The sequence below is a fragment of the Eublepharis macularius genome, chromosome 5 (genome assembly GCF_028583425.1).
Source record: "Eublepharis macularius isolate TG4126 chromosome 5, MPM_Emac_v1.0, whole genome shotgun sequence".
Lineage (NCBI taxonomy): Eukaryota > Metazoa > Chordata > Lepidosauria > Squamata > Eublepharidae > Eublepharis > Eublepharis macularius.
In genome coordinates, this window is record NC_072794.1 from 60,696,012 (window position 1) to 60,840,190 (window position 144,179).

General features: G+C 42.5%; 1 protein-coding gene across 1 annotated transcript; it reads left to right on the forward strand.

Annotated features, from left to right (window-relative positions):
* The first annotated feature begins 22,148 nt into the window (after positions 1 to 22,148).
* TTLL7 (tubulin tyrosine ligase like 7) lies at positions 22,149 to 91,371 on the forward strand. Its single transcript, XM_054980523.1, has 20 exons — positions 22,149 to 22,238; positions 23,991 to 24,122; positions 25,503 to 25,624; positions 26,622 to 26,689; positions 31,484 to 31,642; positions 32,889 to 33,105; positions 35,164 to 35,328; positions 36,057 to 36,215; positions 41,243 to 41,337; positions 42,238 to 42,385; positions 42,481 to 42,554; positions 46,796 to 46,931; positions 47,573 to 47,659; positions 49,629 to 49,815; positions 53,020 to 53,291; positions 58,200 to 58,334; positions 69,344 to 69,424; positions 75,606 to 75,766; positions 79,270 to 79,443; positions 90,641 to 91,371. The coding sequence occupies exons 1-20, from the start codon at positions 22,214 to 22,216 to the stop codon at positions 90,753 to 90,755; spliced, it is 2,712 nt and encodes a 903-aa protein (XP_054836498.1). The 5' UTR covers positions 22,149 to 22,213; the 3' UTR covers positions 90,756 to 91,371.
* Positions 91,372 to 144,179: the final 52,808 nt, after the last annotated feature.

The window sequence follows — 144,179 nt, forward strand, 5'->3', positions numbered from 1 at the left end:
GCTGCAGGTGGAGAAGCATCTGGAATAGAGATATTTTCCTGATGTCGGATTTTTAACTGTGGTTAGTTTTACACTCAGCGTGCAAATGTTGCAGTGTCCACAGGGAAAATGTCCCTGTGGTAGATTGGATACCTCGGATCTAGATCTAAAATCTGAGTGGACTAAAAGGTCTTTAAGGTTCTTAGTACGTCGGTACCCAATCTGTGGTAAGTTGTTACACCCCGGCAAATCAGACAAAATGTGCCAATTCTTACGGATGATATTGGAAATGGCACCAGACAACTGAGAGTAGTCCAATGCCCAAGTGATCCTATCTGAGGAAGTATCCCGATGGCGATAATTCAGTGTGTTAATTCGGGGGGTAGCGTCAGCCTTCTTCCTCGCTCTATTTATGACCCATGGGGGGTAGCCGCGGGTTGCAAAAGCAGAGCTCATGCGAGCCGCCTCGGTGCAATAATCCTGCCAGCACGTAGCATTCCTCTTAGCGCGCAGGAACTGCCCCACTGGAATGTTCCGTTTTAATGTGGGCCGATGATGAGAAGTATATTGGAGGTAGGCTGATCTATCTGTGGGCTTCCGATAGGGTTTAACCCCCAGTCCCCCGGAGGGCTGTTTAAAAACAACCACATCAAGAAAAGGAATACTCTCATTACTACTCTGATGGGTAAACTTAATATTAGAATCTAACCCATTTATCCATTCCATAAACTCTTGGATTTTATTGGACGTGCGCAGCACACAAAAAATGTCGTCAACGTACCTCCGGAAACAGATGATTTCTGAATGAAACGGGTTGGCCTCTACGTTATAAATAAATTGCTCCTCCAAATTGGCCATGTACAATATTGCAATGGAGGGGGCTGCCGGGCAACCCATGGCAACCCCCCTAATCTGATAGAAAAATTGAGAGTCAAATCTAAAGTAATTTCTCTCCATAATAATATCTAACAAATCGAGGAGGAAAGAAGTTGGTGGAAACTTACAAGTGCGCCGATCCAATGCCCCCTGTACAACTGTCCTAGCATCAGAATGGGGGATGGAAGTGTATAGGGATTGGACGTCCATAGTTAAAAGTACGATTCCATGTGGAACGTCCATATTCTCCACCAATTGGATCAGGTCAGTGGTGTCTTTAATAAACGATTTGACTTGAGAGACTAAAGGTTGTAAAAATTGATCGAGGTAAAGGGCCAGAGGTTCAAGGAGGGAGTTGCATGCCGAAATGATTGGTCTACCTGGGGGAGATGTTAATGATTTATGAATCTTAGGAAGACAATAGAAAACAGGAGTTCTAGGTTCAGAGATGAGAAGGGCTTGGTGAACTGATTGATTAATAAAGTTGCTCCCTAATGCATTATCTACTATCAGTTTAATCACGCGCCCGATCTCTTGTGTAGGATCGTGTTCAATAGGGCGATAGAATTCGCTATCTGCCAGTTGACGCAAAACTTCCTCCTGATAATCAGTTCTATTGAGTAAAACAATCCCTCCCCCTTTATCGGCAGGTTTTATAACCAAATTGGGATCTCGCTGTAAGGAGCGCAAGGCTGCCATTTCTTGATGAGTCATATTATGCCACCGGGGGCGCTCCCTCCTTTCTAGTTTTTCCACCTCACTAAGAACTAATTTTTCAAAAACCTCCAGTCGTATGTCGGAAACCTGAGGGGTAAAAAAAGACTTGCTTTTCAGGCCATGTAAAGGAGCCGAACCAGTGTTGCCAAAATATTTCTTTAATTTCAATTGTCTAAACAATTTGAACAAATCAACACGGGTATTGAGGGAATTATACTGTGGGGTCGGGACGTAACCTAAACCTTTATTCAACACCTTACGTTCAATAGGGGAGAGCACACGAGAAGACAAATTAAAAACTACGTCTTGTATCTCCCCCTGCGAGATGGCCGTCCCTTGGTCAAAAAAGGACGTCTGGGTTGTGAGGTAGGAATTGTGCGACTTCTAAGAGTACTTCTCTTCTAAGAACTCCTTAAATTCAGTGATGGGTGCTGGATCCTTCTGCTGGTTCAATGGTTTCCTAGGACAGCAGACTTTGCTTAGAAAAGAAAGGGATGTTTTTTCTGCTTTCTCCCCTCAAGCTCTGAAATTTAGCATAAATGATTACTGAATGACTAACAGTGCAATCCTAAGAAGAATTACGCCATTGATTTCAATGGGCTTAGACTGGAATAAATCTTCTTAGGATGGTAGTGTAAGTTGTTGCTATGCTCCTGTCTTTATGATTCCAGAGGGGTAGCTCTGTTAGTCTGTTGCAGAAAAATGAAAAGGGGTCTTCAAAGACTAATACATTTATTGTGGCATAAGCTTTTGTGAGCTGCAGTCCACTTCAACAGATGCATGAAGTAATCCTAAATCTGCAAATACCTATGGGAAAAACTGTGACCAGCGGGGTTAAAAGGCTGTGAAAGCTAAGAGGTATACGTTTATGACATTTCTATGGGAAACTGGTAGGTATGCAACCAGATAACTGTAGAATCTATTCGCAGCAGCTTCCAGAACCAAAAGCCATGTCATACCTTCTACTAAAAGAAAAGGTAAAGGTATTCCCCTGTGCAAGCACCAAGTCATTACTGACCCATGGGGTGGGGGGATGTCACATCACATTTTCTTGGCAGACTTTTTAATGGGGTGGTTTGCCATTGCCTTCCACAGTCATCTACACTTTACCCCCAGGAACCTGGGTACTCATTTTACCGACCTCTGAAGGATGGAAGGCTGAGTCAACCTTATGCCGGCTACCTGAACCTGGCTTCCACCGGGATAACACCACAACCAATTATGGAAGCATTCAGCTTCCCCAGAACTCTTAATTATGTTGGGTGTTAAAGGAGGGGTGAGGGGATTCCAGAGGAGAAGAGCCTCTTCCTGGCCATACTGTTAAGATGTCTAGGTCTGCATCCTATAGAAAGTTTTGCTTACTTCACAGCAGCTGGAATTATGATTAACATAATTGTGATTAACATAATGTAACACCTGTAGTAGGTGTTAGTCTTTAAGGTGCTACAACATTCTTTTTTTCCCTTTAATAATTAATTTTAATACTTATGTTAGGAGATGAGAATATTAGCAAGACAAGTGAACTGTGGTTGGCATTTGATTAGTTTGTTTTTTTAAAATAGCTATAGTTTAACTTTGCTTGGGATTAGTTCTTTCTTCACTTGCCTTCCCATATATTCTTTCCAGATTTCAGGAGCACAGCTGTGATATTTTTGCAGTTTGCCTGAGACTATGGAAACAGGTTTCAAGATAGTCAACATATATCTTACATTTATCTTTAGTCCAGTTTTGGCTATGTAATGCCTGACTTTTGTCACGCTTTTCCGGCACCAGTTATTGTTTGAACATGGTAGTCACGTGCTTGTTTATTTTTTTTAAAACAACTGAATTCTGCTGTGCCTTTGTGTGAGAGAATTTCTCTTGCATTGATTTCTCTTGCTTTCTGCAAATGTGCTGAGAAAGCTGTCTTGCAATCGCAACAACACATTTTATTGTCAAAGTATTGGTGCATGGAATAGTTTTTTTAGCTAAGTGTGAGCCCTCAAGTGCAAAATACATAAGCTGTGTATCAGACACAGATGTGGGGACCTGATCACCATGTGGGCTTGTTCTTAAGGAGAACTGAGGGTAACAACAGCCGTTTGAGCTGCTGTTGTTCGTTTGATTCATTGGTGTGATTTTACTATTGAAACAATTTAAGACACTTGATTGGAGAGATGTGTTCCTGCCCCTGAGGAGGTTGAAACAACAGGCAACATTGCCAGCCCTGGTTGTTGGGTGGTATAGACATGTCTTTGGGACGTTCTGCTTCTTGCTACACGCCTCACATCAGTTTAAAGACACAAGGGCTGTTTCCAGACGGCCCTCCCCATGTCGAAATGTCGCGCGTCGTGCGGAAAACGCGAAATATTGCGTTTTCTTGCGTGAGTTTTGCGCGACGTCGCGTGACGTCGTGCGAGAAAACGCGATATTTTGCGTTTTCCGCGCGACGACGCATGACGTTTTGACATGTGGAGGGCCGTCTGGAATCGGCCAAGGATTCAGTATGGCTATGCCATTTGGGACTTTTACTTACTTTACTGTTCCTTTTGGACTTGTCTCTGTTGTTGATTGATTTTGTGGACTTTATTGTATGTTTGGAACGGCTTGTGTATGTGAATGTATGCTTTGATTACATGTTGATTATTTTTGTGATTGTTTGTTCTTTAGTACTTCTAAGTATACCATTGGGTAATTTCACTGTAATTATTTGTTTATTTAATATCTTTTTCCTCTACATACAGTGAAGTATGACTTGGCACCCATCTAGTCTAGCATTCCATTTTCTACAGTGGCCAATCAGATGTTTTTGAGAAACCAACAAAACATTACATCCTACTATGAATCCCATGCTAGTGGCATTCCAAAGTGCCTTTACATATGAGCGCTACATTCATGGTTATTCCTTCTAACCCCCTTTAAGCTGCTAAGAAACTCACTCTAGTAGCTATCAGGACACATTTTACTTGATTCTGTCTCAATTAAAATGCATATGCTGTGAAAAAAAATACCAACTAATGCATGACATGGAAGACACTGTTTCCAGGGTCAAGTCTTAGTTTCCAACTCAAAGCCTGGTCTCAAATTAAGCACAACATTTGGTAGGAAAATGTGTATACCTGTAAAGTTACTAGTTGCCAGATGGCCCCTCCCCAACTATTACTACAAAGAGTGGGAGGAGCGAGAATGTGAAAAGCTGGCATGGAGGAAAAGAGAAAGAGAGCAATGCAAAGTCAGGGGCAGTCATTTGGGAGGGCTGGCCGGTGACCCACTTTCAAAAGATTCATGACTCATTTCTGGGTCCAGACCCACAGGTTGGGAAACACTGACTTGCACAGATGCCAACCTGAATGAGCACTTACGTTTGCATCACGGTACCCACCCAGCCCTTATTGAACTGTCTGCAATCATCATTTGATGGTGGGGGTGGGGAGAAGAAAATGGTAACTTTGCTGAGGGAACAGTCTTGGTATGCAAAGCAGCCCATGTGCCCTACCTTGCCATCTATGCTTAATCATCATCAGACTTAACAATTGAGGCATAATGTCATGTTTTTGTTGCTACTTGAAGCCTACTACGCCATTTCAAGTTTTTGCTTTGCATTCCTCTTTTTTAAAAATAAGAACTGGGATTTTCAGACTTTGATGAACACTTAGAAACTGTGAAAATAGTAAGGTTGACAGCTTTGCATGTGATGCTTGCAGCAAGCAGTGCACCTTTCTACTTTCTTCCTATAAATAGCACACTTTTTTGCAAGAAAAAATGAAGTAAAAAACCTCTCTGTACGGCAGGTTAAGTATTGGCCTGAAATAATTTTCGTTGCTAATAGTTTCAGGTACAGTCTGATCCGATGCATGTTTAATTGGAAGTGAATCCCACCCAAATTCTATGGCACTTACTTCCAAAGGACTGTTCATAGAATTCCACCTGTTTATTAACCTACTTTGTATATCTCTGTAAGATTTTTGAAATCAATTCATACATTTGTTTCATCACATGTTAACTGTAGATACACGTTGGGCTTTGTGATAATTGCATCTCTTTCACTGCAGCTAATCTTTATGCATTTTATTTATGCATCTAGGAAACGCTCAGCACATGAATTGCCCCCTTTTTCCTGCTGCTTCTGTTACTGTCTGCACTGTGCTCTGGAAGGGGTTGATAATAAGACAAGGACAGTGTGCAGAATGGTACATGCTACCTCTCTGGGAGTGGGTTGTTAAAATTATTTTTGTGGAGGCAATTTAGCATGCACATCTCAAAATGGAACTAATTTGGAAATAGAAAATGTTGTATAACAAATTCAGGCATTGCTATGTGCTGATAAAGTTATTTTAATCTTTGCTTAGCAGCTAAAAGAAAAAAAACCCTAAATACATTCTTCTTTGGTTTCATCAGTCTGGGGTTGGTTCCAGGTTTGTCCTTGGAAGTGACATTTGTATTTTTAGTACCTAACAGCAAGCATGTTTATGTGCCTATTGTGAAAGTTTCCAATTTTTTCCATAGCAGGCATCCCAAAACCTCCTTAGTTGTTACTAAATGTCCTCACTTTGTGAACAAGACTATGGAGGCACATTGTGCATCTTGAGAGCAACATAGTAAAGAGTCCAGTAGCACCTTTAAGACTAACCAACTTTGCTGTAGCATAAGCTTTCAAGAATCACAGTTGTTTTAATCAGATGCATGCATCTGATGAAGAGAACTGTGATTCTCGAAAGCTTATGCTACAGTAAAGTTGGTTAGTCTTAAAGGTGCTACTGGACTGTCTTCTGTTTTGCTACTACAGACTAACACGGCTGCCTCCTCTGGATCTTGACCTTTGAGAGCAACATGTTCTGGTTGTGTCTAGTGTAAGACTTAAAAGTATAGCATCAGTAAATGGAGCATCAAGCCATGATCTTTAAACTTCGTTGAGATCCAGGGACTCTTCTTTAATCTTTCCTTTCATCTTAGACTGTTTGTATCCATTTGGGAATGTTACCTATCCAGATATATATCATGACAGCCCGCCCCCCCCCCGCCCAAACAGGGAGAAAATGTCATCACCCATTTTTTTCCTTCCTGAAATGGGGAAAATGTCCCCAAATTGATATATCCCTAGATGATCAGAGAGCCAGTTTGGTGTAATGGTTAAGAGCGCGGGACTCTAATCTGGAGAACTGGGTTTGATTCCCCACTTGAAGCCAGCTGGGTGACCTTGGGTCAGTCACAGCTTCTAGCTCTCTCAGTCCCACCCACCTCACAGGGTGTTTTGTTGTGGGGATAATAATGGCATACTTTGTAGACTGCTCTGAGTGGGTGTTAAGTCATCCTGAAGGGTGGTATATAAATCAAATGTTGTTGTTGTTGTCGTCGTCATCGTCATCATCATCATTAACATTCCCATTTCACTAGTGACTGTCAACAGCTTCACCATGCTGAAATTCTCTAAATTTTTTTTGTAATTATCTTTTTTCGGTTTTATCCCTCCCAATATTTTCTATAGAAAAGTTGATATAAAAATGTAGGGAGGATGATGGTGGTAAACAACCAGATTGTATCTGCTGTAACATAATGGCTACCTTAGCAGTATCTCCTGCAATATTGCAAGGAATGCTTGGATATATATTTGTATTATGGCTGTTTTAAAAAAGAAAACATTGTCCCTGCTAGTAGGACCCTTCCAGTCCAAATATCAGGTTGGATCACAAAGGCACTGGCAATTGTGTTTGTTTTTATCATCACCACTTATGTATTACCTCCCATTCTCTTTTTTCATTTTGTGTGCTCTGCCTCTTCTTCCTTGTGCCTTTTAAAAACACCCATTGTGATTTTTTTTGGTTTGGGATTTGTCCTCTTTATTTCTGTATAATGTGATCTGTTTATTTTAAGTGCTTACCAGTCCCCTCCCACCACCACCACAATGCATCAATTGAAGATTGATGGTCTAAAGGTCACAACTGACTCTGGCTGACTTATGCTGCTATCCTAAGCAGAGTTGTACCCTTTTAAAGTCACTTAAGGTCATTGAGTGTAGAAGGGTATAACTCTGTTTAGGATAGCACTGAAAATAACTACTATGCATACATTGCATAAACAGAGGGGAAGCTGACTATTCAATAAATATGATTAAATGCATTTAATCAAAAATGCATTTTGATAAGCTGTAAATGCAGGAAGCAAGTAGGGTTTTGTTCTTACCTTTTGTTTGACTTGTTCTGTGTTTCTGAATGCACATGGGAAGAACTTTTTATTCAAAACTCATTATTGTAAATGCTGCAACAGTTGATCATTTGTGTTCCACTTTTATAAAATTAAAAAACAGGCAGCAACATATATAACTGTATAATTATAGCCATATATTAAAATATTGCAAGTGAACACTGGCTGTTTTCTGGGGAGATGATACATTTAGCTGCCTTCCTGTAAATCTATGAATATTCTGTGCAGAAGGGCTAGGAAGAGCGCTACAACACTAAATTATATGGACATCTTTTCTGAGCATAGTCCTGGCTGTTACTAGGAATAAGGGTGGGTAAGCGCATCCGCTGAATACTTTTTTCACTTGCAGAATACCATTGTTGGCACAGAAGTGAACAAGCAGTTGTCTTTCTGCATTCCTGCCCACCCACTTTGCCATTTCATTCCCCCCAATATTTTTGTGCCATCCTGAAAATAGTATGGCTTGTTAGCTGGTTCTCCCCAGTGACCTACTAGCAGAACAGCATCTTCAGCGTATGCTTGGTTAATTTTAGCAAGGAGTATAGCTGTGTAACTGTCTGTCTTCTAGTATTTGAAATGAACCTCCCTAAGGGATCACACCAGATTTAAGTGGATGTGAAAAAGTTTCTTTTCGCCCTGACCATGCTGTGTTCATTCATCCTTTTCTTTCTTACCAACGTTATTTTGACAGCTGTTCAGATACACAGAAGTGCCGACTGGCTTTGAAACAGGGTTGGATCCTCTCGATTCCCTCCCCCTTCCCCCAAGCTGGATTGTTTCCTGAGAGCTTCCTTCAGGGTCCTGAAGAGATGTTGCTGCCCATCCTTTTTGTTTGGTCTGTATTGACCTGCTGACAAGTATGCACCCAAGTTCATCTCCGGGTTGTGCACATTGTAGGATGAGAGAGCAAACCTTGGGCTCACACAAGCTCTGTACGCTTATGTAAGTTCAGTTGGATTTGCTTTGAATTTTTTTTTTCACTTGTGCTTGTCTGCACAATTGTTGCATAGCACCAAGCTCCTCAATAAACTGTATTGAAAGTACATGTTCACTGGGCACAAAAATGGGATGTGGTATACTATCTTTACTAATAAAAGGAGGCAATTTCTCCTGCTGCTTTAAAAAACATCTTTATGCAGAATTCTGAAGCTAGTTCTAGTTACAATTATGATGCTAAGTGATACTAAATCTTGCCTAGGAGCAGTCAACGTTGGTAACCCAGAGGGACCAAAAATCTCTTTCTGGGACCCTGGAAAGAGCAAATCTGTAAATTTCAGCTTTTATTTTGAACATTCAGCCTGAGGAAGTGTCTTTTGTAACTTGAAAGCTCACATACTGCCTTGTGTACATGGTTTAGTTTTAATAAAAGATTTTTGTTTTACTGAGTCTGTGATGAACATAACACTTTGTTTACAGAGCAGGCAGATATGAACAAAATAGAATAAAGGCACAAAACAAATGAAGACACTGGCTTAAAATGACCTGGTGTGTTTAAGAAGGAAGCAGGTGCCGCCTGACGTGGTCTCTCTGATGCTAGAAGTTGCATAATTCAGTCAGTAAAAAGAAAGTCTTGAAAGTGTTAGCTTGCTAGACCGTGGAAGTAAGTGCTGAGAGCAGTTGTGCTATCGATACAGATGAGAACATTTAGAAACTGAAACATACGACCATCATCCTGATACAGTACACTCAAGTGCATTTGGCTAGTTCCTATCAGCTAAATTCTTCAGAGATGTACTTTATGCATGCAGGAATTTTTAGTTTGGCGCCAAGGCTCTTTTTTGTTTTTTAAACGTCACTTGACTGTTTAGAATTTTCTAGGATTTCTTCTTGGGTTGCAGTAATGCCTGTTTCTTGTCATTTTGCACAGGACTAATCTCACTAATCTCAGTGATTTTTGGAAGGCTTAGATTTTTGGGGGAAAGTACCTTGAGTGCTTTCCAGTTCATCTAAAGGAGCTCTTGGATACCTCCATGATTCATTGCTTTGCCAAGGGTGAGACCAGGAGTGGTCCCCAGGCTGACACATCCCCCTCCCCTTCTACTCCTGCCCTGTATCTGTTCTGAAGGAACCTGACACTCAAAGAGATCGTGTGTTTGAATAAATGTTGTATCTCCTGTTTAATGCTTCCTTTCCCTCTTGGTGAGGGGAGTAAATAAAAAGGTCTGTTTGACTCTCTCTCTCTCTCTCTCTCTCTCTCTCTCTCTCTCTCTCTCTCTCTCTCTCTCTCTCTCTCCCCGTTTTGTCCTAGAAAGAGAATATGATGGAGGAAATGAAAGTTAAAAATAGAATGAGAGTGGCCTTATACTAAGCCCTGCCCCCAGTTCTAGTATCTTTCTCTCTGCAACTGCTCAAAACTATAACTGGCTCTTACTATATTTTCATGAATGAATGATATGTGTATTTCATGAAGATTTAAGCATGGAACAACCTCTTGTTTGAGAATGGAAATGAAACAGTCCAAGGTGTTAAAGGGAGACGATATGCTCTGATCTCTTTAATATAATTTTAAATTAAAATGAACACAGTGTTTGCAAATCGTACTCTGAACTAGTCCCGGTGTAGTATTCAAGGAACAGAATATATTGGAGAGCAATAAAAGCCCTTTGATATCAGTTACTATTTCTTCCTGTTACAAATCTTCTGATTAAGCTCATTTATACCTCATATGGTTCTTTAAAAACATTCAGTTCTTAAAGGTTGATTTTTAAGGCGTTACATCCAAACCACAGGATGTCACTGTCCCACTATATACTGCATTGGTCAGGCCCCACCTGGAGTATTGTGTGCTGTTCTGGAGGCCTCACTTCAAAAAGGATGTGGGCAAATGGGAACAGGTGCAGAGGAGAGCCAACCAGGAGAAGGAGCAGGAAAGAGAGCTGCTAGAATGGTGAGTCTTTTTCTGTTGCCTTCCTTAACTGCTGGGGGAATTTGCTGAGGTTACTGTGTGGGAGGACAGTGTTTGGGGCTGTGTGAGTGTGTAGAGCCTGCTGTAAAGTGGTGCCAGTTGGAATAAGTGTTTGTCTTTTTTGCCTGAGTTGGAGCTGATTGAAGAGGGAGATTGTTACTAATTGGAGAGTGTCTGTTTTGCCTGGGGCTAACTGCTGGCCCCACCCTCTACTGACTGAGCCTTGAATTGAATTAGGGTCCTCCTCACCAGAGGCACATCACAGCCATCTGGGCTCTGAGAGGAAGAAGGAAAGGGACTTGCGGCTAAAGGAGCACTCTTGGAATATACTTGGAAGGCAATGATGTCGACAGAAGGCCCCTTTCCAGTCACTTGCATGGAGTGTGCCATGTTTGTTTTCCTCCCGGCAGAGAAGACGGACTTCACTTGTCAGAAGTGTAAGCTGGTCAGGCTTTTTGGAGGAGAAGATTCAGAGCCTGGAGGAGAGGATCACCACCCTTCAGGAAATCAAGGAAGGGGAGGATTTTATTGAGAAGAGCCTGAGGGCTCTGCACAAGCATGAAGAAATAAGTCCAAGAGAAGAAGGAAGAGTCGATCTCCCTTCTGAGCCTCCTCTCAGGTCTACAATACAAACCAGAAGACATGGACTAAGGCTACGCTCTGGTCCACTGGAGCGCAAGAATCGTTTTGAGGTGCTTGAGATGGTGACAGAGACGAGACTGGAAGGAGAACCACAAAAACCTGGAGGAGGGAGTGAAGAGGGTATGGGGCCACATGGAAGTGGAAGAAAATGGAAGGTGGTGGTCATTGGGGACTCTCTGCTCAGGGGTATGGAACGTCATGTGTCCAGGCCAGATCCCCTACTCCGAAAGATATGTTGCTTGCCGGGAATCAGAATTCAGGATATTACAGACTGACTGCCGAAACTGATGAGACTAACTGATCAGTACCCATTTGTGCTGGTTCACGTGGGTACGAATCACATGGCCGTGAATACTATCGCAAGAATTAAAGAGGACTATAAAGCTCTTGGAAGGCAGTTGAAGACAGTGGGGGGCACAGGTGGTATTCTCTTCTATCCTTCCTGTCAAAGGAAGAAGAATGCAAAGGGAGTAAACTATACTCAAGGTGAACCGTTGGCTGAAGTGGTGGTGCTGGCAGGAGCACTTTGAGTTCTGGAACTACGGGATAAGTTTCCTTAGAGAAGGCCTTCTAGCACGTGATGGGCTTCACCTCTCAAGGTCAGGGAAGAAATTGTTTGGAAAGAACCTTGGAGAGCTTCATCAGGAGAGCTTTAAACTGATGTTGCAAGGGTTAGGGGATGATCAACATGGGGATTTCAATGAAGTGATAACAGCGGGGGCCCACCTGAGTAGGACAGATCAAACAAAGGTACAAGGCTACAAGTGCCTATATACCAATGCCTGAAGTATGGGTAATAAGAAGGAAGAGCTTGAGCTTCTCTTGCAAACATAGGGCTACGATATAGTAGGAATTACTGAGACTTGGTGGGATGATTCCGATGACTGGAATGTGGTAGTGAATGGGTATGAGTTGTTCAAGAAAAAGTGGAAGGGTAGAAGAGGGGGAGGAGTGGCATTGTATGTGAGGAGAGGGCTTGATTGTCAGGAAGTTCCGGAGAATGTGGTTGACAACCCAGTGGAAAGTATATGGGTGGAAATAAGGGGAGGGAGGACAAAGGGTATTGTTGTTGGAGTCTGCTACAGATCGCCTGACCAGGAAGAGGAAATGGATGCTGCCCTCCTTGAACAGATTGGTAGTGTCCAAACATCAGAATTATGGGTGACTTCAACTTCTCCGATGTGTGCTGGGAGACAAGCTCAGCAAAGCAACAAGACCCACGCAATTTCCTGACCTGCCTGGCCGATAACTTCCTTTTTCAAATGGTGGAGGAAGCTACAAGGGCTTGGCCATACTAGACTTAATATTACCCAACAGGGAAGAATTGGTAGATGGGGTGAAGATGATGGGGACCTTAGGGGGAAGTGACCATGTCCTCCTTGAATTCCAGTTGCTGTGGGAGGCCAAGGAAGTTCGTAGCCAGACTTGTAGGTTATATTTTTGAGTTCAATGAACTCACAGGCTTGATGAGAGTCATTCCATGGGGGAGTGTGCTGGAAGAGAAAGGAGTGAGTGAAGAGTGGGCTCTTCTCAAACATGAGCTTTTGCAAGCTCAAGCCGTCACTATTCCAGCAAGATGGAAACATGGTAAGGGCTCCAAGAAACCGATGTGGATGAATGGAGAGCTCCAAAGTAAGCTAAGGGAGAAAAAGGAAATGTTCAGGAAATGGAGAGAAGGACAGACCTCTAAAGAGGAATATATGAGGGTTACTAGGTACTGCAGATGAGCCATCAGAGAAGCCAAAGTGTGCTACAATAAGAAAAACTTATACAGATATGTGAAAAGCAAACGTAAGGTAAAAGATGCAATTGGACCGCTGTTGGAAGTAGAAGGAGAAACTCTGATAGAGGACAGAGAAAAAGCAGACAGGCTAAATGACTTTTTTGCCTCTTTTTTCTCCCTGAAGAACTCAAGCCCATCTAGAGATGGTAGTAGACATGACAGGACACCGGGGTAGCTAGTTGACATTGACAGAGAGGTTGTGGAGAGGCACCTGGCTGCACTGGATGAATACAAATCCCCTGGGCCGGATGGTGTGCACCCAAGAGTGCTCAAAGAACTTTCTAGAGAACTTGCAGAGCCTCTGTTCATCATCTTCAAGGCCTTCTGGAGGACTGGGGATGTGCCACAAGATTGGAGAAGAGCGACTGTTATCCCAGTCTTTAAGAAAGGGAAGAAGGACGACTCGGGGAAACTACAGGCCGGTCAGTCTGACTTCTGTTGCTGGGAAGATATTAGAGCAGATTTTAAAGGGATCGATCTGTAAGCATCTGAAGGACCACTTAGTGATCTGGAGAAGTCAACATGGTTTTGTCCCGAACAGATCTTGTCAGAGCATCCTGGTTTCCTTCTTTGATTGAGTGACGAGCTTACTGGATTGTGGGAACTCTGTCAATGTGATTTACCTGGATTTCAGTAAAGCTTTTGATAAGATTCTCCATGACATTCTAATGGGTAAACTGGAAGACTGCGGACTGGACTATAGGACAGTTCGGTGGATAGGAACCTAGTTAGAGGACCGCATCCAAAGAGTGGTGGTCAATGACGTTTCATCAGATTGGAGGGAGGTGTCCAGTGGGGTGCCACAGGGCTCGGTTTTGGGCTCAGTACTTTTCAATATTTTTATCAATGATCTGGATGAAGGGGTAAGCAGGCTACTCATTAAATTTGCTGATGATACCAAATTGGGAGGAGTGGCAAACACCCAAGAAGATAGAGTTAAAATTCAACAAGACCTGAATACTCTGGAGAAGTGGGTGGTTGTGAACAGGATGCAATTCAACATAGATAAGTGCACAATATTACATCTGGGCCACAAAAATGTGACGCACAAATACAGGATGGGGGAAACACTTCTGGGTAGTAGTGTATGGGAAAGAGATCTTGGAATAAGAGTGGACTGTAAACTAAATATGAGCAGTCGGTGTGATGTGGTGGCAAAAAAGGCAAACTCAGTCTTGGGTTGTATCAAAAGAGCCATTGCATCAAAATTATAGGAGCTCATAGTCCCTCTCTATACTGCCTTGGTCAGGCCACACCTGGAGTACTGTGTGCAGCTCTGGAGGCCTCACTTCAAAAAAGGATGTGGACAAAATTGAGAGGGTGTAGAAGAGAGTGACAAGAATGATCAGGGGTCTGGAGACTGATCCCTACGAGGAAAGGCTGAGGGCCTTGGGAATGTTTAGTTTGGAGAAGAGGCGATTGAGAGGGGACATAATTGCTCTCTTTAAATATTTGAATGGCTGTTATTTGGAGGAGGGCAAGGAGTTGTTCCAGTTGGCAGCAGAGGATAGGACTCGAAGCATAGGGCTTAAATTACATGGAGAAAGGTACTGGCTGGATATTAGGAAAAACTTTTTCATGGTCATAGTAGTTCAAAGGTGGAATCAGCTGCCTAGGGAGGTGGTGAGCTCCCCTTCACTGGCAGTTTTCAAGAAGAGGCTGGATGAATATTTGTCAAGGATGCTTTAGGTCATCCTGCATTGGGCAGGGGGTTGGACTAGAAGGTCTATATGGCCCCTCCCAACTCTGTGATTCTGTGAACCAGGATGATTAGAGGCCTGGAGACCAAGCCCTACAAGGAAAGACTGAGGGACTTGGGAAGAGGTGGTTTAGGGGAGACATGATTGCTTGCCAAGTATTTAATAGGCTGTCCCTTAGGGGAGGGAAGGAAGCTGTTTCTGTTGGCAACAGAAGATAGGACTTGAAACAGTGGGCTTTAGCTACAGGAGGGAAAGTACCAGCTAGATGTTAGGAAAAACATCTTCATGTTAAGAGTAGTTCAGCAGTGGAATCAGCTGCCTAAACAGACTGGGACCAGCATACCTGAGGGACTATGTCTCTCCTTATGTACCCCGGAGAATGCTTAGATCAGCAGGTAAACGTCTACTAGTGGTCCCTGCCCCCAGGGAGGCCTAGCTGGCCTTGACCAGGGCCAGGTCTTTTTCAGTCTTGGTCCCAACCTGGTGGAACTTTCGGTTGGAGCATACCCCGGCCTTCCAAGTCCTCACATCCTTTTGGTGGACCTGCAAGACAGAGATGTTTTGCCAGGCATATGACGGGGGCCAGCCTTAGTAATTTAGTAATGCCTCCCTATTGATCTCCCGTTGGGGAGGGGCTATATAGCCATCTGCCCCCCCCCCATATATGAAGCCACAGTTTTGATGAGTTCAACTGCATCCCCTCTCCCCCTTATGTATGGCCAGGGAAATATGGAGGGGGCTTCATCTTGGATTCTAATTTTAGTGTATTTAACTGTTTTCTTGTTTGCATTACCATATTGTAACCTGCCCTGAGCCCACTTGCAGGGAAGGTGGGCTAGAAATCAAATTAACAACAACAACAATTATAACAATAACGTGGTGGGTTCCCCCTCATTGACAGTTTTCAGGGAGCATCTGAACAAATACTTGTTGGGGATGCCTTAGGCTGTTCATGCATTGAGCAGAGGGCTGAACTAGATGGTCGGTAAGACCCCTTCCAACTCTATGATTCTATAATAAACATGGAAAGGGTAAATCCCTTTGTATCTAGCACTTGCTCAGTGGGGCTGAGCTCTGGCACTGGGATTTCAAGGCATGAAGGGGAATGAACAGGCTGAGGTCACAGTTAGCAATTACTTGAAATTAGAGAGCCAGTGAACCTGGGCAGTGACGTGATGCCTGTAGCTTGGAGGCAGCATAGAGTTAGACTGCAAATTGAACTGGAGGGCTTCACTTGTGGTGATTGAGTTATGGTTGAGAAAGCACATTCGTTCAGAGCCTCTGCTTTCAGGAAAATACCAAATGCTTGAATAGTTGCTCTCCACCCATGCAGCAGATTTCATGCTTATGCCCTGTAGGCCTAGAATGTGGCACTCTGATGCGTTTCATTTAATTGTTGGTGAGTTCACATAGCTAAGCTCAGCTAACAGAACATGCTTACTTAGTCTGTGCTGTGTGGATTCTACTTACCGTATGAATACACAGGTTCTTCATTTCTGTTGAAGGAGAGCAGAGCAGTTCTTTACTTAACCAGGCTGTAGGTAAAAACTGTGTTTTGTATTTTGCTTTAAGATTGCAGCACTTGAACATGATGACCTGTACCCTCCCAGTCGACTAAGCAAAGCTTCAAGCCATTCTCCAGCCTAAGGAGCCTTCCTTTAATGGAAGAGCCACGTAAGGATTGCCAAGTCAATGTATAGATAGGTAAGGGTAGGTCCCCTGTGCGAGCACCGAGTCATTACTGACCCATGGGGGGACGTCGCATCATGACGTTTTCTTGGCAGACTTTTTGTTATGGGGTGCTTTGCCATTGCCTTCCCCAGTCAAAGTCAATGTATGTGAAGTCAATTAATGCATGACATATGTGATATAAATTTATTTTCACTGTGGCAATTGAGATAAAAGAACTTGATCCCTGTCCTTTTTGTGAATTTCTTTAGGGCTATAGGATGTATTTTCTCATGTTTTCTCTCAAATTAATGTGAGTGGCTTCTTGAAACACTTCAGTATTGGTTCTTTGTAGACATCAGAGCATGTTTATGGTAGCGACATTTTACTTTGGGGAGTTTTCTTTGAATTCCAAGGGCATTTAAAAAGGAAGTTTAGGTTACAAAATCAATGCCATAAGGATTTTGGGGAGCAGGTGCAAGTGTGCCTATGTTAAGAACGTGGGTGGTGTTGTAGGGAAGCAGTGTCAAAATTATAACTGTATAGGAGAAATTAACTTCTTCATGATGGTTTAATTTGCTGCTTGATTAGGAAGCAGTTACTACAATGATGATAATCATAGGGATAATATACTGCCCTTCTAGACAGATAAGTGCCCTTCTAGACAGATAAGTGCTGACTCAGAATGATGAACAAAGTCATGTTGTTATTATCCCCACGATACAGCTGGAGATAGGGTTGACAGATCCCCTAGGCTTGAAACTGGGGGCAGAGGGGGTTGGGGGGGGCACCCGCGAGGAGGGCTTACCAGAGCACTTCTCATTATGCTGGGAATGATGGGACACACACGGAGCCAATTTGATAAAAATCAGCCCCAAACACTAGATCGGGGGATGGTTTTTATCAAATTGCCCCCCACCCCGCACGTGACCCATTGCTTCTACATCATGCCAGGAATGATGTTATTCCCAACATGATGAGAGAGTGCTCCAGAGCACACTTCAGAGGAAGGGGATGGAGGCTGGGAGCAGGGAATTCCCCCACCCCCATCGGGGGAATAGGATCCCTAGCTGGAGAGCTGAGGCTGAGAGGAGTGGTTTACCCAAGGCCACCTGCTGAACTCATGTCAGTAGTGGGAGTTGAACCAGCAGAATGCTGATTCGCAACCCAACTACTTGACCAATATGCTACAGCAACTCTTATAAAATATCATAGCAGGTGATGAGTTGAAAACAGTAACTTGTACATATGGAATTTGCCATTTTAATTACTTTTCAGTACATTGTACAGACAGGTGCTAAAAGTGTATTTTCTGTATTACATATGATAGCATAAACAAGACTCCAAAAACCCTTTGTGATAGTTTGTTTGCCATCCACTTCTAATTAGTAAGTCGATGCTTGATATTGTAGTGCCCCTGTAAAAAGGAGCTGAGATCTGCTGAAATGGTAGACCTCGCATGACAAAATCTCGGGTTCCATCTTCCATGATGATGCTCCCCTGTTTGTGTGGGGGAAAGTTTCCTCCACACAGCAAACTGCTATAGTAACTAAGTTAGAACCCTTCTTCCCAGCATCTAGACTTCCACATGAACAAATTTTTTTGTTTGGAGGAGTATTGTTAAGTATAATAAAGTAGAATCTAGGGCTTTTGCTTAGGAACAGAGCTCTTTCTGGAACTAGATTACAGTAAACATATCTCTAAGAGTCTTTCTTGCCCTTACCTGTTCATTTTCCAATGACGGTGTCTGTCACCTTAAGACTTCGTTCCGGCACCTCTGCAAAAGAAGAAGAGAGATATTATTTTTGTATAGGACTAATGGCCATATATATGTACCCATGAATGTTTTCATATTTTTGATACTTACTGTATTTATTGTATTCATTGTGTTTATTGGATACATTGGAGGATTATGTATACGTATATTGTAGGAGTTGCTATTTATATATAGGATTTCATTGGTATTTATTTGTAAGAGGTATTTCACCATATGCACTTGTCAATTTATAGATATATGTATATGTGATTCATTATCATATTTTTGATTGACAGGAGGTGGCAAACTACAGGCAGGGCAGTCTGGGCAAGTATGCAGCTAGTGTGCTCCTGTTGGGGGGGCTCTCTGCCCCCAGGGAGTTCTTTTCATCTGTGAAAGTGGGTATTTGGACAGATGGCAACCCGTCATTCCCCCATGCCGAATGTGACCATTAACCCAAAGAGTACCAAAGAAAAGTAAAAGATGGTGGGAGGGCTGTGGCCTGCTTTGGATCAGTGCTTCCATGTGGAATACTAGTCCAGGGAGGTGGGAGCATAGATGTGGTGCTGCAAGCATGCACCAGCTCTCTTGTGGTACTCACAGGGTTAACTGTCCCAGTCGGACCAGCCCAGGTAGCTTGAGAGATGCCTGAGCTGGATGAGCCTCCCACTCCCTGTCTAACCACCAACCATGTCTGGAGGATCCTCTTGTCCCAGCATGGGGAAGCTGGCCAACCACTGTGGGGGAACACAGGGCAACTGCAGCAATTGCTGGAGCAGGATCCCAGCGGGCACCTCCCTGGCAGGGCAGGACTGAGAGCAGTTATTGCCAGGATGTCCCCCTCATTTGCATATGGAGATCCTTTGTGACAGCTGGGAGGTTGGGGCCAGGGAACAGACCACCCCCTTGCACCTATGTGTGCATAGCTGGGTGAGGAAGACCGGGCCGTACAATGCCAGCATGGGAGGGAGGAGCTGTACAGGGGCTGTATAGTCATCTCAGCCCCCCACATAAATCATAGTCTGATCAAGACAGCTGTTCCTCCCTCTTCCCTTCCCCCGGTGCATCATTGCAGGATGGTATGGGCCACTATTTCAAGAACTGTATTTTATTGTAATATATGGTGGTGGTGATGATATGGTTTTATTCTGGTTTTAAATGTAATTTATATCTTGTTATAATCTGCCCTGAACCCACTTGTGGGGAGGGAGTGCTAGAAATTGAATAAATAAATAAGTAAAAAGTAAGGCTGCAGGCGCCATGGCCAGGGCATGTCGTCCCCCAGCAAGGGTCCAGCCACTCGGGCCATGTAGAGCACCTAGCCTTCCCTGGCAGAGCTGGGGTGTGTGTGGACCCATGACCTGCCCCCCGGATGCCTTCCCCCCACTGGCTGCCCCAGTGCAGGTGCCATGGCTGCAGAGGCATGTAGTTCCCAGCTACCTGCTCTCTGGCAGGGGGGATGAAGATGTCAACAGGCAGCAGGGATCGCAGCCTACACATTAGCTGCAGCTTTGCTTGCCTTTTGCGTGCCTGTCATGGGGGCCACACGGCTATTGAGGGATGCTGGTGGTGGTGTCAGGGGAACAGCAGGATGTGTGCTCTTGGCAGCGGCCTCACTGCATCTTAGCAGTCATGGCCACTGGCATAGCTCTCCCACGAAAGTCCATAGGGAGTGGACAAGCCTCACTGCAGGCACACAGTTATCCGTGGCACCGCGGGCCTCAGGGTTGTGCTGCCTGTTGTGGAATTAACTGCTGGTAGGCACAGTGATGATAGGGTGTATAGATGGCATTAAAGGGTATTAGATTCATGATAGTTCCATTAATGGCTACAAACCATGGTGACTAAAGGTATTAAATCTCTGGATGCCAGTACTAGGAGACAACTCTCCAGAATCAGCTTGTAAGTTGCTCCCAGAACAGAAGGCCTTGGTGGTCCTCCAAGGTAAGTGCTTGGCACCTGTATGAAATAGGATGCTGGACTTGATGGACCACTGGTCCTATCCAGCAGGGTTCTCACATACTTAGCAGCACAAAGGAATTAAGCATGTATATATTGTGTATGTATTATGCTTACTCCCTGCTTGGTGAGGTCTGGCCTTTCTTTAGAGGGTGTGGGGGAAGTCAGATTTTTATACATTATCTGGTAGTATGCACACTTTTCTTAAGTTTTCACAAGTTCTCTCTCTTTTTGGCTGACTGGCTAGTCACTCTAAGAGGGAACGAATATAATTTCCCTCCACCCCCAAATTTAATGGGAACCAGTTCATTGGGATGTTACCAAATCAACTGTGTGGTGTTTTGCTCCTGCTCTTGAACATCAAAAAAATGGCTGTAGGTAAGAAATCATCTATGGCATGAATTGATCTCAAAGCAAATGGGCTCATTCCATGTTTTTTATAAAGGTATTTTATTATTCATCTGATTTAACAGAAAAGGATAATAGAGGTGTGTGGGAAGATACTGAATATGTTATTAAAGAGGACATAACACAGATTATTTTAAAAATACAGGAGTATAGATATTGCCTCTAAAACTCTCTGTTAAGTAGGCATAACTGACAAAATACTTATTCTGTTATACTCCCCCATGGTGAGACTGTATATATGTAAATGTTCATTGTGTCTCCTAAAACAAAGCACTATCAATATCATTTTGTTTATAATAGTAATAAGTAAAATGGATGGAGTGTGCCAGTCATAAAAGAGCAAAACTAAGTTGCATTCAGACAAGGTAGGGGGTTCTTCATACTCAAGGGTTCACCTCAGATACGCATGCTTTGCCAATAACTGTAAGTGTCCCCCTCAAACCTCTCATGATGAGAACTGAATGTGCTTCAGGAGATTGTTGCATAGAATGCTAAGAACAGTTGAGAGTCTATTAAGGTGTGTGGGGGGGCAGGCGGGGGCGGGGAGGAGAGTGGGAAATTGGCTTCTTGGAATCCCTGAGAAAAAGAATTCTAGTTGTTGAGATTTGCATGCATGGAAATTTCAAAATAATTTATCCTTCCCACCAATGCCTTGGGAAACCCAGCTTCTTGTTTAACAGCAACTTAGATACCAAACTTGATGACTGGATGCCTGTAAGAGAGTTATTTGGAGCCATCCACAGACAAGGTTTCTGCATATTGAGGGAGGGGAGAACTTGCCAAACATGCAGAATAAAGTAGGAATTTGTTAATTTTTTAAAAAAAGAGACCCCTCCCAGTGACCGAGAAATCAGAATTCATTATCCTTACAATGCTGAGAGCATTTAAAAGTCAGTTGAGGGTGGAATTGGCCTGCTCATGACTTTGTTTTAAGTGTACTAGTGAAGGAAATTTGGGTAGGTTATGAAGAATTTTTCAGTTCTCCTCCCCCCACTCCATGTACTGTGGACCCCCAGTACACAGAACTATGTATCACCCCTAAAGAGCATACAGCAATTTCTGAGAAAGCTTTTGAACGAAGATGACAACAGAACTGTACTGTACTCAATGAAAGGCATTCTAGTCTGTGGCAATAACTTCGGAAAAGTCAGACATCTGCTCCAGTTTCTTTTCTAAATAACAAAGGCTGTTTTGAGAATTTAGGATCAATTAGATGTGGCCATGTCACTTTAAAGCATTTTATGCATCTTTCTCTACCACATCTATGTTTTTAGTCATGGGAGTGACTTGTGAGACCTTATCTTTAAAAAAAAGCTAGAAAGTAGCCTAAACCAGATTCAGTTAAATGCACAAATTTATTGGCTATCTTAGTGGAAAGTTTAGGAACTAATTGAAGTACTGGAAGTTACTTCAATTAGTTACTTCAGTATTCTTGATTTGTTTTTATATGGCCTTTGTAATTGCCGTACATTTCTCTTTAAATATAGGTACCTATTTCTTTTTCATAACTGGGCTTCTCCGCAATCTTGAGCTGACATGGTATGACAGGAGCTTTCAGACGATTGGCTTAGAAGGCCACTTAAATTTTTGGAGTGCATGCAACAGGATTTGGACTCTGCTATTGCAAGGTTCCGGAGATAATGCCATCCTTGCCCAATGAAGGAGGTAGGCTGCTTTATTACAGGAGCTTGTATCTTTGATTTAGTAACAGCTTGCTTTAAATCCTGGCAGTGCCAGGCACTGAACAAGGCATGCTCATGTAGTCACTTCATGCAAATTGAGGCAGTCCCCCTATGCCTGCTTCAAAAAGGAGGTGGGTGGAGTGAGGAAAGGGCTGGTACTGGGCTTATTTGCTCGCTGATATATATACTAATATCACGGTTTTCTTGTATGTACCATGGAAGAATAACACATGCCCCTCTGCCCCATTGTTGGTGATGTGCCACCAGGGCCTCATCTGCATGGTGAACTTTACATCGGGCTTTCTGTGTATTCATTCCATGAGGACCGGATCCGCTTTATTCATTGGTTTTGGCTCCATGTGGCTTCAGTTCTTTAATTCTACATTTCGAGGGAGTTGAACCGAAGTGGTGTCTGTTTTTTATTTCTGCCCTAGAAAAATGCTCCGATTCTGCTGTGGACTTTGAGAACTCATCAGTTTCCTCAGTCCATGGGTTGAGCACTCCTTAGTTTCCTCAGTTGATTGCTGAGACTTTTTTTTGTCTTTTTAAATGGCACCAGCATTGCAACATTGTAATGTTGCTGTATATTTTTTTTAACTCAGAAAAAAACTTGATTGTTCAACCAATCAGGATGCAAGGGAATAAAGAGGCAGGTGAGAAGCAAGACCAAGGCTAGGCCTCACACGGAAGAAAGTATTCTGCACTTAAAAAAAGCCCCAGTTTGACTTAGCTGGAAAAAAAATCATGGAGGTATGTGTGCAGGGTCTTTTCCACACGAGGCTTTCTCATCGGTTCTGGCCCCATATTGCATCAGTTTCTCTCCAGACTTCTGCATGCTTGGTCAAAACACCTCAATTCAGTCTCCAAACTGCTTCCCAGACTTTTTTGCATTTCGCTCAGAGAAAGACTTCAACTGCTACAGAATTGATCTTTCCCCATCTTTTCTGTAGCTTTTCTTCCTGCACACGTTTTCTTTTAAAAGTTAAATGGCAATGTTGCAACATTGGTGCCATTAAAAAAGACACCCCCCCCCATAAGTTTCCTCAGCAATCAACTGAGGAAACTGATGGGTCCTCAAAGCCTGCATAGAATCGGGGGAATTTTTCCAGTGCAGAAATAAAAAACAGACACCACTTCAATTCAACTTCCTCAAAGTGTAGAATTAAAGAATCAAAGCAGTATGGGGCCAGAGCTGATGAATAAAGTGGATCCAATCATTAGGGGTTGAATATGCAGATAGCCCGATGTAAAGTTCACCATGCTGAAGAGGCTTAAAAATTACAGAAAAACCAGGGAAAGATTGTTTCTGTAGCCGTTGCAGCCTTTCTCCATGTGGAATGCCCAAAAGTTTGGGAATCGGTTTGGAGATGGAATCAGGGTATTTTGACCATGTGTGCAGAAGTCTGGAAGAAATTGATGTCATAAGGGGCCAGAACCGATGAAAAAGCCCCATGCTAAAAAGACCTAGGACTGAAATTGTGAGTTTGTTGTTAATAACATATTCTCATACAAAATCAAAGGTACTACCAGACTATAGGAAGACTGGAATAGTTTATTTTTATCTGGGTTACAGTGTTTCCTGTTATACTTGTAAATACATCATCATGGTGGTTTAGTTATAGGTGCTTAAATATTTCTGTGATTATTTTTATCTATATTGTAATCAGCCTTGAATACATGCATGGTAGAAAGGCAGCTAGCAAATGTTTTAAATAAATAAATATTTCTTTTACAGATAATCAAGGGACCTCTTCTCTGACTTTAAACTCGGAACTGTCTTTTGAAAGCACAATAAAGAGAAAAGTCAGAGAGAAGAAAAAACATGGAGTCATCACTGCAAATGTTGTTGGCACAAAATATGAGATCGGTAGCAAGCTGCATATTCTGCTTATCTTAATGCTATGTGATAAGAATAAAGAAGTGGATGCAGAAAGGAAAATTATTTAGCTGCAAAAGCCTGCAGGTCAAACCATTATAGAACAGGATATTCGTACTTACAAGAGGGAAGCACAAGGACTTGTGGATGGCTTCTCATTTCTTCCTTCTCCTCTATTTCCGTTCTCCCTTCTCTGAAAGCCCCTATAACCTCTCCCTATTCCTGCCTCCTTCTCACCCTCCTGTCAACCTGTCTTTATCTTCTCCACCCCCATTTTCAGTTTCCCTCCTTCTCTACCCCTGGCACCCTGTACCTGGGAAAACTATTGCTCAGTTGTGCAGTGTCGGTTGACATGCCAGGACCAGTTGCACAGTGGGAAACTTGTGAGGGGCATCTCATTTTCTTGTGTATCTCCTTCCCCACACTATTTACTCTTCTTCTTGGCAACCCCCATATCCTTATCCTTCTTTGCTCCCTTCTCTACTTCTCACACACCAAGCACCCTACTGTTAATCTGCCCCCCCCCATCTTCAACTACATTTATTATTTATTTACTTCATTTATGCCACACCTTTCTCCACAATGGGGCCGCAAAGCAGCTTACTTCACTTTAATCTGCCCCCCATCTTCAATTACATTTATTACTTATTTACTTCATTTATACCACACCTTTCTCCGCAATGGGGCCTCAAAGCAGCTTACTTCATTTTCCTCTCCTCCATTTCATCCTCAGAACAACCTTGTGAACATAAATGGACTGGGAGTGAAAACCCTGGAAAAGGCCTGGAAATGTTTCCCCCTCTGTCTCAAACCCTTCAAAGTGTCTGGTTCTCCCTCTACAATAGGCCCAATTGGTTGGTTTCCCCTTCTGGAAAACTAGCAGATTGGTTTGTGTTAGCCCTGCAAACTTAAGATTTCAAACTGGAAGCATTCACTGCTCAGGAAACCTGGGTTACAGGGCTAATACAAACCAGAAATAACAGTGAAGTGTGGTTTATTGTAAACCCAGAAATGGCTGAGTATTTTTCTGTGCCTGTGGGGAGGGAATGTATGATCTCCCAAACACCCAAGGAAATACTTCTCTTTTGCAGTTTAGATCTAAACAGATTGCTTTGGAAGCTTTTTGATGAAATGAGAATCTTAATTCCCATAACAAGTTGCATTTTGCTTCCATCTTAATGATGTGATAAATAAAACTATGCAACAGGCAGATTTAGATATGCACATTTAATTGATTTAAAGTATTAAGATGATAATATTTAATACTCTGCATGTGAATATTGCTATATGATAAAGCGTTAACACATTTTCTTTAGAGAATCCTGAGCTGTACAGTTTTTGTGATATTTACGCACACACGTATATTTCTAGTTCGAGTAGTAATAGAAGAGATGGGATATATGAAGGCTCGTGATGATGATGAGTCTGCAAACCTCATCTGGTGCGATTCTGCTGTGCAGCAGGAAAAGATTGCAGAACTCCGAAATTACCAGGTAAGGAAACAAAGTGTAGCTTTTGGCAAGATGTGGACTCTCAGTCTATCCTGATTCTTCAGAGGGATAAATTTGGTGAGGAATCTCTAGTACCTTTTGTAGTTTCTTTGTCTGCATTGCCTGAGAAATCTATTTTGTTCTTGGGTCTCCTGGTCATCATTGATGAATAATTTGGATCATATTTCTGGAAGCAAGGTCTCGGTCTGACCTTAGTATAGGGCCTGGTAGCTTTACGATTCTACCAGCTCAGGAAGCACCTCTAGTATGATACTCCTTTATTTGGGTCTGATCTGTGCTGTGATAACACTGTAGTAAGGATTGTATAGGTTAATATGTAAAAAGTCTTGTCTTCAGGGTTTGGGAGCTGGGAACTGTCTAACCATGTTTCAGTAAATTTCATGTAGCCTAAGGCTACCAAGTGAAGTGACTGTGATTTAAAGTTTTGCTGCACAAAACAAAAGCCATCGATTCTCCCTTTCTTCCTGGTCCCTGTCCCCAGAAACGTCTGTTACCATTCAGATTTTTTTTGGAAAAAAAGAAATCAAAATCTTGAATGATGTCCTTTCCGGAAAGTTTTCAGACATTACTTTCGTACAAAGCATTTGCTTATTCTTGAACTTAATTGGTGCCCTTGAGCAAGTCTTCCTCATAGTCTCAGGTCGTCTCAGCGAAAAGAGAATATGGCTCACTTTCCTTGTAAGATTGTTTTAAAACGGAAAGCCTACTGATTATTGTAAAAGAATGAGGCATAAAACAGATCCATGGGTATGGGAGATCATTTTAGGATAATTTAATTTATTTTGAACTCAAGATTTCAGAACTATACCAGTGGTTTCTATGGTGGCTTAAGTTACATTAAAACAATATAGAACATTGATCATCACATGCTTTTGTACTTTAAACTAGTATATATTTGCATTTTTATAATATTTGTCTAGATTCTGTGACAAATAATTGACCTGCCTCCTTATGTTTGTGTTCCTTGTTTTTTTTCTAGAGAATCAACCATTTTCCAGGAATGGGAGAGATCTGTAGGAAGGATTTCTTAGCAAGAAACATGACCAAGTAATTAATTTCTTCTGACAACATCCCATCTTCATATTTTATATTATCCTTTCAGCTCCATGCAGCTTCTGCCCGCCAAGTCTCTGACTCCGCCTGTTGTCAGCTCTCTACCTCTTCAGTTTACCTTTTTGCTACCTGGATTCTCTATTTTATTCCTATTTTGTTCCTGTATTTCTTAGCAATATGTATTAAGATTCCCTAGTCGTTAGGCCCTGTGTGATGTTTTTATTTGTTCATTTTGTTCCCCTTTCTTCAACTTTTATTTTTCCTGCTGTTCTTTTGCTCAGATCCATGCCTCTTCTACCTATGTTTCCTTCAAGTTGTCAGTTCGCACCTTGCTGTCTATCCTACCCTTCTACTTGAGCAATCCTGCTCATGGAATCTTGACCCTTTCTCTTCATGGCATTCTGTGTTCACTTCCAAGCCTTTAACCTCCCTGCCTGCCCACAGTCCAGCCTCTAATAGTCTCCTTGCTTTCTTGGCCATAGCACCCAGCTTCTCCTGTACTCAAGTCTCTTGAGAGATTTTTATCAGTCAGACTGAAGTTGCTTTGGGTTACAAACATAGTAAATTGTCATGGAAAATTGATTGATAATTAGAATGTTCATGAATATTTTATGACATCGCTTTGTTGAGCCAATAGCTAGTAGTGGCCTGCAAGCCTCTGCAAGCTGAAGGACGACTTTTTAACATTTATTTACTTTATTTATACCCCACCTTTTTACCCAGTGGGGTTCTGAAGTGGCTCACATTGATCTTCTCTACTCCATTTTATCCTCACAACAACCTTGTGAGCTAGGTGAGGCTGAAATTGTGTGACTGACCCAAAGTCACCCAGACAGCTTCCGTGGCAGAGTAGAGATTCGAATGGGCTTCCCAGATCCTCAGCTGAAATTAGCGACCATACCATGCTTTGCATCTTTCTGATTTATCCCTTTCTAATATGAGTATACACGAAATTAATTCTTCCTGAGTTTTAACTGTGTTCAGTTTCTTGTTTCATTTTCTACACCTCTAAAGAATAAAGTGCCTTTATTGCATGTTCTTGCTTCAAACAATGGTTGTTTGTTTCATCAGTGACCTAGATCACCAAATGGGTGATTTCTTCACTTGTTTTCATTTCATTGTTGAACAGCTCTTTGAGGCCTAGTTTACACATACAGATGAATGTGGTGACCGAATGGACAGTACCACTTCATACTGCAGGTGATGCAATATTCCTTTATGATAAAACAAAAACATAAAAAAACTAGCACAGCAAGCAAAAGCAGAGATGATAGGACATTTCCTCCTGTTGTGGTAGGTTTTTTATTTGCATGGAGTTTTTTATACAAAGAAACATTCCAAGTGTCCCCAGCTGAAGTCTGAAGTGGTACAATCGATTCCCATCTCATTCTCTTGTAGGTGTGGATGAGGTCTAACTTTAGAAACTGTTATGGGAAATGTATCTCTTGCATCCTGTTGAGATTGAAAGGTACAGGAAAAAACTGCTGTTGGTGACAGCTGAACTATGGAATTGGGAGTCTGACCCTCCAAGTTGGCTTTGCTTCCTATGTTGGAAGCTGAGAGGGGAGGGGCCATGGTTCAGTGGTTGTGTACCAGCTCTGTATGCTGAAGGTCCCAAGTTTGCTTATTTGTTTATTTATTTATTTACTTAATCTATACAATTCTCCTCTCCTCTGTTTTATCCTTACAACAACCCTGTGAGGTAGGTTAAGCTGAGTGTGTGTGACTGGCCCAAGGTCACCCAAGAAACTTGCATGGCAGAGTGGGAATTTGAACTTGGTATCTTCCAGATCTAACACTCTGTTACACCCATACCACACTGGTCCAAGTTCGATTCCAGACATCTCCAGGTAGCATCACATCTGGAAAACGCCTGTTGCTCACTTGTTTACTTAACACTTACTGTTCCAAGCTTTAAGTGTTAGATGATAGTTTTGGTGGAGAGTGCCATCAAGTCATAGCTGACTTAGGGCAACCCCTGATAGGGTTTTCATGGCAAGAGACTTACAGAGGTGGCTTGCCATTGCCTACCTCTGCAACCCTTGTCTTCATTGGAGGTCTCCCATCCAATTACTACCCAATGCTGACCCTGCTTAGCTTCCAAGATCTGACAAAACTGGGTTTGCCTAGGCTATCCTGGTCAAGGTCAGATGATAATAGAAATATATTTTGTGAATTTATAGCCATTTTCACACTTCTTACTGGAACGACAGTGTCTTCCTGGCGCGATTTTCCGTCATTACTCCAGTTCTCATGCGAAATCGTGCCAGGAAGATGCTGCTGTCCTGGGAGCTTTGCGTGATGTTCCGTGGCCAGTAAGAAGTGTGAAAACAGCCTTTCTCTGGCATATCCTTTTATTTTTTTTTGCTACTATTGAGTTTCTCTCCCTCGTTAGTCCAATTCAGATATTACGAACAAGTCTGTTTGTCACAGTGTTCCAAAATAAGTAGGAATCCTGTAGTACTTTAGAGATTAACAGATTTGTATTCTAGCATAAACTTTTGTGAACTAGAGCCTCCTTTATTAGATGCAGACAAAATAGGCTATAGCCTGAGAGAATTTACACTGGAATAAAATCTTATTAGTTTTGAAGGTGTCACAGGATTCCTGTGTAAATGTTGCAGGGGTTGTGATTGGTTTGGTAGGTCAAATGTCAGGCTTGGTTGTTCTCTCACTGTTCCTCTTCACAGGATTAAAGACTGATGTAAAGTTATAACACCAAATGGCAGGTAGCATCATTAACTGAGGCTTGTTTCTTTCTCAGTAACTGGGATTACCTCTCCCCATATGAACCCCAGAGGACTCTTCGCTCTAGTGAGAAACATCTGCTAAAGGTCCCTGGCCCCAGGGAGGCCTGCCTGGCATCGACCAGGGCCAGGGCCTTTTCGGTCCTGGCCCCAGCCTGGTGGAATGCTCTGTCTAATGAGACCAGGATTTGTTATCCTTCCGCCGGGCTTGCAAGATGGAGCTCTTCTGCCAGGCATATGGGCAGTACTAGGCGGAGCCCCCTTGACCAGCTGATGGTGGACTAGGCCCTCCCCACTACCAATACCCCATTTAGTAATCTCCTTTACTGCTAAGATGCTCTGGAGATGATTAAGGCTGGGTCGGTTGGATTTTTGTGCTGCTATGTTCATGTATTTTAAATTGTATAATTCTGGATGTTTTTATGGTTGTTAACTTACATTAATGGTTTTATGTATTTTAATTTGTATGTGTTTGTAATCTGCTGCTGGTGTGGGGAGGGTGGAATATAAATCATAAATAAATAAAAATAAATTCTTAACCAAATAAAACCATGGCTAGGAATCTCAGTTATTATGAAAGAAACAAGGTGAAGGTACCTGCTCCTGGATTTCATGGCTAGCTGGAGACTGGAGTTATAACAAAGGTTTCAGTTTTGGTGTGGAGAGGAAGGAAAAAGGAAGCGTATGAGACTTGTAACCAAGATCACAGGATTAAAAACAATGCAATAAAATCCTGTATAATATATTTTATTTATTTGTTTTACTTCACTTATCCCCCACTTATCTTTGCGATGGGGACGTAAAATGGCTTATATCATCTCCTCCATTTTATTTTCACAACAGCCCTGTGAGGTAGGTAAGGCTTAAGTGTGTGAGACTGACTCAGGGTCACTCAGCAAGCTTCCATGTCCGAGTGGGGATTTGATCCTGGGTCTCTCAGGTCCTAATACAGTACTTTGACCCCAGCACCATGCTGGTGTATTGCATGCAGCATCACATACAATAAGCAACACACTAAAGCTAGATTACACAACTCAGAACAGTGAAATAAAGATAGTATTATATACACAAACAAAATTACAGCACTCTTCTGTTTACAAAACTGCCCTCTTAACAGTTGTCTGTAAGAGACAGCATCTCTGAAATGTGAAACAAATGTATATATAATCTCTTAGCATATTTTGAAGCATGCCACACCGAGTCTTTGACCTTGTTGAAGTAAATATGTTCATCACTTAGGCATATGAGCCAGAGAATATCTCAAGTTGATCATGTTATGAGTTTGTGCGTGTGGACTGTGGATATTTGTAATAGCTTAACTCCAGTATACTAAGTGCAGTATCGATATGTTTGGGATATAGTAATCTTGAACACAGCAATAAACTACAATGACTATTGTACTTTTTGAAGTTTTTGTTAAACAGCTAGTGGGTTTTGTAACAGGCTATCTATTGTACCAGGATCATGATGTTCTTGGCACCAATCCTGCCTTCACAGACACATCTTCTGTTACTAACACAAACATTTAGAAGCATATCCCCCTTCCCTACAGGAGGAGTTTTACATATCAGTCAGTGAATGGAATGAATGATAAACACGTGTAGGTTTTGTCCCCACCCATCATGCAAAGATTAAAAAACCCAGTGGAGATGGTAAACAATGTAATAGTACATGTGAAAATTCTTTTCCTGGATATTCTAATGCAAAGGAAGTATTTAAAATAAATGCTTTGTATTGAAGGTTTGGAGTGTCCGTACACGCAGATATTAAGGCAAAATATCCAGATGTACATCTTGCCTTCTTGTAGTTATGTTACCATTAATTATGTGAGATGTGTGCTCTGCTTATGTCAGTTAATTGTTAGTGATAATAGGTATCGTAAGTGTTCCTTCTAATGACTTTGGTGCACACCTTGTTAAAGGTAATGGCATTGACTCCTATGGAACACTGAGAGGATCAGTCTGGTAGTGTTCGACATTGAAGTGGAGAAAGATTAAACTCGAATGAAAAACGTTATATTGATGCTGCTTTTGTTTTTCAGAATGATCAAATCTCAGCCTCAGGAATATAGTTTTATTCCTCGGACTTGGATCTTCCCAGCAGAATATACGCAATTTCAAAACTATGTAAAAGAACTTAAGAGAAAGCGCAGGCAGAAAACCTTCATAGTCAAACCAGCAAATGGTGCCATGGGGCATGGGTATGTGCAATATAAAACAAGATTCCTTATGTGTTCATTAATCTTGTGTTTATTTTTATGTGTTTATTTTCTTTTTACAGCTGCTGCTGGGAATATAGTATTTTTCTGTTGAAAGGCAACCAACAAAGTAACATATGCTGTTTGTATAATGGTAAAGTGCTTAGAAAAAATAGTGGCCTGGCTTTGCTTATCTCCAGCTGCTAATGACACTATATCTGAGATATGTTCATTTGTTAACGTTTTATCGTTTATTTATTTATTTATACTCCACTTTTCTCCTGAGTGGTGATCCAAAGTGGGGATCACAACCTTCTCCTCTTCTTTATTTTATCCTCTCAACAACAGCCCTTTGAGGTAGGTTAGGCTGATAGTGTGTGGTTGGCCTAGCAAGCTTCCATGGCTGCATGGGGATTTGAAGCTTGGCTGTCCCAGATCCTAGTTAAATGTTTTTAATCATTATATCATATTGGCTGTAACTTATTAGAGTATATAGCATAGTTAATATAATTTGCAAAGATTTATCAACTATTGATGTTTTTTTTGGTAAGTTGAAGTCATTGTCTTCATTAAAGAAACTTTAACAGTTCGCATGGCCAGTTTTATTTTAGGTAAATATTTATATATACTTCAAACACAATTTAATGGCTTTTGCAACATAGCAGCTGGATAGGTTAGAGAAAACTGAGAGCTAAAAAGGGTCCTTAAGGGTCTGCTTCAGTGAAAGTGCAGTTTGACACAGGTTTTATGATAGGGCCTTTTGTTTTAAATGTGCTAGAATTAATTTTACATTCTGTTAGTGGGAATTTAAGTATCAAAACCATGAGAATTTACCAACATAGAGTTAACATGTTACATCATGCAGTCCGGTAGATAACCCCCTAATGGTTTCCCAGAACTGTTTCAGCTCTGAAAAATAGCCGAGATGGGGAGGCTGGAGTCCCTGCTCCCCGTGTCATAATCCCCATCCAAATCAGGCTGCTGTGCTGCTTCTAAATGGAGTTGCCATCAGGAACTTGCAGATGTAGTGTAGTTACAACAAGTCCCTATAGCAAACTTGCATAGAAGGTAACATGCAGTTTGGCTTTCAAGCAAATTGCAGATGTAAATATCTGTATTGACAAGGTCATGAGCCTGGTGAAATGGCTGGTCAGAGCTGCAAATATATCTCCGAAAGGGTAGCTTAACTTTCAGTTTTAATTTACCTTTTGTGGTGATGTGTCTTTTTCCCCCCACCCCTTTGAACCAGGATCTCTCTTACAAGAAATGGAGAAAAGCTGCATTCTCAAGAACACTTGATAGTTCAGGAATACCTTGAGAAGCCCTTTCTTATTGAAGGTTACAAGTTCGATTTAAGAGTGTACATTCTGGTAACTTCCTGTGATCCATTAAAAATATTTTTATATCATGATGGACTAGTGAGAATGGGTACAGAGAAGTATCATACCCCCAGTGACTCAAATCTGGTAAGTGAACGTTAGGTTCAAAGAAAATGCTTCATAACATAGCATTAAACTTCTTGGTAACTAGTAAGTCTCTTGGTCGGAGAGTAAAGGGATCCTCTCTGTCTCAAGGTATATTGCTTTGGCTTGGCTGCCATCTGCTTTTATATTTGATTCTTTTTGAACTGAGGTAAAGGGCATGGAACTTTGGGTAAAAATAATTGTAATCAGTTCTCATTCCAGCTTTATACAGCTCTAGTTGTATTCTAGTTCTCCCTTGGCCCTGTATTGGAACCTGTCATGCGTGTCAACAACTATAACCATATCTTGATGTGATTCAGATTAATAATCAAAAAGACGTTCTTAAAGATCACCTGCATAGAGGGAGTAAAGCCCCTAAGTGTCATGTCAGATGTGCAGACTCATCTCCATCAGCTGCTTCCCAGCATCCCGTCAAAACACAGCACAGCATATAGATCTGTTTCTGTTTTGTTGGCCTGACATGGGAAACTGTGGTGCATGGATAAATGAATGAAAAAAAAAATAGTTTCAACCACAAATTTAAAGTTAAATTGATTTTATGAGGCAAAATCATACTTGTGGGATAGAACTTCTCCATATCAGATGATTAATCCCCGAAATGTTATTCTTGCCTTAGGGCGTATTCTCATATTATAGTTCTCATGGCTTTTGTGTAGACTTTTGATCAGGCATGTGCTAGAAGGTCCCTTTCGGGAACTTAATTCTCAGATACTACAGAGACCCAGTTTGTATCAGAACCATGGCACAAGAGGATTAAGCATTTCCCTCTGCACTATTTTCCCGACCTGATATGGCCCCAAGATCCATTGCAGGTCAGGAAAATCATATATTTAGCCATTGGTATACATTTCTCCTACTGGCAAATAGCAGCTCCCTGAGGCTGTTTCAGGTTAGGGAAATGGTGCATGTTTGCTGGAATTTCTCATGGGGGGTCTTGTGAAATTGGTAGCAAATTCGTTCTGAGCTGTTCATTCTCTGTTTGTTATGGTCTCTATTTATAACTGCTCTCCCCTTAAAGATCATAAAACAAGCTAGAATAGTAGATAGGAGGCGAATACTCCTAACTGTTTGGGGCAGAGATTAGAATGACTGGAACGAGAGTCTGCATACTTTGTGATTACCAGATGTTGGCATTAGAGAGCAAGGAATAGCTAACAGTCTGTATCTTTCTCTGCTTAGAGACAATGAGTGATGAGCTAGGTGGATCTTTAAAAACTACCATGACAGTTTTTAAATTACAAAAAAGTATGCTTTCTTAATTACAACGGTTATGATTTAGGTACATGTAATTATAACATAAAGATCATTCACCTGCAAAACAAGCATATGGTATAACCCATTTTGTAAGCAAAGGATTTAGGCAGATAAGTACTGACTTTTCCCGTGCATTATGGAGATGAGTTTTTCATTTCTGTTCAAAATTAGCAGCAACTATCTGTTGTTTGAATATAACAGACTTTTCTTTTGGAAAAGAGAAGAAAAAGACACTGTATAGGTATAAAAACGTATGCAATCATAGAATTGAACCAGTGTGTTTAGTTAGCAGTCCCAATCAAATCCCTGAATTAATTTTTTCCCCAAAGGCTGTTGTGATTTAGAGTGGAATCAATTATTTTCTAAATCTTTTCTGCAATCAGTGCTTATATAAACAGACAGCAAAGCATATATATTCTCATCCACTTTCTTTACTTTAAACAGATGTGTGGGCTCTATTCAAGTGTGTTTGACTTCCGATATGTTAAATCTTTTTCTGGAGTAGGGAAAGAATGTTGCTCATATAATTTTTCTCTCATTAAATAACACCAAACCTTTAAAATGATTTCTGTGCTACCTATAAGTTTCTTGCTGAAGATATTCTTGATAATGGAATGCTAAATAAATCACTGTTTAGTAGCCATTAAGTATAAATTATGATATGTGGAGGTCTAGTCCATTTTCTTGGTGCTGCTCAACTGTACCCCCACCTCCTATTTTAGAATGTCATTAATAAACTTCTCTATTTCCTATTTATCAGGGCTCTTTTCTGTCTCTTGCATTTAGAGCCAGCTGTATATGCACCTGACCAATTACTCTGTAAATAAACATAATGAACGTTTTGATCGGGATGAAACGGAAGACAAAGGCAGTAAGCGCTCTATAAAGTGGTTTACTGAGTTTCTACAAACAAATCAACTTGACGTTTCCAAATTCTGGAATGATATTTCAGTAAGAGACAACTAATATGCAATAGCTGTGTTTGTTTGTTAGCAGATTAACAGTACCCATCTTCTCTCAGCTTGATCTGGAGTCTGATCTGGTTTTGATGCATAGGTCTGAGTTCTCAAATTTGCCAGATTTTATACAGGGCAAACTTCATGTTTCTTTATATTTTCATTTATTTATATACTACATTTATACCGTGACTTTCTTTCCAGTTGAGACCCAAAGCAGCTAACATCATTCTCCTGTCTTCCACTTTATCCTTGCAGCAACCCTGTAAGGAAGGCTAGGATGAGAGTGTGTGACTGGCCCAAGGTCAGCCAACAAGCTTTCATGGCAGAGTGCGGATCTGAACCTGATTCTCCCAGATCCTAGTCTGACACTAACCACTACACCATACTGTTGTTTTATCATGAACGCAGGAAGTTGTGTCATCGTTTGGGGGAAATAATTATTTTATGTCTTGAAGATGGAAAATGGAGCGACAATCAAATAGTTCTAGGTGACTCATAAATACAATGAGCAGAATAATGTGTTGGCAGTCCCAATTAAATCCCTAAATTAATTTTTCCCCATAGGCTGTTGTGATTTACAGTGGAATCAATTGTTGGTTAGATTTTCTAAATTCAGTAGGTTCAGTCTAGTTTCTGTATTTGAATGTTAACTATCTGTGATCTCAAAAATAAAAATGGTCTCTCACTGCTATCCTTGCCCTTCTGCACAATCCCCCCCAGGAATTAGTGGTGAAGACACTCATAGTAGCAGAGCCACATGTCCTTCATGCTTACCGAATGTGTAGACCGGGACAGTCTCCAGGAAGTGACAGTGTTTGCTTTGAAGTTCTGGGTTTTGATATTCTGTTGGATAGAAAACTCAAGCCGTGGCTCTTAGAGGTAAGTTGTTTTAAAAATGAATTTGAAAAACATGAAAGGATCATTAAGTGAAACTAATGTTCAGTCTAATACAGTGAAGGGGAAAATCCAGTTTTGTTCAGAGCTTGGATCTGAACAATGTTTGGATCTGAGCTGGTTTGTATGTTACTCAGAATTTGAAAGAAAGAGGCAGTGTACTTCTGAATGCCTGTTTGTGCCTTAGCAACTGTGGGGAGTACTATTGCCCTCTTGCCTTTTGGGGGGAGGGGGATAATAAGTCTGTGTTTGCATTCCCTCAGCAGCATTTTGCAACACGTATCTGCCAAGGTGACACACAGTTCCAACCTGATAGATGGGGGTGGGGTTTGCCGTGAGTTCTTCTAGTGAGTTGATTTAAATCAGGAATCTCATGTTCACCTTTTTATAACAGCTAAACACCTTTTTATAACACCTTTTTATAACAGCTAAACTTAGATGACTACAGTAGATAATACAAAATATGAAAGGACTGTACCCAACTGCCATTGGTAGCCATTGTTTCATCCCCCCCTGAGTGGTGCTGTTTCCTACGATGCTTGATGGTCTTTGATGGATCTCAAAGCAAAAGGGATTTCGAACGTAGTCATTCTTGGAGGCTTTGCCACAGTTCCCAGCAATGTCAATTTTATTTATTTTATTTGTGGTCTCTTCTTTCTCAGAGGAGTCCGGAGTAGTTTACCTTGGGAGTCGGGATGGATTAAGAGGTAGTAGCTTACCCAAGGTCATCTTGTGAACTGCTCTGTGTATGAGGGACTTAAACTCATCTCCAAGTCTTGCACCGTCAAAACTTGGGGTCATTACTGAGGGGATGCTCTCAGATTAGCTTGGAGCTCAGGGTCATTTCTAAACTGGCTTGTAATTAGGGACTGTTGTGCTCTGTGTGTATGCAATCCTGTGCTTGGTTGTAGGAAAATGGCAAATGGCTAGAAGTTGTCTGTCTCTTACAAGGTATGAAGAAATGCTCTGTGGTGCAGAGTTATAGTCAGCTGCCATTTTAGCATTGAATAACTTTAAAACAAAGCAGAAACGTCACTGGCCTCCTGAATGACACTTGTGTGACTGTTCTTTTTCCTGAAACCACAAGAACAGTCAAATTTCTAATAGCCATGTATCTAATTTTAAAGCAGCCCACCTTGCACCATCTAGTGGAAGAAAGTAGAAAGTTCCTATTTCAAACTAGGAAATCAGTTCTTCTTTCCAAACTTGTTTCTCCTGTTTAGTTTTCAAGCTGGCCAGGATGGTCCAGGCTATCCTGATCTTGTCAGCTCTTAGAAGCTAAGCAGGATCAGTCCTGGTTAGTACTTGGATGGGAGACTGTCAAGGAAGTCCAGGGTTCCTGTGCAGAAGCAAGCAATGGCAAACCCCCTTTGTTCATCTATTGCCTTGAAAGCCCTCTGGAGTTACCATACGACACCTGTGACTTGATTGCCCTTTAAACACACATGTAGTTTTCAGATGAAAATGTCATCACTTTATGCTGAGTACATTAATAGGTAAATTCATGTATTGAAATGTACAGTTTTTGTGAGTATCTATTGAATAGATCTGAACACATCTGTATGGCCCTCAGGATCAAGTTAGATGTGCAGGTTTTTAAAGAGTTGAGTCTGGAATTGGACCCAACTTGAGTTCCCTGCAGCCACATATCAGCTTTGTGGAATAGCTATTTAAAAAATAAAGGAGAGCCCAAACGGCCTCTGCGGGGGAAGGAAGGGCTCCCCCTCCCCCCTCAAGCTGTTTCCTTGTGTCGAAATAGGGGAGGGAGGCTTTACCCCTGTTTTTCTGCTCCATGTGGAGTATTCTGTGCACATAGAGCAGTAGAAATGGAGGGGGGGGAACTCTACTTGAGTTACTGTGACACAGGGAAATGGCTTGAGGGGGGAGGGAGGACCTATATCCTGACTTATCCAGGAAGCGAAAGAAGGATTACTCTTAAAACATGCATACATCAAAGTTCCTTTGTGGTGCTAGTGGGGTTGCCTCTGATATTTACCATAATAGTTTGATGTGCAAAAACCTAGAATTGTAGCTGAGGCTCTTCTTTTTAGGACCTAGGAATAGTAAATTACTCTTTTAAATCAGTGGTGATGACAGAATGTGATGACCTTTTGATCATCTAAATCACAACAGAGTTTCTGGTTCAATTTAAGAATAGTGGTATGAAAACTCTTTTAATTTGCACCAGCACTTCCCAGATCTGACACAAGACAAATAATTACTCAGATACAAATTACATGGAGTCAACTAGTTTGTTTATTTAATGTTTATCTTTACCTTCTGATCTCTGTCATCGTTTGTAATATAAGCTGAGTATTTGAGGGTGGGCTGCACTAGGAATCCTCCTTGGGTGCTCTCCTGGCAAATATACACTGGCTCCAAACTTGGCTGGCAGTTTTGCCTGCCTTGTTTATCATAGTCTGCACAACCCTGCTGTGCTGAGAGGTGCCCAGCTTCATCGGCCTCCCCTAATGGGCCTCATGCCACCTACCAGGTTCGAGAGATGTCGCTCAGCACCTGGGGCGCTCCTTCACAGTGCACCCAGCTGCCCAGAATGTAATGGTGTGTTCCAAACACACATCCCATCACTGAGATACCTTAGGGTGTTTGCCAATTAACCCTACCTATCCTGAGCAACCGGCCCTATTTCTGCCAAACTAGTTGTGACCTAACCAGTGTTGTAAACCAGGCCTATTTAAATAACTCGTATCACTAAAGATATCAAAGAGGAAGTGGAAAAAGGACCTCACCTCTGCCAATTTGGTGGAAATCCCCAAAATCCTACTTGGCCCCAGTAGGTGACCAGCCAGTCCCATGACGCCCTTTGGGAGGGAAGGTAGGAGGATCTCAACAGCGAATGCCTGTAAGGGGAAGGGTGCAGCAAGAAAAGTGTCTTGCCATCCAGCCTTGATCAGCTGAGCCTTGTTAGACCTACTAGTCAGGCCTTGTGCCATATTTGAGTTTATGTGGGCTGAGGCAAACTGGCCTATGGCTTAAAGTCATGAACCTCACTTTTGTATAAAATGAAGACAGCTAACTACCTAAGATTGCCAGATTAATCTTTGTGCTGTCATGAGAAATGCATTTCGATGACAAGGGTGGTGGTGGGGTTAGTCTTCTTCCTGTCTCATTTGCAAGAGCAGTCAGTGTCGAAGTGGTTCCCCTTCTCTTCAGCTGCCTCTCATGTTGATTTCCCTCTGTGGAGTTTTCATGGCCCATCTTGTGTGTGTGTGTGTGTGTGTGTGTGTGTGTGTGTAAGGGGGGGGGTCATTGCAAGCATGCCCCATTTTTCCTCTTCTTTCTTGCATACACTGGTGGACTATACTACCCCTGAAGATGTTCAATAGGGAAGCATGAATATTGTTCATGCTTGAAAGCATATGAGAGCAAATAAAATGGCAGCTCTGATGTCACATCTCCTCAATGCCGTGGCACTATTAGCAGTCAGATCCCTCCCTCATACTGAAAGGGCAGTTTATAGATATGAAATATCATAAACCCCTTGTCAGAAATCACAGGAACTGCCTGGTTCCAGGCAGAGTGGATGCCAGCCAGCCTGGAGACTGGAAAGTTATCGTCATGAGTCATAGGGGATGACTGACTCAATGCCCTCCACATCCAGGAGAGAAGCAGAGATAACAAGGCTTACTGAGGAGACTCGCAGCTTAATCTCATGCTATTAATAAAGAAACCTTTCCATTAGAACATCTGCCTGTTCATTTGAGAGTTCTCTAAGGGAACAATTCTGGTATACATTGATGGAGATCCCCATTACCCCCTCTTGCTGTGTCTTCTCATATGCTAATTCTTCCCAACTCACAAGGAGACCCCCATTTGGGTAACAGCAGTGATCCAACTTCTTTTCCTTCCCACGATTAATTATCCTGCCTGTCTCCCAACTCAAGGCAGAGTCAATATGGTTTCCAGTTGATCTTCCATCTAGGTACCATCCATACCCATACCTGCTTAGCTTCAGCATGGTTCCTGTATCATGTGCAGTCAGACTACTATCACCAATTTTTGAAAAGTGAAGGGGATCCAATCATGGATCCCTTGTTGCTTTTCTGGTTTGAACTAGGGCTTAGGGAGTTGGGATAACATGGACCTAGAGATCCTAAGAATACATTATTCTGTTTAAGCAACATCAGAAGCTATTGACCTCGGTTTATGTTTGTTAATTAATTTGTTAATTAAATTTAAGTGCCTCACCATTTCATGACCACGAATAATGATTATTCTCACTGGTATTTGAACCTTCCTATGAATCTGAATCATACTCGGCCGTTCAGTTGCAGCATGAACTCTGTGGAAGTGGCTGAATACTCAGTTTGGGCTGAATGCAAAATTTTATTTATGGATCCTTATTAGACTTTGTAGCTATTAAATGAGGGCACTAAAAGTGTAAATGGTGGTTTTCATAGAGTGCATGGATAGCACATGAATCTTCCTTTTCGTTCTTTTGTAATATAAAGTTAATGTTTAAGACAGTTTATAGAGGAAGAAAAGGCTCCTTAAACCAAAAATGTTCAGTTACAATGACTCCTTCCTGGCAGTAAGAAAAACAATTGCTTTATGTACATAAAAAGTACACTAGCATAATATTTTTTATGAATGTTTCTGTTTGGTTCATTCTTTTTTAAGTTCAGTGTGCGATCACGTTTTGGATTTTTGTAACATGCATTTAAGTAGGAAAATCCACTCTCACTGGATTACCATGCAAGTTATTCAGCTGACATACTTTGTTACTGCTCTATTATTAAAAAAAATTGCCATGCTAATGTATTTTATAATTCCACTATTTTGGAGCATTTTACGTATCATCAATAGGCAATGAACAAATAGTGAGAATTAGCGATGCAGAATGTATGTTCATATGGGAATACATTTGCCACTTTTGTTTCTGAAATCTGGTCCAAATGTGTGTGCCTGTGTAACAGATTGTTTCCCAGCCTATTTTTTTTTTGTGTGGACTAAACATTCCTGAAGCTGTGATGTCTTCTTAATTTCTTCAGATTAATCGAGCCCCAAGTTTTGGCACTGATCAAAAAATCGACTGTGATGTGAAAAAAGGTGTTCTGCTGAATGCATTAAAGCTGCTCAATATAAGGTAAATTTATATAACTGATTTTGTTTGTTTCTTTTGTTATGAATAGAGGAAAAAACTTTTTTAACATTCCGAAGTATTGGAAACTGCTTTGTGGGAAACATTTGTGTTAAGCTCTTTCGACTGTTTAACAGCTCTGCAGCATAAATATTTGAGTGGAACATAATGCCATTACTTTATCAGAGAATACAGTAGAGAGCAGGTTAAGGCCTGATTTGGTTATATCGTTGGAGGCCCAAGGCAGCCCAAGGCCAGCCTTACTATAAAACAGCAGATTCCAGAAGGCTGTTGTCCATCTTTCTTCTAATCTCTGATTCTTAGAGTGGAACTACACATTACATTTCATTACTCCACCCTGCCCCCGCCTTCCCCTGTCAAGGATACTCAGGAAAGATGTGGTTTTCCCCAGTATTCCAGATAGTGCTCCCCAGGACCATTGCAGGTCAGGAAGATGGGATGGGAGGAAGGCTGAAACCTCTTTTCCATGCGTGCTACAGTCCTGATCCACAGTGGGTACCACACATGTGGCATCTGAGCAGAACCCACAACTCACTTCTGACTTCAGATAGGATGGGCCCAATCTGGGTACTCTGCAGTATGAGAATTCTTAATGTGATACTAAGTGTGGTCTTGCTTCTTCTCCTTGCTCTTGATCATTTCATGGGGTAATGCCCTGTCAAAGGCTAGTAGAAAGAAGATAGTCCCTCATTAAAATGAAAGGGCAAAGAGCTGGGTGAACCAAACATAGGCTGCATGGCAACGCTTGGAGAAAATAAATCTGTGCAAATGCTACCATGGGATTATTCAACAGTGCATTAACATAATAGAATTGGTTATGTGAAGTATAGATGCATCACTATCTGCAGTACTTTAATCATGCTTGACCTATAATACTCATTTCAGGACAAGTGATAAAAGAAAAAATTTAGCCCAGCAAAAAGCAGAAGCCCAGAAGAGACTTTATGGTCAAGGCTCAATGAAAAGGCTGTCACCAGTGTCATCAGACTGGGAGAAACAACGCCGCTCCCTGGAAAGGAGGAGAGAGGAACTGGTATTTAAAACAAATCAGAAAATTGAGGAAAATTCAGTTTCTGTCATTTCACAAGAAATGTGTTGTATTGCTTCTTAAATGTTCTTGATTTCTAGAAAGAGAGACTTGCTCAAGTACGCAGGCAGATCTCCAAAGAACAACATGAAAACAGACACATGGGAAATTACAGGTAACTATGATTCTGTCTTTTCTGTCCAAAACAGCTCACAGGTGCCCCTTCACAGTAGGAATTCACTGTGCCTAAATCCTGTTTGTGCAAAGATTGATGACGGATGATAAAATTCATCAGTATAACTTAGAAGTGGTATCAGCTAATTTAGGAGTCAGTTTGCGTAGGTTTTAGCCTTAATGGTATGAGAGGCAGTGTTTTCTGACCTGATTGCAAACTTTATTTCAGGAAACTTTGGGGTTGCTGGGCAGTTGGTTGGAAAATCCTTGAGCAGATGATAAGTAGTGGCAAGACAGTCTTTCTTAAAAGAGAGCTCGCTTGCCGTGGTTGCTCATCCCCTGGGATACACAACTACAGTGGAGTGTTGGATGTTGTCTGAAGTGCACCTTGTTAGTTCAAATAGGGTACTAAAATGTACCCTAGTTGAAAGACTGCTGTAGTGGCCTTTCAACTCCCTCCTCTCACTGGACACCGAATAAAACTGCGAGCTGGGGATGAGGAGACGAAACGGAGAGGAGCAGAGAAGGGGAGAGGAGTGGATTTGTATTGTATTTGTAGTTATTTATTTTTGCTGTGATTGAGGGGTGGAGGCGGATAGCGATGGTTGAATTGGGAGTAGCCACGGTGGGTTGCTGTTACCATTGGCACCACTGTATTTTGACTTATGAAGGGAGGTATGTGGAGGGCAGTGGATATGAAGGAGGAGGCTGGAGTGAAGCTAGGGATCCCAGTACTTGGGGGTCGAGGGACGTATGGCGGTGGGACGTGAGGTGGGACTGGAAGGTTGCGGAGACGCTGTAGAGCTTGGTGTCCTTCCAACCTACGTCCCATCCCAGTGCCTCTCTCCGACACTGGTGTTGTGCAATGCCAGGTCCATTAATAATAAGACCAGAACACTGCAGGACTTTTTTTGTGGCAGAAGACATGGACCTGGCGTACGTGACCGAGACCTGGGTAAGGGAGGGCGAGACAGTCGCCTTGGGAGAACTGGTTCCACCAGGTTTCTCGGTCCTTCACCAGTCCTGGACAGATGGCCGGGGGCGGGGGGAGGAGCGGTGGCAATACTCATTTGAGAGTCTTTCTCTTTCAGGACATTCCCCGCACCAAAGATCGCTGGCATGGATTGTGTTGGCCTGGTGTGAGATGCAGAGGAGAGTTTGGCTATCTACTTGGTGTATCGACCGCCTAGCATGCCAGTAGCTACCCTGTCAAGCTTGTTAGAGGCGGTATCGGGGTGGGCCTTGGAACATCCTAGACTGTTAATCTTGGGTGATTTCAATGCCCATGTTGATGATCCCACCTCTTCTCAGGCTACGGACCTGGTGTTGTCCATGGCAGCACTGGGACTCTCCCAGTTTGTTTCTGCTCCTACACATCAAGTGAGCCACACACTTGATTTGATCTTTGGGGTGGGGGTTCAGGTGAACATAGATGCCACTACAGTGGTGCTATGGTCGGACCACCGTGTCCTGAAGGCTCGTCTGGGAGTGCCAGCCCCCTCCTGCATAGGCAGCAAGCTGATTTATGCTTGCCTACAGAGACTCATGGATCCAATTGGTTTCCAGAATGCTTTGCGGGATCCAGTGCCCCCTGGCGGCTCGTTGAGTGACTTGGTGGGAGACTGGCAGGACCGTCTCTCGAAAGCCATTGACGAGATCGCTCCCCGTTGCCCTCTCCATCCTTGAGTCAGATGGGCCTCCTGGAATATGGAGGAGCTACGTCTGATGAAGCGGGAACTGAGACGGCGAGAGCGTGTGTGGCGACGGACCCGTGGAGAAGAGGCAAGATCATCTTATAGAGCATTTATGAAGGCCTATGAGGTGGCTGTGAAGGCAACGAAGAGGGAATACTTGGCTGTCTCCATAGCACCTGCAAGCTCATGCCCGGCAAAATTGTTTCAGGTTGTTCGGTCCTTGGTCTCCCTCTTTCAGGGAGACTGCCAAAATAGAAATCTGGCTGTTAGCTGTGAGGCTTTTGGGAGCTTTTTTGCAGATAAAATCTTGTCTCTCTGCCACAATCTGCCAGCCACGGTTGAGACTAAGGGAACTGGAGGCCCCTTGGCCGTCTTCTGGTTCAACCTTAGATCACTTAAGTCTGGTCTCCTGGGATGAGGTGGACAGGATCCTGTGGCTGGTTAGGCTCACCACGTGCTCCCTGGACCCCTGCCCATTGTGGCTGGTGAAAGCCAGTGCCGATGGGTTGGGGGCCCAACTGGAGGATATTATTAATACATCATTAAGCTCTGGGGTTTTTCCCGGACATCCTGTTGAGAGCCTTGGAGGCAGTATCTGATTGGGTGAAGCAGAGCAGACTGAAGCTGAACCCTTCGAAGATGGAGGTCCTGTATTTGAGCCATGGGCTGCAGGATACGGGGATTTGTCTTCTGGCCTTTGAGAAGGCCCCGTTGGTGCCTGTCTCGTCAGTCAGGAGTCTTGGCGTGATCCTGGATTCCTCCTTATCTATGGAGGTTCAGGTCACATCTGCGGCCCGGACTGCTTTTTTCCAACTACGGCAGGCTAGCAACTTGCCCCCTATCTTTCAGACCAGGACCTAACCACAGGGATCCATGCAACGGTTACCTCTAGGCTAGATTACTGTAACTCCCTCTATGCAGGGCTACCCTTGGGTCTGACCTGGAAACGACAGCGGGTCCAGAATGCTGCTGCTCGGGTCCTGATGGATGTTCCATTCAGGTCACATATTACACCAGTTTTGCAGCAGCTTCACTGGTTTCCCGTGGAGTTCCGGGTCCGTTACAAGGTGTTGGTGTTGACCTTTAAATCCCTAAACGGACTGGGACCAGCATACCTGAGGGACCGTCTCTTCCCGTATGTACCCCGGAGTGCCCTTCGTTCAGCAGATAAGAACTTGCTGGTGATCCCTGACCCCAGGGAGGCTTGTTTGGCCTCAACCAGGGCCAGGGCTTTTTTGGTCCTGGCCCCAACCTGGTGGAACTCTCCGTCTGAAGACACTCCGGCTCGCCAAGATCTGATATCATTTTGGTGGGCCTGCAAGACGGAGATGTTCCACTGGGCATATGGCTGAGGCCAGTATTAGGACCATCATTGAGCCTCCTGTCGCCTTCTCCTATCCAATGACATCCCATCCGTCCAAGTGTCTCCCTCTTCATATTTGAGGGCAGAAATGTGCAATAGGCCATCAGATTTATGATTTATGATATAATTTTAATTGTATTTGTATAATTATGTATTTTATGAATGTTGTACGCCATCCTGAGCCTGCTTGTGGGGATGGCAGGCTAAATACCAAATAAATTAAAGTAAAGTAAAAGTAAAATGCCCAACTAACAGAGCTAGTACTCTGTGTGAACTGGCAGTACACCCTGAAATATGTAGAGAATCCTTTACAATACATTGGCATTCTATGATAGATGCACATGAGTTCCATAGCAGATTAGTATTAACATTTATTTGTGTATACAGATCACCACTGTACATATTAAGTTTTGTTGTAAGCAAGAGAAAGGCATATCCCTGTCCTAGAGCTTGAAATCAATTGCTCTGGCCTCTCCAGCTGTACACAGACTGTGCTGTACCAGTCATTTGGACTGGGGACCTCAAAAACAATTAGACATGAGCACTGGTAATCTATCACTGGGTGCTCAAGCTTAGTCGAATGTTCTAGAGATGGTTCTGGACTGACAGCTACTTTAAAAAGATAGTAGTGGGGTAGCAAGGGTGATTTATGTTCCCCATTTCTTAAACCAATTTTTATACTTCTGAATTATGAATACAGTATTTTGTTAATGTTTCGTGCCTCATGCACACCTGAAGGTGACATTTCAGTGAGTATTCAAAGACTAAATCTTAATTCCACATTTTGTCTGCATAGTTGGCACTCTCCCACACTTGGCCCAGTTAAAAAGTGCACATGCTTGTGCACGCAAACATTTCATTTAACTAGAATAAGTGAGTTTGCTGTACGTTTTATACATTATGATGAAGATTAGACAAATATGCTACGCAAAAACTTTGTGGTTTATTTTTTTCCCTGTAATGTTCCTAATTTGGCAAGTTAACATGAGTTGCATTTGAACATGAGCATAGACTTCTAAGAAAATCTCATGTGCCATTCCCGTTGACATGAAAGCAGAAATAGCAGTCAGCTCTCCTCTTGTATGACTCCAGTTTATTTCTTTGTCGAGGTGATGCCCTTTGTTAGATTGAAAGCCGTGTTTATATTTCATGGTTTTTTTCTCTCTCCGCTTAAAAAAAATGTAGACGAATTTATCCTCCTGATGATAAGATGCTACTTGAAAAATATGAAGGTTTGTTAGCCACTGCCTTTCAAACATTCCTTGCTGGGAGAGCAGCTTCGCTTCAGCGGGAGATGAACAACCCTCTGAAAAAGATGAAGGTATCAGTGGATGAAACTATTGACATCAAGTTTGTTTCTTCAGTTCTGTGACATTATGCAGTTTTTTAATAAAAACATTGTGGAATTTTTCTTGATTCACCCTGCGGTGTTAAAAGGCTAGAGTGTGAGTTAAGGTTGAATTCAGGGTTGCTTGCATTCAGTCTTCCTTACTCTAGTGTGACCCTTATGTAACTAAACTGGGAATTCTGTTGGCTAAGGGCTATCTTGACGTGTGTCATCTGACTAACAAGTTTACTAATGGCTCCTATATTGCTGTGTGAAGATGCAGACTCAGTGAGTTCCAGTAGACTAAGCTACTGGTAAACAAGAGAAAACTTTCAACTGGTAGCATTTTCGTAAATGTTTTTCTTTTCTATCTCATTTGCATGGAATCCCATGCAATAGTACTTTGATTAGTGTAATGTTGCCTGCAAAGTTTAGGATTAAGGGTAGTTGGTAGAGAATGATGCACGCTGAAGGAGAAAGCATTTTCTTACAATTAGGTTTATGTTAACTAATTAGGCTCTTGAAGGTTGGAATGGACATGTAGCCCCTGGTGAGAAGCAGAATGCTGTGTTTATATTACTGTAACTTTCCATTCATTTTTCTTTTGCTTTAATCCTTTTTACTTACTTTTTCAGGAAGAAGACATCTTGGATCTTCTTGAACAGTGTGAACTAGATGATGAAAAGCTAATGGGAAAGTCTGCTAGGCCACGTGGGCCAAAGGTATTTCGCAGACTGATTTTGGCACCTTGTTGCTATTAAAAAAAATTAAAACTGGGTACAAGTAGAATTTGGGTATTCAGCAGGACAGCTATGTAGAAATGCAGATGACAAGGGATGTGGCTTTTGATGGGACTGGGAGGAAAATGTACTGCCCTGGTAAAGTAACGTTAATGGAGCAGTATTATTTCATCTGTCTTTCACTTCAGCCTGAAGACTGCTAGCTATCTATTCCAGTTTGGATTTTTGGAGGTTCTGAACTGGCCAGTTATGACCTCTAGATGGCATGTTACACTTAAAATAGATAAGATACAGTTACTATAATGTACTTTTAGGTACTGAACATCCGTAGAATGCGAAAATAAAGTACGTAGGCACATGAAAAAAACATGGGACAAGTAGGGAAATAACATTTAACAAAGTTCTGAAAAGTTAGATTTCTCTTTATTGAATACTTTAGGGGTCTTCTTCCCCAATTCTGAGTGTGTGACTGCAGAACAAAGTTCAAACAATGGGACAATTAGGGGTCCAGCACAGGATTAGGGAGGGACACGATGCCTATTTATCTATGTGCTACATTTTTTAATCCCATCCTCCTTCTAAAGAGCCCAGGGTGGCATTTATTGTCTCTCTGTCCTCTATTTTATTCTCACAACAGCCTTGTGAGATATGGGAGGCTGAGAGAGCATGACTGGCCCAAGGTTACCCAGTGAACTTTTTGGCAGGTAGGGATTTGAACCAGGATCCTCATGATCTTAGTCTGAGACTGTAGCCACAACACCACCCTGTTTCTCTGCCTTTACCTTTCAAGGGCTTCCCTATTAGGGAGCTTTTGGTGCAGTTTTAGAATAATCAGAGAATTAACCCATAAAGAACTGTATTCCAGAAGACCTGATGGGTACTACTTGGAGCACACGCTGCACCAGTAATTCATGAACTGTTCCTGTCCTGTTCATTGTTGCATTATATCCTCCAGCTACACATGGCTAGGAAGACAAGCTGTCTGCTATATGTTAAGCAACTTATTTTCCACTTACGAATCATTGGAGTGCAGGCATATAAAAACATAACCTATCTGTTGGTAAAAAGATTAACAATATTGTTAGGCAAGGGTGGGGGTGGCTGTAGTCTAGCAATAAATGGTATGTTCCAAGAGAATTGTTCGCACTGATGTTCTGCTTTGTGTCTGCTTTTAGGGAGGGTGAAAAGACAATTATCTGACTTGCCTATTGTTCCTGTGGCTGTTTTTTGTCTCAGTCTCTTGCTTTTCGTTTCCTTGCACTGTGAAAGATAAATGACCCCTGCTCTGTCTAATGTCCCACGGGCATATGGGATTAGAATGAGACATAGCAGGGCCAAGTCCTGTTCCTGTTGCATAGGGCTTAATCCCTGTGTGTGTGTGTGTGTGTGTGTGTGTGTGTATATTTAGATCTCTTTCTAAACTTGTAGTATTTTGTGTTATACCTATTACAGAATATAATTTTAAAGAGCAGGATATGGCTGAAACCATTAAAAGGTGTGTGGTTTTTAAAAAAGATATGTATACAATACATTTATTTCAAGATAGATGGAGAGGACTTCCACTATTTTTCCCCACCATGAGGATATCCACCTATATTTTAGAGGTCAGAGGGAGAGAAAGAAGGAATGAGTAACTTGACTTTCATATGCTTTCATCCAAGCTTATGTCCCCAGTGACCTCATACTTTGGTTTCTGTCAGTTCTCCATAGTTGTTCCTCAGTGTGTACAACCTAGTTCTCCAGAATTTAAGAGGGTTAATGTAAAGAGCATCTTCAATATCGGGTATATTCATTCATACCCACTGGGCTGGGTGGAGTGTTCCTTCAGCACTGAAACACTCAATCTAACCCAGGGTAGTCAGGCACATCAAAACCACATGCACTAAGAATTAATGTTATCACACAGGTGGCGGAGGAAGAGATTTTAATATGATTTTTGTTGTTGTTGTAGCCCCTCTATTCAATGCCAGAGAGTGCTCAGTTTGTAAAGAAGCCGATGAATGACAGTAGTGGCAGTAGCTGTGAAAGCAGTAGTGATGTTTCTGAATGGGAAGAGGAAGGTGAAAAAGATCAGAATGAGAAGAGAGAGAAAAAAATTGCATATGATCTCGAAGAGAAGAATTTAATAGAGCGATCCAGTAAGTTAAATAAATACCCCATTATTGAAATGTAAAGCATAAAAATATTTTACAGCTGTGCCTCTGACTGCTGGATGCCAAAAGGCTGCTTTTGACTTTGAATCATTTAAATTTTGAATTTTGTAATACAAAACAATACAAATATTAGCATGTTAGGACTTGTGTAGGTTGTAGTCAATGGAACAATATCATAACTTTTAATTGAGAATGCATAACAAGCAATATATTGCAAAATGGCTTTAAAAATATATATGTATAATTTGAGCTTTGAAAAATTAAAATATATAGGGGTCAAATTTGGAGGATTTAACTGGTCTTATGCCCATGTTGAGCATATATTCAAAAACTGGGAACCAGGTTTCTAGAAAACTAGATTGATAAGAATCCGTGTGAGTAACTTGGTCATTGATCTTGTCCATGAAATAATGATCCCAGATTTTGGTATACCGCATAGAGATAGATCAGGATGGGTAGCCATGTCAGTCTGTCAGTAGCAGTGGAAAAGAGCAAGAGACCAGTAGCACTTATAAGACTCACAAAATTAGTGGTAGGGTATGAGCTTTTGTGAGCCACAGCTTCTGAAAAAGTGCTACTGGACTCTTGCTCTTTTCCACCGCATAGAGATAGTCAGAGGCTTTGGGTCTTTCCAAACATCAGCAATAGACTGTGAATCATTTTCTGTTCAAATGTGGAACTGAGGTAGGTATAAGACAAGGTGTTTGAATTGCCCTACAGATAGTCCATTTTTCTGAATTCTTTTCCAGTTCTATAACTGAAAGGTACTCCAAATGTAATCAATCTTAAAATAGCCAACTGGTATTCTTTATGCATAATCCACATAATATGGTAGCTGAATGGGTAGTGGTGCCACAAAGAGTTCAGCATTTACGATTTTTTTCCTCGTGGAAGAAAAGCACCTGCTATTCTTTCCTCATCTCATTCTTTTTATATCCCACATCCCTGTGGAAGAGCCTGACACACTTTAATATATTCACTTTGCTCATAGTGGGAGATTATACTTGGGGAAACAAGTTCAAATATATACAGTCCCTCACATACATTCTTAGGCAGTACAGTCCCTTGCTCCTTTTCTGAACATCTGAATCAGGCTACCTTCTGTGAAGTATGTTTTTGCTGTTTACTTAGAACTAGTAAAATGTCCGTTGTTGAGATGGGAAATGGCTGTTGAGGAGTCATCTTGTCTATTACAAAATCAAAAAGAGTCCAGTAGCACCTTTAAGACTAACCAATTTTATTGTAGCATAAGCTTTCGAGAACCACAGTTCTCTTCGTCAGATGCATGGAGGGCAGAAAGAAACTGGTCAAATATAGAGGAGGAGAGGGGAGGGGAGGAGGAGAGGAGGGATGTAAACAACTCCTTTGATCTGGAGATGCAAACAGCTCCTTTTGATGTGGGGATCAGTTTGCTTGTGTAAAGGTTCAAAGGAGTTTGCCGTGTTAGTCTGTAGTAGCAAAATCAAAAAGAGTCCAGTAGCACCTTTAAGACTAACCAATTTTATTGTAGCATAAGCTTTCGAGAACCACAGTTCTCTTCGTCAGATGCATGGAGGGCAGAAAGAAACTGGTCAAATATAGAGGAGGAGAGGGGAGGGGAGGAGGAGAGGAGGGATGTAAACAACTCCTTTGATCTGGAGATGCAAACAGCTCCTTTTGATGTGGGGATCAGTTTGCTTGTGTAAAGGTTCAAAGGAGTTTGCCGTGTTAGTCTGTAGTAGCAAAATCAAAAAGAGTCCAGCAGCACCTCCAAGATCAACCAATTCCACTGCAGCACAAGCCTTCGATAACCACAGCCCTCCCTGCCAGATGCATCTGACAAAGAGAACTGTGGTCCTCGAAAGCCCATGTCAGGTGCCACTGGACTCTCCCTGACCCTGACGTGGGCTTTCAAGGACCACAGTTCTCTTTGTCAGATGCATCTGGCGGGGAGGGCTGTGGTTATTGAAGGCTTGTGCTGCAGTGGAATTGTATGGTCTTGGAGGTGCTGCTGGACTCTTTTTGATTTTGCTACTACAGACTAACACGGCAAACTCCTTTGAACCTTTACACAAGCAAACTGATCCCCACATCAAAAGGAGCTGTTTGCATCTCCATATCAAAGGAGTTGTTTACATCCCTCCTCTCCTCCTCCCCTCCCCTCTCCTCCTCTATATTTGACCAGTTTCTTTCTGCCCTCCATGCATCTGACGAAGAGAACTGTGGTTCTCGAAAGCTTATGCTACAGTAAAATTGGTTAGTCTTAAAGGTGCTACTGAACTCTCTTTGATTTTGCTACTACAGACTAACACGGCTAACTCCTCTGGATCTTGTCTATTACAGCATCCTTGCTGGGGGTGGGCTGCTCTGTGTTTGTTCTCTGTAAACAGATACTGATTCATTTATAGGACTTCTTCAGCTGATAGGCTTTGGCATTAAGTATGGAGAATGTGGATAATTTTGCTTCCATGATATTTGTCCCCCACTGTTGCATTTTACTCTTTCTTGTACATGACAGTTGCAGCTACTCTGAATAATTTAGTCCATTCTAAACCAAGTTCTACAAACTGTTTGGCTTGGGATAAACCATCTTGTGATTCCCAGAGACCTCAGTTTCTTGTTTCTTTCCTTCATGCTAATTTCTAAGACAGGTTCTTAGAAGCTTGGTGGGTTAGTATTAGAGGCAGCCTGACAGGTAAGTGGTGAAGGATATCATAGAATGATACTTGATCTGCCTGGTTCTTCTTCATCAATGTTGCCATCTTGAGTGTTGCTGAAGGCATGCAAGCTGTCAGATCAGTGTTGGGAAGACCAGAGATCCAAACAGAATAGTTATGTAGGTAGAAGGAAGAGTCCCATTCTGTCCCAAACAGCCAGAGGTTGCCACATCCATCTGTGTATTCAGGAACACATGTAAAATGTGTTTTACAGGGAATCCCTGTAAAATGTGTGGTTTTTGGAGAGCAGGAAGGAAAGAAGTGTGTGCAGTCTACCACACACCACACTGACCAGAGTAGCCAGAATTCCCCTTGAAGTGATAAACATGTGAAGGCCTACTTTATAAGCAGAACAGGTCCAAGTGAAATAGGATGGACGTTTTAGACAATTATATATATTTGAGAAGAAAATTAGCTAGTGCTGGGGAAGTTCTGTGAAAGCTGCTGTGAATGAATGGGAACATTGTTAACCATGTGCTGTATTTGTTTGTAGGCAGAATGCACTGGAAACGGCCCTTAAAAAAAGTTCCCTCTTACATATCTACTGCATCATCAGCCCCCATAAGACGTTCTGTAAGCTGCCCTCGGTCCTTTTCAGCCTTGACTATGCAAATTCAAGCTGCTGAAAACCGCCCATTCTCTGCTAAGCCGATGGTACAGACCTCTCGTCCATCTTCTGTGAGTAGGTCATACTCTTTAAACAGAGGTTCACCTGCAGTCAAAATGTCACACACTGCCAACCTTGGTACTGTACATTCTTCTGTGGTAAGTTAGCAAGTAACATGATGGCATCAATTTTTTAAAAATTGTACACTGTCAAAAAAAAAAAGACTTGAGATGAATACTTGGGCTCTGCTATGCTATTTCCTAATTAACCAAGCTTTAAATTTCCAGTTCTGCATCTAATGAACCTAAACAGTAATTCAGAGGTAAATAATCTTTTGGAATAAAGCTAACAGGTACAATTTAAAGTTACTCAAGTATAGCGTTATATAGCAGGTATACAGCAATATACTGAGGCACAGAAAGTTTTGTTTAATCCAGAAGTACAGCTTGCCAAGGATCAGATAATAGGAATAGGCTTTTATTGTACTTGCATTCTTTCCCCAAGTTAATCAGGTAAGCTAGGTTATGATTGTGGAGAATGGGGTAGGGTTTTTTAAAAAACTGAATTCCTATAACCTTGTCATTCCAAAGAAGCCAATCAAGGACACTTATTTAGTACTACTGCCCTCTAGAGGTGCACAATTTGGTATCCATATACCAAATAAAAACCCAGATATATGTCTAATAGGAGTCAAACAAAAGAATTCCCATCAGATCCGAGGCTGGATTCTGATTGGCTGGATAGAATCCAATTTATTCGTTTTTATCCAGCAAATGTTGACTGTGTGGCTTCTCCAAGCTTCCTCCTCTCTCCTTTTCTTTCCAGGTATGGAGGGGGGAGAGGCGAGATCATCTCCCTCATGTGTAGCTTCTCCCCATGCTCCTGGCTGGCCCCTATCTGCCTTCTGCTTCCTGTCCCCAGCTGGCTTTGCACCACTCTCCTGCTGCAGAGGTTGCCTGCTGCAGAGCTGCTTTGCAGCTTTCTTGCTGCACTGCCTCTGCTGCCTGCTTTTCTCCATGAGGGCTATGGATTCCTGCCTCCATCTCCAAGCTCTAAAAGAGCTCGTCAAGCCTCCAGGCACCTTTTAAAGTCTGTGGCTTGCCTGGGATCCCTCCTGGCACAGTATCCCATTGCCCACTCTGGCTTTACTATGGTTATATCTGGTAGGGTGGGTAGAGGCTTGGTGATGCCACACTAACTTCAGTTAGGAAAGGAATCCTGTGCTTCAGTTTGGATTTTCTGGTTTAACATTGGTTCCCTTACTTCAGTTTGGTTCTGTTGGGCTTCGTTAGTTCAGCTTGCATTGGGACTGGGACTTGCATTCAGACTAGTTTTTGGCCAGAGGTGGTTTTTGCTTAAAGATTTGTTTGCATTGGAAAGCCTTGGAAATGTTTCTCCCATTGGAAACAATAGAGAGAGGCTGGGGGGCAGCTTGTTCAGGAGTCAATAGAATTGGACCCCTGGTTCGTCTTCCTGAAATTTATGTGTGAGATTCTTTAGTGGACTGTGCAAATTTGGTGGAGTTTGCTTGAAAAATGTCCTCCATCACCTCGGGAAAGTTTTTTCCCACTGGGAATAATCGCTGGATCAATTTAGGATTCTCTAATTTTACCAAACCAGATTAGAGAATCTGACCCAGATATCCGGGATACCAAATATTTATGGTATTCCTGATACCTGGATCCGAATTGAACTGCATTTATTTTGGTGCATATTCCTACTACCATCTGGAATTTCAGATTTTCATTGCAACTTTATATTGTTTAGGGGTGTGCATTTGGATATTTCCAAGCCACAATTATACCTGAAATTTTCTGTTTTATTGGCTTCAGGGTATCTGAAATAGCAAAAGACCATCTCATAATTTTGGGGTCCCAAAATTTATACATGAAAATTTCAGAATCCTCTCCCCCTCGCTTTTTTTTGGCTTCTGTTGGAATGAGGGTGAACTGAGCCACAATTTTCAGTGGGAGATAGATTTGGTCCCTGGGCTCTGGATGCCAGGTATCCCAACGCTGTTTTCAGTGGGCACTAGATATGTCCTCAGGAGTCTGGGTGCCATGTCTATTGTCCACTCCAAAGTGGGATGGTAGATGGCCAACTCTACCAATACCCAATATTCTCAAACACAGATAGCGCAAAATGGATTCACAAAATGGTATCAATACATTCTAAATTTTGGGTTAATGGAAATCATGCCTTTTCTAAAACATAGAGATAAAATTAAAGTGAAAATTTTTGAAGTGTACATCCCTAATATGATTCCTCAGGGAACCGGAGCACCTTGCTATTTTCCTCTATAAGGAGCAAAAGAAAACCAGTATTAACAGCATTGCAGCTTTGTTACATGATTTGAATATTAATATTGGTAAGTTAGTGTTATAAAAAACCCTAGGCACTGCCTTATAAGCCAACCTTTAAAAGAGGATTAATTATAAAAAGAGAATGAACATGTATTTAGTACTAAAAAGTTAAAAGCAAGAAATGCTTAAAAAGTGTTAACTTTTCAAATGTAGTCTTTTTCCTTAGGGTGTGTAAAATCTACCAAGGGAACTAACTTTATTGCCAATTAGAGAAAGTGTTAAGAAGAGAGATGATTTCCAGGAGAATTCTGATCAGGTTGTGAACCTAATGAAAGTGTCTGTGCAGGATGGTATTGCCAGTGGATGGACTAGAAGCAGGGACATGTCCCACAATTAGCAAAACCTTTGAATAAGGAAGAGATTTTCAGAAGGGAGATTCCCACAGTAAACCTTAGCACTCATGTGCTATTTGTTTATTAGAGAAAGAGGTTGGCAGGAGATAGACAAAGAAAAAATCCAAATTCTTAGCTCAGCAAACAAGTTTCTGTCAATAGGGAGGTCTTTCTTGACCTATATAAACATTGCAGGTGGAGCAATTTGAACAACTTCTCAACTTGATCAAGGATTTGTGAGAGTGTGATGTTCCAGTGGTGGTTTAAATTGTTTCGGTAGCTGTCTGTTCTTTGTTTTGTTAGACTGGTAACTACTGCTGGCTATGGTTTTTCATTGCTACTCTATACAGTGAAGCATAAGAAATGTTTGGGTGTATATGATTAGGCTAATTTTGTAGCAAGCAAGCCAAATAATTGGTGAAGAGACAAAGGATATGGCTTCTTCCCACAGAATTGCTGTGAGTGTCTGGGGAGGCCAACACTTGCATTTATGAAGGAGTTCTGTCAGGGGCCCTCCCCTGGTGCTTTCTTCAGTCATATATTACTGAAGGTTCTGAGAAGAAACGGTAGGAAAATGGTTCCTACATCACAGGTGAAATATATTTACTGGTTAGTAGTGATGCAAGTTCCACCAGTCTTCACCACCAGTTCCACTTCAGATCATTGCTTGACTTTGTTGAAAACAATTGCTTGGCAGAGTCCATGAGCCACATGGTCCCAGTTCATGAGGTATACACATGTGAATGTGTGTATTGATATTTTGAGATTTTTATCCTACCAAACTAGCTCTGTCAAGCCATGAGGGGTTTACAAAATAGAATAAAAACAATAGGAACTAGTATTATAAAACTACAAACAAGTAAATGTGAAGATTAAATAGATAACAGCCACATACATCAGCTGCTAAGGCAGCACTAAACTGATATCACGATCCATTTGAAATGTTACGTCATTTACAGTTTTCCTCAAGACTGCTGACATGAGAAATATAGCAAATTTAGAATTGCTAGTTAAAGCTAGAACAAGGCTTTAAAAGTATCTGTTACATATATGGAGCCAGTCTGTCACTGTTGAAATATTTTGGAAATGGGCTGTCCCACATGAACGAATGTTTGGCACGTAGTGTGACTTTTCCATTGGAAATGCTTCATCTTTTGCAAGAGAGATCATGATGCGGGTCGTGTGTTTTTCTTTGATAGAATTAGAGTTCTATTTCTTTAAACAATGTACATAGAATTATCTGCAGAGAGGAAGGGCTAGAAACTAATGGCAAGCACATGGAGTATGTTTCATGTGCATAGTATTATATTATTGCTTATGTAACCACAAATAAAGTGCTACATCTGGCCAACTGTAAAAATAAAAAAAAATGAAAATCAACAATTTCTTAGTATGCTGAAAAAGTAATTATTTGGGAAAAGATGAGATGCTTGCTATTGAATTGTGAGAGAGAATAGATTTAGTGAGTTATTGTTGGATTAAAAATTAGTTCTACAAATCTGCCAGAAACGGAGTCTATGCTCATAAGCATGCTTACTTGGAAGTGAGTTTCAGTGAGATCAACTGGATTTACCTCCCAGCAAAAGGAGTCAGAACAGTGGTGTAAATATAGATGGCATAATCCGTGCTCCAGAGCTATTAAGCTAGAGAAATAGAGAAACATTATCAAAGCAGATACAATTGTCTAAATAATAAATCCACATCTTTTTCAAAGCAAAATTAACATACAGTGTAGCAAATATAATGGTAATTAACTCCAAAAAGATGTATTAGTTCACAACAATTCCTTGTTACAGCATGCTTTGGCATTAGTAATCTTAAATGTGCACCCTAAACTTTCAGTTCTTGCTTTTTAAAAGCCATTTTCATTCATTGTATGAAAAGTCTTCTTTTAGATGCATAAGGGTGTCTTTATACATTATTAATTTTATTATTAATGTGCTAATATGGTAGACAGCTTTGATCAGTATGAATGCGCCCTTGTTTGAACCTTGGCTGTTCTCGTGAAATACTTGTATTCATTCATTCTAGTTAAAGCAATGATTAAATTAGCCCTAATAATCCCAGCCCCAGTGGTGCCCTTTCCACATCTCGAGCCAAGAACTGGACGAACTGGCTTACATTCCCCTGTTCTAGATCTGTTGAATTCATTCTTCTAATGTCAATGCCACTCTTCTAATGTCAGGATTTTGTCATGTATGTTTCTCTTTAATACCTCTCCTGCTCCTCCTTATTTTTATTAATAAAACTGTTTGTAAAGAACATACATGACTTTGCAAGGTTGCTCCGCTCACCTTGCCAGAAACTGCTGAAATATTGTAATGGGCCTCTGTTCACCAAGACAGATCTTGTTCCATTTTTGTGCCCCCAGGGTGAAACTCTGATGCAACAGAAGACAAAAGAACAAGAGGAAGCACTAACTCGGGAGACTCTGATCATTTTCAATGACATGAAGATCAGGTTTCCAGGGAAAACAAATGAGGAAGCTAAATTAATACTTGAAGATGTAAGTATTAAGTCCATAAGAGGAGCCCTGCTTGGGTCTACCTAGTTCAGTATCTTGTTTCTCATAGAGGTCAGCTACATGTATGAGCCCTTGATGTCTGTCATAAACCAATCACTAACTCAAGGTGCCTTCTCCCAGCCATTCAAAGAGGCGGTTATCTGCCCGCTACTTAAAAAATCATCCTAGACAAAAAGGATGTGACCAATTATTGCCCAATCTCACGTCTAGGCAAAGTGATTGAAAGAGCAGTAGCAGACCGTCTCCAGGTCTTGGATGACTCTGGTGCTCTGTACCCTTTTCAGTCTGGTTTCAGGGTGGGCCAATTGCAGAGACAGCTCTGATGGCTTTAGTTGATTACTTCTGTCTGAATGTAGACAAACACCATGCTGCTTTGTTGTTCCTTCTGGATCTGGCTGAATCCACACGTACTGGCATAGCACTAAACTGTCGGAATGCCAGCATCTTCCTAGCACGATTTCTGACATCGTTGTGCCACGTGTGGATTTTGCCTCTGTCTGTAGCCTTCAATTCAGTAAATTATGCCATCCTGTAGAGTTGCTTGAAGGCAGAAGTAGATATCAGGGGATGTGCCTTGGACTGGTTTAAATCGTTCTAGATGGAATGGATTCAAAGGGTTGCTCTGGGAGTCCCAACTATCTTCAGTGTGGGAACTATCTTGTGGGGTTTCATAGGGCGCAGTCATATCACTCATGTTATGCAATCTTTGTGTAAAGCCTTTAGGAGAAATCATTCATAGTTTTGGAACTGAATGTCATCATTATGTAGATGATACCCAGCACTGTATCTCACTGTCCAACCCCCCTGGTGATGCAGTATTGGTACTGAGTCACTGTTTCACAACTGTGGTCAAATGGCGGAAAGTGAACAAATTGAAATGGAACCTAGACAAGATTAAACTGATGCTGGCTGGGAAGGCAGAGAACTTGAAAGACATTGCGCTCCCTACCTTTGATGGTGTTCAATTGACCCTTGCAGACTTGATCAAGAACCTGGGGGTTATACTAGACTCAGGGCTGCTGCTAGAGAAGCAAGTTAATGCAACTGCAAATAATGCATTCTCTAAACTTAGATTACCCTGGAAGATAGTCTCCTACCTTGGCACAGCGAATCTGTCCACTGGATCCACACCATGGAAGCATCAAGGATAGACTACTGTAATTCAGTCCAGTCAAATCAGAGACTCCAGTTGGTATAGAACACTGCAGCTTGCTTATTACTAGGAATTAAGCAAAGCATGAATATTACTCCCATTTTGCAGTTATTCCACCGGCTTCCTATCAGTTACCAGGTTCAGCTCAAAGCTTTGGCTATCACATACAAAAAGCCCTTCATGGCTTTTTACACAAGTGATAGGGCTGTGCTGTAAGGGAATGGTTCAGAGTGATGCATTGGAAAGGGCTGGGGAGTGTAGACTATACTACTGTACACTGTCTGTTGCTGTAAGATTGCTAATACTGGATAGTTCCAAGTTGTATAATATGTCATGTCAATTTGTTCAGGATTTGTTTCACCATTGTTTAGAGCTCTGTATTGGATTTCTGCTTGTTTACTGAATGTTCCAGCCATTGATCGTATTGACTTATACTATGTAATCCATCCTGAGTCTCAACAAGAAGGGCAGATTGTAAATTCATTACAGAATACTGTAAATAAATAAATTACAGAAAATAAATACAATTCTCTTTTCCTCCAACAAGTGGGACAAGAAAGCAATAGACCACTCCTCTTGCCCCTTAACAGCTGGTGTCAGCTGACTCACCACCTCTGAATGTGGGCTTGCATTTAGTCTTCATGGGTAGCATCTGTTGTGGAACCTATCCCCCTCTGCCTGAATTTCTTTAAACCCCTTTTAAAACCATCTGAATTAGCGGCCATCACTGCATTTTTCTAGCAGCAAATTCCCTTCAAGTTGTGAGAAGAACTACTTTTATATTCTGAGTCTGTTATCAACCAATTTCATTGCATAACTTGAAGTTCTCGTGATAGCAAGCCCCCCTTTTCCATTTTCTGCACGCTATGCATACTTTTATAAACCGCTACCATACCCACATCTTCCTTCACTAATGCAATTATTGAGATATATTGGAGAAAGACAACTTTCTGCTAAATATAAAAAGAATGTTGTTCAGCTTTGGAGCCTGTAAAATCTCACTTTAAATCAGAAAGTTAAAATTGAAATAAATTTATTTTCCTTAAGATTAATATTCTTTGGCAGAGAGCAATGGAAAGCATCTTTAACTTTCCCTTCACTGGGAAATTTAATTTGGCTACTCATATAATGTATAAATTGCAATGCTCATGCTTGGAAATAAACTATTTCCATTGGGAGGAGAGAGAGACCGAGCGAGCGTGTGTGTGTGTGCGCTAAGAACTATTTTCATATGTAAGGTTAAAATTTTCATTATGTTACTGTAAGACCTATGGTGGTTGCCCTGAACATACAGTTATTGTTCCTTGCATTCTATCCCGCATTAATGACATTGAGATGTCATGGGAGTGGGGAGAGGCTCAAATGCCCTTTTTATTATGACATTTGACAGCTTATTGCCATTGGTGAAATTTAAGAATGACTGTAAAAAATTAAACCTGTGTAATGCTGATTTTTGTTTTCTGGCATTTTGTGGAAACTCAATACTGTTTGATTAGTCATCTTGCAGATAAGCAGGAGGAGAGATACCAAGGCCCTTCTTTGCGCCAGCAGTACCCCCTGCCTGAAACTCCACCGGTGCCTAACTACTCTGCCATGAGAGAGAATGAATAGACTATTAATGTTCTGTTTGCTTGCCTTAACCATCAAGATCTCTTTCTTAGGCCCCTTTCCGAGACACACCTGCTGTCTGCTAAGGGAAGGCAGGGCCTGCTCAGAGTATCTTCTTCCTGAGGAGGCCTGTTCGATGGTTGACAGTCCTGCCTTTCAGCCAGTGGTTCAGTCAGATGATGCTTATGTAAAGATTGGGTAACATGGGTCAGTTTCTGCCACAGAGAAGCAGCACCTGTGTTCTTCCCTGACCATGTTCATGCCTGCAGTCACGTGACGAATGATTTGGAACAACTGACTGATTTTCCATGCTCCCTGCTGATTTTCTCCCCCACCACAATCATTGTGCGCTACCCTCTTCCTGCCACTTCCCCCACAATATTGTGAGCGTGTACAAATATCCAAGGATGGCTTATGGCTGTGCACATGTTGGAGAGATTGCTACACGACTTAACTTTGAAGTGCTAAATCATACTCCAAATTTAGGTGTATTCCTACCAAATTTTCAAGATTGCTTCATGTATCTAACAAAGCAGGCTCCAGGCTGCAAAATCCTTTTAGCATAGTAACATTTGTTAGCCTTTAAAGTGCCATAGTTACTCCAGTGCACTAATACTGCTTTGGGGTCATTTTTCAGAGGTTGCTAACTCTTAGATTTGAACTTCTCCTTACTGGCCTGTTCTTAGTCTAACATAGTGACTACTAATTACTTTTCTTATTGCTGAGGGGTAGCAGCGACAAGCCAGCATGTCGGTGTTGAATTCTATAATCCTGGAACATTTGTACATAGTTATTTTGTTGCCTATGTACAGCTATCTGTGTCTTTTCTGAGTTGTTTATAAGGCAAGTCCTGGGGCGGGTGGGGGGGGGGGAATGAAAATCCCTCTACTTTACCTGGAAACTGGAAGATTTTAAAAAGACCTTTTCTCTTTCTGTCACTGACCGCCCCCCCCCCCCGCCCCGCTGAACTTAATGCGGCTTCAGCATTTTTCTGCGCCATCTGGTGGCACAGCAGGGAGTAGCGTCTAGTAGAATTGCCAATTCTTAATGTGCTTTTGTGCTCCAAAGTAATTCTCTGTTTAAACTAAAACCCTGGAATGAACAAATATGTACCATAAAACATAAACATTTTAAAATGGGAAGCAACAGAAAATAAGCAGCCAAGGACAAGTCCTCAGTCCTCCAGTTTAATTCCAACATTTCTATTTAAAGGATCATCACAGGTAGCAGAATTGAGTCTTCTGTTTAGTACCTCAAAACTGCTGACTGTGTCATAGTAAGGTTCCCTAGTTAGGTAAACCTATGCTCTAGCATAGTACAAGACTGCTTCATATGTCTATAATAGGCTTCAGGGCATAACTCAAAAAGTTGAGGGTTTGGCCCCAAAGACACTAAATAGGTTGGGCCTCTATGCATATTGTGTGTCTTTGCGTGGTTTGAATAAAACATGCTGTTGAGTAATATTAGAGATCTTGGTAGAGCAGCAGTGCTACTTTTATATGATATCTTAATATTGTGGTCACATGCTTGAACCTTGGGTGACAAAAGCTGCTTGATTCATCATGAAATAAATGAACTGTTAAACAGTAGCAGGATTGGTATATTGAAGTGGAGCTTTCAGTTCTTCAGAGACCGATGAATTACCCACGGTCGTCAGATTAGCATTGAGGCTAAACCCCTCAGAATTCTTTCCCTGACTATAGAGGTCTTATTATCTCAAGCAATTTAGGTAAGGGAAAAACTTCTCACATTGCTATTATAGTATTGGGATGGGGAGCTGGCATGGAAGTCTACATCTTTCTCTGATGGATATGTAAGCATAGTAAGTCAAGGGTTCATTTCTCCTGCAAAGGAGTTGGTTTCATTCTCATTATAGAAAATTCCGCTCATGGATACAGGCGCAGTTGATTATGTTCACACTTCATTAACTCTTAATTTGTGATGAAAACAAACAATTTTATTTTCATACTTGTATGGTCTCTCCCACTTTGTCTTCCACGTGGAACCAACATTGAAAACTTCCAGGTTTAGAAACTCTTAACTGCAATTTGTTGTTGCATCCGTGTTGGAGTGCTTGAACAAATTGCTGATCGTCTTCGTCCTTCTGTGCAGCCCCACATTGGGACTGCGCAGGCGCAGGCCAGCCGCGGAAAAGATTTTTCTAGCTCTAAGAGATGTGAGGGGGACGTTCGGATCCACCGCGCATGCGCGCCGGTGTTCCCGCCAATTTTGAATGCATATATATCCGAACGTCCCCGGCATTCCCTCAGTTCCTTTTTCGCCGCCGTCGAAAAGGTTCTTATTGTCTAGCGTTCGTTTCCAGCGTCTCTTCGGAGTTTTGGATCGTTTCTTCTGCTGGTCGGTATTTTCCCCTTGTCATCTGTCGGGAGATACCGTTCATTATGTCGCAGACATCTTTGTTTAAAAAGTGTCATAAATGCGGCACTAAGATGACCCATTCGGACGGCCATGAGCTCTGCCTCATCTGCCTGGGCGAGGGGCATGTTGTCGAGCGCTGCTCCATTTGTATGTCCTTCACTCCGAAGGCAAGGAGTGATCGGAAGGCCAGGCTCCGTGCCTTCTTGTGGGATGCCAACCTTCTCCCCCCCAAGCCATCGGGCTCTTCGGGAGATAGGCCGCGCTCCGCCGCTCCGTCACCGGCGCCGTCTCGTAAGTCGCCAGAGCCGCTCCCCTCGGAACCGACGGGGCAACCCGTTCCGGAGGCCCGACCTGATTCCGGTTCCGGGGATCGTCCTTCGAGCCGGAAGGCCAAGAAGCGTTCCGCGCCCAAGCCGAAGTCCTCCTCCAAGCCTTCGGTTCCGGAGGCTGTTTCGGAGCCCCCGTCCAAGAAGGCCAAGGCGAAGTCGAGGGCCAAGGGCCGTGCATTGTCCCCAGCTCCGACCGTGCTGCCTGGTTCTCCGGCCGAACCAGTCCTGATACCCGACGATGTGGTGAGTCTCCACACCCCGTCGCCTCCTTGCACGCCTCCTCCGTCGGTTCCCGAGGAATTTATGCCGTTTCCGCCTTTCCCGGAACCGTTCCAATCTTTTGAGCGCTCCCTGCCGTCCGCCCCGGCGCCTTCAGAGGCCTCCGTTCCACTGCCGTCTACCTCGTCGGTTCCGATGCCTCTTCGCTGGCCTGCCCCGGTGCCTGCTCCTCTGCCCCCTTGCCAGCCGGTCGCGGGGGTTGGGAACATGACCTCCTGGCAGGATTTTGTGGCGTGGTTCCAGCAGTCGCTGCCCTTCCTGCAACATCCGTTGGTTCCGATGGTCTCCATTCCGGCTCAGCCAGTCGGGCTCCCAGCACCCGCTCCTCCACCTCCGGGCTTGCCTCTGCGACCGCCGGTTCCTGCAACTTATCCGTCGGCCCCGACCGCTCACCGGTCTTCGGTTCCGACGCAAACCTCGCCGGAGTTTTCGGATTCCGAGGATGATGAAGGTCTGGCGTCACCGTCGGAGTGTTCTTCAGACGCGGCCTCGGATCCTTCCCCGGATGACACCGTGGGTGGGCCCCGCTCATCGTCCCCGAATGACGATTACAGGCTATTCTCCGAACAAATGGTGCGGATGGCCGCCGCGCTGGAGATAGACGTCTCCTCCACGACCTCCAAGCCCAAGAGTAAGCTACTGGAGGCGCTGTATTCCGGGTCCCCCGCGTCGGTGGCGTTTCCCCCTGTGGAGGATTTTGTTGATAACGCTCTCGCGCTCTGGCAGACGCCGGCGTCCCTGTCCGCGACGGCAAAGAAGGTGGAACGGTACTACCGTTTAAAGCAAGATGATTGCCCGTACCTCTTCAATCACCCGAAACCCTCGTCGATCGTGGCTGAGGAGGGTCAGGCTCGGTTCCGTTCCGGTTCCTCGTCGGCCCCGGCGGACCGAGAAGGCAGAAAGCTGGATGGCGTGGGCAGGAAACTCTACTCATCCGCGTCTCTGGGATTCCGTATTGCCAACTTCCAGGCCATAATGGGATCCTATAATCTATTCCTGTGGAAGAGGCTGTCCTCTTACCTCTCCGACCTCCCGGAGGATCGCCGCCACCTGGTTAAGGCCCTCCAAGCCGAGGCCGTGAAGCTGTCAAAACAGCAAATGACAGCTGGCAAGGACGCCGCCGACTCTGCAGCGCGAGCGATGGCAACTTCGGTGGTCCTGCGTCGGCACGCCTGGCTCCGGTCCACGGCCCTGCCTCCAGAGAAGAAGGCGAAGGTGGAGGACTTCCCGTTCGAGGGGCCCCAGCTCTTCTCGGAGAAGACGGATGAGTCCCTCTCCCTGATGAAGAAGAATCAGCAGACGGCCAAGTCCCTCGGGGTCGCCCCCTCAGCCCAGTCGTCGGGTCCGAGGTATCGCTATGGTCGGTTCCGATCCTACCAGACCCCTTACCAGCCTTACCAGCAGCGTCAAGGGCGCTTCTTCTCGGGCCAGTCCTACGGTCACCGATCCTACTCTGCCCAGCAGCGTCACCCTTCCAGGCGCTCCGGCCGGTCCAAGGGCAGGCAACAGCCCTCTTCACCCAAGCCTTCGACCTCGGCGCAGAAGCCCTCGGTCTTCTGACTGCGCCTGAACGCTCCCCCGTTGGCCTCCGAGGGTGCTTCCTCTGCTGCCCAGTTTCTGGACAGGCTTCGACCTTTTTTGCCCTGTTGGCAACGTGTTACTTCTGACGCTTGGGTCCTGTCCATTGTGGCCCATGGTTACAAGTTAATGTTTACGGATGCACCCCCTCTCTCTCTCCCTCCCCGTTGTTCTCCATGTTGTGATGTTGTGTTACACAATAATGTTATGGAGTTGGTTACCAAAGGTGCTGTCCGGGTGGTCAATGTCTCTACTTCCCCATGGGGATTTTATTCCAGATACTTCCTTGTGGATAAGAAGGGTGGAGGTTCCCGGCCTATCTTAGACCTTCGAGGCCTCAATGGTTATTTGAAGGCTGAGAAGTTTCGCATGCTGACCCTGGCGCGAGTCATGGAACTCCTGGAAGTGGGCGTCTGGCTGGCCATTCTAGACCTGAAGGATGCCTACTTCCACATTTCTATATTTGAGGGCCACAGGAAATACCTGCGGTTTGTGTATGGGAATTCTGTGTATGAATATACAGTGTTGCCCTTCGGGCTAGCCTCTGCACCCAGAGTGTTCACAAAGTGCATGGCCACCGTAGTGGCATACCTGCGGTCCCAGGGTTGCTTTATCTACCCGTACCTGGATGACTGGCTCCTGGTGGGACCCTCGCCTGACTCTCTCCAGGCCCATATTGCCCTCACTTTGTCCGTGCTGGCTAGGCTGGGCTTGGTGGTTAATGGGGATAAGTCTATCCTGACCCCAGGCATGGCCATTAGGTTTATTGGGGTCCATTTCAATTCCCTGCTGGGTAGAGCCTACCTGCCCCCAGACCGGTTGGCCAGGCTTTCCGCTTTGGCCCGGCATTTTATGCATTGCCGGTATCAGACTGCCCTTTTGGTTCAGACTCTGTTGGGCCTTATGGCCTCCACCACAGGGGTGGTTTTCTTTGCGCGCCTGCGTATGAGGCCTCTGCAAAACTGGTTTGTCCGGAGGTACAACCCCCTCACCATGGGTCAGCACCAGAGGTTTTCCATCCCCAGGGTGGTGCTGCGCTCTCTGGCCTGGTGGACTGTCCCTGGGAACCTGTCTGAAGGTTGTCCTTTCGGCCCCTTCCTAGCTGAGGTCACGGTTTATACCGATGCCTCCAACTTGGGATGGGGGGGGCGCTGTGGACAGCTTTCGGCTCAGGGCATCTGGTCCCCATCTGAGGCATCCATGCATATCAACCTTCTTGAGCTTAGGGCGATCCGTTACTCCCTCGCTTCTTTTGCAGATGCCATTCGGAACAGGAGGGTTCAGGTCCTGTCGGACAATACCACGGCCTGCTACTACCTCAACAAGCAGGGAGGGACGGTCTCGCTCAAGCTCTGCAAGGAGGCAACGACTCTATGGAATTGGGCCATGGTCAACAACGTCCTTCCCAGAGCCGTGCACATTGCCGGGGATCTCAACACCTCGGCGGATGCGCTGAGCAGGGTGTTTTTGCCTCAGCACGAGTGGTCCCTAAACAGGGTTTACCTCGACCAGGTTTTCCGCACATGGGGCACGCCGTTGGTCGACCTCTTCGCCACTGCCCGCAACAAACAGGCCCCGCTGTTCTGCTCCCGGGCCGGCATTGGCCGCCACTCCCTAGGGGATGCCTTCCAAATACCTTGGTCCCCAGGGCTCTTTTATGCCTTCCCGCCCTTCCCGCTCCTGTACAAGGTTCTTTCCAGGGTCAGGGCCTTCCGAACCCACTGTATCCTCATTGCCCCTCGGTGGCCTCGCCAGGATTGGTTCCCCCTTTTACTTTCCCTGTCCCAGGGGCGATGCCTCCCCCTGCCTCACGCCCCGGACCTCTTAACCAGGGACGGGGTGTGGCATCACGATGTGGCTGTACTGAATCTGACTGCCTGGCTTCTGGGCACCCGGGAGTGAGCCTCTCTTCTGGAGTGCTTGGGGTGATCTTGAATGCCCGGAAACCGTCCACCAGGTTGTCCTATCAGAGGAAGTGGTCACGTTTTTCCCGGTGGTTGGCCCTGAAGGGGGTTTCTCCCTTTAGTTGCCCGCTTCCTGTCATCCTGGACTACCTCCTGGAACTCTGCTCCCAGGGCCTTGCGTTTTCCAGTGTTAAGGTCCACATGGCTGCAATCTCTGCCTTCCATGAGCAGATTGATGGGAAGACAGTTTTTACTCACTGGCTTTCCAAGCAGTTCCTGAAGGGCCTGTTCAAGACCTTCCCTCCTAGGGCCCATCCCATTCCGCAATGGAGTCTCTCCCTGGTTCTCTCCCGGCTGATGCTCCAGCCCTTTGAGCCTCTATCTTCTTGTCCCCTATCTTTGCTCACTCAGAAGGTGGCTTTCCTGGTAGCAATCACGTCCTCTAGGCGTGTTGGGGAGCTGTCTGCCCTGCGGTGTGACCCTCCCTTCCTGCAGTTTTTCCCTGGTACTGTCATGCTCCACACTAGCATGGAGTTTCTGCCCAAGGTAGTCTCAAGGTTTCACCTACAGCAAAAGGTGTTCCTCCCTTCCTTTTTTCCAACACCTTCATCCCCAGGGGAACGAGCACTACACACATTGGATGTAAAGCGTGCTTTATTGTTTTATTTGCACCGCACCAAATGTTTCAGGAAGTCTCCTGCCCTGTTTGTGTGTTACTCTGGCCCTCGCAAGGGCTCACCTGCTTCTGCCCAGTCCATCTCTCGCTGGATTGTGTCTACGATTAAACTTTGCTATCAGCATGCTGGAGTCCAGTGTCCCTTGTTGGTTACCGCTCATTCCACTCGAGCGCAAGCTGCTTCTGCTGCCTTCCTACGAGGAGTGCCGCTCCGGGACGTCTGCCAAGCTGCGACATGGTCCACTGCAGACACTTTCATCAAGCACTATTCTGTGGATGTGCATGCACGACGTGACTCGGCTGTGGGCACAGCTGTCCTGCAGTCCTTGTTCAAGTAGACACTCACACCCGCCCCCATTGGTGAGATGCTAGTTACTCTCCCAATGTGGGGCTGCACAGAAGGACGAAGACGATAAACAGGGTTTCTCACCTGTAACTGTTGATCGTCGAGTCTCTTCTGTGCAGACACACATTCCCTCCCGCCTGCCCCGCTGTGAGTGCTTGGTTTCTTCCATTGTTTCTCCGGCGGCTCAGGTGAACTGAGGGGATGCCGGGGACGTTCGGATATATATGCATTCAAAATTGGCGGGAACACCGGCGCGCATGCGCGGTGGATCCGAACGTCCCCCTCACATCTCTTAGAGCTAGAAAAATCTTTTCCGCGGCTGGCCTGCGCCTGCGCAGTCCCAATGTGTGTCTGCACAGAAGAGACTCGACGATCAACAGTTACAGGTGAGAAACCCTGTTTTTCTTGGCTACAAACTGGGCTGTTAAACCACAGTTCAGTCCTAGTTAATAATCTTGGTTTGTGGGCAAAAAAGAAACTACAGTTTGTTGAAGTATCCTAATTGATATGTCTCAACACATGGCAGTCCTTTCAAAGGAGGAAGTTTTCAATTTGTGCAAGATAAAAGAAGGGAGGGTGTGGCATGTAAACTCAAGAATGAATTGGGGTCATTTTTATTACAAACAAACTGGAGTTTGTTTTTAACCCCTGCAGCCATTGTATTGTGTCATTTGTAAGTAGTATAATTTTCTGTGACAGTCTCATCACACTAATTTAATGTTTTTGGGTTTCTAAATAGATTATGGATAACTGGAAATTCCACAAGTCAAAAGTGGCCTCATACTGGTTGATAAAGCTAGATTCTGTAAAACAGCGAAAGGTGAGTGGTATTTTTCTTTTACTGTATATTAGCCATTGACAACAGTATTTTTGCTGAACAATTCACTGTACTTTGCCCTGTATTGAGCGTTTTCAGTAGATCTTCAGTATTCCTGAAGATTTATCTATTCATCTATTGCCCACCTTTCTTACTGAAAACCAAGGCCAATTATACATTGCAAGTGCAGATTGTTAAAAGCAGGATCATGGCCATTTAGAAGTACCTTCAGTTGCCAAACTCATTGTTCCAATTTTTTTCTAAAGAAAACATGTTGTCCTAACATATCCCGTGTCAGAAGGAGATGTTACATTCATCCAGAGATAAGATTTGATGCTTTTATTGTGCACTCTAGAAGGCAACTTAATGAACTTGTTTGGATGGAGCAGTCCATTTGTACTGCAAAAAGTTGATTTTCTAGTTCTCGTGGTTCTCCAGATTGGTTGGAAACACATAATAAAGCTTAGTAACTGTAAAGTAGATCCAACCCAATACTTGTTATGAGTTCAGATCTCATACTTTAAGCCCATTTCAACACTTTCACCGGAGCACTAAAAAGATACAAGTTTCCCTGTACAAAACTCTGGCTAAGTATGAGGATTTGTGTAAAGGAATTAAAGTTCTGGGAGGAAAAGCCCTGGATCTCATACTTTGCCTCTGCCTTTTCTCCTCTCAGAGGGAAGGTTCTGTCCAAATTCCCTTTCCATTTGTATTGCAGCTGCCTTGCAGCCAATGATAGGCTTTCTGCAAGCATCTACCAGTATGTCAAGCCCAAAAAAGGCACAGCAAGATAAGAACCAGTGGTACAGAGTGGTGATTGCTGCTACTGTTGACTATTTAAATAATCTGCATAAAGGGAGGTACTGTTTTACTAGATTACACAGGCATGGAACTATATATACCATATGCTTGGTCAGCCAGGGGCCGGTTTCAGTTTTCACATGAACCCAACATATAAGATGTAAACATGATGCGATGCAAGAGTAAACCATATACACTCCATGCACAGCCCTGTAGTTGTATAAACTTGAACGTATTCATGTAAAATGCATAATTGTGTTCTGATATCTTAATCAGTTTGCTGTAAACAAAAAGTATGCTGATCTTTTGTGTAAGGCTATTTATTTATTTATGCCATTTATAGTCCACCTTTCTCACTGAGACTCAAGGCAGCTTTCACAGTGAGAGATTAGTACAGTTGATATCAAGGACATTTCCATAAACTGCCATCGAATAAAAAATACAAGTTTACAAAGTCATAGCATTAGCAAGAATCTAATATGCAGATGGAGAAATGCTGAAGCAGAACATAAGTAATTCTAGGACTGACATTAGATAACATGAAGCACAGGTTGCACATAGGAGCACATATTTAAAAGCAACAGATAGTGCATAAAGCAACAAAGTGGTGAAGTGTATGGTTCTTAACTAATTAGTAAAGCATCTGAGACCCCCCTCCCTACAATACAAGGACATTTCAACGCCATAGAGTAAATAAATGCAAGTTTACAAAGACATAACATTAGCAAAAGCCCAATACAGAGTTGAAGAAATGCTGAAATAGAGCATAAGCAATTCTAGGACTGACATTGGACAACAGAACCACCCAGTACGGTCATACTTAAAGCAACAGGTAGTACTTGGAAGCACATACTTAAAGCAACAAATAGGACGTAAGGCAACATAGTGGTGAAGTCTATGGCCCCTATCTCGATAGCGAAACATTTCTATAACACCACCTCCCTACAATACAGCCCTTCTGTCTGAATAAAAAAGCCATTTTGAATCATTCCGTTTTGCATTATTTGTAAGCCAGGAGAGTGGGGGCTCTCCCGACCTTCTCAGGCAAGCTGTTCCATAGGGCAGGGGCCACCACAGAGAATGCATGTGTATGGGCAGCTGTTTATTTTGCCGATGTGCTGGGTGGCACCTGCAAGCGACCATGTTCAGATGAGCAAAGCTGTCATGGAGGAACATAAGGAGAGAGGCAGGCCCATAGGTATGCTGGACCAAAGCTAAGAAGAGTGTTCTATGTGATATAGCCAATACCTTGAACTGAGCATGGTAACTGATAGGTAGCCAATGGAGTGACTACAGGATGGGAGTGATGTTCAAGCTCCTGCTCGCTCCTGATAATAGTCTAGCCACAGCATTTTGCACCAATTGGAGTCTCCTAGTTAACTTTGATGGGAGACCAATGTATAGTGCATTACAATAGTCAAGCCTTGATGTTACCATAGCATGAATTCAGGTGGCCAGATCTGCCATGTTGAGGTAGGAAACCATCTTCCAGGCTTGATTGAAATTGTAGAAAACAATGTTTGTGGTCACCTTAACTGGCTTTTCTAGTAGTAGCACTGGATCCAGTATAACTCCCAGGCTCTTGACTGAGTCTGCAAGGGTCAGACAAACTCCATCGAAAATGGGAAGTACTTCAAGCTGTCCTTCAAGACCTCTGCCTTCCCAATGAGCATCACTTCTGTCTTGTCTGGATTCAATTTAAATGTGTTTGTTATCTGCTGTTTGACCACAGCTGTCATGCAGTGACCCAAGATTTCTTCTGCAACCTGTGGGAACTTGGATAGTGAGATGGTGATGACATCTCACTCCATAGCTGCGAATGAGTTCTCCTAAAGGCTTTACATAAAAGTCGAATAACATGGGAGACAAGATTGTGTGTCGCGGAACCCTATATTCAGATGGAGATCATCCACTAAAACTACTAGAGCTGTCTCTGTCCCATGACCTATCCTAAATCCAGACTGAAAAAGGTCTAGAGCACAGACTTATCCAAGAAGACCTGGAGTTGGTCAGCTACTGCTCTCTCAATCCCATTGCCCAGAAAGGGTAAATTAGAGACTGGGCGATAATTAACCACATCAAATTAGCGGATGCATAACTGCCTGTTTGAGTGGCTAGGGGAAGGTGCCCTGAGTTAGTGATTGATTTACAATAGACCTCATGGTATCCATTTATAGTTAAGGCTATGTATGCACGTTATCTGATGTTATCTGATGTTCAGGGAAATAGATATCATTTTCACTTGACTAGAATTTGCAGTATATGATTTACTTTATTCATATAGTGCTATTCCTGTGTGCCTGATGCTTTACAGAGTACAAAGTCCCGGCTTCTGGGAGGAAGGGATGAACGAGAAAAGAATCATTTCAGTGAGGGCGGAGCTAAGAGTCAAACTACATGTGATGCTGGGATCTGTGGTCAGACATGCACCTTTAGCTGCAAGGAACAACCATGGGGTGGGGAAACTTGAATTGGAGCCATGGCCCTGCAGAAAGGGAGTTCTTCACCTATTTCCTCCTGCACTTACCCTGATCAGAAATGCCCTCTCTGGCTGCTTTGAACTTCACAACAGAAAAAAGGCAGGCATGGTATAGATATTGGTATCCATACGATTCCTGACTTTGTTTCCCTGTTCCGGGACTTAAAGCAGGTCTGTGTATGTGTGTGTGTGTAGGGGGGCGGTCTGATCAAGGGAGCAGGAAGTGGTAAACAGTTAAATCCTCTCTTCTCTTGATTATTATTGACCCTTCCTGCCCTAAGTGGTTGTTTTTTTCCAGATAATTGTCTGGGGAATCTGATTGTTAGGGATCCCAGTTGCCCACTGGTGCTGGGCAACCTCCTGCCAATTTGCCCACTTGCCTACTGGTCACTGGTGACAGGAAAGAGGTTGCAGGCCACCTAGCAGTCACTCACCACTAGCAAGCACTCTGGACCCAAGCACGGTGGGTGTGCTCCTAGCAGGTGCGACAATGTCACTTCCAGAAGTGACATCTTGCTGGCTGTGGAAGTGCTCCTGCTCTTCATTGAGGCTGACAGTTCAACAGCCAGAGTGATTATGTCACTCCAGGAAATGATGTCATCACATCAGTGCCAGGAGTGTGTGTGCGAAGATCCTCTAGTGGGTAAGTATCCAACCCCCCGGGCAACCCTACTGATTGTGGATCTCCAGCATCCTGTGTAGTTTGACCCCACAGAGGCTGTCCCAAAGACATCATGACAAAGGTGGGTTTTGAGGAGGGATGAGGAGAGTTTGTAGTTTGTGGAAAAGGTATAAAGAAAAGTGCTTCTTTTTAAGTGCCCCCAGTAGATTAGACTGACAAAGCACATGTGCATGTTGCTTATTTTATTTATTATGTGGATGCCCCACCTATCTTCTGTTCTTGGCACTTAAGGCGGTGTCCATGGGTTTCTCAAGTGATCTCCTATGTGATCCCTAGGCAGGCCCAAACCTGCGTAGGTCCATTGAAATTGCTGCATTATACTCCTCCAGATGGTTCTGATTGAACCCCCTCTTTGGGAGTGGGGCAATTTTTGTTGTATATCCTCTGAGAAAATACAGGGATTTTTGCAACTGAAAACATTGCTGTACAAGTCGTGAAACTTCTTTGCCCCCATGGATATAAATTCTTATGCATTATGTTCACACTACGAATGGTGTGCACCCAGATACCTTGCATCCATTTGCATTGGTGTATATAAGAAAATTTGTGTCGTGCCCCATGTTGTTGTATGTCTTGCTAAATAAGTTCCTCTGAAAATCAGTCTATAGCTTAATTTGCACACAATTAGCCTTGCAGCCACAAAATGGTCTCAGCAATCATCTTATGCTTACAGTTTCACATTTTGATGTTGAGTGGAAGCTTGTTGGTCCACCATTTAGCCTATGAACCTCTTACAGAAGATTGGAATTGATAAGTTAATTGCAGCAAGAATTGCACCAGTGACTTGTAGTCAACACTGAAATGAACTGAAATAAAGCAGCTACTGTCCTAAAGCAGACAGAGTGGATTTCATGTGGGTGGCAGTCTAATCTTCTTATATATATCCATGACAGAGTTGTATGACCAAATCACCGCCTGGCCCTTTTAAGTGGCCACTTGATTGTAGGAACTAGCCCACAGATATTACTTTCCATTGTATAATAACATTGTACACACATTCCAATAAGAAAAAAATTGCATGGTAGAATTTTTGTTTGATCAAGTTACAAAATTCTATTTAAAAAACCAGTTGGGAAATCTAATGGGATCTTCTGTTGTGGCAATTTTTATACACTGTTCTTTCACAAGGCCAGTGCAACTGCAAATAGAAGCCCAATGGAGTCTTTTAAAAAGGGTAGGGATCAGTTGGCCTTTCAGTTCAGCTTTTCCTCCTGCGTAATCAAACGAAGAAGTCTCTCTCTCAAAATCAGTCTCTATAAGAGACTGCAGTTGTAATGCACTGGGAAGTCAGTGCAAGCTGTGGGCAGTTAATGTTTGTCAGCATTAATCAATAGATCTGATCTGTTAATCTACCTTGGACACTATTTTAGATGGCAAGGCAGTACAGGAGATTTGAAAGTAAGTAGATAGTGGCTGTGTGTAAAAGGTAATTAAATCTGCAAAAAGATCAACAATTACATGGGAGTAAGCCCCATTGAACACTTCTGAATAAACATACATTGGGTTGCCTTGCATGGATGGATACGGGAGTTATATATTTATCGGAAGGAAGAGTCTGACTTCCAATTGTGTTTGGAACGTCAACAACAGACATAGTGGTCAGCAAATCAAATACTGATGCACTTCATTGTTTCGCGTGTTCTTCCTATAATTTCAGGCAGGGTATCTGTCCTCTCCCGCCCCTCAGTAAATTCATTTAGTTCTTTCTTTGCTGTATTAAAAAAATCACAACCACACCTTTTTTTGTATTTGAGAAACTGCTTTGGATAGGGAGGTGGAAATAGGCTTGAGCTATGTTGCAGGGAGTAAGTCCAGTCAGAGCTGCACACAACTAGTTGGGGCCGCAAATAAAAGTATGGCTTCCCTAGAGCTTAATCCATAGAGGAAATACATTTTTCAGCACAGAAAGGAGTCTACCAGAATGAGCTGATAGTTAGGGAATGACTGATAACTGGTAGCTGAGAAGTTTCCAGAGAAAATCTCATATTCAAAATAAAATTTTTGATTTGCCCTCATTGTTCTGTAAAATAAACATTCAGTCAAAGACATGCTGTATGTAACATAGCAGTATGTCAGATTTTAAAACCTCCTGTATATATTATTGTGCTTTAAGTACTGCTCCTAAGATTTTTAATAAAATTATGCATTGTTTTCCTTGAGGTTTTTTTGCCAATGTTTCCCTCAACTTTTTTTTTCTGTTTACCTGATAAATTTTTTTCTAGGTTTTAGACATTGTGAAAGCAAGCATTCGTTCCATTCTTCAGCGAATCTGGAAAGTTTCAGATGTTGAATGTTTACATTTGTACCGACTTTTTAACCGTGTATTTAATCGCCTTCTGTGGAGCCATGGACAGGGCCTGTGGAATTGTTTCTGCAATTCAGGGTAAGACAGGCACATTATAATAACTTGTGGTTTTTCCTTGACTGAAAACATACGTTTTTGTCACTGCTGTGGGATTATTTTTTCCCCATACTTAGTACTGACAATTCCACTTTCAAATCAATAATTTCTCAAAATATTTCTCTCCTCACTGCTGAGATAACAATGGATTCTATAACCTTCAGGTTCTACTTAACCAAAATCTGTTCATCATCATCCATTTGTGCTGTCAAAGATTTGGAACCAAGATCAGAAAGACTGGCAATCCCTCCCACTTTGCTGTCTCACTTTTTATAACCTTCTTGTGCAATGTCCTGTATGTTTCAAATGTTTTCTGATTTCTCGGTTCAAGGTGTCTTTAACTTCTGTCCATACCACTGAAAACACATGACCATGGTTTTAGATACCTTCATGTTTACTAGTAATGGGTACTACCATTATACTTGAAGCAAGGAAACTCAAGTTCAAAACCCTTCTCTACCATGAAACGGATGACATTGGTTAAGCCAGCGGTCCCCAACCTTTTTGACCCTGAAGGCACCTTTGGAGTTCTGATACAGGTTGGTTGGTGCAACCACAAAATGGCCATCACAGGCGGCACAGCCAACAACAAAACTCTAGGGAGTGAGATTATACATAATTCTAATAGTAACTCTTTGACATTTCAGGCAGAAGCTGTTTAACAGAATGCTTTTTAAAACAAACATGTTGTTTTAAAGTATTTTCTTGCACGCGCACAGCTTACTACTGTGGTAGCAGCTACTCTCAAAGTAATGTTAAAAAATCTGGACATCCAATCAGAAGCCCTGCTGCACAAAAGCTCCGTCTGGTTCCACACACTTTCTAAATACACTTGGTGGGTTCTGGGAAAGATGCCTGCAGGTGCCATGCTGCCCACAGGGACCACATTGGGGGCCCTGGGCTAAGCCATAACCTCTTAGTTTTTTCCACCTCACAAGGTAGTTGTGAGGATATAATGCAATAACCCCATATGTGCTTCCTTATTGTGAACGTTCTCATTAATTTTCGGAAAAAACTATATTTTTTTGTGAGCCTTCTATTTTTCTGAGATGGTTGGACCTAATCTTCTATGATCTTTGTGGCATAGCTGCTCTCCAGTTGTTGAGTTCCGTATTGTATTCCGTCCCAGTTGGTATCATATGGATTACCTGGAGCACGTGGGTAGCTCATACACCAGCTCTGTACCTCCTTCAGCACTTTGTGCCTCCTTCTGTGTAGTTCTGCAATTCTTTTCACAAGGCTTCTGTCTCTCTCTTTTTGCTTTTATGGAACTCAACTGCTGAGACTCCAGTTTTAAGGTGTAGATCAATGTTGGAAGAAAAGGAGATTTTTAATATTGTGCTAGTTTAGTGCTGCAGTTCTCTGCCCACAAGCTGCTTTTGCTCCTACCTGGGAAAAGGCATAGAGTACTTGTAAACTTTCCCAAGTTAGGAAGCAGATGAAGAGAGGCAGATTCCCCACCCACCCCCAACTTGGAAAGGATCTCAGTGGGAAAGGGTTAAACAGGTCCTCTGCTCTCCACCTGTGGAAACTTTCCTCATTAAACTGAAACTCCAGTGGTTGCATTCTATGAAAGGAAAAAATCGTATGAGAAGAATCATGGAACAACATGTACCATGTAGTTCCAACTTGATATTTGGATAGCAAGTGACCATCTGATCCAAGCAAGCCACCTAATGTGGAATTTTGAGCCCTAGACAATATAGAGCAGGACCACAAGTGACAAAAGGCACAGATTAGACACTTGTCAGCTTCCTTCAAGTTTTGATGGGAAATGTAGGCAGCTTGGCGGAATGTTGGACAAGTGACAGTTGAAAAGTCCATTGGACAGCAGTCAGAGAGCGAAGCTGCGAGACCAGGATGCCTACATTTCCCATCAAAACTTGAGGGAAGCAGACAAGTGTCCAATCTGTGCCTTTTGTCACTTGTGGTTCTGCTCTATTTTAACAAAGAAAGCCTTTACTTCTGTCATTTTCTGCATGTTTTAGTGTGGTTTAACAGAAGAGTAGAGGTCCATTCTCTCACCTCTACCTGATTGAATTCACATTCTGATTATTGTCACTTTTGCTTTAACTTACAAATGCAGGAAATAACCCCCCCCCCCTGCTTTTTAGCATCATTTGTGACTTCCTTATATCAATTTAGATATTTGGATCAGCCTTGTTGCTTGACTAATTCTGTCATTGATAAAAATTCTTGAAGAAGCTGGCTTCTACTGTAGCAACAGAGGTCTCTGGCACTCCTTTGCCAAAGACAAAACACTTTTGCTGCTGTGATGATTCTGCCTTTAAGAAAAAAACTTCAGGAAACAAGTACCTTGAAATGATTCTTTGACTGTGTATCTGTAGTTTGACATGAACACCACCCTCAATGTTCAAGTTGTTGTTTAATATTATATGGTGCATCTCATGCTTTCATTTTTGATGCTGGTAGAGTTTTAGCTTTACTGCAGACAGTTAAATGAAACAACATTCAAATCAGAAACACAGAAGAAACCAGTTTAGCTATTAAGCAGGACCATGAAGCATACCTTGTACGCTAATCTTCCCGTCCCTTCCAGCTTAATTGTAACATACCACAATTTACAGATCAGAACTAAGCCAGCAAGTCCCTTGAAAGTATGCACACTATAAGAACCCTTCTCCAGTACAGTTTCATGGCCACACAGCAGCCTGCCCACTGACTTTAGAAAGTGTTGTTTTGCTGCACTGAAATACGTGACAGATTTGAAACACAAAAAAAGAATGCCTGTTACTTTATGAGGGAAACAAAGCAGATACAGTTGCATCATTTGTTAAACCAAGACACTGGAATTCAGTTGGCAAAAAGAGAATTCAAACTAAAAAAATAGCCAAAAAAGAGATTAATTAACCTCATTGTCTTTTTATTATTATTTAACATTTTTTATTCTAGCTGAAGTTTTTTTAGTGTGAGTTTTGTGTGTGTGTGTGTGTATCTATTAACAGCAGTTATATTTGCCAGACACGCAACTGTGGGGATTTTATATTCCAAAAACACATTTTATTTTTTGTCTTTCATAATTGACATCAGTTATTCAGTTTGAAAACCTATATTCTGGCAATGCCTTCATTTTATTCATTGGTTTGACACTGTGGTTTCAGATAGTTGCTTGAACCTTGTTCAGTGTCTGCCCGTTTGAATTATACTCCCTTTGGAAGGATGTCAGTATGGCTTTTTTTGTGCTAAACCTAAACAATTGTGCCATAGAGACACTTAGGCACTCACTGAATAACTGTTTACAGGCCTCTTCAAATATGAAGATTAACTTCTTAATTTGTGTTTTTATATTTCCCACCAGCTGCCAGTGAAATATGGCAGGCACTTTTCTGTGAATGGGCAAGGTCATGCATTATTTCTTTTACTCCTCCATGGCTAAGTCTGAGTCTCTCATGTAGAGCAGTAAAGCTTTTAGATTGCCGTTTGTGACAGAAAACATGAGGTCATGTCTGTTTCCATGCCAACAGGAGCTCCTGGGAGACAATATTCAGTAAAAGCACAGAAGCAGTGACTGCCGATCAACTCCAGTGTTGCCAACGAATAGTAGAGCTTTGTAAACAGTGCCTGCTAGTGGTTTACAAATACTCCACAGATTCTAGAGGATCTCTCACTGGAATTAACCCTGACTGGGATGATACAAGGTATACATTCCATCCATTCTGATTCCCCATATTCTATCACTAAGAGAAATGCAGGATTGCAAGGATTTGTTTATACTGCTGTACTTGGGTATTTTGTTTTTGGAGGCTCAAGTTGCAGAACACACCAAAATAAATGGTTTTTATTTTATTTTAAAAGCAACAGATACTTTCCCCCCCAATCCAGCAGTTTATTATTTTTGTTACACACTCACACACATACAAGGGAAAACCTTGTATGGCCATGAAAAGCAAGAGGAACAATGTGACATTTCTATATAATGCTCAAAGATATATATACATGACAGCAGGGATTGATGATATTTACACAGTTGGATCCAGCAATTGGCTGGCAGATGTGAAGTTTTGCTGTGTTCTCCCTCCCTCACAGCACCTGTAAAACTGATTCCTGGGGCCATGTTCCTTCCATTGATAGCGATGCTGAATCCAGCAACAGCCTTCCCAGCCTTACTGTTTAAAAAACAAAAACAAAACCCAGTAAGTTTAAGAAGGGACCATGTTCTTAACTGAGACTAGACAGACCTTCATTGGTAAATTCTATTTGATCAACTCTCATCTGGTTTGAGCTTCAGCTGTACTTTTACTTTTTAGCTATTACATCTGAAGTTGCGGCTGTAGAAGGGGGCAGAGTGCGTACAGATTATTGTGGCTGTGTCAAAAGGAAGTTATGGAAGTGCTACTGATGTAAAGGGCAGCATAGCTTATGACATCTGAAAGTACAGGGACATGGTGATTTGTGTCAAAATGGAGAATTAAATCTTACTTTGCCTTTCTCCTACCCCGGCTGTTTGTCCCAAAGGCTTCCACAGACTGAAATTTTAATTCCCATAGGTAACCTTTAGCATTCCTTCAGTTCCTATGGTTTACATTTATTGGCTAAACAGGAATGCAAACAGGAATCAAAAAGCATTTAACTAAACCAAATATTTTAGAATTGTAGATAATTGGTGGTGGACTGGTTCCTTGTATAAAGGAATAAACATGATAAACAGCAAATTAATTTCACAGAACAGTCTAACATAAATTAACACCAGCTGGATAAAAAGAAGTTAATTGATAGAGACAAGGTAACTACACTGCAAAAAAAAAGCCTCATGCATAATCATCTTATTTATTGATAGCTAAGGGACCCTGATCTGTAGATATTTAAATCTGGAGATTGGCACTATGAATGGACAATGCCCCAGATTTGCTGAAAAATCTGAATTTAAAAAGAAAAAATTGGGGAATTAAATACAAACACAAAATGATAAAAGGAGCACCTGTAGCTTTAAAAAACAGATGCCCTCAGTGGCTGTTGCTAGGCAACCATAACAGTTTAGCCAGTATTCTAGGTTTGGTTTCTGTCAGGAAAGGTGAGGGGACAGGGGCCTTTCCAGGGCCTTTTTGGCCTTTGATGGAGAACTCTTTGAGGCCAGGCTGCGAAGCAACCACAGGTAACTTGATACCACAAGAGTTACATGACTCACCCAGGCCCAGCTGATTGCTATTGTTCAACAGTAGCCCTCCCCCCCAAGCCAGTGTAATGTAGTGGTTAGAGACCCAGCTTTGAATCACCACTCTGCTGTGGAAGCTCACTAGGTGACTGATCCAGTCGCATGCTGTCAGCAAAACCTGCCTCTCAGGGTTGTTGTAAGGATAATATGGAGGCAAGGAGAATGATGTAAGCTGCTTTGGGTCCCCAAAGAAAGGCAGTATATAAATGAACTAAATAAGTAATGAATATAGATGAAGATGGGGGTGGGGTATAGAAAAAAGGTAAGTTGTGCAGTGGGTTTGAAGGAAAGAAGGTAGGGAAAGGTGAGCATATGGGGGTTGCCAGGAGGAGGGCAAGTGTAAATACTATGGGGAAGAGAATACAGGGAAAAGTAAAGTACTTCTGATAAGTCTTTGCAGGTTCTCCACCATGCAACTGGGCCATAGAGGATAGGCTACTGGGGGGAGGGGAAGCTGAAGATAGGGGGGCAGCCAAAGGAGGATAGGAAGGAGAGAGGAAGCAGGAAAAGAGGAGAGCTTATGGGGTGTCCAGGGAAGGGAAAGAGGACATGACAGCGGAGGGGAAAATGGGATGTCCTCCTGCAAGTCCTTATGGATCCCCCACTTGTAAATATATCTAATTCTCAACATGGCCAAATATGTAGATTCTTAAATCTGAAGACTGAAGCCATTTACAGACAAGACAAATCTTTCCACAAGCCTCGTAAAAGCCCAAGGTTTGCAGAAAATTCTGAAATCTAAATTGCCCCCCCCCCTCCCAATAACAGAAGCAGTTCCTGTAGCTTTAAGAAACAAATACTTTCTGTGGCCATTGCTAGGCAACTACAACAGTATTGCCAGTTGCATTCTTGGTTTCTGTCAGTAAATGGCAGGAGGAGGGGGCAAGGCCATTTCCAGGGCTGTTTTGACTTTTCAAAGAGGACTCATCAGGACCAGAGCCAGCAGCAACCAATAGGTTACTTACCACCACCGAACTTGCATGACTCACTCAGGCCTGGCTGCTTACTACTGTTCAATAGGAAGAGGAAAGCAAGGGGCTCCCCTTCCCACTCAAGATACAAACAGAACTGTTTGTTCTGTTTGTTTACTACTGTTCAATAGCAGGCACGCCATGAAAGTCAGTGTTGTATAGTCATTAAGAGTTTCAGACTAGGATCTGAGAGATCCAAGTTCACATCTGTAGTCCGGAACCTCACTGTGTTACCTTAGATTCACAGGTTATTCTTGCTTTCATTATTTGTATTAAAGTGAATGTTGTTTATTGAAATAGTGTGAAAAACAAATGAATTAATCAGTCTTATAAACTACAATTATGCATCATCTTTTGGCAAAAAAGAATGAAAAGACCCAGAGATGTAAAATTTCCAGAAATTTTCAGAGTTCATGGGGAAAAATCTTCAGGAGCATATCCAGCAATCTGCTTCCACACAGAGACTGTTCCCTGTGTAGCTTTTGTTACTGCATTGGATCTCTTGTTCTCACAATGGAGCAACCACAGAGCAGTTTCCCCCACACTTTTCTTGGTTTAGAAGCCACAGCCACTACTCTCCTTTTCCTTCATCAAAGGGCTTAAAAACAACATGTTATAGTTTTATAAAAACTATAAAATGATCTGTTACCACAATCCATTAGTTCCCAGCTTTTTTTTTTAAAAAAAAGGATATTCTAGTCCTTTTCCATGCAGAGTTATAAGAAGAAGCATGCAAGCTGCATGCTTCCCCATATTTTAACTTCACAGTGAAAAGGGCTCTGTGTGTGTGTGCATATGCGTGCACCGTAAAGTCACAACTGACTTACAGCAACCCCAGTAAGCAGCTTTCAAGGCAAGTAAGAAGCAGAGGTAGTTTGCCATTGCTTTTCTCTGCAGAGTCTTCCTTGGTGGTCACCTTCCAAGTACTGACCCTGCTTAGCTTCTGGGATCAGGCTGTACCATGCTGCCTTCCCTCCTGAAAAGGGCTATAGACATTTAAAAAAGAATTGGTAGATTGTGGTAATAGATCATAGTATTGCTATAGCAATCTAGCAATTTTTTTAAAAAGTCTGATAAAAGCCAAACAGTGTGTGTGGGTGGGTGGGTGGGGGAGGGAGGGATGATGGCTACAAGGACTAAGGCAATGAAAATTGTGTATATTTCCATTAATAGCCAGGTTTCTTTCACATGTTGCAGGAAGTGCAGGGATCCTAAGCAGGCAAGGATATCTGAGTAGTGTATGTTTATAGTATATACGAATTATAATTACCTAATATCATAACTTACCCTTAAATGGTTACATAGAAAGCAGGGTTTTTTCTGGGAAAAGAGGTGGCGGAACTCTCAAGAGGGAAATGAGGAAGAAACACACGGGATTCTTTGAAGTTATATTATTTTTAAGCACTATTGCCGAGTATTTTCAAGAGGTGCCGGAACTCCATTCCCCTGAAAAAAAGTCCTGATAGAAAGCATTTTGAAGGTGTAAAAGGAAGCTTGAAAGTATATAAAATCCCAACATATAAAAAGAATCTCACTCATCATTCCAAGAGAAATAATTCATGAGAAGTCTTCTTCCATTTTTTGGGGAAAACCCCCCAGTTTTTTCATGTGAAAAATAGTCTGGGGTAGAGAAATGAAACCATCGGTGTTCCAGCCTCTCTCTCATCCCAAACAGGTACCATCTCTGGACATGTCTGTTCATTTCTGCCTTTTCTAAACCTATGAAAATAGCTTCTTGTGGCAATACATTTCTTTAAAGAATAAAGGGAGATCCTTTATTTTTGTACATCTCAAAATTTCACCTGTGTCAGGCAATGCTGAATCCATAGGTTCTTTGCACTGACAGTCTTGGTATTTAATGATATTTGAGTGCACCCTTGGCACTGCCATTTTACACACTTCACTGAATTAGGTCTAGTAGGAAGGAAACTCTAAATCTGCACAGGATCACAGTAGACTAGAACAAATCTGTTTTCTATTAATTTGCAAGAAGCTTTTGAAGGCAACAACCTGGCTTTATCATATGTTGTCAAGGCATGGCCCAGTACTTTTGTAGGACTAATCATGACAGTTTCAGGGTGTGTTTTATCTTCATTAATCAATGTGGTTCCATAAAATGATGTAATGCTTTTCAAATAGTGCACTCTATTATGTGCTGTAGCAATAATCGATTCCAGCATTATGCATTACTTGTTTTACTGTTTCCATTTAGTGTCGGTGTTGTGTTTATGCACTTTCTGGAGCATTTATCTAATAACTGCAAGTAATTATAGTACATCAGTAATGGAGAATAGATTAAAGTGTGATTATTAGACAATTCATGATAAATTTTTGTTCGTAGGATTTTATTCATGTTCTGCTTCTTGCCTGCCTTTTAAGCAAATAAATCAGAGAGTCACTGATAAATGGTGAATGAGCAGTTTGCTAAAATCATGATAATGAGGTGGTGGTGATGTCACAACTCCTTTAAATAACAGTCTAGTGTAGTATATAACCTACCAATATTTTGTTAACATCTTATCATTTGTTCAGACATTTTTTTTAAGGCAATGAGAACCACTAGGCCTATATCCCTGCACTTTCACTAGGGACTGATCCTCTAGCTGTAGGGGCTCACCATGCAGAAGTAAGGGGCGGGAAGCCTGTTTACCCTTGAAAAAGAATAAGGGAGATATGCGTTTTTGTATTGGAGAGGGGTGTGTGCTTTTGAATTAGAAGGCTATTGTTGCTTGAAAAGGTTCTCTCTCTCTCCCCCTCTGATTTTCCTTCTTAATGCAGGTGTGCGGAAGGGATAGATGCTAAGAGTTGTGTCTTTTTATATTGATGCCTTAGCCATGAAAGTTTCATAGCCACATTGTGCACCTCAGTCACAATAACATTGGATGTGCTAGCCAGGAAGGATAAAACCTAAACATGCTTTGTGGTTTGAGTGCTGGAGATAAAAAAATGATTTCCCCATAGCATTGAAATCTCCTGGAGAGAATACTGTTGTGTTCACTGCTACATATATCAATAATAAAAGGCTAGTAGTGTGTGGTGAACTTCCAAGGGCATCATTTCCAGCCTTTAGTTTTGAAAATGGTAAAAATGAAGCAGTTTTTAAGCATTTCTAGAATAGAGAAAGAGTTTAGGTAAAGCAACTTCAGATAGGCAGGGTTTTCTATGTAACCCTGAATAGTCACACATTTGAAGGAATTCATTTTTGTGTACATGTTAACACTGGCTCTTCTTATGAAATAGACACTAGGTATGGGCTAACCTAAAATTTATTTGTTTTCTGCTTGCATGTATTCAACTAGCACTAACAGATGTCAAAATGCCAGTAGTCAAATGATAGAGCTAGAGTGATGCTATACTTATTCACTGAACACGTTTACCATGTCTTTGAAAAAATACCCCATCCTGGCTTCATCTCATCCTCCTTCCTTCCCTTCTCTAAAGGAAGACTGTGGCCTCATTTGCATAAGCAGTTGAATTAGATGATGGGAGAATGCACTGTATTCTCAGGCCAGAGGTGAGAGACAGAGCTTCTGAATAGTTAACCCATGTAAAATTCCCACTGCATACAAAACATTAGAATACTACAAAGAAAACCTTTTGCCCACTGCTTTGCCTGCTGTGTTGGCATTCTACTTGCAAGGAGGTGTTAAAGTGAGGTAGTAGCCATAAATGATATTATGGCTACTACCTTACCTATTTAAGCATCCTATTACCTATTTAAGCATCCCATTCTCCAGCTTAAACAGGCAAGGCCTGCCACCTTCATTCATCTTCTCTCTTGGCCCTCTCCAATATAACTTTTGACTATTCTGCTCAAAAGACAGCCGAGTTTCCATACTGAGAGGCAGTATGTGGTAAAGCATTCCTGGAGTTGTAGAGTTTCATAATGCAGATGGATGATTTGTTTGTTTGAATGCTCTCTCTTGCTGGAAATGAGCTACGTGGAGAAAATTAACATGGCAACAAGAAGGATGGGTTAGAGTCATTGACCTATATTGATGTGATACTGCCGATCAAATGTAACTAAATGCTATTTACGCAAACAGTAAAAGTAGTCTTACACATAATAAAAGCAATCTAAATGGCAAACACTTCAGTAACCTTCAAAGGCAGAGTGTATATGAGTGTACAAATGTACATCAAGCTTCAATTAAATGTGAAATGTGTTAAATTCCTTACATCTGCAATTTTGCTAAGATTATTTGGTTCTGCTCTGCTCCTTAATGAGTGAGAAGAAGAGGAGGCCTCAGATGCAGAGTTGGAGGTGTTCCAGAGAAAGTTAGGCATGTCATAATTCCTATTGAAATCAAGGGAATGTAAGCATTTAACAGTACCCTTAAATCCTTCTGACTTAGGACTTCTTCATATGACATTTCTTTTAAATAAGTCAATGTGATGTAGAGACTACAGTGTTGGGACTGGCAAAGCTTGGGATCACATTCTTGCTCACTTGGTGAACTTTAGTACCTCTCAACCTAACCTTTCTCACTGGGTTGCTGAGTGTAAAATGAAGAGAATTCTATGTATACTTCCATACCACCCTGAACTCTGGGTAGGAAGGAATTGCAGTAAATACATACACATTTGTAGAGGAAGAAAAGGGGCATAGAAATTTGTCAGGCTATGGCAACTGCATATTGGAGTCTGAGGCAGGTACATCCTCCAGTGTCCTTTCTTTAGTTAGGCCTAGGTTGAGCACTGCCCTTTCTTGCCCTCTGGGTGTAACCGGTGGCAGTCCAAACCTCCGTCTCACATGTGCCATCCACATGGTGCCTTCCTAAACCTCAGTGGGGCTTTTGCTCCTCTTGTGCCTGTTGCCGTCACTTGGCCTTTGTGGGAACTGCCCATGGGCGAGGAAGAGGAAGGCTCCCCACACTTTTGTGCAGGCTTGCCACTCTGAGCCCTGCCTTCTGCCCAGTCTCCTGTTACCCTGCACTGGCTGCTGCAGGGACTGTTTACTACCCTTGTGTACCACTGGGGGTTCAGCCAGTTGCCAACAGACCACCACCTTCCCATGGCACCTGTGTTAGATAGAGTGGTTGAGCACTGGGGGTCCATGTGGTACCAGCTAGCAGCATTTAAGAATTTAAAAAAACGTATTAAAAGAAAAATGTTGACGCACTTTTAAGCACAGCACCAAACCAAGCAAGGGAACTAAAAAAGAAATGAGTAAAAACTCAATTCTTCTTCCCTTTGTATATGCCTAACTTAATAAAATAATAATAACAACGTGCTTATATTCTGCTCTTCTAGACAGATTTGTCCCCACTCAGAGTAGTGAACAAAGTCAGTGTTATTAATTATCCCCACAGTGTAACTGTGTGTTTGCCTTTTACTGCTCTCTTAATACAGAAACCTTTCCTGTAGAACATCTGCCTGTTTGATAGTTGTGAGGGTGGCTTAGAAAGCATTTGGCTTTACCTTACTTCTCCTATTTGTTCTCAGCTAAGAGGCGCTTTTTAAATTGGAGGTGAATGTTTTGATACAGTCCAAACCTACAAATAAAAAGCATTTCTCCACAAGGGGTGTTCAGCTTCACCCAGAACCCTCTTTCTCTGGCCTGGTGCCAGTCCTTTGACTGTGAAGGAATTGCCTGACCTTTCCTCCTTGACTGTCCCCAAGATGGCCGTGGAGTCCCCCAATGTTCCCTTTTTGGGGGCAAAGTCCTGGCAAGTGAGGGGAACCTGGACCAATGTCCTCCACTTTTGGGCCTTCCCTTCTGCTGCCTTAACTTCTCCCAAGGTTTCAAAGGTCGCTTGGTTGGCCAATGCAGGCCTAAAGATGTTTGAGCTACCACTGACCTCCTCCTGCAGCCTGCACCCCAGTGTGGCCTGCTGCCTGAGCCCCAGATCCCTACCAAGGTGTGTGCCAGGCCCACTGGGCTCAGAGGCTGCTAATGGTGCATGTCTGCATGCTAGGGCTGTCGGGAGCCCTGGTGGGAGTGGGGGATACCCTGCTCCTAGCTTCTGCATCTCGCCACCACTCACCTGGCCAGCAGGAGGCAAAGGCCCCGAGGAATGGGCCCAGGAGGCAAGAAGCCTCCTGGGCCAGTGCACAGCACATGCACTTCCTATGGGTGCAGTGGTGTCACTTCCGGAAGTGATGTCATCATGCTCAGTAGTGGCCATGTTCCCATCCTTCACAGGGGCCAGAATTGCTCCCGCATGCTCCTGCCCTTGTGAAAGTGATGTAATTGTGCCTGCTGGGAGTGCACACAGGAAGGTAGACAAGGGAAGTGCCAAATCCACCTCCCTCCCTCCCTCTGGCAACCCTACTGCATGCAGCCTTATCTCAACCCACCTCCTGTAGGATCCTGGCAGGGCTACATGGCTCAGAGGCATCTAGGTGAGGCTGCCCACCTTGAAGGTTCATCCAGAGTAGGGAGATCAGTCCCCATACCTTTCCAGCGGGGTGTGTGGGGCAGTACTCACCAACAGTTCTTTGTGTATACCCGCTTCCTGCACCGATGCAATGACTTCCACTTCTGGAAGAGATGTCACTGAGCTTTGTGCAGGAATGCTCCCATACTTTGCATGCAGCTGATTTTTTTACAATTGGCCCCCACAAAGTGCGATGACATCACTTCAGGATGTTTTCAAATAAACGACACATACAGAATTCAAACCTATTTCTACTCCTTATCTTAAATTTTTTTTAAAAATCATTATTCCATTATTACCCCTATCTTATCATTACCTTTTCTTAACAATAACAGTGCTGATTTCTTAAAACAACTAATTATCATAATCTTTGAGAGTATTAAAATAACATTGGGAATTCAAACCTATTTTTACTCTTTATCTTAGAAAATAAAAAAGTCCTGGCAGACACCCCAGGAACACGCATGGCATGCATGCTCCCAGAAGTGACGTCATTGCGCTGGCTGTGGGAGTGCTCCTGTTCTTTGGGGCTGATTTTGGCCCAAATGGGCCAATTCTCAAAGAATTGAGAGAATGCACAGAGAATGGGAGCGCTCCCGTGGCTGGAAGTGATGTCATCACACAAGCATCAGGAATGTGCGCATGAGAAACCAAGCACACGGAAGGTCTTCTTCCTCCTGCTGGGAGGGTAAGGGGACCTGGCAACTCGACAGAGGGAGCTGTGGACTGTTGAAGCCTGCCCAGCTTGGAGCTGCTGCCCCATGGCTAAGATCACCCTTGCTGTATTGGTTCAATAATTTATAGAAGTTATCTTTTCAAGCTGTTTCACCTGAAGTGAGTCAGCTGTGGTTTCACACTAAGCTGTGAGATTCCTCTTCTGCCTGGGGAATGTGACCAGGCTGCAATTTCCATTTCTTCTTCCTCATTACCTGCCCACTCAGAGCCAAGATACAAGTGACGCCTGACACAGGTTGGACACTTGTCAGCATCCCTCAAGTTTTGATGGGAAATGTAGGCATCCTGTTCTTGCAGCTGTAATGGAGAGCCAAGCTGTAAAACCAGGACGCCTACATTTCCCATCAAAACTTGAGGTAAGCTGACAAGTGTCCAACCTGTGTAAGGTGTCACTTGTAGCTTGGCTCTCAGACATTTCATCCAGAGTCCATTCTCCAGCTCCACACCTTCCATATTTTATGTGTTCTGTTCCTTGGATTATGAGGTACCAGTTTCACACATTGTGTTCTCAGCAGTTGTGTGAGGTTTCAGTGGGCTCTACTTTCATTGCATGACTGCTCACTTAACTATAGTATTGATGACCCATTTGTTTTTGTTTTTTTAAATATAATGATTGTTTAGTCATATGGGGAAAATGCCAAGATTCTGGAACTTGTTATCTGTTATTTTACATCTGTGAAGCAGGAGCAAGAAGATGGCTAGTATCAAAAGCATCCCACCTAACCATGATCCCTAATCCAAGAGCAGTACTAAATGGCCCATGGCGTATGTACCATTGCCAATACCCCACACAAAAGGTTGTTCGCATACACAGAATGGTCCAGAGAAATGATAGCTCTTAGATGTCACTCTATGATTTATGTTGCTTTGTATGATCAATCATACATGCATGCATGCATGCATGTAGCTGGCAATCTCCTTTGAATGAAGCATTTGTGCTGAGCAAGATTTGGTAAGTATTTTCATGAAATCACTGGCATTTTAGATGATTATTTTAAGTTGGTTTTAAAATGGAATGGAAGTATATGCATCCTGAGATAGAGGGGGAAAAAAACCCCTCTCCTACCTGGACCCTGAAACATGAGACAAGATCAGCAAGTGATATCTCTTGTAGATATTCAGAGTTTCGGTATTAATTGAGGATGGGAGAAGTATGCTGTTCAGCATTTAACCTGCTGGCATGAACAGAAAATGTTAATGGAACGTGACATCACAATGGAGAATGAGGTACATGTGTCACATCCTCTGAAGAACGGTTCACCACGGAGAAGAGACACTGATTCAGCCTCAAGAAAGTTGTATCTATGTGAGCCAAAGTATAGCCGTACCTATGTGATGATCATGCAGATATCTGATTAGATGCATCTGGGAGCTGCAGTTCACTACCCTGAGACACACCTAACTTTCTCTGGATTAAAAAAGAAACGAAATAAAGCAATACCTTTATTAGTGGACCAGCCAGTAAAGTAAATTTTGTTCTAGTGGACAAACGACAACCTGGTCTCCCCATTCTCCCTCCTGAGTTAGTTTGTTTTAAGGAATATTTGCCTTCGGTTTAAAATTGTGCCTTTTTCTCCTCTTTCTAAATAATTTTTAGATATTCACTGCCAGGACCTTTGCAGTTCATCATGAAACCTTCCACCGGTTTTGGGTGTAGCTCCACTGGACTGACTCGTTCAATTTTGTTTCCACCTAGATACGACCATTCTTGAAGCAAAAAAGGAATATTGTTATGAATAATGGGAAATTTCTTTCATTCCCCCCCCCCTGAACATGTGATGGAACTGAACATAGACACTGTTATATATTTATTACAGCATATAAAATGTAGCTCAAAACCCTACTGTAAACACTTAACCTTCCTGGAAATGTAATAAATCGTATTAAAATGTTTACAGAGATACGTGAATGTCCAGACCTTGCTAGGTTTTTAAATCTTTTCTTCCTACTAAAAATATTATTTTTGCTGCAGAATTACTAAAATAGAATTAATCTGGGGATTCTATTACAGTGCTAACTTATTTTATAGGCACAATACCTTTGGACTTGAGATATTTATGCAAAGCCTACTGTTGTCCTCGCATAGGTACTGATGTGTCATCAGGATAGATGATAAATACTGAATAACGTAATAATTAATTACCAAGTATGATGATTTATAGCACATCTAAAGAGAAACTTGTAAAAACCAATATCTAATGTACCTTCTGGCATCTTTTTTGATATAAAGAAAATTATGAGAAATGTGTAATTTTTATTTTTCAGTAAGGGCATGCTGAAGTATTTCTTGGCTTAAGTAAAGACAATCCACCGGGTAAACTATTCAAAACCATCAGTTCTGACATACAGTTTCTAGTTGGAGCCTTGTAATAAAAACAGATGGAAATGGTTAACATTGATTCTTTCTCTGTCCTTCTTGTGCCTTGAGACTTTGGGTTCTTTCTGGGACTGCACAGTTATTTACAACTTTGTAGGAATTGTGCAAGTTTTCTGCTACTTAATGCACAAAGCAGGCCTCTTTCAGAAGTACTGAGATGCTACCACATCCTCTCCAGATCTTATGAAAGAATGTATTTGTCCAATGAGGCATGCTTCACCGTAATGCAAAGGGAATCCTCTGATGTGTAGTATTTTCTTTCAGAAACCATGAAAAATGGACTCGGAAATGTAATTATCTAGGGGCACTTTTTCATGATGAAGAATTGCTTTTCCAGACCAGGAAACTGGCAAGAATGTGACATAGCTATAAGGTGTCTGTGACAACACAGAGGTGACTGGAAGTAGCATACATATCATCAGTGGTAGTTCTATCAAACCTCTTCCATTTTTTGCCTCGGTCTGCAAAGTCAAAGGTTAGTTCTAGCTATTTGAAACAGCCTGACTTAAAATAGAGTCTGGTCACATGTTGCATGGGCTATGGGAACATCATTAAAAATGGAATCCCTTTACAAAATAGTCTGTGCATATTTAGAGAAGCTTACTGTGCAGATGGCCATCATGTAGTGAACTTCAGGAACCAGAACCAAGAGCAACAGGAAATTGGTGTACAGGGATTCAAAATATCATGTCAAACCTTTCAAATGTTGCAGCAAGGTGTGTGGTTGGCGAACCTGCCACATGGATGCCCTATAAATTTAAAAAGTGGCATTCTTGTGGCTAGAGCAATGAGTGCTTCACTCTGTTTTTAGCTGGAGCTGATGATACTGCAATACTTACTGGCTCTCTTAGACCAGTTGCTCACCATCAAAGTAGTCTGATGACTGAATACAGGGCTTCCCAAATGGTGTGTTGCAAAACATTAAATCTTCAAAGAAACTTTTCATCTAGATCACCGCACTCCTGATAGAAGAAACACAGATGTGAGGTCCCTTCTAAGGGTACTTTGTGTGTGCACAGGAAGTTGCCATCAATTTGTCAGTTGATAGCATGGACTATGGAAAAAAAAACAACGTAAAACTGAATGGCTAAAGAATATTACACTTGTGACATGTAGTGGACAGAGGGGAGATAGTACTGTGCAAGAATGTTGGGCAACAGAAGAAAGGTAAGTCTCAAAAAGAAGGTATCTACCCCTCAGAGGGGTATTATTGTGTATGTGTGTGCATATGCTTTGAAAATGTCACATACAGAAAAAAAGTGTGGGAGGAAGCCTTTCGAATAGTAGGAAGTGAAAAGTTAATATATTCAAGAGAGCAGACTACAGACTGTATAGCTTCAGGCTGCTGATGTAATGTGCAACCTTTAATGCCCTCCTTGTATTTTTAAAGCTTCTCTGTAAATTTAAAAAGTAGCATACCAAGACACAGGCTGGATGTAGTCTTTGATGTGTTAAGTGGTTTGGGGGGGGTAAAGTTCCATGGGGAATCTTAAATGGGAGATCATCAGACATGTGAAGGGGACAACAGCTTGATATTTGTGTGTTCACTCTAGCCCTGTTTGCAAGTTACAGTGAATGTATATACAATCCATGTAAAATATACACCTGATTTTTCTTTATGTATGTGTTTATTTCTCATGTTACAGACAATGCATGTACAGCTGAACAGATGATTTTTAAATGCCACATTTATCCAGGTACTGGTCTCCAGTTTCATTTTTATGTGTATTGGCTGTTTCTTACAAGTAGAGTGGGGCATAATGCCAGAGAGTACACCTTCCAAGGCAGCCACTCCCTCCAGGGGAACTAATCTCTGTGTCCTGGAGATGAGCTGCATACATGTGGTTTGTACATGCCTTCACTGTAAAATGAACAAGGGTTCTTTGTGTTTGTGTATGTCTCTCTCTTTGGTTTGCCATATGTATTTTACTTCTGTTTGGTACATGTTAATTTTTTAATTTTATCTTGTTAATTGATACCAACAAGATAGAATCACAATGGGTTGCCAAACTCACAGATGCACACAAGTCCTGGGGCAGGTCCAGATATTAAAGGATAATGCTCAGTTTGGATAACACATGAGAACTACAAGCCTGAAGAAATAGTGTCAAAGCTAGTAATACACTCCAGTTCACCTGATTCTTTTGCTATCTGCTTAGTTTTTTTGAAAAAATGCTTGAATGTAATAACCTTGAGATCAGAAACAATGTTTTAAAAGAATGAAATGTTCGGCACACATTTCTCTCTTGCCATTTTAATGCTCTATTTCTATTCATCTCTGCAGAGACAGTCATGTTTATCCCATATGTGGATAATGGCAGCAAGTGATTATTGTACTACATTAGATTTTGTTCTGGTGTGTGAATCGTTTATAAGATAACTGTAATAAATGGTTGCTGTAATCGCCATGGGGTAAGAAATTGCTCTAGAGTAGGATTATGCAGCAGGCTTTGATTCTCGTGTCAGTTTAATAGTCCGGTTGCCTGGAGAGTAACATGCGCTGGGGGTCCACTGGATTTAGGGAGAGGGAGGTTAGTCAGACCCCTCCATGCTATTTTTTGCAAGGAAAGAGTCTTTAGCATCTGCCCTGCTTTCCTCTCAAGTTGTATTCTGTCCATCTGCACGTGGATTGATCAGGTCTGAAAATAGAGTATAGCTATAGCACAAGATGGGAGGAAAGATCCAATGATTTCTCAGTACCATTTTCAAGTTATATTCACCACAGCTTTTTGTTTTCAGTTCCATAGAACTTTTTTTTTTAAAAAAATGATTCCTTTTCAACAGGTGAAGTCAGTTTCCAACCTTATGAATTTTCATGCTTTATTTACTTCACTGAATCATCTCCACACAACATGAACAACATCTGTGGCCTCTTATGCTGGATCATAGTATGGCCTGAAGACAATAATATACTACAAGGCCAATGAATTTTACATGCCAAGATTTATCAGTGTCACCATTAAAGCATGGTTTCACACTTGGTGTATTGGGGCAAGGAGCTGTTCTTCCTCCACAAAAGATGGTTTGAAAACTTCAGCCTACTTACTTCCATTCTTACTTTTGTAGATACTAAAGCCCCACTGCAGTTAGAGTTGATCAGAATTTCCTTTAGTGGTCTCAGTAAAGTGGGTGACACTTTCCTCTAGGGAAAAGCTCTTGGCATTTCTGTTACCAGGCTGGATGTGCTTAGGTAAGCATTCTGGACTGACGAAAAGAATTTCTAGATACCAAGAGCTCTATGGCACAGCACAAAACTGCTGCTATAATAGTTAGCAAACAGGTTGCCTCTCCAAATACAAAGAGAAACATAAAACATGTCATGAGCTTTTAAAGCCCCTCGTACTTTGCCTCATTTTATAAAAGGTCCATTGGAAGGAAAACAGGTTGCAGTAGAGAAGACTCATGCACTCTGGCTTGCTTTGGTCCAAAAGGAATACTGCATGGGAAAAGAGCAGGGTTGATGTTTGTCACAATAGTAATATTGTGGAATGCTTGATCATATGACTTCTTTCGATTAGGAGAATCTACTGGAATTTAAACGCAGTATCTGTTTTTGAGATACGGGAGAAAAATGGATCAGGATGGTGTACTGACATCTCTGGTGGGTTTTCCTGCTGACTTGGCTGGCAGCCATGACTAAGAATTGGTCAACCTCTGGAATTTATTGACAAACTTGGCCCCGCATGGCCTCTCCCTTGCGCTGGACCTTGCTTGGCATCCTGGTTCTTGTGTGAACTGGGAGAATAAAAAGGCAGGGATGACTTTTAAAGTGGCAGAGAAAATGGCTGTCTCCAGCTGAACATGGGTTAGAGTTTATTTCATAGGCTTTTGTGGCAGTGAAGAAAAAAAATTCTTTGCGACTATCACAGCTGCCCAGAGTTGTCCAGTTATGGTGTTTAGGCTCTTATGTGGCCTGTCATACCTTGGTTTCCAGGAGCAAAACCCAGATTTCTTAACAGCTTGTTATAGCCAGATTGCTGAACACTGAGGATAAAATTGCTCACATCCAACTGAAAATAGGCTCCTTGGTAATCACAGTTAATATAACTCCTGAGATTTCCACTTGTCAATTCAATATGAAAACCTGGATAGTACCAGTTATTAATATCTCATTGGGAAGTCGTTCCATCAACCCTGATAATGTATGGTTGAGCCCTTTCTAAAAAAAAAAAAAATCTTCAGTGGTTTGGATCTTTATGACTGCAGACCAGTATCTAACCTTATGTTTTTTGGGCAGGTTTTCTAAAGGGTGGTGGCTAACTCCATGTATTCTTGGATGAAACTTCTGGATTCAGACCTGATCATAGTGTGATGATGAATATGAGAATTGAGCTGCACAGGCACGGTCATTATTTGTTTCCTCACTTGTGTCTGAAATGACATTCTGTGACATGAAAGTTTTGTTTATGGTGGTCAGTTGGTAATGATTCATTCAAGCAAATAATCACATGATGCTATAGCACTTAACATATGATAAACATGTGCACATGATCACCAGTAATCTTTCTTAATTGTTTTAAATGTATGTCGTATATATTTGTCCCAAATGGACTTCCAAGATAGCCTTAAGTCTTTTAGTTTAGATACTAAACAAACAATACTGCAGTGTTCCTTGGCAGTTTCTTTATTAAAGGTTCATTTGGAATGCTGGACTTATCTGCCACTTCAAGTTTATTTTCTTACTTTCTACAAGTGGTACCAATTTGACACTTGTCAAGAAAATATTGGCATTTATCTTGCTGTTGTTACTTCTGCTTGAATTGTTATTTCACAACTTAAATTTTTGAGTGACATGTCTTTGTTTTACTGGAAAGAGTACTCCTGCCAGTGCTGAGGTGTTAACACATCATACAAAGTGCATAGGTTGATTCCTGAGGAAAACATTCCCAAAGTCTCTAAAAGAGCTTCACATTTACCTTAGAGTACACTTTTGGAGCAGTTGATTCACTTTTGTCCTGGCCCTTCATATAGAAGTGGATTTGCACTGTAGACAACATTACAGTGTTCCCATAAAGAGGAATGAAAGATCCTTGTGACACTGGATCCTGCAGATCTATTCCACAGAAGAAAATGTCACTGTTAGTGAAATGGTTCTATAGGACCCAACCCAAGGACAGATGTTTCCAGCTTCATGTATTTCCTGTGCCTGTGGCCAAACAGTAAAGGATAATCAAACTTTGAGTGTGGCTAGACACATGACACTGGGTGGCAACAGCCTGCAGTTTTTTTCCCTAGCTTCGAGCAGGAGTAGTCTATTTGAGCAGTGTGAATTTAGATCCAGTAGTGGGTCCCTTAAGGGTCTGCAGCTGTTCTTAACTCTTAATTGTTTGCCAGTTTCCATGTGTGTAATTGGGAGCCTGCTATAGGTATAGAAATGACTAGTTTACATCACTGACAATTCATATAATATGCATAAATGTAAGCACTTGATGGCAGCAACATCTACGTCCATCTTATTACGGTATAGCTGCTACTTTAAAATGTCTCTTGTAGCATCTTCAGCTGTGTTAGGGGTCTAGTTTGTAGGATCCAGGCTTGTGATGGAGTGTTTTCCACCTTCCAATAATCACATGGAAGTGGAGCCAAGATAACACTCAGCTCACAAGGTAGCTGCAGCCTATGGCTAACCAACAATTAAGTCTAACTCATAAGATTATCAAGCAGATGCTTATGTAGTGTCCAACTATTTTCACTTATAGTTCCAAAGATTGCTTGCTAAGAAGAAACTAAAACTTGTTGGGGCCCTTTATAAAGTTCTCACAGTAGTGTGCCATCTCTCTCACTGCCCCAGTAACACTTGAAATCTGAGGGCACAACCAGAAGTTATATCATCTTCAGGAACAACATGGGGATGACATTGCCATTTTAGAGATGACTATAGGCCATTTAAAAATGCTGTGAGGACTCGGTTCTAATTGGGCATGCAGTGTAGTGGGACCAGGCACTCTTGTCCCCCACCAATGCCTTTGCAGGTGCCCAAACAGCCGCCATGAGGGAGGGCCATGACTGTTTGGGCCCTTGAAAAGGTACTGGGGGTGGAATCAAGAGCTCCTGGTTCCACCACTCTGTGGGCCCAATCAGGATTTGGGCCCTTGTGCCATTTTTAGATAGTTGCATTCAGCTCTAAAATGGTGTCAACGTCCCAGGGTTGCCCCAGGGATGCCATTACATTTAGTTGTGCCCCGAGATCATATATTGAATGAGTACATAAAATGACTACTTTCAACACCAACACCCACCCCTCTTGGAGCTGGGGCAGTGCTAGCATTGACGCATCACAGATTTCCGCAACATGACTTGCAACTTTCAAATTATTGGAGTGGCATGGACTGGAGGCTTGTGGTTGGATCCAAACATTCATTGTTGGGGTACCTATGCAGTCCTGCATGTTTTCAGTACACACACTGGTCAGCCATAAAGAATTTTAAAAAGCTCCAAGAGGATAGAAGGTGCTCCTTCCCCACATGTTAGTTTCCTATCCTTTTCAGCATTCGAGGGAGGGGGAAGGAGCACCCTTCCCCCAGTTACCCTTCTGCCACCATTGAGAGACGTTATCTTCAACTTAGCTCTGTGATTGTTTACTGTGAAGAGAAAATATATTTTTTAACCTGTACTTGGTGTTTTTTCTTCATAATGTCCTTCTCTTACTGCTTTCTCTGTAAAAGAGGTATGAGAGGCTAGAGATTTGGGGTTTTTCAAAATGGTTCATAAAGCCCTTTTAAAAATGTATGTTCTGTGGAGGTAAAATCCCTCACTCTGTTGATCATCTGCTGTGTCTCCTTTTCCTTGGAGAGAAATATGATATCTCCAGATGCTCTGTTTTTGCAAACAGTTTACTCCTAAGGCAAGGCATGACAGGACTTCCTACCTCTAAGCTGGCTTGTGGGAAAAAGCCCTCTCCAGCATCATCTCCAATGCCATGTTAATCTTGGCCTTTTGAAAATTTCCTGTAAACAAGCCTATGGATCCTCAGTTCTGGAGGTGTGGTCAGATCCATTGGCATCTGTCAGCCAATTCCAACCAAGAACACACCTACTCCAATCCCTGCTGCCAAAACCCACAGTGTTTTGGAATTTCCTCTAAAGAAGACTAAGCTTAAGCATCATCAGAAATTGACAGTTCCTTCCTCCATCAATGCCCACTTGGGCCCATCTCCCCCACAGTCCAAAAAGTACCAACCAGGAGCTATAATTCACTGTCCTCCAGGATATCATCATGACTGGCGCTATATATCCTATAATCCTCTAAATGCTATATAATAATAACCGATTTATATACCACCCTTCAGGACAACTTAATGCCCACTCAGAGCGGTTTACAAAGTATGCTATTATTATCCCCACAACAAATACCCTGTGAGGTGGATGTGGCTGAGAGAGCTCCAGAGAGCTGTGACTGACCCAAGGTCACCCAGCTGGCTTCAAGCGGAGGAGTGAGGAATCAAACTCAGCTCCCCAGATTAGAGTCATAGCATAGAATCATAGAGTTGGAAGGGCCATACAGACCATCTAGTCTAACCCCCTACCCAGTGCAGGATCAGCCTAAAGCATCTCTGACAAGTGCAGGATCAGCCTAAAGCATCTCTGACAAGTCCCGCGCACTACACCAAACTGGCTCTCATATATGCTGAACTATATACTGAATTTCAGTCATAAGGGATGCCTATAATCCTTACTATTTGGATTCAGACAGTTTCAACTACCATGATCCTGCTAGGAAACCACGCTTGGCTTCCAGGGGATATGATCCTGATCTGCCCCTGGAACTGGACTTACCTTCTTTTCAAGATTTGGCCTATGAACATCCTTATTATGTGAAGTCAGAACTGGAATGTTCTTCAGAACCATCCCTAGAAGACTCAATGAGCAAACCTACCACTCACTCCTTGAATGAACATTAGCATCTCTGTGGAGAACAGTTGATCTGTATGGCTTATTCCTTGGAGGAAGAGGTCTTTTGTGCCTCCTCATTTTCCACTGACTCTGTGTTTTGAGATATGCACCTGGGCTTCACTGGTCCAGTAGCCTTCCCTATCATGGATGACCTCCTAGATGTAACAATTGGCCCTTGACATAGGCTAGCCTCTGTACCCCCAACACTAAAAAAGACTGACGGATTTGTATTGGATCAAGCAGGAAGAGTGCCCTTTTATTTTTCATAACCCCTTGACTAAATTTCTAGTGATGGATTCTATTCAGAACAGAAACAAGGGTACTCAACACTTTTATCTCCTAGGGACAGAGAGGATCAGAAATTAGATAGGGTGAGTCATAAGCAGGGCTTTTATTGAGCCAGAACAGCATTCTGGCACGTCTTTAAACTACCCACATGGGTATTTTAAAATGGCCGGTTTTGGCCATTTGGGGCTCATTTGGGCCCCCACCTGGAAGTGGCCCATTCCAAGCTGTTTTGGCCCCGATCCGGGCCATTTTGACCATTTTGGGCCAATTTAGGGCCCAAAATGGCCTGGATCTGGGCCAAAAGGGCAAAGATCAGGGTGGTGCCGGGCAGGGGAGGGGAGGGTTCCACCACCTGGCAGCGGCCCATTCAAGGCCATTTCAGCCCTGATCTGGACCATTTTGGCCCTTTTGGGCCTATTTATGGTCTGAAATGGCCAGGATTGGGGCCAAAATGCCCGGATAGGAGCTGAATGGCCAGGATCTCACTGGTGCTGGGCAGAGGAGGGTTCCAAGCTGTTTTGGCCCTGATCAGGGGCATTTTGTCCATTTGGGGCCAATTTAGGGGCCAAAATGGCCAGGATTGGACTGGTGCTGGGCAGGGGAGCGTTCCATCATCCGGCAGTGGCCCATTCCAGGTCGTTTTGTCCCCAATCCCACCTGTTTTGCCCATTTTGGGCCCAATTCTGGCCCCAAATGGCCAAGATCGGGCCCAAAACAGCCAGGATTGTGTCTCTGTTTGTGGCTGAATCAGGCCTGCTGTAGAGTGTGGGAGCACTACTGGGGTGGCATAATGGGCCCTGGATTGCTGCTGTGCTTATCAGTGAGCTGATTTTGGCCTCAAATGGGCCCAATTTGGCCAGCTATAGAGCACGGGAGCACTAGAAGAGGGCCCTGGCGACCTGCTGTGCTTCACAGCGGGCCAATTTAGGCCCCAAATGGGCCCAATGTGGCCTGGTTGAGGCCCAAACAGGCCCAACGTGAAGCATGGGTGCATGGCAAACTGCCCGGGAATGTACCACGGGAGGCACATTCCCCTGCCTCTTTCCCTGCCAACCAGGTAAGCAGGGATTGAGGGTGGCAGTGGGGTATCCCCCTCCCCTAATGGAGGACTGGCAACCCTACCTCTCTGCTATCGACAATCCAAAAGAATCAACCTTCCCAGGATTGTTTTGCTTCCACCTGTGGTGGTATCAGAGAAACAATATTTTACAAAGGGTTCGTTTTGGCATTTTTCTCCTAGAAGTTATCTTAACGATGGACACTTGGTTCCTAAGTTGGGGTGCTCATAATGGGAATGGCTTATTCACTGGAACATAGTCCCCTCAAGATCTGGCCTCTCACATAAACATTCTTGAATTCAAGGCAGTACAGGATGCCATTCCTGACCTGCAAATCCGTGTGGTAGGCAATATTAAGTGTCTATAAATAACATCACTGTGATGTTTTATTTCAACCAATGGAGGGAATAGCATCTGTAGCCCTATGCAACAAGGCTATCCAGATATGGGAATGATGGAGTCAAGCAGGTGACCCTAGGACTGAGGCAGCAGGCAGAAGGCTTGGAGTAGTGCTGCTCCTCTGAGATAAAAAACTAGGAAGTTGGCTGGGTACTGGAGGCAGTGAGAGAAAGTGGAATGGAAGCAGCCAAGGAGAGTGTAGCCTTCTCCTTGAAGGCCCTAAGGGAACAGAGGCTGAGTCTCCAGGGAGGATGAACAATGGCAATTGGAGTGAGAGAAGGTGGTGGGTTGGCTCGACAAATTGAAATTAAACCCAGACATACCTACGGGACTGCCTCTCTCCCTATGCTCCTCCACAGCAGCTTTGCTCTTCTGAACAGGGTCTCCTGCAGGTGCCACCCTGCACATCGGTGAAATAACAGCAGCCTCTACATGGGCTTTTTCTGTGGTGGCCCCCACCCTGTGGAATGGCCTACCTGAAGAGGTCAGGAGAGCCCCCACTCTCCTGGCTGTCTGCAAATGATGCCAAACCAAATTTATTCAAAAAGGCTTTTTACTCTGATATGATGGCTGTATTGTAGGGAGGAGATCTCAGATGATCTGCTAATGAGTTAGGAACCATAGACCTCACCACCACCACTATGTTATATTGGATTCCTACTAATGCTACGTCTTTGTGAACTTGTATCTATTTATCCTATGGCATTGTTTATGGAAATGTTCCTGATATTGACTGTACTAAGCTCACACTGTGTAATCTGCTTTGAGTCTCAGTTAGAAAGGCAGACTACAAATGACAAACAAACACAAACAAACAGGTGGTAAGTTCACAAGGGCCAGGCCAATGAGGAGACAACCAGGGTTCTCAGCCCTGGAGAACAGGTGGATGCAGAGTCTTAGAGCCAAACTACAAGTGACGCCTTACACAGGTTGGACACTTGTCGGCTTCCCTCAAGTTTTGATGGGAAATGTAGGCGTCCTGGTTTTACAGCTTGGCTCTCCATTACAGCTGCAAGACCAGGATGCCTACATTTCCCATCAAAACTTGAGGGAAGCTGACAAGTGTCCAACCTGTGTCAGGTGTCACTTGTAGCTTTGCTCTGAGGCCTGGAAATGCACAATACTGGTATCCAAAGAAGGGAGTTTTTACTCTTGAAAACTTACACCTTGAAAATCTTGATGGCCTCTATGGTGCCACTGGGCTCAAATCCTGCTGCTGTACTGCAGATCAACATGACTACCTACATGAAACTGTCTGTCTGTCTGAGACCCTCTCTCCAATTTTTGCCTAAGATTGTTTCTCCTTTTCAAGTCAATCAGGAAATTGCATTGCCAGTATTTTTCCCCTTCCAGAGGATGAAAAAAGAATGTAGCCTCCTTACTGTCAACATATGCAGGCCCCTGCTCTTCTGTTTAAACAGGACCAAATGTCTGAGGAAAGATCCTTTTTTGTCACTTACAATGGCCCTAGAATAGGCTGAAAAACTTCCCTCCTACATTCATTTCTGCTATTAAATGGCCAGCATTGACTGTCAGCTGGTGCTCAGTCCTGATTCTACCTGACCTCAAGCAGCTTTCTCTGCCTTCCACCATGGACTTGCTATTGATGGGGTCTGTAAAGCTGCAACATCTTGCACTTTTGTTATTCAGTGTATCTTCAGACTTTGCCTTCCATTACTAGTAAGTCAGCTCACTATTCTCCCTTGTGGAATTCGACAGGTACTATGATGATGAAACATGGTTGCTCTCACCTTAACTCTTGTTAGTTGTGTGGTCATGTGTGCAGTTCTGCATCCTTCCGTCTGGCCTGCCTGTGAGCTCTTTTATGCATATAAATCCCGGCAAACTCTCTCCTGTGGCAGCCTTGAGGAACTGAGGTAAGGGTGCTCTTCTACCTCCCTTTCATACTGAAAAGGGCAGGAAACAGGTTTGTGTGAGAGGGGGAGAAATCTATGGTTTCTAACTCATTAGCGAAACATCTGGGATCCCTTTCCTATAATACCTATAAGCTGAGAAAAAGGCCTTTTAGAATAATTCAGTTTTGCATTGTTTGCGGAAAGCCAGGCAGGTGGGGGCTCTCCTGACCTTCTCAGGCAGGCCATTCCATAAAGTAGGAGCCACCACAGAGAAAGCCCGTATACAGGCTGCTGTTGATTTCGCCCATGTACAGGCTGGCACCTGCAACAGACCCTGTTCAGATGAGCGAAGTGCCCATGGAGGAACTTTGGGAGAGAGGCAGTCCCGTAGGTATGCTGGACCAAGGCCATGAAGGGCTTTGTATGTAATAACCAATGCAAGAGACTGCTGCTGGTACAGGGAGCTCGGAGTATTGCTCTTGTGGAAATGTTCCATCAATGGAAGTGTTCCATCAATGGAAGGCTCCTTGCACCAGTGGAAGGCTCCACTGTTAGTGGAACAAAACCCATAATGCAATGGCTCCCACACTGAAGTCATATCAGAGGAAGCCTTGACTGAATATAATTTTCTTCTTTGAAAGCCTCTGAAGTAAACCGGTCTATAGAGTAACTATTGTATACATTGCAAGAAGTGATCTACTGTAGAATCGGAGGCTGAGAGTACAGTTATGCCAGTTTGTTTCATATTCCCATGGGCTTCCCGCATCCTATCAGAATGCAAATGATGTTGTTATGAGTACACTTGCAATGTCGGCCTCATATGTAATTAACACAGTTTTTGACAAGCTCTTGCATGCGACAGATTTATAAAGAGAGCTTATTTCAATTATTCAGATATGCATGAAATAATAAAATACACTTAGAGAAAAATAATGTACCACAGCTGCCTTGTGTTTTACAAACCTTTGTGTTGCTCTTAGCGGTGAAAATGCTTGCCTACTAATTAAACATCTAGGCAGATGCAAGATATTTCATAGTCTGGAAGGCCCCGAGATAGTATGGTGGGGTTAGTTATGAATGTTGTTCAACGCAACAAAATTGAATAGATTTTTTGTGTTGACTGCTTTAAAATGCCAGTTGTATATTTTTCATTTTGTATTCTGTCAGCACCCACCAGTTTTAACTTATGTTAATAACACAGGGCTTTTGATCAAGAGTTAAATTCATTTCACATTGGCATATAAATTACCTGATGTATATACAATATGCACCCCATCATCTGATAGTAAATAAACTACTGATCCACAGATTAGTAGTTGGGTACTGCCTTCCTTGTTTGGACAATTGTATTAGAAGCTGAGTTGTGTACACACTTTCATTTGCAGGTTAAAGTCAACCTGAATGTGTTGGAGGATTTACTTCTTTTGAGCTGGTTGTGTGAAAAGTTTAGCTTATGATATACACTGGACCAACAGACCAAAGATCTGAAGTCTACATGTGTTTTAAAACATTCAATAGGTTTCTTCTAAAAAAGAAGTCATTTAGATTTCCTCTTGTATGAATATTAACTAAGGGCCAAGCTACACATGACGAATGACACTTGAACAGCAAGTGTATTTCTCCCTGTTCACTTGCCCTCCACTCAATCCACTTGCCGTTCAAGTGTCATTCGTCATGTGTAGCTTGGCCCTGAGTCTCAAATGAGACATCATAGCAAATGTGGAGCTACTACTGAAACCAGCATGCCAGGGTCCACTTTCTTGGAATATGTGTTGCAAGGTCTGACATTCAGTCATTATGGGGTTAAATGTATTTAGTCACTCTGCTATTGTTTGTATTGACCTGGAAAAGAACCTGGCACAGAGCCAATAGCCTGGAAGCCTGGGAAACTGAGATGTGTTTGTAAACTCTTATTGGTCAATAGGTCAGGTGATTTTCTCTCAGGGTCAAGAAGACAGGAAGAATCCCCATTGTTACTTCTTCTCCTTGCTCTCGTGGTCCAAGTTTGTAGTATGTAGCTGCAAAATGTAGCTCATAGATTTTCTTATTTTGTAGAAATACCTTTTCTTTTAGAAATAAATGTTTTTATAAAAAGCAAACAGATGTTTGACTCTCTATTGATTCAAGTTCCATTGCACCTCTGATTTTAAACTATTTTAACCAATTTCCCCCAACACACTTCCCCTGTAGTGGCTGGAGATATTTAATATGTGATCTGACACCCTCCTCCTCCTGCAAGCTATTGTGCCTGGTGCTCTGCTTTCATCTGTTATTGCTGAAATAACTGTAGAAACTCATGGTGTAATCTTGCATGACATGTTGAGTAGAAGTGACAGGGAAGCATGAGACGTGAGACTGACGACTTTCCCAGCGTCCTGCTGCAGCATCTCCTTCCAATCTGAGATGAGTTGGTCTCCTTGGAGAAAACCAGGAATGTGATGTGGAAGAACCTTGGAGCTTCTTGTAACTAGTTATGTTAGTTCTTTGATAGAGAATTTCATAGCACCACTTATGTGCTTGGATGTTTTCTGTTCTGCTGCACTTGCTCCCAATTCCCATTTCAGTGGAATTTTGTTATCTGAGCTATAGCTCATTGGAAATATTTCAAACAATGGTTCCACGTGTTTCAGGTTGTTTTTACTTCCAGCAGCTTCTCTGTGAATGTCAGCATACTGAACTTTTTTAGTCTGGCAGCAACTCAGTCCTATAGCAAAGAAAAGGGTGCAGATTTCTAGTATGAAGTCAGTACCTGTGATAGCTGAGCCAGAGGCATCCCACATTTGTCTGATGGCAGCATTTAATTACAATGATATGCTGAACTGAGTGACCTTCATCTTCTAGGTTTCAACTAATTGCCTGGGCTTCTTTTGTTAAGAGACTGAGGAGAAGAGACCATGGTGGTCCTGAAAATGTATGTGATTTAGTCATTGTCACTGAGATTATTCCCCTTCCATTCATATTGGTGTGATAGTAGAAAAGTGGTCTTATGGGTACATATTATCCTGCCAAAGACAATTTTATTTTCCCTTTAAAATTAGAGTCACTCACCATTGACAACATAGCCTCGAGAAATGTATGTTAGGAAAGCAGGTCAAGATACAACAAGACAAGTTTGGGAAGATCTAACAGCTTTGTAGGTAAATCTTCAGTGGTTGCTGTTTTAGTACTGCTGTTTCCCTAAGAGGGCTATCCTGCTGAAGCACACCTTTATGGGATGAGTGTCAATCTGCCTACTGTAGCTCAAAGCAGCACAATCCCTTCTAAAGCTGTCACCGTGTGATGTCACTCTGAACGACTTCACTGAGGCTGTGAAAACTATAGGTAGCTAAGCTGTTGAAAAAGACCCAATTTCAGCAGAAGGTGTGAATGGGTTTAAGGCTTCATTCTAAGGCGAGTCGTTTGTGATGAAAGCTGTCATGATGGATGCTGGAGAAACATATGCCTTGAATCAAGTCTAGTCAGGCTCTGCTGAGCAGCAATAATGCTAAGGCTGAGCAGTTTGTAACATTAAGGTAAAATGGCTTTAAAAGGGTCAAAGGCGGAAAGAAAATGCATTTCATATGCTCTCTGGTAGCAGTGAAAACGCTAACAGTGCCTCTCTTGACTTTGGGAGCAAAGCCAAGCTCTGAGAAGAGTAACAGTGATCCCCTCTGCTGCTCTAACAGGGCATTTTTAAAAATGAGAGGGCACGTCCCCGTCCCCTCACCTCCTTATGACTGCAGCCCAAGAATGACAGGCTATTGAAGCAAGTGACCTGAAAAATGAACAAAAGCACTTAGCAGATGTCAAGGGCCTTTCCCCTGATCCTTGAATGCAACTGTGTCCTGGATTGTGCAGTTTCTGACTTGTAAAAGAACTAACATAGAATGCAAAAGCAAAAGCATCTCTGAGAAACTTAACCACAGCAGTATTCATTAACGGGGCTATAACATATGTATTACATCCACTGAGGAAGGGAGTGCCAAAATTGTTATAAATGATGGATTTGATATTTGGTTAACTTGGAGTAAAATGGGGCATAGGATGGAGATATTTAAAAGGGGGGCTTTGAAAAGTGTAACATATTTGGGGGGCAGGTCTATAGATCCTGGAAGAGGAAGTAACTTCCGACTGTTTAGAAGCAGGTTGACAGCTGGTATCAGACATTCATATGATGCTGACATTGTAATTCTCATGCAAAGTCTAGGGTTCCTAGATCTAAGTCTCTGTTCCTGAAGGAGCAGACTCTCCATTATCTTGGATTAGACAGTTGTGACATGTGAAAAGTGGATTTCCTTTGTTTCCCCAGTGTTTTCCCATTCTGTGATGCTTTTTGGGGTAGCCTGAAGATTGCTAGTGCACAATAAATTCTGTTGACATCATGGATTATAATGTAGTACAATCTTCTTGCTTACTGAAAAGGCAATGACGTTGGATTCTATATAGCTCTGAATGTTAACAGAAAACTGAAGAGAGAAGAATACGCTTTTCTGAAGAGATACTTTCCTCATTAAGAGAGAATTTAACGGCATGCACAGAAATGTGAAAATGACATTAAGAGACTTGTGTAACTTTTAAAATATATAGATTTTGTTAAGGCATTCATGGCCTACACCCCACTTCATTAGATATATAAAATTTGGTTAGGAGTCTGATATAGTGGAAAGGTTATCCCAGAATAAATCTGTTAGTCTTTAAGATAGCACGAGACTGTCTCATATTTTGCTGCAAAATTCCCAAAATGACTGTCCGGGGATGAGCACCCCAAGCGCCTCGGACTTGCCACAGACCCCTTACTTGAAGACCAACGGCACCCTGGCTGCAGGCACAGAGAGCCCAGGGGAGGCGGCTCAGCTCCAGCCAGCAGAGAGTGTGTGCGTGTGGGGGGAAGAGCCAGATGGGGAGGACTGCCAGGTGCACGCTGCCCAGCTAAGCCCCAAAAGGCAAGAAGCACACATGCCTACCTGGGGTGCTGAGACCAGGACAGGCAGGCTAGAAGCCCCTGCCCAAGCCCTAGGGGGAACCAGCAGCACCGTCCACCCAGGGGAAGTAGCCACAACCCAGGAGGCCAGGGCAGCACCTTGTGAGCGGAGGCAGAAGCGGCCAAGCTGCAGCACCTGGAAAGGCCCTGCCAGCCCCATCCTGCGGGAAAGGATGAGAGAGCAGGGAATGAGCGGAGGAGGAACACCTGAGGGTATCACCACCAGCTGGGTTACATCTAGCCACACCCTGCAAGAAGGAATAGGAGAGCAGAGAGAGACTGGGACGAGGGTGGAAACACCTGAGGGCACACCCAGCTGGAGGGCATCAGGGATAGGGCAGAGCTTGGGAGGAAGGGAGGGGGAAATTGGGAGAAGCCCTATAAAGGCTGTGGTGGGTTGTGTAGGAGTGTGGTGGAGTTTGGGAGAGAGAGGGGGAAAGAAGCTGGAAGAAGTAGGAGTGAGAGAGATGAAGGACAGGAGGAAAAGCAAGCCCTGAGGAGGGTGGAGGCTTTGGAAGGTGAGAAGAAAGGGGAGGCAGCTGGGACTCTGTCAGGTTGAGCAGGCCTGCGAGTGGACTGAGAAGGGAGCGAGGGTGATGTAGACCTCCTCTCTTTCCACAGAGCAAGAACCTGCACTGTCCCTGATGGCTTCCTAGACTCAAGGTCAGGTGTGCTGGCACCTGGCATAATGGTGCCCATGGTGGAACCTGACAATGACAACCCCTCTAAAATATAGATAGATGCATGAGCTAAAGTTGATATGGTTTAATTTACTGCTGGGAGTGTGTGAGGATTTAAATATAAACTTTAAAATTAAGCCATAGTGTATTGCCCATGTAACAAATGGTTTACGGAATTGGCAACAAAAGTCCAGCTCCCAGCCAAAAGCAGAAACATCATTTGTGCCTGGGTGAAGAGCTGAAGAAGGGTATCAGGATGACGCTGGGCAATTTCGGCCCCGTGCTGTCTTACATGTTTTGCCCATGTAATGAATAGTTTGCAAAACTGGCAACAAAATTCTCTGTTCCTTATATAGGCTGGACTACCACATTATGCAAGATACAGGAGGGACCAATTGCATGACATGCTCCACATTACAAGAGATTTTGTGTCATCTCACATTTATTTTTTCGAGCAGTGTGCTTTATGGTAGAATGCTTTGTGTAAGCACTTACCATTTCAAACAGTTCTACAGCAATTTTGCAGCATGGTGATTAAACGATATACACATTGCTTGTAGGTAATAGCCAGTTAATATTATCATCAGAATGACTTTGGAGTGAATAAGCCCTAAAGACAAGTTAGAAATTAGACATTTTGTTTCTTAATTGTGTCATTCCAGGCTTTTACCTTGGATTTTCTAGGTAGCTTTTCATGAAGTACTTAGACATCTTTGATTAGTCTTCTGTTCTCTTAATGTGATAGGGATAAACACAAGTGAAGCACATTAGGGCTGCCCGTTTGTAGCCTGGAGAAGGAGCATTTATCTGTAAACAGACCAACCCAGTGAGAGATGAAGTTTCTGACCTGGCTCCTGCCCATTTCCTTCCCAGTCTGCACCTGCAGTAGAACAAACACTACTGTTGGTAGATCAGGAGGGCAGAAATTGGGGGGAGGAAATGGGAGAAACAGCTGTGGTGCTTTTCAAGGTGCTTACTCATTCCTTAAGTTGCAGCATGGTATTTCTCACCACAACAATGAGCAGCCCAGAAAGATCTTTCTAAATCATTTTTAATTGTATGAAACAACAAGCAGGCAGTTTAATTAGACATGTATAAAAATGGAATAGTTTTTGATTAACATTGCTTAGGGAGCACCTCTTCTGAACTTCTTAAAATAACCAGTACCTTATTTAAAACTAAAAACTGCAATTAAAAACCTCAAAGAATTGTAAAGCTCAACAAATTCTTGTTTTTGTTCACATAATCTTGGTTCAGATGTATTTGGGTTAAAGAGGTAAAATAAGGGGGAGGGGAACCCTTCAAGTTTTAATCTCCAGTAAACAGCAATTCTTATCAAGAACAGAAACAGTGGAATATTAGTTACTTGAAAGAAAGTTCAGTTGACTTCAGTGGAAGTGACTTCTGCATAAGTGTGCCTATTAAGATCAGAGTCTCACTCTCAAGGTCAACAGAGAACAAAAGTGGGTAGGAAAGCTGCATATTAATGCCTATGTTTAGGCAAAAGGTTAAGTTGTGCCTTAGCTCATGTACTCTAGTTCGCAAACAATATTTACTGAAAATGGCTTCCCCCAAACTGTATCTGCTCTCCTGTAGGGAAAGTTTAATCTTGGGCATTTCTAGTTAAATCATCTCTGTCTCAGATTTGGAAAGCTGCTGCTGGTCAAAATGGATATTAATACTGGACTCAGAGGACCAGATTCAGATCAAGAGAGCTTCAGAAGTGAAACAAAACAAAAGTCCAGTGGTATTTGAAAGACTAACAACCTTTATTCTGGCACCTTTTATGTGTTAGAGCTCACTTCATCAGATGAATGAAATGTAAAATGTTGTAGGTTATTTTTATATCTTATGTGTTTGTTCCATTTATATCCTTCCTTTCTTACATCCTGGAACATACAAGGTGGTTTTTATAAGGTTCTCGGGGATGTCTTCCCTCTAGTCCTAGACCTTAGCTTCTGCATGGTTGCTTCTTACTATGTCTTCCAATTAAACCTGCTAACTTATAATTTCATTTATGGTTACTAGGCTTGCCAGGTGTTCATCAGTAAAGGTAAAGGTAGTCCCCTGTGCAATCACTGAGTCATTACTGACCCATGGGGGATGTTGCATCACAACGTTTTCTTGGCAGACTTTTTATGGGGCGGTTTGCCATTGGTTTGCCATTGCCTTCCCCAGTCATCTACACTTTACTCCCAGGAAACTGGGTACTCATTTTACCGACCTCGGAAGGATGGAAGGCTGACTAAACCTTGAGCTGGCTACCCGAACCTGGCTTCTGCCAGGATTGAATTCAGGTCTGTGAGCAGAGCTTGGGCTGCAGTACTGCCGCTTACCACTCTGCACCACAGGGCTCTTTTGTGCTGGAATGCAGGCGGGGAGTCTGCCACGAGCCTCTCTGAACATCCGGAGTTCAACCAAGCCGACGGGGGAGCAGGCAGGAAGCGTAGTCCAAGGAGCCAAATGCAAGGGTCAGAGCCAAAGAGCAGTCAGAGCAGAACTGAGTTGCAGTAGAACCAGGCGGGTCTGTGCGCAGGTGCTTCTGCAATGAGGGAAAGGGTGTCCTGGCTTAAGAGCTCTCACCTGCAGGGCAGTGCTGCACCCTGTTACAACTCAAGGTCGTTACGTCGTTGTTTGAGTGCCTGAAGCCTTGCACTTTGCCTCCTTTTCTGTGCAGCAAGACACTGTCTCCCTCTGCACTGCCTATCAGGTTCAGGGGAGCTGGGTGGAGATTCTGCCCTGGACTCAGGAGCTGGTGCAGGTAAGGGAACAGCCCCTGTCCCTGAGTCTGCCCTGGATTCCTCAACCAGCTCTGGCAAGGGTTCCTGCTGCTCCATTCCCTGCTGGTCTTCCAAGCAGCTGCCTCTGGAGGGGCTTGGAATAGTCCCATTCCTGTCGTCCTCCCCGAGGTCTTCATCCTCTGAAGACTCAGAGGCCACAACATCTTTTAGGTGTTCATCAAGGGCAAGCAAAGTCCCAGCAATTTGCCTCTCTGCCCAGCAATGACAGGCAATCGATGGGAGAAGGCAAGCTTCCTGGAGATTGCCCGCCATTTGTAGGCAGCCTGGACAAATGCTACTATGAGCGTGCTTCTGTGTCCACATGATGTTGATTCCCGTTATACTAGAAACAACAGCATCACTTGAGGGCCAATTCTTTAAGAATTGCTCCAAAACACTATCTTAATTCTAAAAGAATTGGGCTTGGTGCAAAGCATGTATGTGCCTTTGAGCCTTGCATGATTACATCACTTCTGGAAGCAAGAGACGACTGATAATTATAAGTACCCGCACTCTCCTGTCCTCCCAAAGGTTGCCAGGGGGACCTGGCATTCCTAGTGGTTACACCTAACTTTGCATTACTAGGTTTCTACTGGGCAAACATTTACAAACGTTTCTACTGGGCAAACCCAACACAAGAGAAGCTCATCTCAACAGAGTGCAGAGCATGACTCGCTTAAAAACTGATCTAAAAACTGTTTTGTGATCTCTACAGAAATTTACAAAAAGGTTTTCTCATTGATCCACTTTTAGCAGAGAATTCTAGAGGACTGGAGCAAATGTAGAAAAAACTTTACATGTTCTGATCTAAGCTGATGGAAAGAAGGGACTATTAGGAGATCTTGATGGCTGGGTCTAAGCTTTCTAGGAAAATGGGGCTAGGTGCTCCCTTTAGATAGGTGGGACCCAGGCTGTGATGGGGTCTAGCACTTTGAACTGAACCAGGACTTAAGCCAGCAACTGGTGCAGCTGGTTTAGAACTGGCTGAATATGTTCATATCCTAGACAGCAGGTAGGAGACTGCATTCTGAGTATCTTGGAGTGTTGCAAAGGCAGCTCCACAGAAAACACATTGCAATCATCAAGCATGGAAGTTACTGAATAATGGATTAGATTGGTCAGATCAGATTGCCTAGAAGAAATGGGATTGTGAACAAGAAGAAAATGGGGTAAAAAGTATTCTTGGATACAGCTTCTGTCTGTTTAAGATGTGGACCTTGGTCCAGGAGTAATCCTAAATTCTTAAACTGGTTGAAAATCATAGTTCCATACGAGCTCTGAATATGGTTTCAAGTAGATAGTCGTATCAGATAGTGACAATACTGACCCTTGTGGGATTTCATATAGTAAATCCCAGGGGGCTGAGCTGATGATAACTTTCTCAGATTTTTCAGTCAGAAAGGAGGAGTTAACCTTGAAATTTCTACAAAATGCACTAACACTGCAATCCTATACAGAGCTACTCTAGTCCAAGTTTATCAAAATGAATGGACTCAAGAGTGAAATAATTATGCATAGGGCTGCCCTTTAAGTGCTCTAGTAGAATAGACTGGCTAATCATATTGAAAACTGTTGTAAGGTCAAAGCCAATCACCAGGGAATGTTTCTCCTATTTATCTAAAGGCAAAATTCACTCTCTGGGGCTGCTGAAGCTATGTCTGTCCCATAACCAGGTCTTAAATTAGTCTGAAGAGAATCAAGGAAAGTGTGTTCTTTAGGAAGCATCTAAGACTGCTGTGCTACCACAAGTTTGCTCATGTCTACAGTTAATTTAATTTAATTTAATTTATTACATTTATATTCCGCCCTCCCCGCATCAGCGGGCTCAGGGCGGATAACAACAATTCAACATATTAAATATCACTAAAAACTTTTAAAAACTCTACATCTAATCATTAAAATTACAACTATGCGGATATAAAAATTTCATATATATACATATAAATAAAGAGGCAGCACATAGTTTAAATTCGGCGTTCCGTACAGTAGTTCTTCCCAGAACAAATTTATGAAGTATAAAGTATGGACAACAGCATCTGCATAGGAGGGCATATGATTTTAACCCCCTCTCCCCTCAACTGGGGGGAGCACCGCCTGGCATCAACCATATGCCTGGAGGAATAGCTCTGCCTTACAGGCCCGGCGAAATGCTAGCAAATCTTGCCTGGGCCCTGGTCTCATGAGACAGAGCATTCCACCAGGCTGGGGCCAGGACCGAAAAGGCCCTGGCCCTGGTTGACGTCAGGTGGGCCTCCCTACGGCCAGGGACCTTTAAAAGATATTTCCCACCTGATCGAAGAGTCCTCTGGAGCTCATATGGGGAGAGACGGTCCCGTAGATACGTCGGTCCCAGTCCGCATAGGGCTTTATAGGTTAACACCAAAACCTTGAACCTGATTCGGTACTCCACCGGTAACCAATGCAGCTGGCGTAGCACCGGCGTAATATGCTCCCACACCGGTGCTCCAATGATGACCTGCGCTGCTGCATTCTGTACCAGCTGTAACTGCCGGATCAGGCCCATGGGAAGCCCAGTGTAGAGTGCGTTACAGTAGTCCAACCTAGAGGTGACCATTGCTTGGACCACTGTAGTCAAGTCTTGGGGCGATAATAGGGGTAAGTTGTCTGGCCTGCTGAAGATAGTAAAAGGAAGACCTGGCAACCGCAATAATCTGATCCTCCATCTTCAAGGAGGAATCCAGAATCACCCCCAGGCTCCTCACTCTTGGGGCCAGTGTAAGCACTGCCCCATTGAGTGTAGGGAGCCGGGGTCCCGAAGCCATCCCCCCACGACTCAAGTACAGGATCTCCGTCTTCATAGGATTCAATTTCAGCCGACTTTGTCTCAACCAGCCAGCTACAGCCTCGAAAACATGCTCCAGGACATCCGGAGTTGATCCAGGCCATCTGTTCAACAACAGATAAAGCTGGGTGTCATCTGCATATTGGTGACACCCAAGCCCGAGACTCTGCACCAGCCAGGTGAGGGGGCGCATATAGATATTAAATAGTAGTGGGGAGAGTATCGCTTCCTGCAGCACACAACATACCAGTGGCCTACGAGATGATATTCTCTCTCCAAGCACCACCCTCTGTCCCTGATCATGGAGAAAGGAGACCAGCCACTGCAGTACTGTCCCCTGTATCCCCACGTCAGCAAGGAAGTGGGTTAAAAGCTCGTAATCGACCGTATCAAACGCTGCTGACAGATCCAATAAAATCAGCAGTGCCGATCCGCCCTGATCCAGATGTCTGCGGAGATCATCTGTGAGGGCGACCAGCAATGTCTCCACCCCATATCCTGGGTGGAAACCGGACTGGAAGGGGTCTAGGGCTGAGGTCTCCTTCAGGAAACTCTCTAGTTGCTTCTCCGCCGCCCGCTTGATCACCTTACCCAAAAACGGAGGTTAGAAACCGGTCAGTAACTGAGCGGATCGGCGGGATCTAATGATGAGTTAGCCAAGTTATTCCTATCCAATGCTGTTCCACGCCCCCCCTTCAAGACACTAAATATGTAGGGAAACTTCCATCAGTGTAAGTACCTTAGCAAACTGACAAAGTTTGATAATGTCTTCATAAGCCATGAATGGCAAGGATCTAATTTACCATGAGGTGGTCTTCACGAACCCAAGCACTCTCTCTCCTGTTCTTTCTCCTGAGTTTGTCTCTGGTTTGGGTCGAAAGATATGGGCTGGGAATTTCATGCTTCCTAGGTGTGCAGAGGCCCAATTCAGATTGCAGCATGTAAGGAGGTGTGTGTGTGGGGGACTAAGCCTTCCTGTCCCACACCATTTTACAACCAGAAACAGTCCCAGTTATTTACTCCATTGAGGAACCTTAATGTGGGCCAATGGGCTACATGTGAAGTTTCCCTAATGGTGTAAATAACTCTTTGAGGTTGTTTTAGGTCAGGAAAATGGTGTTTCCTCTACTTAAATGCTGCAATCTGAATTAGGGTTACCAGCTACAGCTGTCAAACCCCTGGGAAGAATGGAGGGGGGGTGCGGGTTGCAGGGACAAAAGCACCAACATCATACCAGTATGAGAGGTCACTTCTGGCACCAACCTGAAAGTGATGCCATCACATTGTGGGATCCTCTAGGATTTGGTCCAAACTCTGTGATAACTATGAAGTTTTGCATGCCATGATGGCATCACTTTTGGTTTGGCAATGGAAGTGTCATTACATGCTGGAGTGATGCTAGTGCCCCTCCATATTCACCCATTCCTCTCCAGTCTGTGAAATTCCTTGGATCTGCCCCCCCTTGTCTGACTCAAGCCTCTTCTCACTTGGGAACATGGAACTCCCAGACCACACCTTTCAGCCTGACCTGGTGACAGACCCCAGAATATTGTAGTGTGTAGTTTGGCCCCTACTCAAAATTACCCAAGCAATTTCTCAGGGCATTCTTAAATCTAGCTGAATCCATACATCTCCAAGAGTAAACTGTTTTAACAGGTGCTCTGCATTTTCAGAATGGGGAGACCAAGGCCAATCATGCCTGAAGCAGATAGTGATCTGTGGCAAATCAGGCCACCTACCTGATCATTAATAAACAACCCTGATATCAACATTCATCAAGGCTAACCAGGGGCTATGAACATAGAAGGCTGCCCTATACTGCATCAGAAGATTGGTCTATCAAGGTTAATTTTTTCTACTCTGGCAGTGGATCCCTGAGGTTTCGGGCATATCAGATCATCTGCTAGGTTGATGGAGATGCTGGGGTTTGAAAGTGGGGCCTTCTGAATGCAAAGCAGATGCTGCCCCACTGAGCCACAGCTTCTCCCAAGTATTTGTGGTTATGGTATCTGCAACTCTTTGAATAGGCTAGAGGTTATACAAGAACTAAACGCCACTCTGCCTCTTCCTTCCTTGTCACCATTCATTGCTTGAGGTTGTTCTCATGAACGTGTAATATGAATCAACAAAGAACATGTTCGCAGTATGTGTTTATTGCTAGAATTAGCAATGGTAATTCAGTGCTAAATCTAGTAACAGTGCTGAGCAGCTCAAGAAAACAGGTGCACAGTATTCAGAATTCACAGTGTAGAGATGCTGAACAATTTCTTTTTATTACTTCTCTCGGTTTTATAAACTTTATCATGATCCCTATAAGTTGCTATGTGAAATAGGCCTAGTTTCTTATGAAAGGCATGAAAGTAGTTACTCTGTACCAATCTTTCTTCCACATAAATTTTGTTTTCTTCAGCTCTATAACTTTTTAAAAAACAGGGTAACAAAAATACAGAAAAGAGCCTCACATCACAGACTTTTAAGTGTGGCGTGTCTTTCTTGAAATGCGTGGTGTGATACAGATGAAGAGCGGGGGTGAAAGAGTGAGTGAGTGAGATGATTGGTTGATGACTGAGAGTGTGGGTGGAGTTGAGAAGTGTGACTGGAGTGAAATCTGATTGGACCATAGCAGTGCTCTAGGGGTAGCATGAACTGCAGTTTTTAGTTACTGAGCAGAGAAAAGAGGCTGTCTGATTTACACAGGCAAGCTTTGTGTAGCCTGAGAGTGTCTAAGTATTTCTGAGAGAAAACATCGAGTCTGGGCAAAGAAGGAAGCCTGAACTATGTGTGTCTGTGAGAGAACATTCATTCTATCTAATGTAGACAAACTGTGTGTAAGTTATATATATCTGTGTGACTGAGCCTGTGTAAAGAAACTTTAAGGATAACTATCTTTGAAACCACCAAGCTTAAGTAATAGTGTGAAACAATATGCTTCTTGTAAAAATAAAAGTTTATTTTATTTATGACAGTTGCTGTTTTGAAGAACAAAAATCCAGCTCTATAATCATGCAGTTATTGGAGCAATTAATTTACTGATGGTTGTTGTGGATTTTCCGGGCTGTATCGCCATGGTCTTGGCATTGTAGTTCCTGACGTTTCGCCAGCAGCTGTGACTGGCATCTTCAGAGGTGTAGCGCCAAAAGACAGAGATCTCTCAGTGTCAAACTGTGAAGAAGTGGTTAGCAGGTAATTTATCTACTCAGGAAGGTGGGTTTGGGTTGCGTCATCCTGTAAGAGTTTCCCAGGGTGTGGAATGCTAATGGAATGCTAATGCTTCACTGTATCCTGAGGAGGTTCTTTTGCATATGGATTGGTGCTTGATATGCTAATCTTAGCAGGGCTATTGTAAAATGTAGAGTATTTTATTAGCTTGGTGTTTTTCAGGACTGGAAACCAAGCTCTATTCATTTTTAAAGTCTCTTCTGTCCTGTTGAAGTTGTGCTTATGCTTATGAATTTCAATGGCTTCCCTGTGCAATCTGACAAAGTAGTTGCAAGTGTTGTCCAGTATTTTAGTGTCCTGGAATAAGATATTATGTCCTGTTTGCGTTAGGCTATGTTCAGCCACTGTTGATTTTTCAGGTTGGCCAAGTCTGCAGTGTCTTTCATGTTCTTTTATTCTTGTCTGGATGCTATGCTGTGTGGTCCCGATGTAAACTTGTCCACAGCTGCAGGGTATGCGGTATACTCCTGCAGAGGTGAGGGGGTCTCTACTGTCTTTTGCTGATCGTAGTATCTGTTGTATTTTTCTGGTGGGTCCGAATTAATTTACTCTCTTCATACCTAACCCTAACTCCACATTATTTCTGAATAAGGTAAGAATTTTTTTTTTAATCCCAGAGTATATGTTATTCCTATATCCCATTCCTATCTTCAGGGCCACATAATCCCACAAAGGAGCTGATGCTTGGGCACGTTATTAAGGGGAAATTTAAGTTAACTATTTTGGAATAGAATTCCTGATGGCAGCAATCTACCCAGAGGGTGTAAGAAGAGGGTTAAAGGCAAAATCTAACTACACGATAGAAAGGGGGTTGTGACTGATGACATTATGGCTGTTTCCACATGCTGTTAAAGAGACGGTCTACTTACTGAACGCTGGCATTTTTTTTCACAGATTCCAGATGCCTCCGATTTCAAAGCGGAAGCAGGCAGTTTGTCTTGCGTCTAATCAGCGTCTTTGACCTGGCACAGAAAAGGCGGGAAATCCTGGTCTCAGAAAAGACGCTGATTAGACGCAAGACAAACTGCCTGCTTCAGCTTTGAAATCGGAGGCATCTGGAACCTGTGGAAAAAAATGCCAGCCTTCAGTAAGTAGACCGTCTCTTTAACAGCATGTGGAAACGGCCTATGTTTGCTGGGATTTTCTGTCTCTTTCTTACCACCATACTAATATATTTTCTGATGCTTTGAAATCTGCCTAATAGAACTGGGTGATTGATAATGAAATAGTGGCACAGAGAAGAGCCACAGTACTTTCCCCACTGTTGCTTTCATGTTATAGACTGCTCCTCCAAACAGGTTACATCTGCAGTTTCAAAACATGTTTCAAAAGCAGTTGTCATGTGCCATGACAACTGCTGTTTTGAAGAACAAAAATCCAGCTCTATAATCATGCAGTTCTTGGAACAATTAATTTACTCTCTTCATACCTAACCCTAACTCCACATTATTTCTGAATAAGCTAAGAATTACTGGTCCATTTCTTTCTTCTTTTAATAGACCCTATTTTCTTCCCATCATTGTACACCGTGTTTCATCAAGTTACTGACTGATAATATAACATCATATCCAATGACTGCTACACTTCTTAAGAAACCTGTGATGCATCTTTAGAAGCCTGTAAAATATACTAGATCACCTCCATCTACATGCCTTTTATAATCTTAAAGAATTCTAAACTGTTAGTGAGGCAAGGCTTTTCTTTACAGAACCCATGCTGATTCTTCATCAGCAAAGCTTATTCTTCTATTTCTTCATTCTAATTAGGGCCATATTCACAGAGAAGCTGGCTTCTATGTGTGCATTCCTAGTTTTGGATGAAATTGTATATGTAAATAGGTGTGTTTTGCAAGTGTGGTTCCTGAATCTAAAAATCCTCATGGGGTAGCTGGAGTTGTGTTCACATTGGATAAAGAATTTGCATTGCTAGCTAGATAAATTGCAATGAATACTTATAATAATTTGATGTATGTGTTTAATTATGTTTTTTAACTGTGTATGTTTATATTTGTAAACCACCTTAGGCATTGTGGAATGGTAGCTATAATTATTTTAAATAAATCTGTTTTCCATCAGGTTATCTTCAGAACAATTTGGGCCAAGTGATTATCGGTACCTTTGATCATTTTTTTTTAAATGAAAAGTTTGTTACTTTGGGAACTTTGCAGTTCTATAATAAGGAAGCTTATTTAAATGGTAACTTGCATAAGTTGATCAGTTTCATATCTTTTTTTTATATTTGATAACATCATATAATATATCTAGGTCTAAATTACAGCAGCTAAACAGTTAAATTTAAGTTCTGACAACTTAGCTATAAATAACTATTTTATAAGGATCTAACTGGTAATTTCTAATGTGTCTATTACAGCAATATCTATAACAACAAAGTTTGCAATTAGTATAGCTCTAAAATCAATAAGTTTGATCAGCACAAGTTCAACAATATAACAACTGAAATATAATTTTGTAAATTTAACTTCAGGTATAAGGAGTTTCCATGGAATTTAGTATTTAAGAAATGTTTGTTCTTAAACTCTATTAAATATCTATCAAATATCTTAAACCAGTCTATAATCTTGCTGTAGCTTAAACAAACTATCTCCTTCTATTTTCTCCCTTCCTCTACCCCCCCCTCTCTTCTTCTTCTTTTTTTAAATAACTTTTTATTTTTTTGAATTTCAAATATAATTCCCCCCCTCCCCCTAACTATACTGTACATAACAACTAATTATTAAACTCCTAAAAAGTAATTAAAACTCTATTTCAATGTTTCTAGTTCTAGTACTATAGTCTTCTATATTTTGAAACTAATTAATTAAATCAACAGCTAATTGAACAATATTTTTAACAATTATTAATACAATATTCTGTCTTAATCTTTATTATTTTTTAAAAATTTTATTTTAGTTTTTTTTAGTTTTTTTTCCTCCCCAAAATTGCAAAGCGTTTAACCAATGTGTCTTAAGCTTCTAAAGATAGACAATAAAAAAGAAAAAAAAGAAACAGAATTAACTCTACTTCAAGTTTTTTTAACGTTACCCAATTATAAACTTCAACACCTTATAAACTACAATATCAATTTTAAGTGTGAAATAACAATTACTTTTTAAATATAACAATTATTTCCCCAACCTTCTTCTCTAAACTATTGTTATCTATATTTATAACACTCCAAAACATATGTGTATGTGTGTATATATATATATATATATATATATATATATATATATATATATATATATATATATATATATATATATATATATATATATATATATATATATATATATATATATTTATGAATTTGTATATAAGAAGAATATCATTTAATAAGTAGTCTAAAGAAACAAAATAAACTGAAAAAAAGGCTAGATAGTGTTCTCTTGGACTAGTGCAATATATACACTAGCAATAGGTAAGCACTTACTCCTAAGGAACCACAACAAAATTAAGGGAGCAACGTCAAAGGAACAGGACCACACTCCCCCCTCCTGGATAGAACGATTGTTCTTTTAACAAACAGTAGAGATATGTTTTCATATTAGTCAGAGTTTCAAGTTACTTAGGTGTTTTTAACTGGAATTTTGCTCCATTTTTGTTGAGAAGGTGACATCAGGAGCTTTCTTTTGAAGCTAGGTTTGTTGACCTCCATCGGAGATCCCAGCTCTAGGCTTTGCAGGAGATGTTCCGCTTCTTCTGGATCAGAGGCTAGAAGCTGGTTCCCATTGTGGATAACCGAAAGATTAATGAAGTACATCCATTTATAGCGAATATTAGCTTTTCTCAGTGCCAAAGTTGCAGATCTCAGCTCTTTCCTCTTAGATAGCACTTCGTTGGGCAGGTCAGAGAAGATATATATAGGCTTATTGTTGAAGAGAAGAGGGCTTTGTGTTCTGGCTCGATCCATAAGTTGCTTTTTGATATTAAGATCCTCTAGCTCTATAATAATATCTCTTGGAGTATTTTTAGCCTTAGCCACTTTTTCAGAGCCAATGCGGAAAGCTGTCAAAATTAGTGGTTTCTCAGACCCTTGCAAGTCCAGTAGCTTTCTTAGCCAGCTAGTTAGAGATGAGATTAAATCGTCATTGGCAAATTGGGATTCTTCTATCCCTTGTAGCTTTAAATTTTTTCTCCTCAAAGCTACTTCCAAATTAATTATTCTCAATTGAAATGAGTCAGAGGACTCCTGCAGATTATGTACGTCACGCTGGGACATTAGTGCCATATCTAAAGCGTTATCAGCTTTTGCATTTGTTTTAGTTAGTTCCAGCTTTATATCAGCTAACTGGTTTGATAAGGGCTGGATTAACTCAGACATCTGTGCTACCAGCACTTGTAACTTTTCAAAATGTTTTTCAAGGGGCACAGATTGAATATTTACCGCTGCGTCTTTGCCGTCGGCCATTTTGACCCTCTCGATGCCGCGGCTTTGCTGCACAGCAGGAATCGCTTCTGGGGAAGAGATCTGTAAGTTTTTAAGTGTTTTAGTTGGCGATTTTTTCTTCCCCAGTCCTTGACCTCTCATTCCTTGCTTTTTAGAACAAAAATATGCTTTGATTTGCTTAGTTCCAGGCAGGGGAGAGTCGGAGCTCCTTCAACGCGTGTCCATCCACTCGGAGACTGATGCCACGCCCCTCCCATCAGTTTCATATCTGAATGTTTTAGGATTTCCTGCTTCAAAGTCATCTAACCATGCTATTTGTTACTTTTCAATCAGTCAACTAACCAATCTAAGATTGGCTTTCCAACTAACAAAGGCAAGGTGATTTGATGAAATTAGTCACCCAAAAGAACATTGTAGATATTTTATGAAGATGGACTACTGCAGGCTCAACTGTTAGAACTCTATTCTTGATCACTCTTTTGGGATGATAACCACACAAAACACAATAGAAAAATAATGCACAAAATGTCTTATCTCTATTCAGTGTCTTTTGTTGGGGGATTGCAATTATTAATCCAGAAAGCAAAAACCATAATTAGAGATCATTTAGTTGTACTGCACTGCTTTTAACCCATATCTTCATCACACTGTATATTATTTTTATTTATATTGTTGTATTTAAAATAGTTATAGGATGCCTCTTCATTAAAAAAAAACCTTGAGAGAGCTCACAATACTACAAAGTGAAATACAAAGCCAGAACTAATATACAGTGATAAAAGAAGCAGAACATCAGGAATATAACAATACAGGAGCTGAAAAAGGGCATGAATTATGAAAGCAATTTTAAAAATGAAAAACTTCACTAAAACCAGGGAGAAAATTAAAAGGTCTTTTCCCCCCACTTGGCACCTGAAACTTAACAAGCCAAGTGCTGGGCAAATCACTGAGAAGATGGCATTCCACCACTGGGTGCCGCCACAGAGAAACACCTATCACTTAGACATTCGCCTATTCTCCAAAGGGCAGGAGGGCTTCTGATGTCTGGCAGCATAAGAGAAGGTGCTCCTTTAAATACCCTGGTCCCAAGATGTTTAGGGTTTAAAAGGGTTCTCTTAACAACCATATGAAGTAGGCTAGGCTGAGACTGTAGTCCTCTAAACACATTGGTGGTAGAGAGTGCCCTCAAGTCATAGCTGACTTATGGTGACCCCTGGTGAGGTTCTCATGGCAAGAGACCACCAGAGGTGGTTTGCCATTGCCTGTCTCTGCAACCTAGTCTTCATTGGAAGTCTCCCATCCAATTACTAACCAAGGCCGACCCTGCTTAGCTTCTGAGATCTGATGAGATCAGTCTCACCTGGGCTATCCAAGTCAGGGTCTAAACACATTACACATGTTGAAATCAATGCAAGTAGTGGGGAAGCAGCCATGAGTGTGCTGGTTCTGCCCCCCCACCCCGCCCCGCTGATTGCTGCCTTGTGAACACATATTCTGTACACGTAGGAAACATGCATGGGTTGTGTAGGTGCTTTCCCTCTTATTGGGAATGTTGAAAAAACAGAGTTTCTGATCATGGAGCTAGGACCTATATGGTACAATAGCTACGTGCATAGACCTTAATGGTCATGAGCTGGCAACTGCACCAAGGATGGAGGGTGGGGGGAGCACCCTGGTGCTTACTCTTTCTCTACATGTGCTTGAGTTCAGCACATGCAATGTGTTGTGTAAAGGACAATAACTGGTCCAAGACCAACTCAGAAGTAAGGTGAGAGGATATTTGAACTCAGTTCTCTGAGTCCTAGTCCAACACTGTTAACCACAATTTCACACTGGCTTATATAACTTCAAGACTACCAATTTCATGGTGTAGTTTACCTTTGAATGAAAAAAATATGCCTGACAATATGTGGTGCCAACCCAAGATGAAAAAGCAGAGAAGAATGCAGGTATAGATGGAACTGGGTAAATTTTTAATTTAGCCATGGATCGTTCTCCCTCAGGTTATGGGGTGATGTAAAAGAGAATTTGTATGATCTCTAAACATGACATAACCTGGTGTCCCTTGAAATTTCAGTATCAAAACCATATTGTGGACAATTTAGAGACGAGTCAAACTCTATTATGATGTGGTGTTCCTTAGGGAGGGATGGAGGGATATAGATGTATGCGTGCACATTATTTGGCTATCCAAAGTTTATCTGCAATTGCACAAAAGGTCAGTGCCCTACATCTGTATTTACAATTGCTGTTGACACAGGACACCAGATAGTAGCTATTATCTTTCCCATGTAACAAAAGTTTAATTTCTTGTTAGCTTAGGTCTCTGGCTAATCTTTTTATTTTTTAGAATTTATGGGAAACAGTGACTTGACAGGGGAAAAGCAGAGCAAATGAAAAGCAATTATGTCAGGCTACATTACAGTGTGCAGATGACACAGATGTCAAATACTTATTATGGATGTTATCACAGCAGTAATATCTGATGTAATCACTCTGGGGCATAATCACTTTGCTGTTGTTTCTGTACAGCAGTGAGATTAAAGGCGAGTTAAAGATTTGCAGCAATTCCATTGCTCTGGGTGTATTAATGCGTACACTGTTTCCCGAGAGAAAATAAATCCAATTCTTATCCAATGGTATTTTCCTGGATAAGTAACTGCTCATGCAGTTACCCTCCGCATAACAATAACAACAATGAATTGATGTTCATAGGGTTTAAAAACAAAGCAGTGTAGAGATGTTTCTCTCTCCCCAAGCTTCATTTCAGACATAGCTGTCCTATCACCATCTCCTGCGAGTATGAAAGTGTTTAATAAGGAAACTCTCTGAAGGGAACAGCCATAGTTTCTCTGAGTACCTGCTGACTCCCTTTTAAGGCTGACTGTCCTGGATTGCTTAGAAAAATTGTTTGATCTTCCAGGGATTACTAAAATGAGTTTTAAGTCATGCTATAGAAGTGTGACCCCTGCAGTTGCAGTACTTGCATTGTGAGTTCTACCAATAAGCCAATGGTAAAGAGGTAAAGGACATAGCACTGTAAGCAAGAAGATAGAAAGCTTTTGTTACGTGTCGAGCACCCGTCATATAAACTGTGCTGCTTCCATTAACAAAGTGAAGTTCCCCTACTGTGTGCAGCAGGGAGAAACTTAAAAAAAGAAGAGACTTGATCTGATAACAAGGCAAAGAGGTTTGGTTGTGAGTCACACACACATCCCTGTATTTCATCACAGAAGTTCAACTATCCCCTCTCTAAAACTTGTGCGGAGTACAATGAACAGTAGCAATGGTGAGGGGTTCAATAATACATATCAGGATGCATGAGGAATGACTTTAGGATCTGCCATCATACCACGCAATTTCTTACCTTCCTCGAAGTAGAAGATGTTTAGACAATGTGGTACAAGAAAAGAAGCATTGGTCCCAAACAAGGGGAGAATCTTAATGGACACATTCAATTGGTCAGCCTGATTGTTTCCCACTGCATCATAGCTGATTTCACAAAGGGCACAAACTGTTTTCATGTGACTGGATTTCACAACACAATATGGAAACTGTATTGTCGAAGGCTTTCACGGCCGGAGAACGATGGTTGTTGTGGGTTTTCCGGGCTGTATTGCCGTGGTCTTGGCATTGTAGTTCCTGACGTTTCGCCAGCAGCTGTGGCTGGCATCTTCAGAGGTGTAGCACCAAAAGACAGATCTCTCAGTGTCACAGTGTGGAAAAGATGTTGGCAGGTCATTTATATCTACTCAGGAGGGGTGGATTTGGGCTGAGTCATCCTGTAAGAGTTTCCCAGGGTGTGGAATGCTAATGGCGGGAGGCTTCACTGTATCGTGAGGAAGATCTTTTGCATATGGATTGGTGCTTGATGTGCTAATCTTCTCTGCAGGGCTATTGTTGGGTATAGAGTGTTTTGTTAGCCTGGTGTTTTTCAGAACTGGAAACCATGCTCTGTTCATTCTTAAGGTTTCTTCTTTCCTGTTGAAGTTTTGCTTATGCTTGTGAATTTCAATGGCTTCCCTGTGCAGTCTGACAAAGTAGTTGGAAGTGTTGTCCAGTATTTTAGTGTCCTGGAATAAGATACTGTGCCCTGTTTGAGTTAGGCTATGTTCAGCCACTGCTGATTTTTCAGGTTGTCCAAGTCTGCAGTGTCTTTCATGTTCTTTTATTCTTGTCTGGATGCTACGCTTTGTGGTCCCGATGTAAACTTGTCCACAGCTGCAGGGTATATGGTATACTCCTGCAGAGGTGAGGGGGTCTCTACTGTCTTTTGCTGATCGTAGCATCTGTTGTATCTTTCGGGTGGGTCTGAATACTGCTTGAAGGTTATGCTTTTTCATAAGCTTTCCCATCTGATCAGTAATTCCTTTGATATATGGCAAAAACACTTTTCCTGTAGGAGACTGTTTTTCCTTGGTTGTTTGATTCATCCTGGGTTTGATTGCTCTTCGGATTTCATTTCTGGAGTAGCCATTTGCCTGAAGTGCGTGGTTTAGATGATTAATTTCCTCATTGAGAAAGTGCGGCTCACATATCCATCTTGCACGATCCACTAATGTTTTCATTATGCCTCTTTTCCACCCTCGACAGAAAAGAGGCATGTCCCGCTCATTTTCCCATCCTAACCTGCCACTGCTAGGGCCAAGCCTCTGCTTAGGCCCTTGCGCCCCACAGGTGGCTTATGGCCAACCCGAGCCCTTGCCGTAAATCATCCAGGAATATGTCACAACCAGCAACCGATAGATAGACCCCATCAACTCGTAGAGGTTGGTGAATTCAGTAAGCTGGGGAGCAACCAATAATGCCCCAGCCCTCCCCAAAAGCCAAAGTAATTACTGTCCATTACTGTTGCAATGCAATCCAGTATATCACGTCTATAAGATAGGATTGCCAGCTTCAAATTGTGAAATTCTTGGAGACTTTGGGGGGAGATGGAGACGGTGTGGCCCTAGGTGGGGAGAGACCTCAGCAGGGTACAATGCCACAGAGTTCACCCTCCAAAGCAGCTATTCTCCCCAGGGAAAGTGAACCCAGTGGCCTGGAGATGTTTTAATTCCGGGAGATCTCCAGCCACCACCTGGAGTTGGCAACTCTACTACTAAAGGACTCCTCCTATCAGAGGAGGACAGCACTGGTACAGTACTTTCAGGGGCTTGCCTCTTTGCTGGCTGTTTGCCTTTGGGCTTTCTTTGGCCTTTCTTGGGTGGCATGGTTAAACCGGGTACAGAAGTGAAATGGCCACCTATGGGGTAACCCACAAAATGGCTGCCTACCACACAAAATGGCTGCTGCCCAATAAAATGCCCTAAACAAAGATGGCTGCCCCAGCATCTCATAATGGCCACTGATAACCATACCGCTGTAGTTGCCCTAATAAAAGATGGCCACCATCCCACACTACCAGTTCTAGCCTCCCTCAAGTAACAAGGCCTGCTAAGGCCGGAAGGCCTGCCATCTGACCTGCATGAGCCTACCCCAAGCTCCCAAAGTGTAAATGGAGTGGGGAGGGAGGGAAAAGCCCAGACAGGGAGGGGGGCACCAGCATCCACCCTGTTAAGCCTGTGGCAATAGTATATGAAGCAATCCGCCCCTCAGATTTATTTATTTATTTTTATTTTATTTTATCGTATTTATATTCCGCCCTCCCCGCAAGCAGGCTCAGGGTGGATAACAACATTAAAACATTTAAAACATTTCATATAAAACATTTAAAGATGGCTGCAATTTCATATAAAACATTAAACAGATGGCTGCAATTCACCCCTGTGGCCTACAGCAAAACTTATTGTGTAGGCTGGGGGCCTGCAGGGGCTTTAGCACTCCCGACTGATAGACAACAAGCCCCAAATGTAAATGAGGGGGAAAAAAATCTCTGCCAAACCACTGAGCCTGTCACTGGGCCCTGGCTCACATCCTGGAGTTTGAAGGTAGCAAGCTGGAGTTGAAGCAGAGGTATAGCACAGCTTCTCCAATGCAGCTGCTGCTGCCTAGACCTGAGGCCTTCAATAAAACCAGCCTCTGAGGAGCTCAGCTTGAAGTGTGCTCTGCTTAGGCCAAGCTACAAAGACAACTGTGTGCTGGGGAAGGGCAGAGCAGGCAAATATGCCTTTGGCTCTGCCCATCCAGCAAAGCCCTGAGATGCCTAGGAAATGCCCAACTGCCTTTCCTTGTTCCTGGGCTGCAAACGTGGCCCCTGTCCAAGCTGCGGTGCTGCCATCCAGGTGGGCCAAATTGTTATTTCACTAAAACTAATATATTCACTTTTTAAAATCACAGGCATATGGAATTTGTAATCAAGCCAGAGGCAGGGCAGCCAGTGGTGTCTTGAGCTTGACTGACTGTACTCCCCAACACACACATATGATGCCAAGACAGCAACAAAATTAGTTGCGGGGGGGCAGCAAGGCCAATGGGTGAACCACCCTTCTTGAGTTATTATGATTTACCTCATCTAACAATTGCTTAGAAAAATAGGCTTTTTAATTTGTTTTTTTTTTTTGAAAATTTTTTTATTGGGTTAGAATATTATTATTTTTACATTACATTCAATTTTCCCCAAATTTTTCATTTCTAACCCCCTCCCTTCCCCCCCCTTTTGTTGACTTCCAACAGCTTTCCCACCCTTTGTCCCTTTTCCCTTACTTCTATTAAATTCCTCTGTCTAAAACAGATATACATTCTCCATTATATTAAGCAGTATATCTTTAACTACTTTTCTTATTATACACCCAAACTGTACGTCTTTAGATAAACAATTTATCCCATTTTCCAGTTTTGAATATTTCTATATATCATAAACCTATATATCATAAACCATAAAAATCTTACATTTAAATCAAACAATTTGACTTATTCTCTATATATTACTCATTCTATCTTTTTATGGTAATTCTATATAGCTCATCACATAGTCAATCAATTTGACTCTTCTGTACATTCAGTTTGGTGCATATAAATCTTATCAAAGAAAGAAAATATTGTTGGTTACTCAATCCTCGTATTTAAACCTTATCATTAATTATTTTCTATCAATATTCTATCTGTTAACCTATACATATCTATATATATATCAATCTGTTAATCTAACTGCTTATAAATTCACATTTATCTCTTCCTCCCCCGGTAAAGTCACCTCTCTCTTTTATACTTTTATTATACTTCAGTAGTTCTCAAACTGCCACAGTTTTCCTCCCACCTCCCATTTCTTCTCCAGATATTGTTTCAGCTTCTCCCAGTCTGTGTTAAACTGCCCTGAGTCCAGATTTCTCAGTTTTCTTGTCATCTTGTCCATTTCTGCCATGTACAGCAGGCTTTTTAATTTGTGACACCATGACTTCCAGTTGAAAAATGAGAGGGTTTTTTTGAGTTGGAGAATCTTTAAAAAACAAAATCAGTAATGGTTGCTAAGCTTCTCCCCAAACTCCAGCCACCCGACTTGTCCAAAATCAGGCTACATAAGATTGGCTTTAGTTCAGGGTGAATTTTTCGATATCTAAATGGCCCTGAAAAAACTATCCCTTTGTAGATATGAGCAAGCATAATGAGCAAGCATAATGCAGTGCTTTAAAGGGCATAGGGTAACTTAATAATGACCATACTGTTTATTTAAGGAAGGTGTTCAATATAAATAGGGGAAAGTTTTGGAATTCATAAACTGCATAACAGCATTTGTTTTTATATTTCTGATATTAACAGTTCATAGAGAATTAAACTACACATGGAGTCTTTGAATAATAAAAAAATGTGTTGGTTATGAGGAAACTCCTCCCATTCATTTCTCTGAAGCTTTGCCTGGAAATTTGGCAGCTGCAAAAAGTGAAGAAAGCTAGCTAGGTTCCTTGGAGTCATTGTGTTATCTGACTGTGACACTTTTTCTTAGTCTAAAATGGAGCCATTAGTCTGTGTCACCAAGATCACAGGAATACCAAAAGGTAGGATGGCTTCAAGGTGAGGAGGATGCTACATACAGAGAGGAGTGGCTGGGATGCCCCATAGTCTGGAATATCTGAGGAAACAAAATAGTCATGGTCAGCAAACCAATGAATGGTCCCAACCTTTAGGACCACACCCTTTAGGATGTGCATGTGAACCCGCATTATCCTGTCAGAACTGCATCAATGAGGGGACTGGGATGTAGCATTCATACGATCTATAAAGATGGCCTCCTACCTGTTGTTCTTTGTTTTGTCTCTGACCATTACTGGATGAATGAGAGGGCTAAATCCCAGTGTTTAGTCCTCAGTCATCAAGCTATTTTGGAGTAGCCTAGGGAACTTGTAGCTAACCTGAGTCACTTAGACCCTCTAATTTGAATTGAATGTATTCCAGTCTTCACCTATGCCCTGTTATCTTTTGTCTTTAAATAAATTTTCTATCCTGGCCCAAATGTTGGTGGTCATCAGGATTATTTAGCCTCAATTTAGGTTTTATGCAAGGAACTGCTCACTTCAGTCCCATGCATGATTGGATTTAGCCAGGAATTCATAATGGGTATTCACTGTTTTTTATCAAGAGTATTTTGTTCTGGATAGGGTTTTCAAGGTAAAAGATTAGCTACCTGTTCAACCTCTATGCAAAGCATATCATAAAGAAAGCTGGATTAGCTCTAGAAGAAGCTGGAGTAAAAATTGACGGAAGGAACATTAACAGTTTGAGATATGTAGATGATACCATGTTACTGGCAGAAAATAGTGAAGACTTGAAACAACTGCTGATGAAGGTTAAAGGAGAAAGTGCCAAAGCAGGATTACATCTAAACATCAAGAAAACAAAAGTAATGACTACTGAGAAGTTAAACAATTTTAAAGTTGACAATGAGGAAATTGGCCAAGATTTTCTATTCCTTGGCTCAATCATCAACCAACAGGGAAACTACAATGAGGAAATCAGAAAGAGACTGAGACATGGAAGAGCAGCTGTGAGGGAGCGAGATAAGATCCTTAAAGTTGTCTCTCTGGGGACCAAGATCAAGATAATCCATACAATGGCATTTGCCATTCTGATGTATGGATCTGAAAGCTGGACAGTGAATAAATTGATTCATTTGAAACGTGGTGCTGGAGGAGAGTTTTGCGGATACCATGGATGTAAAAAGACAAATAAGTGGGTACTAGATCAAATCAAGCCTCCCTAGAAGCTAAAATGACAAAACTGAGGCTACCGTACTTTGATCACATTATGAGAAGACCAGATTCTCTGGAAAAGTCAATAACGCTAGGAAAAGTAGAAGGCAGTAGGAAAAGAGGAAGACCTAAAATGAGATAACTTGACTCAATAAAAGAAGCGACGTCCTCCAGTTTGTAAGATCTGAGCAAGTCCGTTAATGATAGGATGTTTTGGAGGTCTTTCATTCATAAAGTTGCCATAGGTCACAGGAGACTTGACAGCACATAATACACACACATTTTCTTTTAAAATTCCATTCTTGCATTTTAAAATATAAATACCAGTTTGATTGTTCATTGGATTAAAAAGTTTCACATCTACTAGTAGCTCATAGAGAAGATTAATTGTTCTTTGTGCGACAATAATTTCTCCTCTGCATTACTGATATGACCATATTTCTCTTTTTGTCAATAGCATAAGGACCTTACTCTTCATATGTCACTTGTCTTGTCCCCCTGCCTCCCCTTCTGTTCTGGCATGTGAATAAAACAACTCCACCTTTTTGTATTATTATAGTGTATCTCACACCCTTTGGTGCAAAATGCACTATTCTTTTGATTTCTTTTCACTCTCTGTCTGAAAAGAAATACATGGAGCAATTAATTAAAATGGCTGTATTCCTGCCCCACAGGTCTGGTGCTGTTTATAAATTACCACACGATGCTGTCAGCATTCATAGCTTCAGCAAGATCATTTGACTGAAATATGACTCAATTAATCTTTCTCTCCCTCTCCATAATTTATATGTAATAATTAATTCATTTAAAAATTTCAAGCACCAGCATCGTCACATTGAGGAATAATATCTTCAAGTGAGTCCTGGGGCAGGAAGTATTTCTGGAATACTAAGTAGCTGAACAGTCATACACTGGTGTGGTGGATAATGTCAACTATATCTGCTTAAGATCAGCCACAATGAAAGTGTTTCTAATGACTGCAGGACACATTAAACAAGCACAGATTTATTGAATCACATATATATTTCAGGATCCCAACGTGTTTCGTGTTGCCCGAACCTTCTTCAGGGAAATATAACTTATCAAAAGGAGCTGTGAGAGAAATATTTAGTTTGGTGTCATTGTATCAGATCAAAATAGTTTGCCTTGTTCCGGGGTTTGGTGCTATAACTATGGGTATAGGGTGAATGCCTGTGCTGGGAGACATGAGAAATCTTTCTGCTCCATTGCAGCTCAAAAATGAAGAAACAACTTATAGCGGTTAGAGTGTCATGTCTGTATCCCTACTCTATCATGAAAGCTTAGTGGGTAATATTGGGTCTGTCACACACTTTAAGTCTAACCTACCACACAGGGTTGTTGTTGAAAAATGAGGAGGAGGGGAGAATGATGTGATAAGCCACTTTGGATCCCAGTTAGGGAGAAAAGCAGGATATAAACAAAGCCAGTAAATTAATAAGCATAAATGGGGCAAGTTGTTCCTTAAGAGGAGAAGCCAGTGTCCATGCCTACTGACTGGTAATCATCAATAACAGACAGTTTTAAGATTCAAAGTGGGATATTGATATGGAAGATGATGATAAGCATAGACAGCAATGCACTAGAGTAACCCATGCCCCTTGGTTTCCAGCTTGATTAGGGCAGTTCTCTGTCTGAAATGCCTGCTAGTTGGAGCAATAAGAAAAAAGTGGCACGACATTTTGACTAGGGCCAGTCCTGATTGGTGGTGCACACCATAAATTTGGCAGTTCAAGGCCACTGCTATAAAAATACTAATTTACACAATGAGTGATTAAAATGTAGAACTCACTGCCAGGGATAGATAGATTTAAAAGGAAGATTCATGGAGGATAGGTCAATCAGAGGCCATTGTGACTAAAGGGAACCTTCACATTCGGAGGCAGTGAACCTCTGAATACCAGGTCCAGGAGGCAACATCAGGGAAAGGCCTCAGCCTCTATGCCCTGTTGCTGGTCCTCCAGAGTAAATAGTTGGCCACTGTGTGAAACAGGATGCTGGACTAGATGGACCATTGGTCTGATCCTGCAGGGCTGTTATTATGTTCTTATTAGAGATGGGCACAAACTGGAAAAAAACTGAACCGTACAGTTTGTGGTTCGTTGCATTTCACGAACCACAAACCACAAACTTTTATGAACCTGCCCTGGTTCGCGAACCAGTTCATTTGGTTCGTGAAAATGTCACACCCAGGTCAGCAAGTAGTCACTTCCCGGTCAGCAGAATGTCACTTCTGGCTATCTGCAGTGACGAACCAAACTAACCAGCCTAAAGTTCGTTGTGGTTTGTCAGAAATGGGCTTTGACAAACTGCTGGTTCACAAACCACAAACTGGCTTGGTTCATCATGAACTTTGGTTCGTATTTTGGTTTGCGCCCATCTTTAGTACTAAGAAATACCCTACAATTTAGAGTGTGAAGTGTTTGGAACAGTTTGACTTAAGTTGCAAATCTTGTACACAATGCATCTACAAAATTGTTCATGTTTACAGAACTCATCATGTTGTTTCTTCTTGCCTCAGCAGTAGCACCAGGGCCGGTGCATCCATTGAGGTGGTGCCGGCAGCCACCTTGAGCGCTGACTGGGGGTGGGGGTGCGTGCCACGGGGCTGGCGGTGGCAGCACTGGAGGCTGAACGGGAGGGCTGGGAAGCTGCTCCCATGTGCTGCTTCGGCCACCTGCTGTGCCTGGCCTGCAGGTGCCTGGCCAGGAGCATGTGCTGACGGTGGCAGCACAGGGCAACTGAGCAGGCAGCCTCCCAGCCCTCCCAGTCAGTTGCCCTGTGCTGCTGCTGCTGCCACCAACACACAACTGCGGGCCAGCCAGGCGCGGCAGGCAACTGGGGCGGTGTGGGGCAACTGAGCAGGAGGGCTGGGAGGCCACACACACACTGTCCCAGTTGCCTGCCTCGCCAATGGGGCAGTCAGCTCGCAGCACATTCCCTGCATGATGACATCACGCACAGTGATGTCATCACGCAGTCCGGGTGCACACATGCACTTTGCGTGCACGCGGGGGGGGGGGGAGCAGCAATACCCCTGAAGCTGCCCCAGTTGCAGGCATCTGGCCTCAGGCGCCAGAAAACCTGGTACCAGCCCTGAGTAGCACAGGTCTCTCATTCCACTCTTGATTGAAAATCCTCCGTTTTCCTCTCTCCTTTTCTCCAAAATTGTATTTATGATACAGGGGATTTTTGAGGGGGAAAAGTAATAAAAAACGAAACAATACTATAGCATCCACAAGAGACGAGGCGTCAGTTTGTCTGGGATCTTCTGCCAATTTGTGTGTGTGTATATTTCTGGATGTTGTCCTAAACTCAAAAGGGCAGAAAGAAAGACTTCACAGCTTTTTAAAATGTAGAATTGGAAAGAGATTGGCAAAGGAAAGCTTACCTTTTGGAGTTGCAACTTTCATTACCCTATTAATTTTTTAATGCTTTATATGGTTAGCAGACAGCGGATGAAATATAAAAGAAACAAGGGTCTACCATTCTAACATTCCACTGCTGAGAAAGTCGATCAATACTCTCTTTTCACCAAGAGAGAGCAATCTAAGCACATTTTACAATCTTCCTTGTTAGCAGCCATTTCCAATCCAAGGCAGGGACGCGCTGTTCTCTGTTTTTAGAGGTTATTATTTTACCTGCTTCTGAATGTGATGGATGTGATGCAATTATTAGTTAGGGTTATAGCTGTTGATGATGTATGTTTTATGGATCATATTTTTGTCTTTCAGATTTTTTTATGTACAATGTTTTCTCATTCATTATGATCTGAGTCGCATACCCTACCCATTGCTCATTGACAGGATCATACGTACAGAGCCTTAAATGCATAGCTAAAAAAGTAGAGTACAGATTGTGCAGGTCCTGCCTCCAGTTTCCAGGTCTGAATTGTTTCTCATGTACACACACATAAGATTTGTATACAAGGAATGATCAACATGTGGGAACTGGAAGGGCTGCTTGCCTGCATCGATACCAAGGATACCAACCATGAAACTCTTGTAATTTAGGAACTGCATCTCAAAGTCCATCTTGTTTAATCCCGTTGGCTTTAGTGAGGCTTCAGCTTTATAAGTAATCATAGTGAAGAAGCTAAAGCAGCATTCACATTTTGTAATAAGCAATAATTAGAATTGAACATGAAAACCCTTCATTAAGATGCTCACAAGCTCCCCTCTCTCCTCCTACATACTTCTTCCTCCTCCTCGTGCATGGAGCATGTTTAAAAAAGTCCGAGTTTGATGAAGCTTTGGTTCATCTTCCACATGTAGATATTGGGGTGAACTGACCTTGTTTACTCTCCCAAAGCAGGAATTTAACAAGGTTAAACCAACAAGCTCTCATTTGTTAAGGTGCCTGCAGTTGGACTTCACAGTAAATTGGAGCTTGATCTAACCGGGAAGTTTTCAATCAAGTTCTGTGAGAGAGAAAAAGAGAAAGGGAAGTGCGTGGAGCACAGCAATAAACTGTGTTTGTGTGCAATCGTAGTTTAATTACAGGTTGCTGTGATGTCTGAATGCAGTACAAAATTAAAGAGAATAGGTTTGCCCCAGCCCACTCTCTCTTCAAGAGCCTTCTTGACACATAACACAGAGATGGGGAGGGGGTCTGGCTTGTAGGAAGGGAGGGATAAAAGGATACACAAGGAAACTTCCAGAGAACAAATATTTGTTGTTATTGTTAGAGGCATTTTATATTCCATGCCTCCATCCTACACAGGATCTGCAAGGCAGCTTACAACAGAATTTAAAACAATATAAAGCAATCAACTGTAATTTTTTAAAAAAACAACAAAAGGAAAAATACATTTACCAAGGCAAATACAGTAACGAAATAAAATCTGTAATTCAGTCTCCAAGTGTTTCCCTTAAAAAATCACAAGCAACTGACAAAAAGGGAATATGACAGATATCCCTTGGCAGCAGTGTTCAGCTCTGGAACACTCTATTGAGTATACTTCTTCTCTTGTGGCTAGATAGCCATGTGAGAAGGGTGCACAGAGAAGTAACCAGATGGAGGGATTGATTGTCTTATGGTATGATGAATGATCACAGAATTTTACAGAGTAAAAATGCTAGTGGCGGCAGTGGTCTTGTCAGTTGTGGGGTTCCATATGCTGACTGAAGTAGCAGTCATGATACTCCAGGGTAGGCAACCATTTTTGGCCCAAATGCTAAAAAAATGCAACATCTACCTGTGAAGAAGTTGGCATGCCAGCAAACAAAATGGGGGTAAGGTACAGATGAGGATTATACTGGGCCGGCCGTACTTGGAGCAAGCCAAGCCCCAGTGGTGCTGCTGGCATCTCAGGGATTTATCTTGAACTCTGCTGGTTACTATGCAGGTCTGCGTGGTGATGAAGGGCAGAAGCCATGCCTGTGGCCTTCTCCCACATTGCTGGTTACAGCATCTCTGCCAGTAGCTTGGTCACTTGGATGGAGATCTATCCTTTGGTACCAAACAAAATGGTCCGATGTGTTGCTGTTGCTACACTCCTCTGAAGAGCCAAATGGTGGTTTGTACAACAAATGATACTTCATTCACCAGAGGCAAATAACAAATCTCTGTTTGTGTATCAATCACTTTTTGTCCTGGGAGGCTTGATTACCCACCAGTTCGGCTTCTCACACATCGTGATCAGAGGAGTCAAACAGCTGGGCTGTTTGTCTGCCTCCACACAGGTCTAAATATGTCGACTGGGGCACGTGTGCTGCTTACATGTTGATTACTTGCAGCTGCCAGTCCCCTTCCAGCACTACATTTAGTGGTAGTGCTGTTGCCTCCAACTCGAAAAGCACCTTATGAAAGAAGGGGAAATAATGTTTACCTCACAAGGCACAAAAGAGCCTGTAGCACAGGTGGCTGATGTGCACCTGCATTTGAGCTGAAAATAAAATACAACATCCAAGCAGTCCAGTGAGGGGGTTCAAATCTCATGTAAGTAAAGTGTTTGAGCAAGGTAAGTTTGACTGTTGATTGTGTTATCAATGAAATCCTTCTTCTTATCTGCCTCTTGGCTTCTCTCAACCTCCCAGCAGGGAGTTCATCTTCCATAAATCTCTGTGGCTGGGTGGATGTAAGAGAACTGGTGCTTATACCATGGCTTTGTGAAGTCAGATGTCACAATAAACTACAGTTAACACAAACTGGGGTAACAGCTATATAACCTAGCTTGAAATCTTGGTTTGGTGATCATCAGCAAATCCCTCCTCATTGCTTTGTTCAGACATCACAACTAAGTGCAGTGTAATCAACTATGGTTTATTATAATGTCTGAATGCAGTCAGCTGTACGGGAAAGGAAACTAGTTAAAAAAAACAAATGTTGGAGGAGAAAATGAATATATGCTCCAACTTCACCCTCAATCATAGTTTTAAAAGATCTCTAAGGAGAAGGTTCAGGAGGGAAGGTAGCATGGTATAGCCCGATCTCATCAGATTTCAGAAGGTAAGCAGAGTTGGTACTTGGATGGGAGACTACCAAGGTAGACTGTGCAGAGGAAGGCAATGGCAAACCACCTGTGCTTCTCACTTGCCTTGACAGCCATTTGCTAGGGTCACCATAAGTTAGTTGTGACTTAACAGCACACATGTATGTAAAGAGAAGGTTCATGGCATAGCACAGACTCTCCTTTGCATAGATGCAGATTTCTGGTTTTCTTCACATTAATATTGCTCAGAATATATTTTCATGTGAAGGTGCAGTTACCAGCCATGTATTAGCAACTCAATGTTGAAAAAGTTTTAAAATCTAATTTTGAGACACACTAATTTTCTAGGAGGTCTTACAGTATGCCTAGAATCTAGCATTAATGTTCTACCCTGAGTGCTAAATCTGTACACAGATGTAACAAAGTGATCCAAAAAGACTGTAAAATTCTTAAGACCAAGATCTGTGGCCTTATTTGCTGTTGCAGGTTTTACGTTTAAAAAAATAGTCATTTGCTCTTTGGAAAAGTGCTGTCCTTAAAAATACTAACCAAGCTATTATTCCTAGAGAAGGTATGACAGCACCACGTGGGAAGAAGGTCTTGCTGACTGGCACTTGTGATGTTTCCTGCACTGAGCATTAATATGATAATGGCTATCTAATTAATATCTAAGCCAAGAACAGTATCTATGAGAATAAGATGAAGTTTCATGAGGTTCTGCAAAACAAAAGTGTATTTAGAACCAGGCAACAGAATATTCTAGGTACGTATTACGTCCTCTTAAGAATTCAGAATATCATACCAGCAGTGAAATGTGTAAATTGGCCATATTATCTTTTAAGGTCTGTTTCCACATAAATGGGCCAATTGACAGGGGAAGGCTGAGAAGTGAAACTGGTCCTGGACTGAGCCAAGCCAAGTCAAGTGGCACCTGTGGCATTTCAAGTTAGTACTGCAGGGCCACTCAACTCAGTGGGGCCAAAAATGGTCATTGGGTCATCCATGACTTCCTCCTGATACTGTTGGCAATATAGGAGGAGGCAATTGGCACCAGTCATCAATGCCACTGAAGTGTCAGAGCCAAGTGTCTCCCAAGGCACTGGCAGAGATGCTGAGATTTGGTTCTGTTTGCTCCTTGCTCCCAGTGGCTTGCCAGGAAGTTTTCCTGTATTTTTTTGAGTTTTCCTTTCTAATGTTTCTTCTTTTTTCAATGGCCAGTAGGGGGCCAGGGCTCCCACTATAGCTGTAGTGGAAGACTTCCTGCCCTACACCGCCCCCCCTGCTGCTGCTGGAGAAACCAGTGGACAAAAAAGAAGGCGGGTGGGCTCTTTGGCATTGCTCCAACAAACACCATCATCTAGAAGGTATGTCATTGGGTCAGCGGTGCTCTAGGATTAACCCAAACTAAATGGTCTAACCACAGAGTTTTGGGTGAATCCTAGAACATTGTCCCAACATGATGATATCACTTCTAGTTGTGTGCCAGAAGTGACATCACATAGTGGCACGGCATTGATGATATAGTCCTTGCCTCCCAAATTCTTCTGGCATAGCTAATAGCCAGACCCCCTGCACATTTTCCAGCTTCAGTCAATCTCTATGTGACAGTTTTTGGTGAGCTGCACATTAGTGCTGAACATGGTATTGAGAATTGAACTCACATTTCTGAGAAAAATTGTTTCTGAAAAATATAGGTTTCTAACTTGTATTGTTTTATAGTTATGCTTGAGAGAGCATGTTGCCATTGCCTAGTGGACAAAAACCAGAAAGTTGCTGAAAAAGATTTTGTAGGTCCTCAGTGCCCCGCAATGTTCTCAGCCCCTCTTCATGAGCCTTGGGTGTAGAATAAATTATGCAAAACATTCCACTGTGCAGAATAAATTATGCAAAATATGCAATGTTTCTTGGTTTGTGTAGTGAATGAAAACAAAGCTTTCCTTGGCCTTTTCCCTGCTTTTAAGTGCAGTGTGCAGTAAAGTACATTTGTACTAAATGTATTCTGTGATCTCTGTTACCTGGTGCCAATCACCCACTGGTTGATCCTAATCTCTGCTTGTGGCACACAATCAACTAAATAATGTGGGCTAGTCCAATAAGATCCATACCTACTGCAGGAAGGAAAGGAAGAGGAAGTTGCACTGGCTGACTTCCAGGTTTCTTTCACCTTTAATAACTCTGTGATTCTGTGAAAATGATGAAGCTTGAGAACTGGAATTATCTGTGCTGAACAAGGAGCCTGTAGTCAGGCAGCAAAATCTGCAAGGTCCCAGGTGATGTATCAGGGCAGGTGCTTGCTTGCTTCCTTAGGAGTATTTTAATAAAGCCACAGCTTGTCAGCGGCGCCTGAAGTCTTTCCTGCCACCTGTCTTTGTTCTGGCAAGCCCTTAGCAAGAGATCACAAATAGTGCACCCAGCCCCTCTAATGACACCAATGCCCTTTCCCGCAAACAGTAAGAAATGTTGCCGGGAATGGTCCAAATATATGCGCTGGAAGTAGCGGAGTCCACTAACATTATTTAGCCTTTTGCTTTCTCCAAAAGCTTTCTGAGGATTAGCAGAGACATAAAGCCTTTTAAGCACATTACTGCGATATAATGTGAATTATCATTTCATGTTTCGTCTTAGCTCTTTATGCTCCCTCATGATCCTCCCGGGTTTTCTAAGTTAGAGCTCTACTAGCTCAGCCCCCTAGGCTCTGTGGCTGCCACACAATCTGTTCCTTAGATAATGAATGTATGCTCTTCACATTGCAGATTCAAGTGTTTCCAAGCCATCATGGCATTTCTTTCCTCATCTGGGGGAATTTGTTGTGTCTGTTTATTGAGACAACCAGATCTCAACCCCAGGAAGTGTCTTCCTGCATTTCATTAAGAAGCTACTCAAATACTGCCCATGCTACTAGGGGGACTGCACATGCTGAAAAGGCCCAAAGTTTGGTTACATAGTTATCGGAGAGATGGGATGTGATATTTAATCCCCGTTAAGCTACCAAAGTCCTTTGATAGTGGGCATCTTAAAAGGCCAGGCTGGAAGTCATATTGTTTCTTTTAGTTAGCCTTTGGATTCAATGTCTACAAACTTCATGGGCAATTTAGTCATTACTTAAAGAGGTTCAATCCCGTTGAAAGCAATAGATTGCCATTAGTGGATAAAGTGAACACAAGCAACCTAGATCCTTGGACCCATGCCATTGTAGCTGAAGAGATGCAACTGGTTGACTTGATGCTGCAGTCACATTGACCTACTTTGCTGGGCAGTCCATTGAGTACTTTCCCCTCCAGTCTCTCATCTCTACATGTCACAAGGTTACACTGACATTTAAAGTCAAGGGGTGTGCAATCCAGGTTTCATGAACTGGCAAAACCGGCTTTCCTGGATCACATTAAAGAATCTCAGATTGGATTCAGGGAGCTGAACTCTGCTGGGCTGGATTATTTGACTGCAGGATCAGCAGCAGTTGAGAGGGTGCAAAGTGAAGGCAAGACTTATGCTGTTGTAGGAGAGTGGCTCAAGGCTGGCAGGGGAAAGAGCAGCAGAGCCCTCCAGCCCGGCAAGCAAGAGGGAGGCAAATGGTGTGCCATGGCAGGAAAGTGGAGTGAGGCTGGTGGGAAACAGGTGGCAGCAGGCAGAGCGGATTCCCATCCTGCTCCTCCACAGCTGCCTTAGCTCCAAAAGAGCCCTTCAAGATGCTGCCGGTTGCCTTTAAAATCCGCAGCTTTTGTAGGCCTTCCCCCCGCCCACTTCAGTAAAGAGTCTCTCTGCTACCTTTACATTGGGGCAGCCTCTGTATGCAATGTTTGGGTACCGGTTCATATCCACATGTTGTACAGAGCCTCAGGGGCAAAGGACAGGACTCCTGTACCCTTAACAGTTGGACAAAAATTCATTATTCTATTGTATACAGAATGCCTCACAGTAGAAGTAGATCATTGATAATACTGAATGTGGATCCGAAGTTGCGAGAGAGCAATTTACCTTTGTAACCCAGTGAGTTCAGAGCTGTGTCTGAATAGGTAGATATAGGTGGATATTCAGCTGTGTCTGAATAGGTATATGCACTGACTAGACCTCTTGGCAGTTGCTAGGTAAGCACACCCATGCTTCGTATATGGTATCTTATGTATAAAACTACCCAAACCAGAACTGGTAAGCAGTAATGCCATCAGAAGACTATTCTGTGTACTTGAACGAATCATGAGATTTTCTAACTTTGTGTGAATGTTTTTGTATCTATTATTTTTTCTTCTTTCAAGAAATTACTGTTTTTCTTTACTGAATGGTAGTTGGGTGTTTTTTCTCTCCCTGTGTTGTTATTTAGAAAACATATTGCTGAAAACAAAAGACCACCAAGACATCACTTAGTAAGATTAGGAAAGATCTTAGTCCAGTGCTTCTCCTAGACAGAAAGAAACCAACCATTGTTTTTATGATACAATGCTCATTTTATTTCTTTGTCAGGGATGCTAGGAAACATAGACAGTTGTTATTAAGGTTGCCAACCTCCAGATAAGAGCTGGAGGTCTCCTGGACTTACAACTGATCTTCAAACTTCAGAGATCAGTTTCCTGGAAAAAATGGCTGCTTTGGAGAGTGGACTGTATGGCATTATACCCCACTGAGCTCCTTCCCCTTCCCAAACGCTGATTTCCCCAGGATCCATCCCAAATCTTTAAGAATTTCCTCCTGGAGTTGGCAATAATAGTTGCTGTACTTTCCCTTGTATTAATGACTGGCATTTTGGAATATGCTAATGCTGTATTACTGACCTTTTTTTGCAGTCAGGGTTTCTTAATGATCCTTCCTTCTACTAAGAACTCCTTTATGTTAGCAGCTACCTTTGCAGCAATGTAAGAAAAAATTATCAAAGCAGGGGAAAGAGGAAACAAAGTCAGATTAAGACTCGGAGCTTTCTGCTTGTGATAGTGCCCTTCTGTAAAGCATTTTTAGAATTTGTATGAAACGAGGCAGAGTGTTCCATCCAACAAAATTACATGCTACCCTGTAGCAGCTATAGAACTTGTTGCCTAATATAACATATACAATCCTATCCCATTCCAACTGTCTCTTTATGTATCTTCCATGCACAATTGTTATTAGAATGAATGCCAGTGTACAAAATGGGTCTAACTACATGTTCCCAATTAACAACTTTATGCCCTGATACGAACAACTAGCCCACAAGGAAAGGACTTTCATTACTGCTAAAAGAAGCTTGGTTTCAAACCTCTGTGTCAGTATCTGGGAGCATATTTCTGTGTTATCTTTCTGATATGCTTGTTTGATGCTCAGGTGCCTTCAGCAGATCAAATGGATGCAGGATTGATTAGGGCTTTATGGTTAAAACAAGCACCTTAACAGCAAACTCCAACAGGTACATTTCTGGGTTTTGTGGTCAACAAAAGAAGTATACATTGGACTGAGGATAATCACAATTCATTCTACCCCCATCCTGATAAGAGTTTCCAGCTTATCAGCATATACAGAAGAAACAAAGAGTGACTCAAGAGCAGAAGTTCAGGCACGTCGTGTTAGCAGTTGAATCTGCTTCATGTTAATAGGAAGCTTATGAATATGGCGATATCATAAGCCCCTCTCCTCATATGTTTTAAACACAGAAATGCTGCCTGGAAGGGCAGGAAATGGCTGCCAACTCCCAGCTGGGAGCTGGAAAACTGCTGGCATGTGAGTCACCAGGTGAGACTAGCTTTCAGTCCCACCCCATGCTCCTGAAAATGTGCAAAAATCCTAAGACAATAGGGTCTTCTAGAAGTTCCTGAATTAATCACCTCTACACCCTGCCAATCTTCCCCTTATCTGTTCTCCCATTTTGGGCTATTCAGTGCCCTGATAGCTGCTCCCATCCAGCCATTGCAGATCATCAATCTTCATTGATAACTTTAGTATCACCCAGCAAGGCTTAATCAAACCTTCTCAGTTTTATTGTCTCATCCTGGAAACAGCCATTAAGTCATTATTTTTTGGCAGAAGATGCAATCCTGCCACAGGGTACATTCCGCAGTACGATTGGGCTACCCTTCCGCCATAGTTGTGTGCGTGCTCTTGGATCTGACACCAACCCTCAGACCCGTGTCTGAACCTCTCATTTCCTGCTGTGAAGTGCTGGTTGCTCAACGCTACTCTCTCATGGACGACCCCTTCTCTTCTGAACTGGTAACTATCACCCAACCCTACAACTCTCTCTGTTTCTCCTTCATTTTCTAGTTAGCTCTGAGTGTGTATGCTGTATATTTTTGTGTGCAATTAGTTTTTATCATTTTATAAATAGAACTTTTTGATTGAACATTCACTTGTTTATTAAAGATTTCTCTAGAGGAACAATCCCCATATACACAGGTGAAAGATTTTACTCATTAACCCCTCTTGTTGTATTTCCTTGCATGCTACTTCCCCCAAACTTGCAAGGAGATGCCCATTTGGTTAATAGTAGTGTTTATACTAGGCCTACCAAATCTGAAGTTTCGTGCTGCTGCCAATCACAGACAGTAATGTTGTGCTATTCTTGAGGGCCCAGTAGGGGAGGAGGGGTAAGGGCAAGGTGACAAATGACACAGATGACTTATTGGAATTTAAAGGGCCATAACTTTATTGGCTACAGCTTATGGAGACTTGGTACTGCATAGGATGGAGATACAAGCATCGACTAACCAACCTGCTGGCTGATGACCCCCTCACCCCTACAGCCTGCCTGCTGAAGGGGGAAATCATGGGATGACAGGCTGTGGCGTTCCACATGGGCACACACCTCTGTGTGGATCCCCCTGGGAGTGAATGTGCCTCGACAGTCCCCACCTGGGCTGGTCCTTACAATGCCTCACCCCCAAGATCCTTTAAGAGGATCCCC

Bases quoted from the DNA above. Each gene is read 5' to 3' on its own strand.
- TTLL7 (XM_054980523.1), top strand. From the start codon at position 22,214: ATGCCATCCTTGCCCAATGAAGGAG. The intron at 31,643-32,888 runs GTATGTGCAATA...CCTTTGAACCAG, and splicing joins AATGGTGCCATGGGGCATGG to GATCTCTCTTACAAGAAATG. The intron at 53,292-58,199 runs GTAAGTTAGCAA...TTGTGCCCCCAG, and splicing joins GTACTGTACATTCTTCTGTG to GGTGAAACTCTGATGCAACA.